At 40.6% G+C, this 123,338-nt stretch overlaps 2 protein-coding genes and 2 non-coding genes across 4 annotated transcripts; 1 reads left to right on the top strand and 3 right to left on the bottom strand.

Annotated features, from left to right (window-relative positions):
- Positions 1-1,692: 1,692 nt before the first annotated feature.
- Positions 1,693-70,366, bottom strand: LOC114359579 (kinesin-like protein 31E). The gene is made up of 23 exons (XM_028314022.1): positions 70,239-70,366; positions 44,828-45,073; positions 42,274-42,595; positions 40,775-40,933; positions 40,084-40,286; positions 35,138-35,374; positions 33,098-33,259; positions 27,713-27,902; positions 26,531-26,725; positions 25,718-25,917; positions 23,343-23,414; positions 23,042-23,122; positions 22,834-22,921; positions 22,224-22,471; positions 20,177-20,341; positions 16,913-17,064; positions 16,004-16,105; positions 15,331-15,471; positions 10,393-10,512; positions 5,539-5,675; positions 4,459-4,575; positions 2,766-2,946; positions 1,693-1,831 (listed from the first exon to the last, which is right to left on the bottom strand). The coding sequence occupies exons 2-23, from the start codon at positions 45,047-45,049 to the stop codon at positions 1,693-1,695; spliced, it is 3,633 nt and encodes a 1,210-aa protein (XP_028169823.1). The 5' UTR covers positions 45,050-45,073; positions 70,239-70,366.
- TRNAA-AGC (transfer RNA alanine (anticodon AGC)) lies at positions 36,418-36,490 on the bottom strand. The gene has a single exon. It is a non-coding gene; the product is annotated as a tRNA-Ala (tRNA).
- On the bottom strand, positions 67,447-93,510 carry LOC114359597 (kinesin-like protein KIF21A). The gene is made up of 7 exons (XM_028314050.1): positions 93,427-93,510; positions 93,156-93,275; positions 91,828-91,881; positions 74,146-74,374; positions 71,852-71,864; positions 70,239-70,414; positions 67,447-67,500 (listed from the first exon to the last, which is right to left on the bottom strand). Exons 3-7 carry the CDS (start codon positions 91,863-91,865, stop codon positions 67,447-67,449), a joined length of 510 nt encoding a protein of 169 aa, XP_028169851.1. The 5' UTR covers positions 91,866-91,881; positions 93,156-93,275; positions 93,427-93,510.
- A 24,791-nt stretch (positions 93,511-118,301) lies between these two features.
- TRNAA-AGC (transfer RNA alanine (anticodon AGC)) lies at positions 118,302-118,374 on the top strand. Its single transcript has one exon. It is a non-coding gene; the product is annotated as a tRNA-Ala (tRNA).
- Positions 118,375-123,338: the final 4,964 nt, after the last annotated feature.

The following is a 123,338-nucleotide window of genomic DNA, read 5'->3' as shown; positions in this document are numbered from 1 at the left end:
ACGTATTGCTATTTATACATAAGTTATTTACTGTACACAATGAAACGTATTTGCTAGTGTGCCGTCGGTGTAGAGTGCCGACGGTGCACGCTGTGGGTTCATGGGTCGAACGGCGGTCGATGCTGACGGTGCAGCAGGATGTACGATCGTGCTAATACATTCAGAAATCAATTTTAAAAAACCTAAAATGTCATAAGATCGGAGTGTAGCAATTCTGCGACAATACGCATTTGAGAGTTAAGGCTGAATCAGCACTACGTTTTCCCGCAAGCGGTAAACCGGTAAACCGCAAAACCGCCCGTACAAGCTGCGATTAAAAACTGCGAATATGGCCAAAGTTTTCAGTTGCGGGAAAAACCGCAGTGCGGCCGCTAGCATTAGTTTTATTTGGTTATAAAATCACACGGTTAAGAAAACTGCGAAGTCTGCACTACGGCTAAACCATCGCGGTCAGTGCAGACTTCGCCTAAGAAAATAAAAAAAATAGTGACGTCATTCGTAAAAAACAGGATGGCGCTTAATGCAGGATTGCACAGGCCGTAGTCGGGCGATGTGAAAATCATTGGGGGAGGCCAATACGCCTAATAAGGAGGTTCAGTGGACGTCCTTTGGCTGAAATGATGATGACTTCATACTTATTCATTACATAGTAGCGTATTTGACAACTCATCAAAAGCACACTTCGCTTTAGTCAGAGATGGTATGCGTAATTTAACACAGTCCATAGATACTTTGCAAGTCAAATGCAATTGAAGACATCACGAAAATCGATAATTTACGACTGTTATTTTTATACAAAGACTTTAAGGCCAGCGCCGTCCACCACGCTGCTCAACCTGAGGCCCATCAGGCCACGAGTGTGACGTCGCTAGAGCTTGGAGGCCACAGATATGGATAGATGCAGCATGTGTCAAAAATTGTATGAAGCCGAGCGTGCCACTTTTTAAACGTCATTAGTGTCATTTTAGCAAATTTTAGTGATTGCCGCAACGTAAAAGTAATCGTATCATCGTACTGCATTCGCAAAGTCATCGAATGATATCGTGTGACTCGATTCAAAAATTAATTAATTCCGATAAAACTGATATTTTGTTAAATTTATAGCTAGTCTGACTGTGGATTAAAATAATTTTGTAGCGGTAGACGTTATTCTACAATTCTACATAATTAATTTGCAAATAATGTTTTTGTTGTGCCTAATGTTTATGAAAGTAATGATCGTTATTCCATTATGTTAATTAATACTACTAGTAATTCATACTTAATTCCATACTTTTAAATATCCNATTTCTAAACGACAAAATCTCGGGCGTCGTATACATAGACTAGTAATAGTGTATACTGCGATCACTGACCTAACTTCTTGATTTGTATATTTCGACGTTATACAGTGCACTCTGTCTTCCGCGATCACTGATCTAACTTGTTTTATAATTCTTCTACTGCTACTTTATTCTAATTAATTACATATTTGTTACTCGTTGCTGTTAATTACAATTCTCAATCCGTAAATAATTTCTTCTCTCTACCGTGTTCGTACTACTGTCCTCGTAAAATCATCGTATCCGATTGTTGTAATCGGATTACATGAACATCACTCGACCATGTATGTCCATTTGGACATATCGGAATGGCACGCTTTGACTAGCAACTTGCTGTATCTACTCTAATCCATATCTGTGTTGGAGGCACTCACATGCGCAGGTCCCACAGGCGCAGCTTGTCGGCGGCGGCGGTGTAGAGGCGGTGCGCGTGCGCCAGCGCCAGCGCCGTCACCGCTACCTCGCCCACGCCGCGGTTCGACGGGCACGCGCCGCTCACGCCGCTCGACCTGAGGCCCGTCAGACACCAGTATTAAGTAATTTGTAAGGGACGGGACGAGGCTAATTAAAGATGTTACTCGTATTGAATATGATTTATTACTGAACTCTCAAATATTACATACATTGCTTTATATTGTCTTACTACTACGTCACAAATTGTGGTGTTGGTGCCATTTGTAAAAAATCATAGTTATGTGCCGTCGACTATACAGTTAGCATCAAATAGTTCGTGACACCCAAGACAAATGAAACAGTGAATGATTTGTGAAATTCGCTAACTATACATTTTAGCATTCATGAAAATTCGCACATTCAATTAATCTTTTAATTATTATTAATCTTACAACTAATATTTTCTATGTATCTCTGTTGGTTTCTATAAATATGTAAATAAATTTAATTATTGTCAATTCATGTATTACTAAAGTCCGGTCGCCGAGCAGATAGAATTTCGTCCAATCCTACCCATCCTTATCGCTCGCGCATAATTGAATGGCTGTCGCGACTGTGTGACGGGACAGTAAATGTGCGAGCGCGACAGCAACATAATTACGCGCGAGCGATAAGGATAGGTAGCTTGGGGTCATTGAACGAAATTCTATGTGCTCGGCGACCGGACTAGTAGTTACAGAGTAAATACAAATGAGTAGGTCATCTTCATAGAAACGCACCGAGCGCGGTTTGTATGTGAGCGCGCCAATACGTATGCGGCGCGCACGCACGCACTGACAAAATTTAGCGTGGATTAGCGGTGAGTTGCCCCGAAGTTTGTCAGTGTGTGCGTGCGCGCACATGCATGTCGCGCTCGCACACTCACTGCGGGCGCGCGTCGCACAGTCGCGACAGCAATATAATTACGCGCGAGCGATAAGGATGGGTAGCCTGGGGTCATTGGACAAAATTCTACGTGCTCACGGACCAGGCTTTAGTTATGCGACTGACCACAAGGTAGAGACAGGCGTGCGGCTGCGCGTGTCATACAGTCGCACGGCGGCGCCGGCGGCGGCCAGCACGAGGCGCGCGTCGCCGCCTTCGCCGGCCGCCAGCGCGCTCACGGCGCCGCCGCACCAGCCGCGCCACGCCTCGGTACCGGCGGATAGGTCCCAGCCGCGGACCGAGCGGTCTGCAAACCGTGTTAGGAAGAAACATTTCATGCACAAAGAAAAAAAAGATATAAAAAGACAGAGGTAACACATAAAACATAACAATAGAAAAGTAAGGACGGTGAAACGCAACTGCAACGAAACTGCAACTTTCTGATGATTCTTATGAATGAAACTGAAAGTTTCAAACTGGTCGCGTCACGCGGACGCTATGGCAGAAACTTAGATGCAACTCAAAAGTAACTAGCAGTTGCAGTTTCGTTTCACCGTCTGTTCTGGGCCAAAGTGAACTGGGGGCTTAGTGTGAGTTCACGCAAACGTCTTCACTAGCGGGCACGTTTAAAAATTACATATATGAACATTTTAGTTCTGGAAAGTTTCCGCTAGGGGCACTGTGTAATCCGTCATACATTTAATGTCATTTTTTTACGCAGTCGACATCGATTGCGTTTGAAGTAAATTCAAACTACGCCCCCTGAGCAGTGCCATCCTGTCACAACAGCGATGCCCGCTCGGCATATGCCGTGGGCCACGGTGCAATGAGGAAGGTCACGACGCTGGTTTTCGGCGTGCCCTATGCCGAGTGGGAGTGACAGACACTAACCTATATTGCATAAAATATACATATATTTAATAATAGTGTGCGAATAACGTTACACTGGGGCTTTTGTGAAACACAGTTCTCTGCATATACCCACAGGGTGTATTTGTAATATAATTTTGTAATGCCACCTGAAGGGAAAATACTTTTAATACTATAGATAGAAAATGTTACTCAAAGAAAACAATCCTTTATTTTTGAAAAGAAAGAGAAAGAAAAACTGCATTCAATGATTTCCAAAAATTCACCATTAATTCAATTAATTAAAAAGTTATTTGTTCGACTTAGGCTTCTTATACACGAGCGGCTCATAGCCGACTACAGTGGTAACGGCAGTTTTTAGCCTTTTGGCGGCAGTCGTCGATGTGGCAATGGCTGCCGTCGACGAGTCGACAGCTTGCGGCCAAAAGGTGGGGACAGCTGCCGTTGGATATTAGCCGCTCATGTATAAAGTATAAGAAGCCTTAAAAGCAAGGTATAGAAAGAACACGTCTCCTTATCAACTGACCGACTCCGCCGCAGCGGAGCAGATGCGTGGTAGTGGTCTTTTTGAAAAGAAAGAGAACTGCATTTAAAGATTTCCATAAATTCACCATTGACTTCAATCATTAATAAGTTATTTGTTCGTCTTAAAAGCAAGGTATAGAAAGAATCCGTTTCCTTAAGCAGGGTACTCATCTAGCCGTGTAGCATGTAATGTATCAGATACTGTATCAAGTGAGTACATAGGCACGTGGTTCGCAGGGAGATCGTAGCGCCTCGCCGAGTGGCGGTATCACTGCGAGCACAAAGGCGGCTCGCAGTAGGATCCAGGAGCTCGCAGCCAGATACGCGGTGACCGTGGACGAGCCGTACTCACTTGAAGGTTGGTTACGTTACATGCTACGTTACGTGCTACATGGCAGGTGAGTACCCTGCCTTATCAACTGACCGACTCCGCCGCTGTAGAGCAAATGCGTGGTGGCGGCCAGCGCCAGCGCCGCGCCCGCGTGGCCCTCACACACGTGCGTGCACTGCACCCACGACGAGCCCGCGCCGCCGCCGCCCGCTGTCGGCCGGCCCTGTGTCAACACTTAATTTAGCATGTGTCCAGGGAGCTTAATGCGAGTTTACATCTAGCTAGCGACTGCGTAAAAAAATACATTTAATGTATGTCCGAGAACTAAAATCTTCATAGACTTTTTGACGCACTCGCTAGCGACGACGTTCAATGCAAACTCGCACTAAGCACACAGATGACGCGGTTTAATTCTTGCGTTTTGAACCGCGCCATTGAGATTCTTAGAAACGCGCGACTGCATGTGGACAAAATGTATGAACCTCTTGGACCTCACTATCGCGCGATTCAAAACTCCCGAGTAAAAACGCGTCCTCTACCGGGCTAGGACGCGTACCGTGACAAAATCTTATCGATGATTTTAGACGATAAAATGTCGCGATAAAATCTTATCGCGACGCGAATTCTAGGCCTACTGGACAGGCTCTTAAGGTCGGACCGCATTTGCGCGCACTGCATTGCGCGTCAAAATATTCCTTTGTAAGCAATTGTGCTGTGACGCGCAGCGACACGTCGCCATAATGCGACATACTCTGTACAAAATGATTGGTGAAAAATATTTTAATTATACTGTAATAACTGAGCAACCTCTACGAGATACGTAGAGACGATAGTGACATAGCTCGTAGAGACGATGTCCGTTGGGGCAGAAAAGTTCTCGAGTGGCGACCATGGGCTGGAGGACGTAGCGTGGGCAGGCCTCCCACTAGGTGGATCGATCTGGTAAAGGTCACGGGCAGAGCCTGGATGCGGGCAGCGCAGGACCGTTAATTGTGGAAAACCTTGGGGGAGGCCTTTGTCCAGCAGTGGACGTCTTTCGGCTGAAATGACCGAAGCAACTGTGCAGTGTGCGGGCGACGCTCATTGCAGCGCCGCCCTAATGCAACATACTCTATACAAAATGTTTGGTGAAAAATACTTTATTTAGACTGTAATAACTGAGCAATAGAATACAGTGTACCTTGAGCGGCATTTCCCTGACGGCGCCCTGCGGCAGCGTGTCTTGCGCGCCGGCGAGTCGCAGAAACACGTCGTCGTCCCGCGCGCGCCTCGTCGCGCCGGGCGACGCGGGCGGCGTGCGTGCGGCCTCTCTGCGTTAGCGGCGCGCGTTAGCGAAGCGTGGCACGACAATGGCGGGCAAGGCGAAAACATTATGACAAACGAGGTGGTAGATTGTCTGGCAGTGGAATATAGTTTCCACCATATTTTGAACTTTATTCCTTTGTCTTAAGGTCCAAAAACAATGAAAAATTTGCACTTGTTATACCCGTTAAAAGCTTAAAGATAGAGAGAATATTTACCAACTTGAGACAGTCCCGGGAACGGCACATTACTGAGAATTTCGCGTTTAAAAGATGCCGGGAATATTTTCCAACTTAGTGATTAAGCAGTATAGATCAAAAGTTATTAATTTAGTTTGCAAATTATTATAAGGCACAAAAGACGGGATATTAGCTACATTTGCAAATAAGGTCCGTTTTATTATGTTTGCTAAGTATGTTTTCGCCTTTACGCTGTAGATGGCGCGGTTAGTTTGAATAGTATTTTCATACACATGGAATCCTTCATGATATTGTCAGTCAGTTTTTTATGTAGGTCGAAAATGTATTACTGTTGTGTTAAAAATAAATTTCGAATTTTTAATTTATGAACGATTGATCGATTAAACATTTTCATGTATTTCAATGTTTATTATGGTGGCTGAATATGATGAAAATGTTGTATAATTTAAAATAATGTTACTGTGACAAGATTTGCCAATTTCCCATGTGACCACCTTAGGTGAAATGTGTAGGGAATGGCTGGTTGGCAAAAGCAGCTAAAAAACTATTTCTAGAGTTGCTAGCACACTAGAAAAAAACATGCAGTGGTGCAAACGGAAAGATATAAAAATATTGTAGGTACTTACTTATCTTCTTGCAAATCTAATGCGCTCTAACTAAATAACTATTTATTAAATACTCACATTATTTTTTCAATTTTAATATTCATTTATATTCAAATTATTTTGTGAAAAATGGTTTTGTCACTTATTTTCTACGCACAAAAATATCTATAAGGGCAATACTATGTAAATTATTTTATTAGTTTATATTATTCTTCCAAAATCATAAATATTGCAAATTAAACAAACTTAACACAATGTTAGTTTCAATCGTTGTAACTTATCTGTGTTGACAATTTTTCACATAAAAAAATTATTAATTAAGGGCTGATTTTTCAATCGCCAGATATCTTTTATCTGAAGAATAAACTTGTCATTTTGACATATTTCCCATACTGAAACTGTCAATCTGGCAAACTAATTCTTCAGTTAAAGTTATCCGACGATTGAAAAATCAGCCCTAAGTCACCGTAAAATTGTGAATTTCATCAGATTATAATTTGACGTAGTCAGATTACAACTTCACTTGACGTAGTCAGATTACAACCTAACCTAACCACTGTTAGTTTACAACCTCACGCGGTAAATTATAAACTGACGGAGTTCACAATTTCACGTTGACATATATTTGTAGTTGTCATAAAACACAGATAAGTTGGCCAACTGTATATTGTATTAGCACATTTGGCAAACCAAAATACAACTCATGCTGTAAATAAGGTGACAAATAAGGTGCTCATGCACGCGGGATGCAACCACGATTGCAGACAAACACAAGCTTACTCAAAACAGTTTATTAGACTACGTATATATACAGCGTACGCTACGGTTAAAGCTTACATTGTGACCATTCACTACTTATACAACCAAATGCATTTCGATTAATACAACAGCTACACAATTAAAAATGCTAAATTAACTAGATATCATTTGTTTACTGCGATATTCTAAAGCTAATATAAATTATATCTCTTCACTAAGTGATCTTTGAAATACCATTCGTTGTAAGCTAAAATACCCCATCATTTTTAATCCTATTTTTTTATACATTATTATATAATATTCTCTTAGCTTTGGTCGATTAGTGATTAGATTAGTCTTATTATTATTGTTCTTTATCTGACAATTAATTAAATAAAATTTAAAAATCACTGCCTTCACAGTTGTTGACATCTACTACAGTAAAAGAAATAACTGCTTTATTCACTGCTATTTTAAATAAGGTTATTAAAATATCATAACTTAATATTAATTTGAAGCATTTGATGCAGATCTTTAAAAGATTAATTGACACTTTTGGCAAAAGTTAGGCAACAGGCTTATTATATTGGCTACATAAAATACAGCGCGGGGCGGCATATCTTCACTGGCACACCGATTGGACAGGCTACTTCATTTATAAACGTAAGGTCAATGGAGAGAAATAATAAACTATGGTGAATTGCCAAAAGCATATCATTATTTCGAGAGCAACGTCTTCAAATAATTAATGAAAAAAAAAAGCTGGTAAGGTTGAAAAAAAAATGCGAAAATTATCAACATTATTAAAGGATAAGTTGACTGCTCAAATTTATAGCGTCATTGATTAAAGTTAGTTTCTAACAAAGTACAATCGTCTCCATTGACCCACGGCAAGCTTCGACGTACGTCCGCAACCCCAGTATTCGCTAGCGCAGCCCGGCGCGACGTCAGATGTCAGTCATCGAACGTCAGTCCTCGACTATGTTGAGATCAGTCAGCAGGCTGCAAGCAACCGCGGGGTTATTACGAATCTAAGCAACCGGTTGCTTGACAATTGCATCGCGACTGCAAAAAATGTATGGAAACTACCGCCATCTGCAATAGGCTAGTTTCCTAAATAAAAAAAAGTCCGACAATTATATTATCAAAAAATATTGGACACGTGTTTTTGTATTTATCAATCAAACAAGTTATTACGAAGTTATGATACGTTGAAATCCGCGTGACGTTACCCTTTTAAGCACTCCTTGACGTCCACAGGCCTCTTTTGAACTTTGGCGCGCTTTATCTCTTTTAATTTTCAATAGTTTGAAAAACTATAAAATACGTATCGAGTATTTTTTGATAAGTTAACTGACGGACTAATTTAAACTCCTGCTTTTTTACGCAGGAAACATGCCTACGCGGCGCTGTCATTGGTTGGCGTAGCAGTCGCGTTGCTATTGTATCAGCAGCCGGTTGCTAAGATTTGCAATAAGAATACCGGTCCGGCAGCGTCCGCTCCCTCCGCTCTCGCACGAACCGCGGCCACGTGTGCAACGCGAGACCAATCATCGGACGAAAGTTGAACGCGTAGTTTATATTGGCCCAGTCAACAAAACTTAAGATTTTTCACTTCTTTTATTTATGGCAAGATTTTGAGTCCATATCAACATTAAATAAGGTCTAGATTAACAGAACATTAATTCATTCTTGAAAAACATGACTATTTGGAATTAAATTAATATAACAAGTAACCGATTTAGCTTCTCTACACTTATAACATATTTTATTCAAATGATGACGTAACTGTCCTATGTCACTACATTAAAAGCAGATTTTTAACAGCTCAGTATTGCACACGTGGCGCTCTTATATCGCAATCTATACATGTATCAGCCAGCTATTAAAGTAAACTATTTCCCAAAACTACAATATTGCAAACGCTTCACAAAAATAAAAAGAAAACTTTATTCAAACCAATATTATTTATATTTTGTAAAACGTTCACAACAAATCTTACTTGTCTATGATTTAATATCAGTTGAAGTGAAGTGTCATGCAGATCATAAAGTGCGTACCTACAGATATCGTTAGTTCTATTGTTGATCGATTGATTTAGGTTCCTTAAAAATAACGCTAGCCATAAGACGTTAGAAAAAAAGCATAGACAAGTAAGTAATAGTAATAAAAGTATTAAAAAAATCTAACTACTTCCCAACTAGCCAACTACTTGTGTAGCACATACATATACCCAAGCTGTGTACATGCAGATACGCGGTGGACGCCGAGGTGCGGAAGGGAGAGGGAAGATAGTAGAGAGAGAGAGAGAGAGAGAGAGAGAGAGAGAGAGAGAGAATAAAGTGTCCGAAAATTATATCTTCAGATAAAGAAAGAGCGCTTTTAGCATCGTGTTTCAACTACTGATTTTGTGTCAGTTTCTCATTTGTTGGTTTTCGTGTGATAAAAAGAGAAGTGTTTTGTGAATAAAAAGGAATATTGAATTGTGTTGTTTCTAACGCAGGCACATATTGTGTGTCCCAATTGGCTTTCTTATTATGTATTCTTCTAATCTTTTATCTTCTTTCAGTCTAGTATATTCTGTAGGCGAGGTTTTAGAGTGTCGTTATTTTTAACCTATAGCAGTCCAAATGTTGCACTGAGCACAACAGCAGATTTTCGCGCATTTTTGCGAGCTATATGTAATTGAATTTTGTTTGTTTTTCAAACGTGTGCTACTTCTATTTACTGTAGGCATATGCGCCCTAGTGTTTCTTAAGGGTGTGTTATATCCTACCGCGTCGTAGTGTAGTGTGTCCATAAAGTTAATATACCTAGCGGAATAGAGCAACAAAGAACTGAGCGAGCGAGATATCACTAGCAGCAACACTGTGTGATAAAAAGAGACGCGTAACTATTTGACAGTTCGTTATCACTTAATGGTATGCTGAAAATTTGAACTCTGAGATTTCAGATTTTACGTAAGTGAAATCGTGAATGTTTATGAGAAATAGTGCTTCAGAAACGTGGTGACAGGTTCCGTGATTGATTAATTGTACACAACAGTGAAATAATCCTGACACTAGACACACAAATGACATCCAGTGTCATCCAAAATCGTTTTCGTTTGACAGCTCGTGTTTGTTGCTCTGTTCCGAAGGAATATTGACGTTATGAGTGTGTCATACAGAGGTGATACGTACAAGGAGGCGGGCTTATGCACGGGCTGCGGTATCTGGCGGCGCGGCAGGCGCGGGCTGTCGGCCACGCGCCGCGGGGACACCGGCGACTGCGCCCCCGTGCCCCCCAGAGGACTAAGGCCTCTGAAAATACAAACTAGGCGTTGGTGAACCACGTCAAACATCATCATCTTTTCAGCCATAGGACGTCCACTGCTGAACATAGACCTCCCCCACAATGGCCATTTGGCTCACGTCAAAACATATCCTGCCATTACTCTTTTTTTTTTGGTTATTGGCTTTGCATGACTTGTGCGCTGCCATTTTGTCGAGTAAAACATTATTCCTCTTTGAAGTTTTTTTGAGAGTCGTCGTCAGTCGCCTACTGAGGCCAATATCAGGGATCCGCTGCCCGTTTGGTTAGCTGGGGGGAATGTAAGCCAAATTCCCGTTTGCATCTCGTCATCTCCAGCAGCGACTGCGTCATGTCTGGGCCGGCGCGTGACGTCACACTCACCGCAGGCTGCCGGGCGCGCTGGGCACGCGGGCGAGGGGCGCGGGCCGCGGGGGCGTGGCCTCCACCAGCGACTGCGTCATGTCTGGGCCGGCGCGTGACGTCACACTCACCGCAGGCTGCCGGGCGCGCTGGGCACGCGGGCGAGGGGCGCGGGCCGCGGGGGCGTGGCCTCCACCAGCGACTGCGTCATGTCTGGGCCGGCGCGTGACGTCATTTTCCATTAGATACAAAATAAAATTTTAGGCAAATAGGCGTATGTGCAAAACTACGCCACGTATAAAGCCCAATCATACGATTCGTCAATCTATACGAGTAGTTGCTTACATAAACATATATTTTTTATAATCCAAATCTTAAATAAAGCCATGAAAATATTTAGCAAATTGTTTTATTTATAAATTATGACACATTATATAGTTATTTAATTTTTAGCGTTAAGAGTCGCATCTCAAACTAATTTGAAAATTATAAATAACTTGAAAAAATCGAACTGCCTAAGGCATCGTGGGTTCAATTCCCGCCTTAGGCAATTCGATTTTTTCAAGTTATTTATATTTTTTTAAAATATGACACATTATGTTAAAAGACCTAACTAAATCTCGAGCACAGTATATGGGCGTATTTGCGTTAAAACGTAAAACGGTACATTAAACGACTTTTTCTAACTGATTTATTATTGATATAGCACATGATAACAATTAAAATAATTACATGCATAAATAAAGAGAGTAATCGCTTAAAATATTATATTTACGTTGTCATTTAAGTCTCTTTACGTTGAACTATATACATGAAATTATAGAAATATGCCGACGTAAAAGGGCAATGCGTAAAATCTCAAAATATATAAGAAAAATATAAAAATTGATAACAGCAGTAGCAAAAGCATTACATGTTAAGGCTAAATGTGAAATTTCATTAAATTCGTTTTAGTAGGTCAGAAGATATGACCCAAAAATATGGTTCTGGCCAATAAAATGGCTCTCCTGTAAAATTTACTTTTTTCACTTACGCCAGTATACGTAGGAGCCATCGATAAGAGTTATGCAAGAGGAAGGTTCAAAATCAAAAATACTTTATTCTGTTTAGACTAATATTTTTTGGCACACTTGTAACGTACTTAGTACGTTACACGTGTTACACTGCCCAGAGCCAAAATCATTAGAACGTCAAAACAAAAAAGGTAGCCCTTAAGGGGCTTCACATGTCTCCTTATCCTTTGAGCCCTACCAGCGCTTCTAGACAAACATAATATGGCAAGTGCTGAGAAGAAACGCTGGAACAAACTCATAAATAATATCCTTGGAAATTTTACAGTGCGCCTCTAGTCTCAAACTAAGCAAAGTTTATGGGTACTGGACAACGGATATAAACATACTTAAATACTTTTTTTTTGTAAATACATACATTCAGGGTGACTTTGCAATCAGTACCCAAATTAGGAGCGAGCGACTCAGAATCAGTAACTTAATCGATTTACGTAAAGAAAACATATTTTCTTTCATATTTAATTACTTTTATCCGTTGTAAAATTGGCACACGTGGATAATTTGCTTCGTTAAAAACTTAGGATATGGGCACACGCGAATCAGATTTTTAATGTTTTCTTTTGCGGTGATAATTAAGATAAAGTTGTATTGTTAAATTGTTCTACAGAGCTTATTAAAAAAAATAGATACTGTTTACAAAGTCGCCCTGTCAAAGAACACGTCTCCTTATCAACTGACCGACTCCGCCGCTGTAGAGCAGATGCGTGGTGGCGGCCAGCGCCAACGCCGCGCCCGCGTGGCCCTCACATACGTGCGTGCATTGCACCCACGACGAGCCCGCGCCGCCGCCGCCCGCCGTCGGCCGGCCCTGTGTCGACAGTTCATTTAGGCCATGTCCAGGGAACTTAATGCGAGTTTACATCTAGTTAAAGCCCGGTCTGTGAGCACGTAGAATTTTGTCCAATGATCCCAAGCTATCCATCCTTGTCGACGTTGCGACTGTGCGACGGGCGCCCGCAGTGAGTGTGCGAGCGCGACAGCAACATAATTACGCGCGAGCGATAAGGATGGGTAGCTCGGGGTCATTGGACCAAATTCTACGTGTTCGCAGACCAGACTATAGCGACTGCGTAAAAAATGCATTAAACGCACTCGCTAGCGACGACGTTCAATGCAAACTCGCACTAAGCACACATATGACGCGATTTAACTCGTCCGTTTTGAACCGCGCCATTGAGATTCTTAGGCGAAACGCGCGACTGCATGTGGACAGAACGTATGAACCTCTTGGACCTCACTATCGCGCGATTCAAAACTCCCGAGTAAAAACGCGTCCTCTACCGGGCTAGGAGGCGTACCGTGACAAAATCTTATCAATGATTTTAGACGACAAACGTATGGGCTTATCGCGTAAAATCGATAAAATGACGCGATAAAATCTTATCGCGGCGCGAAGCCTAGGTGTACTGGACAGGCTCTTAAGGTCGGACCGCATTTGCGCGGCGTTACGAACTGCACTGCGCGTCAAAATATTCTCTTGTAAGCAACTGTGCCTCATAAGAAGGCTCAAGGTCACCCAAAGGGCGATGAAGCGTGCTATGCATGGAGTTTCTGGATCTAATCAGAAATGAGAGTGACTGACATAGCCCGCAGAAACGTTAAAATCAAGTGGCAGTGGGCGGGGCACATAGCTAGTAGAGCTGATGGCCACTGGGTCAGGAAAGTTTTTGAGTGACCACCACGAGCCGGAAGACGTAGCGTGGGCAGACCTCCCACTAGGTGGACCGACGATCTGATGAAGGTCGCGAGAGGTGCTTGGATGCGGGCAGCGCAGGACCGTTCATTGTGGAAAACCTTGGGGGAGGCCTTTGTAATGGAGGCCGCCCTAATGCAACATACTCTATACAAAATGATTGGTGAAAAATACTTTAAATAGACTGTAATAACTGAGCAATAGAAACAGTGTACCTTGAGCGGCATCTCCCTGACGGCACCTTGCGGCAGCGTGTCTTGCGCGCCGGCGAGTCGCAGAAACACGTCGTCGTCTCGCGCGCGCCTCGTCGCGCCGGGCGACGCGGGCGGCGTGCGTGCGGCATCTCTGCGTTAGCGGCGCGCGTTAGCGAAGCGTGGCACGACAATGGCGGGCAAGGCGAAAACATATGACAAACGAGGTGAAATGATTTGACCCTATAAACGGCACTGGAATAGTTCCCACTATATGTTGAACTTTATTCCTTTGTCTTAAGGTCCAAAAACAACAGAAAATTTGGACTTGTTATACCAGTTAGGCTTAAAGATAGCGGGAATATTTCTCAACTTGACAGGCCCGGGAACGGCACATTACTGAGAATTTCGCGTTTAAAAGATGCCGGGAATATTTTCCAACTTACTGATTAAGCAGTATAGATCAAAAGTTATTAAGGCTTGGTATTTCTGCTAAAGTAGGTATTTCGCGCTGTCAAAATCTGCGCGCGCAATACTTCGCCGAAGACAGCGCGCCAAAGAGCTCTCGCGGCTACACAGTATAGAAATACGCAGTTTAGAAATACGCAGTTGGTTAGGTTAGGTTGACTTCCTTCCGTTCAAGTGTCACACTCACAGCACTTTCTAATACAAATCATATCCAAGTGATACAAATTAAAACAACTTTCAAAATTTTTGGGAATAATATATTTTAGAATCGAATAAATATAGAATATAACTGCCAAAGTAAACACGGTTCAAAGAGGCGTGGCGTCACCCGACCTTCCGGAAGTTCCGCGCCGGCTAAAAGAATTTCAAGATTACGTCACCCGACCTATCGGTAGATCCTCGGGAGCTTGAGCGATTGGAAAAACATTTTATGATCAGTTACTCGTAGTAGCGATTATTTAGAGCTTGGATAATAAAATATAGTTGTTGCAATTCACAAAGCTTTGCATGTGGTTAATTACATTAATCAGTACACGTATCAATTTTGTTCAGTCTTTTTGTTTATTAATAAATAAAAATATCACACTAAAATTGATTGATTTGTATTGGTCTGGGTGTTTTCTTTCCATAATTTATGTATAACGTATGTACGGGGCTCTGTATCGAAAGTCACTATGAGCAATGAGCATCACACACTGTTACCTGGAGTGCATTACCGCAGCAAAATTTTTATAAATGTTGTGCTTTAGAGAGTCGAGAGTATAGCAGATAATTTCCACCAGCGACTGCGTCATGTCTGGGCCGGCGCGTGACGTCACACTCACCGCAGGCTGCCGGGCGCGCTGGGCACGCGGGCGAGGGGCGCGGGCCGCGGGGGCGTGGCTTCCACCAGCGACTGCGTCATGTCTGGGCCGGCGCGTGACGTCACACTCACCGCAGGCTGCCGGGCGCGCTGGGCACGCGGGCGAGGGGCGCGGGCCGCGGGGGCGTGGCCTCCACCAGCGACTGCGTCATGTCTGGGCCGGCGCGTGACGTCACACTCACCGCAGGCTGCCGGGCGCGCTGGGCACGCGGGCGAGGGGCGCGGGCCGCGGGGGCGTGGCCTCCACCAGCGACTGCGTCATAGGGTCGTCGTCGCGCCCGTACACGCCGAGGTCGCGAAGTCGCACTGAGCCGCGTCGCACGCTGCCAACAAAGTATTACAATTCAAATAGTTTATTCAGTACAGCAATGTAGTATCAGCAATACGCATGCGGGTATTTACAAATTTGACAAAAGTTCTCAGACAAAATGTATTTCCTCCGCCATTTCCCGCAGTTTGGCACTGCACATCAAATATAAAACCGAAGTCAGCCCTATGGCATCGGCTCAATGCCGATCACTGACGTATGTCAACGAAACGGTGCTCGACTCTTGAGACAAGCTAAATTACACCTTAATATTATTGACGACATTGAGCATACATTTTAAAATACCTTCGCGAAGAAAACTTTCCGTCACCATCATCATCATTTCAGACACAGGACGTCCACTGCTGAACATAGGCCTCCCAGAATGCTTTCCATGTTGATCGATTGGTAGCGGCCTGCGTTCAGCGCTTCCCTGCCACCTTTACGATGTCGTCGTACTTTCTGTACGTAGTACTTATTATTATTCTGTGGTGTCACGTCAAAGGTGCTATGTGTCATGGATCATAACAAGTGTATTGTATACTCACGTGTTCCTCTGGAAGGGCGCGGGCTCGTCGGGCGGCGAGGCGGGCGCCGTGGCCACCTCGCGCACGCCGTTCGTGTGCTGCCGACGCAACTCCAGCAGCGTGCTACACATGGAACAACCATTACAAATTACCACTAAAGGCATTATTTTTATAGGTTTATGAGTATTTTGTTTAATTTTCAATGTGTTCTTGAAATTTAAGACAGAGGACCGAGGAGTTCTTAAGACTGTTAAGTCCGGTGACCCGGCCAGCGGTGCCACCCATCACTCGCCAGTGGCTCAGACGGAAAAAGTAGGAGGAAGGAGCGAGAGGATTCGATAAATCGCAGTCACTAGAATGATGCCATTACAGTATAAAGTCCTGTGTCCAGCACGTATCTACCGGTGGACGAGACGACGCGCGTGGAGGAGCTAGAATCATGTCCTAGTAGTTATTAGTGAATGATATTTGTAAGAGTCTATATTAGTGTATAGTGAAAGACATTTGCAGTCGCTAGGCTGACGTCACCGTAGTCGTCTTGTGACTTGCCAGCGCGGTACCATGAACCTGTCATATTTTTTTTTATCCATGACGAGGAAGTATAATATAAGTATTTGCTAGTAGTTATTAGTGAATGGACATTTGCAGTCACTATCACTAGGATGGCGCCGTAGTCATCCTGTGACACGCGAGTGGCGTGGTGTCACCGTAGTCGTCCTGTGACTCGCCAGCGGCGCCACGCACCTGTCGGTGGGCGAGACGGCGCGCGTGGAGGAGCCGGAGGAGACGTGCGCGAGCAGCGCGTGCGGCGGCACGGCCCAGGGGTTCAGGTTGTGGTCGCCGGCCGCGCGCAGGGCGCTCGCCGCGCGCTCCGAGTTCTCTCCAGCTGGAGACGCTACAGTAGTCTGACCCGCCAGCGGCGCCACGCACCTGTCAGTGGGCGAGACGGCGCGCGTGGAGGAGCCGGAGGAGACGTGCGCGAGCAGCGCGTGCAGCGCGTGCGGCGGCACGGCCCAGGGGTTCAGGTTGTGGTCGCCGGCCGCGCGCAGGGCGCTCGCCGCGCGCTCCGAGTTCTCTTCCAGCTGGGGAATAGGATACAATTCTTAATTAAAGTCCGGTCGACGAGCAGAAAGAACTTCGTCCAATGACCCTAAGCTACCGATCATTATTGCTCGCGCGTAATTAAGTATATTGCAGTCGCGACTGTGGGCGGCCGCAGTGAGTGTGCGAGTGCGACAGCAATATAATTACGCGCGAGCGATAAGGATGGATAGCTTGAGGACATTGGACGAAATTCTATCTGCTCGGTGACCGCACTTTGGCGTATAACTCTCCGAAGGGATCCCGATCACATCCCCAAACAAGGAAAACGCAAACGTGGTCGCCTCAAGCAAACTTGGCAGTGCATTGTAGCAGACGAGGCGAAGAAAATCGGCAAGATCTAGAGTGAGATCAAACGCGAATGTCAAGACCGAACGCGATAAGGACTGTTGTGGATGTCCTCTGCCCCATCTAGGGGACATAGGACCTTAATGCCCGTTTTCACCATTAATCTCAAATTTTTAAGTGACCCCTATGAAAACAAAATTCCTGTATGTGTTACCATAGGATTCACTTAAAATTTAGGGATTGATGGTGTAAACGGGCATAATGCTTACGCCACACAGATCTAGAGAGATGCTAACTAATGAGCTAAGTTCGAAACCCAGTTTCTCATTACATCACACACACAAGTAATCAAGGGCCCCGCCCCCTTTTCGCATCTCCCTGTTCTGTGATCTGTGTGTTCTGTGATCTGTGGGTAGTTTCTGTGATCTTTGGGTAGTTTCTGTGATCTGTGGTTNACGCACGCCAGCGTCCTGACGGGCGCGCGCGTGACACTCGACTGATATAATACCCGCCGGCGGGGCGCTTCGCTGTAGGTAATTATCGGATGTACCGCACGGAGTGAGCCAGGCCTGCCATCAGGTGATCCGTCTGCTCGTTTGCCTCCTATCACATAAAAAAAAAAATGTACACACGGTCACACAGTTAACTAGCCATTTCCGTTTTAGCTCTCGCTCTAATCAAATGGTGATTCTTTGCGATAAAACGAGATGACATGACTGGCAATGGACAGTTAACACTGTTGCCGATAGTACGATTCATAAAGTTGCGGAATACAGCAACAAAGAACTGAGCGAGCGAGATGTCACTAGTAGCAACACTGTGTGATAAAAAGAGCTTTATGAGCTGAATGAGCTCTAAGATTTTTCAGATTTTACGTGAGTGAAATGAGTGGATGTTTGAGAGAAATAGTTCTACAGAAACGTGGTGATTGGTTCAGTGATTGATTACACAAATGACATCCAGTGTCATCCAAAATTGGTTTCGTTTGATAGCTTATGGTTGTTGCTCTATTCCGTACGAATATTAACCTTACTATAACGCGCGGCGCGCGTGGCGCTATCCCACTGCCGCAGCTGCTAACTAGGCCGCAAGCCAGTTGTGCGATATTGAACCTAATTGTGCAACCCTTAAGGTTCATCACCTACCTCGATCTGCATGATCTGCGTCTGCGTGTCAGCTATAGCAGTCCGCAAGTACTGTAGCAGCTGCTCATTGTCGGGGTCGCGCGTGTCCCGCGCGGCCCTCGTGGCGGTGTCCCGCTGGCGCAGCTGTGTTTCGAGTGCGTCTACTATGTCGCATACCAGTTGTGTGATATTGAACCTAATTATGNAGCGACTGCGTCATGTCTGGTCCTGCGCGTGACGTCACACTCACCGCAGGCTGCCGGGCGCGCTGGGCACGCGGGCGAGGGGCGCGGGCCGCGGGGGCGTGGCCTCCACCAGCGACTGCGTCATGGGGTCGTCGTCGCGCCCGTACACGCCAAGGTCACGCAGCCGCACTGAACCGCGTCGCACGCTGCCAACAAAGTTTTAAAATTCAAAGAGTTTATTCAGTACAGCAATGTAATATCAGCAATACGCATGCGGGTATTTACAAATTTGACAATAATTCTCAGACAGAATGTTTTTCCTCCGCCATTTTCCGCAGTTTGGCACTGCACGTCGCACATAAATTTACCGAAGTCAGCCCTATGGCATCGGCTCAATGCCGATCACTGACGCATGTCAACGAAACGGTGCTCGACTCTTGAGACAAACTAAATTACTAGATATTGAGCATACATTTTAAAATACCTTCGCGAATAGGGTTGCCAGGTGTCCGGCTTTATTTATTTATTTATTTATTAGGTACACCAACAAAGTCACATACACAATACAGTTCATACATTTTAACATGGTTTAACACATGATACGTAGGGGAGAGTTCGGTATATTGTACCGCCGGGTAAATTGTACCACCCTCATATTTCGTAAAGTATTTATTGAATGTCTGTAATTGCAACACTCAGCGATACACAACTAAAATCAATTAATATCGGCCATGTGGTTTTTGCCGTGACAGCAAACACGTGTGTTTTATTTTGAAAAGTATTTTTTCATTGTTTTCAAGTAACTTTTGACAATACATGTTTAGTTTGTAATTTTGTTCAATTTAATCACATGGTGTTTCTAATATATTATTTAGAAGCGTAAATTAGNGTAGTTTCTGTGATCTGTGGGTAGTTTCTGTGATCTGTAGGTAGTGTCTTTGATCTGTGGGTAGTTTGTTTGATCTGTGTGTAGTTTCTGTGATCTGTGGGTACTTTCTGTGATCTGTAGGTAGTGTCTTTGATCTGTGTATAGTTTATGTGATCTGTGGGTAGTTTCTGTGATCTGTGGGTAGTTTCTGTGATCTGTGTGTAGTTTCTGTCATCTGTGTGTAGTTTCTGTGATCTGTGGGTAGTTTCTGTGATCTGTGTGTAGTTTCTGTGATCTTTTTTTTTTTTTTATTCTATCTGCGATCAGCCGTCAGCCTTTATCAGATTAGATGAATTCGCATTAATGACAGTTTAGGTTCTGCACATCCCATGATGCGTCACCTCGTTTCCTTTACAATAACTCTTCAGATGGATGCTATTCGCTTTCTCCTGAGCCTGAATGTAGAGTTCTCAGAATTTAGAAGGGATGCAGCAAGTACATTTTCATGACGCTGAAGTCTCTGTTTGTACGCCCTACAAGACTTATCTACAACCTCTTGGACGTTTGGTATCTCCAGGTATTCTAGTTTCTGTGATCTGTGGGTAGTTTCTGTGATGTGTGGGCTCACCTCCTTGAGGCGCGCGCCGGTGTGCTGCAGCAAGGCGCGCGCGCGCGCGGCGTCGTGCGCGTGCGTGGCAGCCAGCGCGGCCAGCCGCTCGAGCGCGTAGCGCGCCGCCTCCACAGACTCGATCTGCTCCAGTAGTCGAGGCAGCTCGTTCTCGTCATTCTCCTCCTGGGGATAAGAATGCGCAATGTACAGTCGCGGAATGAAAAGGTTCGTCACTTTAGTATCGGTTTTCGCTTGCACTAGGTACTGTAAGAGTCAAACCTGCCAACATAACAGTGCAAGAAACAGGGCTGCTAACATTTAAATCAATATGACGTTTGCTAACGAATAAGGTTTTGCTTGTTTATTTTTCTATCCCATTAGTGCAATGCATTAATGACATTGACCAATTGACAATAGTTTTTTTTATTTAATAGAAATAATAATGGCAGGTTGAACCAACAAGAAGGTTTTAGTTTATCAATCATAATCTTCTTGACAAGATAAATCGTCAAACAACTTTGATCTGAATAATTTTGAACTTTACTGACGAACAGTTAAATATTATTTTCTCTAACTCGAGATTATTCTGTAACATAGTTTCAAAAGGTAATATGTGCTCCCGATTCGTTGAAGGAATCAATTTGAAAACTGGCGAACCTTTTCATTCCGCGACTGTACACACGGTCACACTGTTAGAGCGCTTGTAGACGTCCGTTTTTCTGACCGGACAACGGCCCGATTTTTTCACCGGATTAAGCGGTGGCGTATGGTTTATAATGAACGTGTGCACATGCATCGGACATAGGTCCGGCGAGAAAATTGACAGCAAACAAAGGATTTCCGTTTTTTGACGGTCCGTCGTCCGGTGAAAAAACGGACGTCTACAAGCGCTCTTAACTAGCCATTTCCGTTTTTGCTCTCGCTCTAATCAAATGGTAATTCTTTGCGATAAAACGAGATGACATGACTGGCAATGGGCTGTTAACACTGTTGCCGATAGTACGATTCATAAAGTTGCGGAATACAGCAACAAAGAACTGAGTGAGCGAGATGTCACTAGCTGCAACACTGTGTGATAAAAAGAGCTTTATGAGCTGAACTAGCGGCCGCCCGCGACTTCGTACGCGTGAATCCCGTTTTTCCCGCTAATTCCCGTTCCCGTGGGAATTGCGGGAATTCCTTTCTTAGTGCACCTCTACGGTACCTAAGCTACGTCCCTTCCAAATTTCAAGTGCCTACGTTTAGCCGTTTAGGCTGTGCGTTGATCTGTCAGTCAGTCAGTCAGTTTCTCCTTTTATATATTTAGATAATGAGCTCTGAGATTTTTCAGATTTTACGTGAGTGAAATAAGTGGATGTTTGAGAGAAATAGTGCTACAGAAACGTGGTGATTGGTTCAGTGATTGATTACACAAATGACATCCAGTGTCATCCAAAATCGGTTTCGTTTGATAGCTTGTGGTTGTTGCTTTATTCCGTACGAATATTAACCTTACTATAATGCGCGGCGCGCGTGGCGCTATCCCACTGCCGCAGCTGCTAACTAGGCCGCAAGCCAGTTGTGCGATATTAAACCTAATTGTGCAACCCTTAAGGTTCATCACCTACCTCGATCTGCATGATCTGCGTCTGCGTGTCAGCTATAGCAGTCCGCAAGTACTGTAGCAGCTGCTCATTGTCGGGATCGCGCGTGTCCCGCGCGGCCCTCGTAGCACTGTCCCGCTGTCGCAGCTGTTGTTCCAGCGCGTGTTCCAGCTCGGCGAGCGTGGTCTACTAAGCCACAAGCCAGTTATGCGATATTGAACCTAATTATGCAATCCTTAAGGTTCATCACCTACCTCGATCTGCATGATTTGCGTCTGCGTGTCAGCTATAGCAGTCCTCAGGTACTGCAGCAGTTGTTCGTTGTCGGGGTCGCGCGTGTCCCGCGCGGCCCTCGTAGCACTGTCCCGCTGGCGCAGCCGTTGTTTCAGCGCGTGTTCTAAGTCAGCTAGCGTGGTCGACTACGCCTCAAGCAATTGTGTGATATTGAACCTATGTGTACAACCCACAAGGTTTAAAATTACCTCGATCTGCATAATGTGCGTCTGCGTGTCAGCTATAGCAGTCCGCAAGTACTGCAGCAGCTGCTCATTGTCGGGATCGCGCGTGTCCCGCGCGGCCCTCGTGGCGGTGTCCCGCTGGCGCAGCTGTTGTTCTAGCGCGTGTTCCAGCTCGGCGAGCGTGGTCCGCGCGGCGCAAACGCGGGACACCCAGCAGTCGAGCTTGGACCACGCCTCTCGACAGTGCGCCATTTTGTTTTTGCGGTTGCGATCTGAAATTATTTATGTTTTAAAACTGGACTTTTTTATATTACCATTAGTCGGGTGTTTCCGGTAGAGTAGGTAGAATATGACGACAACACGACATAAAGGCGACTTTCTTTTGACGATCTTTGAATGCAGTTCTGTTTATTTTTAAAAATAAAGAAATGTTTTCTTCGAGTAAAATATTCTATCTACAGTACTTTCCCTCCAGGTGGCATTACAAAATTTCACCCTATACCCGTTTGGCCAGAAAAGGGACGTCGTCCTAATACAATGGCGACTGACAACTGAAGATGATACCCTAATAGTTTTTTTTTAATATGAACTGTTGAAAAGTGGTTACAACTGTAGAAGTTTGATTAATACGTACCATGCAATCTGCCCGCAGCGCGACTGCTAAGCTTGTCGCGGTGGCCTCTCCTAAGCAACGACACTTCCTCTTGCTTGCGTTTCAGTACCTTAGGAAATAACAACATTATTTAAAGCTTTAAAAACAAAACATTGTATTTCATATTTTGATGCAGATTGACAATGAATGAATGTCCCTAACTGGCAATCTTTAAGACTATTTTATTAACCTGTTCTTTCAGCCTCGTTTCTGCTTCTAATGATCTGATCAAATTCGCGTTCTTTCTTGATTCTTTTCGCAGTTGCGCTACCTGTAAAAAATTGTTACATGAAATTCTAGGACAGATAAAGTCCTAAGGGATGCCTAGCTATTCAGTCAGATTATAGTTGTCTATCAGGCTGTTTATGAATCTGGAAGTGGTTGATTTGTATCGTAGAATGTGCTAGTTTACTGACTGTCGTTAGTCTGCACAATACAGAAACATTATGTATAAGATTCAACTGTCNTACTGTCATAAGATGAATGCTTACCTCCTTAGCTCTCGCGGCTTCAGCTTGCGCGTGGCGTTTCGCTTCCATTCGCATTCTTTGGACTAACTTGACCTGTAAAATAAAATATTTCGATTAGAATAGAATAGAACTGTTTATACCGTGTATAGCCGCCGCAACTTGCGGGACATCGCACCGGGACACTGCTGCGGGACAAGGCTCGGAATCGGTTTCAAAAATACCGTTATTATTATGTTCTTTAACGGTTTTTTCATTAATTTCGTTCCGAGCGACTTAAAACGAAGTGATTACTTGCTCAATGCATTTGGCTGGATCCCGATATAACGGTTTATTATGGTACAGAACGAAAACATAACCGAAATGTTCTGAAAAATAACGTTATGAAAATCGGTTTCGGCGAACCAAAACGAAATTATTTCGTTCACGTGTATTTAGGGTGATAACGGTTTGAAAAATTAACCGATATCTGAGCCTTGGGGCCTGTGGAACTTGAGGGCGCAGTGCGGGATTACCTTGTCCCGCTTCATGTTCTGGAGGTCGCTCCTCAGGGCCAGGATCTGCTGCGTGGTGTGCTGCTGCGAGCGCTGCAGCCGCGTGTGCTCGCGCTGCGCCGCCTGCAGCCGCCGCAGCTCGCGGGACATCGCACCGGGACACTGCTGCGGGGAGTACCTTGTCCCGCTTCATGTTCTGGAGGTCGCTCCTCAGGGCCAGGATCTGCTGCGTGGTGTGCTGCTGCGAGCGCTGCAGCCGCGTGTGCTCGCGCTGCGCCGCCTGCAGCCGCCGCAGCTCGCGGGACATCGCACCGGGACACTGCTGCGGGGAGTACCTTGTCCCGCTTCATGTTCTGGAGGTCGCTCCTCAGGGCCAGGATCTGCTGCGTGGTGTGCTGCTGCGAGCGCTGCAGCCGCGTGTGCTCGCGCTGCGCCGCCTGCAGCCGCCGCAGCTCGCGGGACATCGCACCGGGACACTGCTGCGGGGAGTACCTTGTCCCGCTTCATGTTCTGGAGGTCGCTCCTCAGGGCCAGGATCTGCTGCGTGGTGTGCTGCTGCGAGCGCTGCAGCCGCGTGTGCTCGCGCTGCGCCGCCTGCAGCCGCCGCAGCTCGCGGGACATCGCACCGGGACACTGCTGCGGGGAGTACCTTGTCCCGCTTCATGTTCTGGAGGTCGCTCCTCAGGGCCAGGATCTGCTGCGTGGTGTGCTGCTGCGAGCGCTGCAGCCGCGTGTGCTCGCGCTGCGCCGCCTGCAGCCGCCGCAGCTCGCGGGACATCGCACCGGGACACTGCTGCGGGGAGTACCTTGTCCCGCTTCATGTTCTGGAGGTCGCTCCTCAGGGCCAGGATCTGCTGCGTGGTGTGCTGCTGCGAGCGCTGCAGCCGCGTGTGCTCGCGCTGCGCCGCCTGCAGCCGCCGCAGCTCGCGGGACATCGCACCGGGACACTGCTGCGGGGAGTACCTTGTCCCGCTTCATGTTCTGGAGGTCGCTCCTCAGGGCCAGGATCTGCTGCGTGGTGTGCTGCTGCGAGCGCTGCAGCCGCGTGTGCTCGCGCTGCGCCGCCTGCAGCCGCCGCAGCTCGCGGGACATCGCACCGGGACACTGCTGCGGGGAGTACCTTGTCCCGCTTCATGTTCTGGAGGTCGCTCCTCAGGGCCAGGATCTGCTGCGTGGTGTGCTGCTGCGAGCGCTGCAGCCGCGTGTGCTCGCGCTGCGCCGCCTGCAGCCGCCGCAGCTCGCGGGACATCGCACCGGGACACTGCTGCGGGGAGTACCTTGTCCCGCTTCATGTTCTGGAGGTCGCTCCTCAGGGCCAGGATCTGCTGCGTGGTGTGCTGCTGCGAGCGCTGCAGCCGCGTGTGCTCGCGCTGCGCCGCCTGCAGCCGCCGCAGCTCGCGGGACATCGCACCGGGACACTGCTGCGGGGAGTACCTTGTCCCGCTTCATGTTCTGGAGGTCGCTCCTCAGGGCCAGGATCTGCTGCGTGGTGTGCTGCTGCGAGCGCTGCAGCCGCGTGTGCTCGCGCTGCGCCGCCTGCAGCCGCCGCAGCTCGCGGGACATCGCACCGGGACACTGCTGCGGGGAGTACCTTGTCCCGCTTCATGTTCTGGAGGTCGCTCCTCAGGGCCAGGATCTGCTGCGTGGTGTGCTGCTGCGAGCGCTGCAGCCGCGTGTGCTCGCGCTGCGCCGCCTGCAGCCGCCGCAGCTCGCGGGACATCGCACCGGGACACTGCTGCGGGGAGTACCTTGTCCCGCTTCATGTTCTGGAGGTCGCTCCTCAGGGCCAGGATCTGCTGCGTGGTGTGCTGCTGCGAGCGCTGCAGCCGCGTGTGCTCGCGCTGCGCCGCCTGCAGCCGCCGCAGCTCGCGGGACATCGCACCGGGACACTGCTGCGGGGAGTACCTTGTCCCGCTTCATGTTCTGGAGGTCGCTCCTCAGGGCCAGGATCTGCTGCGTGGTGTGCTGCTGCGAGCGCTGCAGCCGCGTGTGCTCGCGCTGCGCCGCCTGCAGCCGCCGCAGCTCGCGGGACATCGCAGAGACCCGCCGTTCATATTCGTCTTTGACGCGCTTCAGTTTCTCACTAGGTGGGGATGCTTGCGTTGCTACAAAAAGAAAGTGCAGATTTGGTTTTAGAAATTTCGTATGTAAGAAAAATAAAGAAGAAATTAAGTCTATCAAGGCGGAGCGGAATGGAGACGAGAGATGTGCGACGGAGCTAGTAGGATTCTTTCTTTCTTCTTCTTCCCAGATATGTGAGCTGTGCGTAGCTGTTCTATTGCTGCTGTCAGTCTATTGCTATCTATGAAAGGAAAACACACTCCGCACAGCTCCGCTCGGCGCCGCTGTCAAATTCTACTGGAAAATGAGTCCGCACGACCCTTCTCTCTTCTCCGTGCGATCCATTTCCGCGGAGCCAAGAGATGTGGAAATAATGAAATCTGGTTATTCAAAATGCTTGTCTACTTCGCTCTGCCTTGGTGGAAACCGGGTCTTAAACAAATGGAAAGTTAAGGCCGCTTTCACATTAGGGCGTGAGAAGCGCAACAGCAGCGCGGCAGCGACGTTTTTATAATGTGAAGGCATGCATCCGCTGTCACATAGTATGAAATTATCGGCAGCGCGTCTGTCGCGCTGCTAAAGTCGCCTAAATGTGAAAGCGCTCTGAGAATACCAGGCTACCAGCGCGTTTACACATACCTAACTACAATAACATACCTAAGGACGCCAGAACTTTATCCCTCTCGTCGTTGGTGGCCTTGATCTGGTGGTGCAGGGTGTCGAGCCTCTGCTCGTAGTGCTGCCTTAGGGCGGTGAGCCGCCGCTGCGACACTTCCAGCTGTTCTATGAGCCGCGCTTTGGTGTCGATGTCTTCGCTCAAGGCTGCCAGCTGAGCGGTGAGATCGCGTTGCCCTGGGACAAGATAAAAGTAGGCATATTGTCAAATCATGTCTTACCTATGTCTGGTAATAAAAGTTTGAAAACACAGAGACTGCATGTTCTTCACATTCAATAAAGCATTTTGGTATGGCGATTCGATGAGCTATCAGGATAAGCCAATGCTCACTATCCCTATCAAAATATAACAACGGGTAACTTTGTTCACAAGCGTCAGTTCAACTTTTTAAACATGTGTAGAAGATTAGAAGAACTGATATTCATTGACGCGCTACACTAGCGCTTCTAACACTGAATTCACACTCGACAGCTCCTCGACTCGCTATCTCCTCGATAGACTGATGAAGTCGCCTTTGGTCTCGGCGTCGTCGGCGTCGGTGTCGTCGTCGCCGATGGGCCGCTCGTCGCGCTCGCTCGTCACACTCTCGCTCATCTCGAGCTTGCGCTGGAACTCTAGCTCGCCATGCTGCGGGCTAGGAGCTCTCTGTATCTACGGTAGTCACCTTTGGTCTCGGCGTCGTCGGCGTCGGTGTCGTCGTCGCCGATGGGCCGCTCGTCGCGCTCGCTCGTCACACTCTCGCTCATCTCGAGCTTGTGTTGGAACTCTAGCCTTTTTTTTTTGTGACAGGAGGCAAACGAGCAGACGGATCACCTGATGGTAAGTGATTACCGTCGCCCATAGACACCCGCAGACCCAGGGGCGTTACAGGTGCGTTGCCGGCCTTTAAGGTGAAGATGCGCTCTCCTCTTGAAAGCTTGCAGGTCGTATCCATCCGGAAACACCGCAGACGACAGTCCATTCCACAGTTTGGTTGTACGGGGCAGGAAGTTTCGCCATGCTGCGGGCTAGGAGCTCTCTATATCTACGGTAGTCACCTTTGGTTTCGGCGTCGTCGGCGTCGGTGTCGTCGTCGTCGCGCTCGCTCGTCACGCTCTCGCTCATCTCGAGCTTGCGCTGGAACTCTAGCTCGCTTAGCTAGCTTCTATATCTACGGGAGTCACCTTTGGTCTCGGCGTCGTCGGCGTCGGTGTCGTCGTCGTCGGAGGGCTCGGAGTCGTCGGCGCTCTCGCCCTCCGCGCGCTCGCGCTCGCCGATGGGCCGCTCGTCGCGCTCGCTCGTCACGCTCTCGGTCATCTCGAGCTTGCGCTGGAATTCTAGCTCGCCCATGCTGCGGGCTAGAAGCTCCTTTTCCTGCATCGATAAAGTCGAAGTCAAAATTTCTAATTCTATTAATTTACAAATGTTAAATGGCAAGTGCTGAGAAGAAGCGCCGCAACACACTCAGTCACCACTGTCTGTCGGTTGATATAAATAAATAGAAAAAGCAGTAGTGTCTACATTATAAATGATAAATCAACAAGTACTGCTAATACGACTTTGAAATGTAATATACGAATGAGGGTTTAAGCGATTGAAAAAGCCGCCAGATGTCAATACGTAGGTCGAAATGCTGCATGATTGGTTATTTTTGACATGACATTGACAGATATGTCAAAATCCACCAATCACGCAGCACTTGGACCTCGCGTCTACGTATTGCCATCTGGCGGATTTTTCAATCGCGAAAACCCTCATTGAAATCCTGTGCGATAGCTTGCATATTGCTGTTAGAAACAGGTCCCTATCAAGTTTAATTTAAAGTTGTTTACATCAAATAAAAATAGTGTTTGCAAAAAAACTTAAAAGTAATGGAGCTCGTAAAGTGAAACAGTTCGATTACACCTTTCTTATTAACATCGATAAAGATACTACATGCTAATGATAAATGAGAATAAAAATCAATTACATAAAAATACTTTTACCGACACGACCTATGAAAGAAAACACTTGACAAGAAGCCCAACCGTACCTTATAGAGCTCCCGTTTGGCGTCGTCTATGACGGAGGACGTATCGTGCACGGAGTCGTGTCGCGTGCGGCCCACCATCTGCTCGCGGCGGCGGCTGGCCTCGTACAGAGCCGTCGCTTCCATCAGCTGCGCTCGTAAGTCTTCTATCTCGCTCACGTAGCCCTGAGTGAGAGGAGATAAGTTAGAATCAGCTGGTAAAGAGCAGACAACAGCCGTCGGCGTACCAGTGTCCAGTGCGCCGTTAGCGGACGACCCGAGGGGAACCACCATTCCCCTCGAAGCCGGAGGGAGTGGCCCAAGAGCCGTAGCCTGAGACGGAGCCGTGGACGAATGTCCAATTTTAGGTCAATAACTTGCAGCTTCAATGGCCCCGGAGGACACCGTCGGAGTGTCGAAACTTAACTTCGAGCTCGGGTCTAATGACAGTTTAACTTTCTCTCGGGACTTGACCTTCACTGGTTGGGTTTTTATTGGCGGTCGAGCTTTAGAACCTGGCTACACAGGAGTTGCAGCGGTGGCAACGAGAGGTGGAAACAGTCCCGTGACTGACCTGGATAAGGGCGGTGAGCGAGCAATCCATAGCGTTGGAGCTAGCGTCATGTGTCTCCATAGCGTTGCCACCTCGCCTATTAGGATCGCGTTCTTGCACCACGTCTGACTGACCTGTATAGATCCAACACGCTCTAGCCTTCTTCCTGACTGACTGACCTGGATCAGGGCGGTGAGCGAGCATTCCATAGCGTTGGGGCTAGCGTCCTCATGTGTCTCCATAGTGTTTCCACCTCGCCTATTAGGATCGCGTTCTTGCACCACGTCTGACTGACCTGTATAGATCCAACGCGCTCTAGCCTTCTTCCTCTGACTGACCTGGACCAGGGCGGTGAGCGAGCATTCCATAGCGTTGGAGCTAGCGTCTTCATGTGTCTCCGTAGCGTTTCCACCTTGCCTGTTAGAATCGTGTTCTTTCGCACAACGCGCTCCAGCCTTCTTCTTCTGACTGACCTGGACCAGGGCGGTAAGCGAGCAGTCCGTGGCATCAGGGCTGGCGTCCTTGGGCGCCCAGTGGCCCAGCGCCTTCTCGGCGGCCAGCTCGCTGTTCCGCGCCGACAGCTGCTCGATGGTGCCCTGCATGGCCTTCACGCGTCTGCGGAGCGCCTCCACCTCACCTGATAGGATCCCGTTCTTGCACCACGTCTGACTGACCTGGACCAGGGCGGTGAGCGAGCAGTCTCAGGCATCGGGGCTGGTGTCATGACAGCGCCTTCACCTCGCGGTTCCTCGCACAACGCGCTCCAGCCTTCTTCCTGACTGACTGACCTGGATCAGTGCGAAGACCGAGCAGTCTCAGGCGTCGGGGCTGGCGTCTTCTCACGTCTCCGTAGCTCCTACACTTCGGGGTTCTTCGCACAACGCGCTCCAGCCTTCTTCCTCTGACTGACCTGGACCAGGGCGGTAAGCGAGCAGTCCGTGGCATCAGGGCTGGCGTCCTTGGGCGCCCAGTGGCCCAGCGCCTTCTCGGCGGCCAGCTCGCTGTTCCGCGCCGACAGCTGCTCGATGGTGCCCTGCATGGCCTTCACGCGTCTGCGGAGCGCCTCCACCTCGCCCGTTAGGATCGCGTTCTTGCACCACGTCTGACTGACCTGGATCAGGGCGAAGACCGAGCAGTCTCAGGCGTCAGGCGCCATCTTGTCACGTCTTCGTAGCTCCTACACTTCGAGGTTCCTCGCACAACGCGCTCCAGCCTTCTTCCTGAATGACTGACCTGGACCAGGGCGGTGAGCGAGCATTCCATAGCGTTGGAGCTAGCGTCCTCATGAGTCTCCATAGCGTTTCCACCTCGCCTGTTAGGATCGCGTTCTTGCACCACGTCTGACCTAGATTAGCGCGAAGCGTCCTCTCACGACTCTGTAGCTCCTAAACCTCATGGTCCCTCGCACAATGTGTTCTAGCCTTCTTCCTCTGACTGACCTGAACCAGGGCGGTAAGCGAGCAGTCCGTGGCATCAGGGCTGGCGTCCTTGGGCGCCCAGTGGCCCAGCGCCTTCTCGGCGGCCAGCTCGCTGTTCCGCGCCGACAGCTGCTCGATGGTGCCCTGCATGGCCTTCACGCGTCTGCGGAGCGCCTCCACTTCGCCTGTTAGAATCGCGTTCTCTTGAACCACGTCGCTCCAGCCTTCTTCGCCGTTTTCTGATATCACGCGTTTACCCTATAAAATAGAAAAATATTTATTCGGTATCGCTTGATGACAACAAAATATCAAATGACACGACACTCCCCTCGATCGTTTGGAAAGGCTTAATGTTTTTTATTTTATTTTTCTATAGCATTTAATAATACATTATTATGAACTTCGTCTGGCTAAAAGAGGGTCTTGTTAATCTAGCGGCGGAACTAAATAACCTGACGATGATGATGAGAAAGACCAACCCTACTTCTGAGGTCCTGGTTGACGACGCATCTGTTCTTGATGTTCCGAGCCCGCGGAGTAAGCATTACTAGTAAATAAGTCTTGCTCCTGTGTTGAAGACTAAATGACCTGATTGATGATGATTGTGTTATGCCCGTTTTCACCATCAATCCCTATTTTTTAAGTGACCCCTATGGTAACACATAACAGGAATTTTGTTTTCATAGGGAACACTTAAAAATTAGGGATTGATCGTGAAAACGGGCATTAGTTCCCTGTACCTGTTTATACTCCGCCAACTCCAGTTGCAGTCGAGTCACTTCTTGCCGCAGCTGGTTGATGGTGCGCGACGTGAGGTCCTGGTTGACGACGCATCTGTTCTTGATGTTCCGCGCCCGGTTCGCGTATTTTAATGTGTTGAGCGGCTCTATGACTAAATGACCTGATGATGACGATGTTTCTCCGTACCTGTTTATACTCTGCCAACTCCAGTTGCAGTCGCGCCACTTCTTGCCGCAGCTGGTTGATGGTGCGCGACGTGAGGTCCTGGTTGACGACGCATCTGTTCTTGATGTTCCGCGCTCGGTGGTAAGTAAGCTTTATCCTCCAGTTGCCTCTGGTAAATTAGTTTGCTCTATGATGAAGACTAAATGACCTGATGATGATTGTGTTAGTTCCCTGTACCTGTTTATACTCAGCCAACTCCAGCTGCAGCCGCGCCACTTCTTGCCGCAGCTTGTTGATGGTGCGCGACGTGAGGTCCTGGTTGACGACGCATCTGTTCTTGATGTTCCGAGCCCGGTGGGGAAGCATTATCCTCCAGTTGCCTCTGGTAAATTAGTCTTGCTCTATGATGAGCACTAAATGACCTGATGATGATTGTGTTAATTCCCTGTACCTGTTTATACTCTGCCAACTCAAGCTGCAGCCGCGCCACTTCTTGCCGCAGCTGTTTGATGGTGCGCGACGTGAGGTCCTGGTTGACGACTAGTGTTGCCGATCGATAGTCGACTATCGATAGTCTATCGATAGTCTATCGATAGTCATACTATCGCAAGACTATCGATTGGCCTATCGATAGTATCGATACTGTCGATACTATCGATACTATCGATAGCTCAAAACGAGGCAATACTATTGAATATGTGCAATACTATCGATACTATCGATAGTATTGTTGCTCGTGAAGAATAAACTATCGATAGTATCGATAGTATTGTCGCTTTTGAATAAAAAACTATCAATACTATCGATAGTATCGATACTATCGATTGTTCTAGACTATCGATAGTTTGGCAATTTACAATAGTATCGTTTACAATATTTGGGTATAATAGTCAATAGCCACAACAATAGGGTTATTGGAATACTTGAATTATTTCATATAGTTAACCATAACATTTAATTGTATGTTTCCAAAATTGGCAATACATTTTATTTGCTGTACTTAACTAATGCAGGTAGTTTTAAATACAAGTGAGATTATTATTGTTAGTTATTTGTTTAGTTGGTAATTCAAGCGTAACATTTTAAATATTATTGNAGGAATCGTTTTTTTGAACACGAACCATGAAATTTGAATATTATGAATAAAAAATTGTTACAATAATATTTGTAATTAAAAAAAACATGTTTTTTGTTAAATAACACCTACACAAATTATTTCTCCAAAAATTGGTTTTACTAACTCTTCGAAAAAAATCTATAGATGAATCGCTATGGTTTAGTTATGTGACATCTCTAAATCTTTCAAACTCGAAACGTCATACGGATCATCTTAGGTGAAAAAGACTATAAATGCTAATGGTAAATGAGAATAAAGATCAATTACATAAAAATACTTTTACCGACACAACCTATGTGTACGAGCCATCGTACATTATTACTTGCACATTTCCTTTTTATATAGTTAAATCATTTATTGCTAAGTAGGCGTTAAACACTTTACGTATAAGTTTGACCTAGTTTTAATTCACGCCTGTAGAATCACTCAGCAATAAATCAGTGTATGAGCAGCACTCAAACGGGTCGGTTTTATTTAGCACTCTTCGGAGTAACCCATCCCTCATCAGCAAGCATATCATAGCAACTATTACACTATGAAAGAAAACACTTGACAAGAAGCCCTTACCTTATAGAGCTCCCGTTTGGCGTCGTCTATGACGGAGGACGTATCGTGCACGGAGTCGTGTCGCGTGCGGCCCACCATCTGCTCGCGGCGGCGGCTGGCCTCGTACAGAGCCGTCGCTTCCATCAGCTGCGCTCGTAAGTCTTCTATCTCGCTCACGTAGCCCTGAGTGAGAGGAGATAAGTTAGAATCAGATGGTAATGATCATGACCAAGCACCAGTGTCCAGTGCGCCGTTAGCGGAAGACCCGAGGGGAACCACCATTCCCCTCGAAGCCCCAAGAGCGAGCCGTAGCCTGAGACGGAGCCGTGGACGAATGTCCAATTTTAGGTCAATAACTTGCAGCTTCAATGGCCCCGGAGGACACCGTCGGAGTCTCGAAACTTAACTTCGAGCTCGGGTCCAATTACAGTTGAACATTCTCTCGGGATTTGACCTTCACAGCGTATAGTGTTGGAGCTAGCGTTCTCATGAGTCTCCATAGCGTTTCCATCTCGCCTTTTAGGATTGCACCACGTCTGACTGACCTGCATAGATCGTTTCGTTTCATCCACGAAGACGCGCCCTACCATTCTTCCGCTAATGATTGAGTGTTATTGGTACACGCTAAATTATCCATGAGTGTACACTGTACACGCACAGGACACAGGTACAATAATGACACCCGGATTGCTCGGATCAAACTCCCCGCACCCCGCGCTTCCTTCGACCAAAAATTTGAAACGATCTATACCAGGGCGGTAAGCGGGCAGTCTCTGGCATCGAGGCTGGTGTCTTCTCACGTCTGCGTAGCGCCTACACCTCTCAGTTCCAGCCTTCTTTTTTTTAATTATTTATTCTTCTTCCTGACTCTGACTGACCTGGACCAGGGCGGTAAGCGAGCAGTCCGTGGCATCAGGGCTGGCGTCCTTGGGCGCCCAGTGGCCCAGCGCCTTCTCGGCGGCCAGCTCGCTGTTCCGCGCCGACAGCTGCTCGATGGTGCCCTGCATGGCCTTCACTCGTCTGCGGAGCGCCTCCACCTCGCCGGTTAGGATAGCATTCTTGCACCACGTCTGACTGACCTGGACCAGGACGAAGACCGAGCAGTCTCAGGCGTCAGGCGCCATTTTCTCACGTCTCCGTAGCTCCTACACTTCAGGGTTCTTAGCACAACGCGCTCCAGCCTTCTTCCTGACTGACTGACCTGGACCAGGGCGGTGAGCGAGCATTCCATAGCGTTGGAGCTAGCGTCCTCATGAGTCTCCATAGCGTTTCCACCTCGCCTGTTAGGATCGCGTTCTTGCACCACGTCTGACCTAGATTAGCGCGAAGCGTCCTCTCACGACTCTGTAGCTCCTAAACCTCATGGTCCCTCGCACAATGTGTTCTAGCCTTCTTCCTCTGACTGACCTGAACCAGGGCGGTAAGCGAGCAGTCCGTGGCATCAGGGCTGGCGTCCTTGGGCGCCCAGTGGCCCAGCGCCTTTTCGGCGGCCAGCTCGCTGTTCCGCGCCGACAGCTGCTCGATGGTGCCCTGCATGGCCTTCACGCGTCTGCGAAGCGCCTCCACTTCGCCCGTTAGAATCGCGTTCTTGCACCACGTCTGACTGACCTGGATCAGGGCGAAGACCGAGCAGTCTCAGGCGTCAGGCGCCATCTTCTCATGTCTCCGTAGCTCCTACATTTCGGGGTTCCTCGTACAACGCGCTCCAGCCTTCTTCCTGACTGACTGACCTGGATCAGTGCGAAGACCGAGCAGTCTCAGGCGCCGGGGCTGGCGTCTTCTCACGTCTCCGTAGCTCCTACACTTCGGGGTTCTTCGCAAACGCGCACCAGCCTTCTTCCTGACTCTGACTGACCTGGACCAGGGCGGTGAGCGAGTAGTCCATAGCGTTCGACCTAGTGTCCTCATGTGTCTCCATAGCGTTTCCACCTCGCCTATTAGGATCGCGTTCTTGCACCACGTCTGACCTAGATTAGCGCGAAGCGTCTTCTCACGACTCTGTAGCTTCTACACCTCGCGATCCCTCGCACAACGCGCTCCAGCCTTCTTCCTCTGACTGACCTGGACCAGGGCGGTGAGCGAGCAGTCCGTGGCATCAGGGCTGGCGTCCTTGGGCGCCCAGTGGCCCAGCGCCTTCTCGGCGGCCAGCTCGCTGTTCCGCGCCGACAGCTGCTCGATGGTGCCCTGCATGGCCTTCACGCGTCTGCGGAGCGCCTCCACCTCGCCCGTTAGAATCGCGTTCTCTTGCACCACGTCGCTCCAGCCTTCTTCGCCGTTTTCTGATATCACGCGTTTACCCTGTAAAATAGAGAAATATTTATTCGGTATCGCTTGATGATAACAAAAAATCACATGACACGACTCCCCTCGATCGTTTGGAAAGGCTTAATGTTTTTTATTTTATTTTTCTATAGCATTTAATAATACATTATTATGAACTTCGTCTGGCTAAAAGAGGGTCTTGTTAATCTAGCGGCGGAACTAAATAACCTGACGATGATGATGAGAAAGACCAACCCTACTTCTGAGGTCCTGGTTGACGACGAATCTGATATTGATGTTCCGCGCTCGGTGGGGAAGCATTATCCTCCAGTTGCCTCTGGTAAATTAGTCTTGCTCTATGATGAAGACTAAATGACCTGAAGAAGATGTTTCCCCGTACCTGTTTATACTCTGCCAACTCCAGTTGCAACCGCGCCACTTCTTGCCGCAGCTGGTTGATGGTGCGCGACGTGAGGTCCTGGTTGACGACGCATCTGTTCTTGATGTTCCGAGCTCTATACGCGTATTTTAATGTGTTGAGCGTCTCCATGACTAAATGACCTGATGATGACGATGTTTCTCCGTACCTGTTTATACTCTGCTAACTCCAGTTGCAGTCGAGCCACTTCTTGTCTCAGCTGGTTGATGGTGCGCGACGTGAGGTCCTGGTTGACGACGCATCTGTTCTTGATGTTCCGAGCTCGGTTCGCGTACTTTAATGTGTTGAGTGTCTCCATGAAGTCCCGGTCGCTTGGCGACACGCAAGCTATCATTACTGTGTTGCTGTTGCCTGAGGAAAATACGAGTTTTATCAAGCTTAGTAACGATAATAATAGATTGAACTCTATTAAAATGAGTACGAATTAAGTCTCCTGCCTAGACTCTAGAACTTATGTACACGAATCTGACAGTACCTAAAGCTTACTACATTGAGTAAGCTCGTAATCGCCATTCTCATTCATTATTATGGATAATCTGACCATTTATTTCTGTTCCTATATTAAAATCAATTTCAAAATCATGTCTAAAATTCTAGATCAGTTTCTGTATTTTAAATAAACAACTTGAAAAAATCGAACTGCCTAAGGTGGGAATCGAACCCACGACCTTTTGCTTGCTGGGCGACTACTCTTCCAACTGAGCTACTTAGATACTGGATGAAACCGTTGAAATTTTCAAGTGTAATACGCTGTTATGCCCGCGTTTTATTTAATCAATGTTGGGTTTCTGTAGTTTTTACCTCCGAGGGAGTCTTGAAGCAGCCTCGTCAGCTTGGAATCTCGGTAGGGCACGTGCAGGACTTTCCGCGACTTGTCTCCGAGGGCCGATATGACGTTCCCGAGCGCCAGGAGCCCGCAGTTTATGGATATCCCCTCTTTAGCTCGCTCACCGGTGGCCCCTGAAATAAAATAAATAAAAGTCATGCAATAAAGGCGTGTTTGCCTTCACCAGTTGGCGGTAGTAGAGTAAGGTCCTGTCACTCGCTAGTGGCTAAGGCAGTGGCGACAACTTGTGAGCGATACCCTTCTTGACAGCATTTTTCTTTTCAAAGTTAACCTAACAACTTGCTTTCGACAAAACTTGAAGATTCAAAATCTATAAAGGAATTTTGTGATAGATCACATCAGCGTCCGATTGCACAAAAAGTATCGATGCTGATATTTTATGCAGAACAAAATTCCAAGATTCCAACACCAGTATTACTACATATACTGGTGTTGGAATCTATTATAGTATTACGTAAAATAAATATGGAAAAAAGGAACCATTATCCCAATCACTACTCCATGAACATTCTTGATGCAAACATAAGTTTGTTGTTATTTTGATTGCCATGGCATTTGCGTAGCGCGCGCTATGCAAATGAGGCACGCAGTTATGTGGGCCAAGTTTACAATAGACATAATATTATGCAAATGTATGAACGTTAGTATTCTCTTGTTGTTGCAAATCAGTTTGCATCTGAAGTGCCATCTCATTCAAAGTATTTATTTATCGTGAGAGGTTCTTTAAAGTCTGCAATAGATCTTATTTCCTAACGAATGTAACGCGATTTGCATACGGTTTGCACTTGCAGAATAATTTATTGCAGAGTAATTAAATGAAATTGAAGGATTTCTCGCTTTGTTTAACTGAAATGTTCATTGATAGATTTAAAACATGAATAGTGTAGATTCTTTGTATTACGATTGTCTTTGTTAGATAGGATAATAGCTTAATTAAAATCTGTCCACTTTATTTCGGATAGATAGATAGACTGAAGTGCAAGCTCTACATGACAATGGACTGGAGAATAATTTCCGCACGCACAAAATTTCTAGCTAGTACAAAATAAACAGTCAAATCACCTGTCCGTTTAAGTCTCTCAGAGCCGGCCAGATCAACAAAGTGGAACTTGGCCGTCAGCGTTTCAAACTGCTCCGGCGCTTCCGCGTCGACCTCCTTTTCGGTGACTTCCAGATCGGCAGCGAGTCTCCTCTGCCTCATTAGTAGGGTGAAGACGGCGTGGGATCGTGAGGATGATGAGTTCATGTTGGTGGCAGCCGTGGTCCGGGCTAGGGCTCCAGCGCGAAGGGCGCCGAGGGCTTCCTTGATGCTGCGGACTGCCCGCATGGAAGCACCTACTACGCGGACGCCGCCGCAGCCGTCTTCTGTTATCCTTAACGCGCCCTGTTGGATAATATGACACTTAGATTTTTTTTATCTTATTAAAGAAACATACAGCCTTGTTTGATACACGCAGCTTAAAATTGAGTGGACTTACGCCGGTAGCATAATTATGTCCCACCGAGAGACTTGCTTCAAATATGGGAAAGTAAAGTGGCGTGGCGGAGGTGTGCTACCGGCATATTCAACGGAATTATGATAACACATATTACTACTTCCCCAAGTCAAAAATGTAAAAGGACATAATGACAGTCGGTACATCGATACCACGGTCGAGTGGCCGCCGTACTACTGTTAATTAAAACTGCCCGCCTACGGTGACGGCTCAATTTTCTACAGCCTTGAGCCACAATGGAACTAGATGCAATAGGACTGATGAAGATGTACTCTTAAGAGCCAGCAACATTCTTCTTGGTGACGTGAGGACCAGATAATGTACGTAAAACGCGACTAAAGTTCAGACGATCAATAAACGTCTAATATTTCTTATATTAGCTGTGCCAGCGAAATCATACGCGTGAATATACCACTCGGCTTCAAAAAATCGCACCTCCCGCGACAACAACTTTACAGATTGTTCTCTAACACAAACATGGTGCTCTACTAATATTGGAACTACCTGACGCTTTAAACAGCAATACTGGATCCTTGTAAAGACCCATTTTTAGGGTACTAACCTTTCCTTTAATGAAATGAGGTTTAGAACTGGGCTTTCAAATGATTTCAATATTGGTGGGAAGTGGGGTGGGGATGCATACGCCTGAAAGTTTTAGGCGCGGGTGGTGCGATTTTGGAATTTTTGCGCGTAGAGGGCATCAGTAATGAACTTTTTTAATTCATCTGCATTCATTTACATTGTGCTTGTAATTAGGCAACGATGTTTGTTTTCTTGCACGGTTGGTCGGCGGCTCTAATTAGTGGCTGTAGGTAGTGTTCATCGGGAGAGATATCGCGGAAACATTATGTTAATCTCGGCTATTATGACGTGATAAGGATCTAAGCACGTCACGCATAATAGCAAAAGCGAAGGAGGTAGAGGAACGCGGGTTCGAACTCCGCCGCTGGACTATTGTGGTGAATCCTAAGCTTACCACGAGGGGTTATCAGTAAGTAGAGTGTATTAACAAATTGCTAATTTTCTAACTAAAAACATCATTTACCTTAGCGAACGGGTCTTTAGCCGGGTCGAGGAGGTCCGCCACAATGTCTTTGTTGTAGAGTTCAATGAAAAAGTATTATTGTTTACTAATAAAATGATAGAATAACAGAACACTTTATTATTTATTAAGTTCAATGAACTGCGCCTGCACCGAAAACTTCGGCGGGTGGTGTCTCTACGCACGCGCCTCTTCGGCCCGCTGGTCGGCGCCGGCGAAGAGGTCGCGTATCGCCCGCGGGATGGTCCCGCGCCTGTTCTCATCGCCCTCGCTCTATTGCTAATATTCTTTAAAACAACATTTACCTTAGCGAGCGGGTCTTTAGCAGGGTCGAGCAGGTCCACAATGTCTTCGTTGTATAGTTCAATGAACTGCACCTGCACGGAAATTTCTGGCGGGAGGTGACCCTGCGCGCGCGCCTCCTTGGCCCGCTGGTCGGCGCCGGCGAAGAGGTCGCGGATCGCACGCGGGTTCTTGTCGCCCTCGCCCTATTGCTAACATTCTTTAAAATAACATTTACCTTAGCGAACGGGTCCTTAGCCGGGTCGAGCAGGTCCACAATGTCTTCGTTGTAGAGCTCAATGAACTGCGCCTGCACGGAGAACTCCGGCGGGAGGTGACCCTGCGCGCGCGCCTCTTCGGCCCGCTGGTCGGCGCCGGCGAAGAGGTCGCGGATCGCCCGCGGGATGATCCCGCGCCGGTCTACGTCACCCTCGCTCTATTGCTAACATTCTTTAAAACAACATTTACCTTAGCGAACGGATCTTTGGCCGGGTCGAGCAGGTCCACAATGTCTTCGTTGTAGAGNCAACACTATTGACGACGCATCTGTTCTTGATGTTCCGAGCTCTGTTCGCGTATTTTAATGTGTTGAGCGTCTCCATGACTAAATGACCTGATGATGACGATGTTTCCCCGTACCTGTTTATACTCTGCCAACTCCAGTTGCAGCCGCGCCACTTCTTGCCGCAGCTGGTTGATGGTGCGCGACGTGAGGTCCTGGTTGACGACGCATCTGTTCTTGATGTTCCGAGCTCTGTTCGCGTATTTTAATGTGTTGAGCGTCTCCATGAAGTCCCGGTCGCTAGGCGACACGCACGCTATCATCACTGTGTTGCTGTTGCCTGAGGAAAATACGAGTTTTATCAAGCTTAGTTCGTTCGTTCGTTCGTTTCAGCCGAAAGACGTCCACTGCTGGACAAAGGACGATCTGGTGAAGGTCGGGGGAGGTGCCTGGATGCGAGCGGCGCAGGACCGGTCTTTGTGGAAATCCAAGCTTAGTAACGATAATAATTAATTTCTATTAAAACGAGTACGAATTAAGACTTCTGTCTACTTTCTAGGACTCACAATAAAAAAATATCTTTGTGAACCTTAATCATCCAAAAATCTGTTTTGCTGATTTTATTTTTGGTAGTTTTTATCATGGGTCCTAAAAGCTTACTACATTAGTAAGCTTAGTAAAATATATTTAAATAAATTGCAGCGTCATCATTTCTTATTATTATTATCCATAATTATGGAGGATCTACATCAATTTCATCTAAAAGTTTCTATCTTAAAATCAATTTCAAAATCACTTCTAAAATTCTAGATCAGTTCTTGTTATTACCTCCGAGCGAGTCTTGAAGCAGCCTCGTCAGCTTGGAATCTCGGTAGGGCACGTGCAGGACTTTCCGCGACTTGTCTCCGAGGGCCGATATGACGTTCCCGAGCGCCAGGAGCCCGCAGTTTATGGATATCCCCTCTTTGGCTCGCTCACCGGTGGCCCCTGAAACAAAATAAATAAAAGCCATGCAATAAATGCGTGTTTGCCTTCACCAGTTGGCGGTAGTAGAGTAAGGTCCTGTCACTCGCTAGCTGTGGCTAAGGCAGTGGCGCAAACTGGTGAGATTGCCCTCATTGGAACATCATTAAGCATCATGTTTCGACAAAACTCTTGAAGATTCAAAATCTATAAGGCCGTGTTCCCACTATGCCGGACCGGCATTTCTGCCGGAAACCGGACACCGGACAAGGGTGTTCACATTACACCGGATCACCGGATCCGAAATCCGAGCCGAATGAAGTGCGGGGAGCACGGGCGGGGCGGGGCGGGAAGCACGGGCGCGGCGGGGTGGGCCGCAACTCGTTCACATTACTCCGGTCCTGTGATTTTGCCGGCATTTTGTAGCGACAAAACGCTCGGTAAAAATGCCGGGCTCGGCGAAAAAGCCGGATCCGGGATAATGTGAACAGCTTCATACAATTTGTACCGCCGCTAGGCCTTCCGGCGATTTTACCCGGAAGATTTTATTTTTTTAGTGGGAACCCGGCCTAAAGGAATTTTGTGATAGATCACATCAGCGTTCGATTGCACAAAAATTATCGGTGCTGGTATTTTATGCAGAACAAAATTCCAACACCAGTATAAACTTTTAAATACCAGAACAGAAATCTTAAAAGCGAAATATGTAATACGAGTATCAAGATAGTATTACGTAAAATAAGTATGGACAAAAAGGAACCATTATCCCAATCATTACTCCATACAACTTTCTTGATGCAAACATAAGTTTGTTGTTATTTTGATTGCCATGGCTGTTTGGCATTTGCGTAGCGCGCGCTATGCAAATGAGGCACGCAGTTATGTGGGCCAAGTTTACAATAGACATAATATTATGCAAATGTATGAACGTTAGTATTCTCTTGTTGTTGTAAATCAGTTTGCATCTGAAGTGCCATCTCATTCAAAGTATTTATTTATCGTGAGAGGTTCTTTAAAGTCTGCAATAGATCTTATTTCCTAACGAATGTAACGCGATTTGCATACGGTTTGCACTTGCAGAATAATTTATTGCAGAGTAATTTAATGAAATTGAAGGATTTCTCGCTTTGTTTAACTGAAATGTTCATTGATAGATTTAAAACATGAATAGTGCAGATTCTTTCTTTGTATTAAGTTAGTCTTTCTGTAGCGTCTTTGTTTGATAGGATAATACCTAAATTAAAATCTGTCCATTTTATTTCGGATAGATAGATTGAAGTGTAAGCTCTACATGACAATGGACTGGAGAATAATTTATGCACGCACAAAATTTCTAGCTAGTACAAAATAAACAGTCAAATCACCTGTCCGTTTAAGTCTCTCAGAGCCGGCCAGATCAACAAAGTGGAACTTGGCCGTCAGCGTTTCAAACTGTTCCGGCGCTTCCGCGTCGACCTCCTTTTCGGTGACTTCCAGATCGGCAGCGAGTCTCCTCTGCCTCATTAGCAGGGTGAAGACTGCGTGGGATCGCGAGGAGGATGAGTTCATGTTGGTGGCAGCCGTGGTCCGGGCTAGGGCTCCAGCGCGAAGGGCGCCGAGTGCTTCCTTGATGCTGCGGACTGCCCGCATGGAAGCACCTACTACGCGGACGCCGCCGCAACCGTCTTCTGTTATCCTTAGCGCGCCCTGTTCGATAATAATATGACATTTAAGATATGTGGACTCTGTTGGATTTGAAACTTGAGATATGTGGACTTACGCCGATAGCACACTCACCACAAAACGTTGCTTTAAGGGAATGTAAACGCAGATATGTATATTATGTTTCGTTATAGTTTCGTCGTGGAAATGTGCTACCGACATATTCAACGGAATTATGATAACTCTTATTAAGTATTGTTTATTTTGTTGGACAACATGACATAGTACATCTTCGACAAAATGCCAAGTTTTAATTTACATTACATAAACGCAGATCTTAAGCTTTTTATTAAACTTGGCCTTTTATTTAAACAACACACGATAATCCTGAGTTTAAAATGCATTAAAACTCAATGGATTACTTCCCCAAGTCAAAAATGTAAAAGGACATAATGACAGTCGGTACATCGATACCACGGTCGAGTGGCCGCCGTACTACTGTTAACCCTAGAGTGCTCGTGCTATNGAGAACGGATTGTCCAAAACATATGAATTTGGTCTTATTCAATGCAGGATTAAGTGCCCTTTAACCGTCATGAAGACCACTTTTCGATAGGGTAAGTCCTTTACGCGGTCTAACCGGAAAACCGAAAAAACGCCCCTTTTGGGGGCCCCTACCACTTAAGCACAACTCCGTCGAAGTCGAAAACTTAGGAGAGTCTTAATGGGCAACCAATGAAGCCATTAAAGCAAAAAAATCTTTTGTAGGAATTATTTCCGATTTAATCAATTTTTGTGTTTAATTCTACTGGCCTAAGGCCTGTTTTGTTGAAGCACATGTCAGATGTAAGGAAAACCTTTAATTGTGCTAATAAGTTTAATATTTGATGATGTATGTAGATAAAAACAATAGTGTTTCTAAGATTTCTATAAATATTTCCTAATATTTCCAAAATATTTTTTTTCTTTAAATTTTAACCACAAATCTTTAATAAACGTTAATTTCTAATAGTGTATGCTTTATTCTATCATTTTTAACTGATTTTCATATTTTTAAACTGTTAATTGACACACAACCGGACTTTAAGTTTGGGCGGCAAAATGCTCATACGCGAGCACTCACGTTTCACGGAAAGGCGCGACTACTCTAGGGTTAATTAAAACTGCCCGCCCACAGTGACGGCTTAATTTTCTACAGCCTTGAGCCACAATGTAAATAGGTGCAATAGGATTGATTTTACAGGAATATTTAAGAGTCAGCAGCATTCTTCTACTAGGCGATGCGACGTATACTCCGTACTCATATTCATATTACACTCTGCGACGATTTTAGTCGCGGGTGGTGCGATTTTTTGACGCCGAGTGTAGTATGTGCTCTGGAATTTTTCCACGCAGAGAGGTAGGTAGGTAATGTACTTTTTTAATTCATCTGCATTCATTTACATTGTGCTTGTAATTAGGCAACGATGTTTGTTTTCTTGCACGGTTGGACGACGGCTCTAATTAGTGGCTGTAGGTAGTTTTCATCGGGAAAGATATCGCGGAAACATTATTTTAATCTCGGCTATTATGACGTGATAAGTATCGAAGCACGTCACGCACAATAGCAAAAGCGAAGGAGGTAGAGGAACACGGGTTCAAACTCCGCCGCTGCACTATTGTGGTGAACCCTAAGCTTACTACGAAGGGTTATCAGTAAGTAGAGTGTATTAACTAATTGCTAATGTTCTTTAAAACAACATTTACCTTAGCGAACGGGTCTTTAGCCGGGTCGAGGAGGTCCGCCACAATGTCTTTGTTGTAGATTTCAATGAAAAAGTATTATTGTTTACTAATAAAATGATAGAATAACAGAATACTTTATTATTTATTAAGTTCAATGAACTGCGTCTGCACCAAAAACTTCGGCGGGTGGTGTCCCTACGCACGCGCCTCCTCGGCCCGCTGGTCGGCGCCGGCGAAGAGGTCGCGTATCGCCCGTGGGATGATCCCGCACCGGTCTTCGTCACCCTCACTATATCGCTAATATTGTTTAAAAGAAAATTACCTTGGCGAACGGATCCTTAGCCGGGTCGAGTAGGTCCACAATGTCTTAGTTGTAGAGCTCAATGAACTGCGCCTGCACGGAGAACTCCGGCGGGAGGTGACCTTGCGCGCGCGCCTCTTCGGCCCGCTGGTCGGCGCCGGCGAAGAGGTCGTGTATCGCACGCGGGATGATCCCGCAGAGTCCTCATCGCCCTCGCTCTATTGCTAATATTCTTTAAAAAAGAAAATTACCTTGGCGAACGGATCCTTAGCCGGGTCAAGCAGGTCCACAATGTCTTCGTTGTAGAGCTCAATGAACTGCGCCTGCACGGAGAATTCGGGCGGGAGGTGACCCTGCGCGCGCGCCTCTTCAGCTCTCTGGTCGGCGCCGGCGAAGAGGTCGCGTATCGCCCGCGGGATGATCCCGCGCCGGTCTTCGTCGCCGTCACCTTCGCCCTCCCAGCCGCTGCCCATGGTGTATGTCTTGCCTGACCCCGTCTGGAAAGAAGGATTCGGTTAGAGTCGTTGGAGCAACAGAATTAAAAACAATATGAGCGGCATTTTATCGATCATTTGAAAGCATTTAATCTGCATCGAATTTTCAAAGACAGTGGACGTTTCCCTCAATGATCATCTGAGAGCATTAATCTATATCGAATTACTGGTGCAAAGTGTGGTGATGGTAATCTTCGGGACTAAGAGTATTGCACCTATTTAAAAAAATATTTCACTGTTTGAAAGGTTCCAGAAATCCAGATGGGCTGGGATGGGATGTATTTCTTTACGTAAATGATTAACGAAGAAATAGCAGCTAGCTGAAGCTAGTTAAAAATAAAATATGTTATTTAGAACGATCATAGAAATTCTATTAAGTTTGTTTAAAAAAGAACCTATTTATTTCACTACTTTGCTCCTTGGTTACTTAGTTCTACCACGCTAAAATTCCAGTAATACCCAAGAGGCTGTTACCATTCCAGTAATACCCAAGAGGCTGTTACCAATTTATCCTTTTATTACTTTGACCTAAAAATCCTGAGGCCAGGTGTGTTATTGGTCTATAAAAGTCGGCCGATTGTCGTTATGGCGGTGCATATTCACACCGTCTCGCGCCCTGGGCGTAGGCGTAACCTACTTAGTGGCACCTGGTTGATGAGTGTTGTCATGGTTGCCAGTGTGATGAATAGTGGTGTTACCCAATCGTTATGACTCTAGTAATTTGAATTTTTTGTCATCTAATCCTGGAAGGGTCGCCATGAAGTAAGTTGAGTCTTGAGGATGAATCAATACAAATGATGATCTTCTTCTGAGGTGTTTATTAAACCATCTTCTCTCAACCAGTCTTACACTTGTAATGATATAAAATCTAGTTACATAAATTAGTTCAATTATTCTTACGAAATCTGCCTTACTATGCTTTTAAAGCGCATACTCTGCTATTTTATGTTGTAGACACTATTAATAATTATGCTATTGTTAAACACTAAATAGCGACTTATTACAAAATGTTGAGCACGGAGTGCTATTTTAGCAGTGCGTGAGGGGGCTTCAAATAGTACCTTGTTCAATTTGAAAGGTATCAAGTTCAATCTCAAAAGCACCTTTCATTACCACGCTTATCATAAACAGAAGCTGCATGGCAGTTTGAAGCGTCTTCTCATCTCGGCGGATCGACATCAAGTAGTCGCTACCTCGTTAACGCCCCCAGTAGGCCTAAGATGCGCGCTGCGATAAGCGGTTATCACGCCATTTTATCGATTTTGCCCATACATTTTGACATCGATAAAAGTTATCACGGCGCGCATCTTAGGCCTACAGGTGGCGCTAGCGTGCCCCCATTTTAGACTTCCGTTTTCGAAAATTGGATAAAAACTAAACTCCAAATTTCGTACTAAACAGTTAATTTAATGGTTGGTTTCGATTTGATTTTGATTGCGCAAATATGAATACTATCATAAATGTGTGTAATGCGATTAAATCGAAATGTCACTGGAAGTTAAAAACCTGATATCCTTACTAAATTCGCCCACGCGATTATTTCCTTCATAGTTTTAAATGTCAGGTAATAGGAAATTAATGTAATTATAATTTATTTATCCGGTATAATCTTAAAAAAATAATTTATTCAAGAGACTTGAGTTGTGTTTAATTGCTGAAAATAAAGTGAATCTACAGATCGAAAATACATATATTGGAAGAATAATTTACAGTTACGATGATGATACCAATTTTTGGTTACTTCACAATGGACTTTTGATTACGTTTTAAACGTGAGTATAAATAAACTCTTGTTGATGTAACAAATAAATGGTTAAGTCAATATCTTTATGATTTTTATCCAAAAGCCTTTTTAACCTTTTCGGCAGGTTTATTTAACCTTTGTTACAATGCAATGCCTTCTACAAAGCTCCATCGGCAAAAAGGTGTCTTGCTCCAAAAAATATAAGAACGTCTGCTTCAGTTTAGGTAGAGTGACGTCACCAGTTCCCACGGTCACGCCCGCCGGACTGCCGAATTCACTTTCTAACTCGTGACCGTTTCTCTAAAGCAGAACAGCATAGCGTAATCTATATTAATAATTTNATGAGAGAGAAAGTAATCGTTTGTTTGTCAGTTGTCTAAGGCTGGGTTGCACCATCTTACTTTAACTTTGACAAACGTCAAAAATCTCTCAAACTCCATACAAAAAACACCGGTTATCGTCAAAGTTACGGTCAAAGTTAGGTGGTGCAACTCAGCCTAACTGTACATATGGACAGTACTATGCGGAATTAGAACAAAATGATTAGGTAGGTACTAACCTACTGTTACGTTCCGGTAGACAGTCAAAAATAATAATTTTGCCTCAAGACAAAACTGTAACAAAGATACAAATAAACCTGAAGCGTTTTAATCAGTAAGTGCCTATTTTAATCCAAGCCAAGGAGGTATTATGCAAGCTCACTCCATCATGCACGGCTCTAAAGGTCAGCGTACACCAAGAGCTTTCCCGTTTAAAAGTACACAAAGGGTGTCACGGTGTGACGCAACTATTTTGCCGACATTACTGGTGTACAATAATCCAATTGTCTGAGTGAGTCGCCAATTACGTGCAACGTTTAGTAACTGAACGAGGTAAGTGGCACGGCATTTTTTAATGGAGCGATAGTTTAGTTAGGATTATAATTACACAGATAAGGGGCAGATGTGAGCAATGAGATTTAATATTACGGTTATTTTAGATAATTATCTTCTGTTTCTTCTAGTGTAATTATTAAAGTAAAAACCAATTAAAGGACAATGACCAAAAATGTATGGAGTGTGGTCCAAATGTCCACCACTAACGAGACCTATGTAGTAAAATAGTCTACTAAATACTGATTCAGTATAACCGAACCGCAATCAAAAATATGCTGTCAGTAAAAAGTTTTGACTGAAGGAAAAGCCATGTTTTTAACCTTTTCATCCGAAAAATGTTCTTGATATCATTCTATCTATCGCACATTTTGGACTAATCTATGCATGTTATGTCATGTCGCTTAGTGTGCCGTGTTACATTCTAGCTAAAAGAAAAAAAAATGAACTCAGAAGAAAGACGACAATATTGGAATTATGGTCGGGTGGTCGCTGCTCCATCCCTTGGTTGTAGGGTGAAGTTATGTAACCTAAAACCATCCTTGATAAATGGGCTATCCATTACAAAACCAGTAGTTCCCGAGATTAGCGCGTAAACTACTACAATTTTTCATACAGTCATAACTTTTTGCTGACAGCTTATTTTTTTTTCGTCCCATACTGAAAGTTAATCTCTATTTAATGGACTATAAGCCAATATAGGTCTCATTAGTGGTGGACATTTGGACCACTTTTGGTCATTGTCCTTTAAAACTGTTGTATTTGATATCCAGTAAATACTAAATAACCTGAGTAGTTATACATATTAGGTAATTTAGTACTGAAAAACTTGGAGGTTAATTATTTACTGTAAGCCTGGATGTTTCACAAATCAGCAAGGAAATAAACAAAACCAATAAATCATAATGGTCATTTTGGCATAAGTAAGTTTGAATACAATTTTATTCCTTAATTATCTACTATCTGCATCAAAACTGAAGTTTTATCGTTCGATAAAATCACTAACGTGGGCACTCGAGATTTTCCACGTCACTCGTGATTATCGAGTGATTCTAACCCAACTACGTATAATTAGAAAACCGAAAGTGCGCGTCTTGCATGTTTACAAATTAATACTTCACGTGCTTAGAAAGCGCACTTTTTCTCCGCGATTATGATGCTCATCTACATTTTTTAGCGATTTTGAATTTTTGATGAGTCACTTTTAATAAAAAAATTAACTTGCAGTGTAATGTACCTACCTTATAATAAGTAATTCCAAGACGAACTCGATGAAAACATTCACAATTTATTTATTCATCATTCCGAGTCTGGAGTTTTCTTAAGAACTACAAGTAATCTTAGTAGGTACTTGAAGTAATAACTTGTTTTCACGCTTTACATAATTTTACGATGAATAAAGTTATATAATTTCCTACTTTATTGCTTTTAGTAACAATATCTATTTTTCCGGGTTCATAGCGTAGGTACCGATGATTATTTATTATATTTCTAGTTTTTACATACTGTAATATTAACTTTACATTTTGCCTTCAATATCCATAGCGTAATGAAATAAGTATGCACAAATAAAACTAATCCGTTTAGAACATGTTCCAAGAAGGAACGTCTGCAAACGACAATGAGCGTCATCCTGTTGTACTTAATTACCTTTAACGAATAAATAAACGCGGATGCTCTGCGTACGCGCAGGGATTAGCAACGTACGCCATAAATACACAAGCGACGGTAGTTGGTAGAGATCAGCTAGTACATAAGAGGATGAAAACTAAATAAAATTAATAAGCTAGACATTATAATTTCTGTAAAATAGGTATTGAAATCGGACTGGAAACAAAAAAGATACAAGCGTTTAAGTATCTTTGTATGGAAAATAAATACATAATTAGACTTAGGGCTGATTTTTCAATCATCAGTTAACTTTTAACTGAAGAATAAACTTGTCCTTTTTCAAATATTTCCCATACTGAAACTGTCAATATGCCAAACTTATTCTACAGTTAAAAGTTATTGAAATATCAGCCCTTATTTATCGATTTTTTTTATTTTAACAAAGATAAAAGGACTTGTTCTAAAATTATTTTTAATAATCTCTAATTAATTAATTCCAGTAAGTATTATAGTTATGATTGTGGTTATGATTAGACTGTTATATTTGAGCTGTGCCCCGGGCGACTGTCGGTCTGCCGCGCGTCGAATCGTGACTGACATACTGAAGGAGCATATCAACTTTGACATTTCATTTTATTGCCGTTACAGTTTTAGCGGCAGATGATTCATAACGAGAGCTCTCTTAAAATATCACGGCAGGAGATGGATGCTGTAAAATTAGTACACTTGGGGCTTATAGTGACTAACGCCCGTATTCACAAACGATAATGCTTAAGTGAAGCAGCAAATCGAACGCACAGCGTTGAATAGAGCTCTGTGATTGTGTCACCCTGTGCGTCACGCGCACTGAGACCTCATAGTAATGTTTGTGAATATGGGTGGGTGTGAGTTTCTTGCGCTGCTTCTCAGCTCTGGCCCATTTATTGTCCGAAGCAGTGGTAGGGTTAGTACTGGGACGTGTAAAAGTGCGTTTTAAAAAACTGCTTACAAATATAAAAAAACTAGCTGACCCGGCGAACTTTGTTCCGCCTTAATGGCAATAAATAACGGGATAAAAAGTATCCTATGTCCTTCTCCTGGCTCTAAACTACCTCCCTGACAATTTTCAGCTAAATCGGTTCAGCCGTTCTTGAGTTATAAGTGGAGTAACTAACACGACTTTCTTTTATAATATAGATTGATTTTATGAGGTTTCGACATTTGCTTTAAAACGGTCATTAAACCTTTTTCAATTGCTTTTTAAACAGCTTTTATCTCTGGTATTGTAATTGTATTACTCTCACTTCATTAACGCCAATATAAGTAATGAATTCACTCGTAAGTTACGCGAATTTAGATTAAATAAATAAACAAGGACTAATTGGCAATTAGCTTTGGTTTGTGATGTGCGGCTTTCTCTGAGTTACGAATACGATCGCGTTAAAAATATAAGAAGCATAGAATTACAGCTGCTGTCTAGATTTTCCATTTAATAACTGGAACTGAGTCGCTACAATGTGCCGAGAGAGTGGCCGCTCGAGCGACACTAATCAGAGATAGATATTATATGCAATAAGAAAGCTAGAAAAAATATTTTTTAGAAAAATGTGTCAGATACAACTATTTTGTGGCTGTCTTTCAGGAATTGCTGTAAAATTAGATTTTTAGTAGTAAATTTTAAAACTTTATTAGTGACGTCATAGACTAATAAAATCTATGGAAGGTCGCGTTTTGTCAGCTCATAAAAGTGGTGTCAACTACCCCACTGGGAACAAATAAACGTGTCAAAGTATTAAGGTCAGTCATACACCTAACAAACTATACTCGTAGAAAACTTTATTTTGTCGTAATTCAAGTAACGACTCTACTTTACTTCTGTTCTGTAGGAATATTAAGTTACAAATGAGAACACAACTCCACGGGAACGTCTTGAGAATGAGTAGAGTGCCTTGTAGAGCCCTCTACTGAGTACACAACCAACTCTCCTTTCTTTCGTCATCTTGTTGGGAAATGACACAGTTCCACGTGCGTTATATGACGGTAACATAGGTTTTCTTTTGCTTTTATGCTGTTAACTAGGTCTATAAGAATAACAATCTAAGTTCAAGACGCCTGTACAAGAGGGATATATCTCATACTAGTGAAATTCTTCGATTCGAATCTAAAACTTCTTCGATTGATACAACAAACAAAAGACTAATCACGTAAAGGTACAACAAATGCAACCTATCACAAACTTTCGATCAGTTCTTTAACTATGTTTGACAAGTTCTGCTTACTGGGAAGACCCACATCAGCCGCGGCCCTAACTGACCTAAATTTTAACGAGATTATTCCCATATACCTTTTTAGATATAGTGAATAAATAAGCCAGCAACATGGACCTTTGTTGATATCAAGGTAGGTCACTGATAAAATAAATCAAAGCGTATTTAAGTAACTTAGGTGATCTGCGGCAATATCTCATTCCTATTGAGGATTATAAATACAAATATTCCAACAAATACCTGATTTGCGCTGGATAAAATCAACAAAACTATAACACCTAAAAAACCAGTAAGCGCAAGAAAATTGAGGCACTTCTGAACTAAACCAATGCTGCACTGGCTCAGTTTTTCCATACATTCTGAATCTATGTAAAAATATGTAATCTAACTATTAAAATCTTATGCACCCCTGTTATTCCTAATGACCATGCCATTGGGTTTGTTTACATTTGGTATCGCTTCCCGTTGGCCGTACTTTAGGCGTAATTGAGCCCAACAATAACAGGCTGGCAGATATCCTTCAAAACACAGGATTGCTATTCGTTTCTTATATGAAATCACCTACAGGGAAGACCCAGGTGGGCGTGCCACTGACCTACATTGTCCCATTTCTCAGGATAAGGGGGGAAGGTAGATCAATCATGCAACACAAGCACGGAAATTGTCACTTTCAGTTAGAAATGCCGTAACCATAGGAAATTATCCTGCTTTCNCTCGTCATATCTCAGAATTCCCATATATCACAACATAGCGCTTTAAGTGAATATACCTACAAGTATAAAGCTTTGAAATAAAATACGTTTCATCTTTGTCCGCCGTGGGGCATTTTCTCATATTAAAGTTCCCAATGTCCTTTCCTTCAAATTGCAATAGTTGAAGTTCTATAAAAATGTACAGTTTTCGTTTCCTTCAATTTTCAAAAATTCATTTTCTTCTGGGTCACCCTGTATTTATGTATTCGTCATTAGAGTGAATAGCTCAGAAAAAGAAATTAGTTTTTTGAAAGGCTTTTTGAAGAATGGCTTTTTTGTAACTTTTTGGACTTTAAATAAAAGCCGTTATTATTATAAGCCATTTTATTGATATTTACCTCAAAGATTAATGTATTTCATTTTATTAATAGGAAATTGTCGTAGTTTTTTAATATCCGGTATCCGGCCGGATAGTGAGTTACTATCCGGTATCCGGCCGGATAGTAAATATAGGCCGGATATCCGGCCTACCGGATAGTTGCCGGATATCCGTTTCATCTCTATCTTAAAATATCACGGCAGGAGATGGATGCTGTAATATTAGTACACTTGGGGCTTACAGTGACTAACGCTTGTATTCACAAACGATGCTTGCTTAAGTGAAGCAGCAAATCGAACGCACAGCGTTTCAAGAGCTCTATGATTGTGTCACCCTGTGCGTCCACGCGCACTGAGACCTCATAAGTAATGTTTGGGAATACGGGTGTGAGTTTCTTGTGCTGCTTCTTCTCAGCTCTGGCCCATTTATTGTCCGAAGCAGTGGTAGGGTTAGTACTGGGACGTGTAAAAGTGCGTTTTAAAAAACTGCTTACAAATATAAAATTAATTTTATGAGGTTTCGACATTTGCTTTAAAATGGTCATAAAACCTTTTTCAATTGCTTTTTAAACAGCTTTTATCTCTGGTATTGTTATTGAATTTTTCTCACTTCATTAACGCCAATATAAGTAATGAATTCATTCGTAAGTTATGGCAACGCGAATTTAGATTAAATAAATAAACAAGGACTAATTGGCAATTAGTTTTGGTTTGTGATGTGCGGCTTTCTCTGAGTTACGAATACTATCGCGTTAAAAATACAAGAAGCATAGAATTACAGCTGCTGTCTAGATTTTCCATTTAATAACTGGAACTGAGTCGCTACAATGTGTCGAGAGAGTGGCCGCTCGAGCGACACTAATCAGAGATAGATATTAAATGCAATAAGAAAGCTAGAAAAAATATTTTTAGAGAAATGTGTCAGATACAACTATTTTGTGGCCGTCTTTCAGGAATTGCTGTAAAATTAGATTTTTAGTAGTAAATTTGAAAACTTTATTAGTGACGTCATAGACTAATAAAATCTATGGAAGGTCGCGTTTTGCCAGCTCATAAAAGTGGTGTCAACTACCCCACTGGGAACAAATAAACGTGTCAAAGTATTAAGGTCAGTCATACACATAACGAACTATACTCGTAGAAAACTTTTTTTGTCGTAATTCAAGTAACGACTCTACTTCACTTCTGTTCTGTAGGAATATTAAGTTACAAATGAGAACACAACTCCACGGGAACATCTTGAGAATGAGTAGAGTGCCTTGTAGAGCCTCTACTGAGTACACAACCAACTCTCCTTTCTTTCGTCATATTGTTGGGAAATGACACAGTTCCACGTGCGTTCTATGACGGTAACATAGGTTTTCTTTTGCTTTTATGATGTTGACTAGGTCTATAAGAATCAAAATTTAAGTTCAAGACGCCTGTATTGGATATATCTCAAATTGTAGATACTAGTGAAAACTTCTTCGATTGATACAACAAACAAAAGACTAATCACGTAAAGGTACAACAAATGCAACCTATCACAAACTTTCGATCAGATCTTTAACTATGTTTGACAAGTTCTGCTTACTGGGAAGACCCACATCAGCCGCGGCCCTAACTGACCTAAATTTTAACGGGATTATTCCCATATACCTTTTTAGATACATATGTATACATAGTGAATAAATAAGCCAGCACTATGGACCTTTGTTGAAATCAAGATCACCGATAGAATAAATCAAAGTGTATTTAAGTTAATAGGTAAGCAAAGGTGATCTGCGGCAATATCTCATACTCTATTGAGGATCATAAACGCAAAAATAACAGCAAATATCTGTCAAATACCTGCTTTGTGCTGCATAAAAACAGCAAAATTATAAGGCCTAGAAAACGAGTAAGCGCAAGAAAAGTGAGGCACTTCAGAACTAGACCACTGCTGCATTGAGTCAGTTTTTCCATACATTCTGACAGTTGTCAAAGTCAAACACTAGAAAATGTATGTAAATTGACATTCGATGACATGATTGTTGCCTCACTTTAGAAGACTAGGCGTAATTGAGCTCAACAATAACAGGCTGGCAGATATCCTTCAAAACACAGGATTGCCATTCGTGTTTTATATGAAAACACCTACAGGGAAGACCCAGGTGGGCGTGCCACTGACCTACATTGTCCCATTTCTCAGGATGAGGGGGGAAGGTAGATCAATCATGCAACACAGGCACGGAAATTGTCACTTTCAGGTGAGTTAGAAATGCCGTAACCATAGGAAATTCTTGTGATTTGTTTGAAAATAAAAAAGCTAATGTAGGTCTGATAGTTATTTTGCTGTCTTTGATAGCAACCTATTAGCAATTATTTAAGAAAAGTCTTTCTCGGTTTAAATTTATAATGCCAAGTTTCTTAATTGGGTTTTTTAGCTGGATCGTGCTCATTTTCTACGTTTCAACATGCTGAAGTGTAGCTATTGCGACAAATAATGCACGTATTATACAACATCACAAGATTGACTCTACACGATTATGCAAACGTCTAATTGAATCAGCAAACACGACACAGCACGCGTCTTTGCTCGCCTATTAACAAACTGCGGCGAATGTATGTTAGTCAAATATAGGAAATAATTCTGAAACGTATGTAGTTACAGGGTTATTAGGTAATTATGTATTAAACTTATGACATAAATCGACCAATCGATCATAAAAGTGATCATAACAGTGATGATACATAATTAACGATGCATCTTCTGAAATCGAGATATCGGATATGGATATAAAAATGCGTGGACCCTCAAAGACGATGAACCTTGGCCATACCTGTTCCTACAACCTTTAAGTGCATGGGTGGGCTTAAGTATTAAATCATTTGAATACACAGGGAAGTAATCAATTCGTTAAATACATAACATGGAATGCGAATAAATTTAACTGTTTCTTGACACGAGCCAAGGTCAAGGTGGACGATATTTTTACTAATAACGTGTTTACAGGCCGTTTGGCTTGTGTTGTGACTTAATACTGGCGTAATACTAGATCTGGTACAAGCGATAAATACTTTGGGTCACTGAAATATGTGACAGGTGAATTGGGTCTAGAATTGATACACTAACATAGAGAGATGTAAAATGACTGAATCTGACCAGTCACGATTGTCATAAACCATAAATGACCGGTCAGTTATTGTTAAATTCAGTCAATTTGACTCAAATATTGTACTGTACTCCCACCAAATAATGTTCGTTCGTTCGTTCGTTTCAGGTGGAAGACCACTAGCCGATAGTCCACTGCTGTATACGTTTAGGTACCCAATTTTTTTATAAGCAATTTTAAATTAAGGAACGTTTTATTTTGTTTAATTATGAAGGAATAAGACGGCATCAAAGTCGACGTGCGCGGAGATGCAACATTCCCTTCCCTATTAATAAAGGGCCTTCATGTAGGTATCTACCGGGGATTACTAATATTTGGCCAAAAAACGTTTCCCAAATTATCACATGGCAAACAACGTNTCAATTATAGCCCCGTAACCAGCTTCCTATGATTTGTTAGAAAATAAAAAAGGTCAAGTAGGTCTGATGGTTATTTTGCTGTCTTTGATAGCAACCTATTAGTAATTATTTTAGAAACGTTGGGTGCTGGGCTTTCTCGTTTTAAGTTTCTAATGCCAAGTTTTTAATTGGGTTTTTTAGTTGGATCGTGTTCATTTTCTACGTTTCAAAATGCTGAAGTCTAGACAAATAATGCATGTATTATACAACATCACAAGATTGACTCTACACGATTATGCAAACGTCTAATTGAATCAGCAAACACGACACAGCACGCGTCTTTGCTCGCCTATTAACAAATTGCGGCGAATGTATGTTAGTCCAATATAGGAAATAATTCTGTCTGTAGTTACAGGGTTATTAGGTAATTATGTATTAAAACTTGTGACATAAATCGATCAATCGACCATAAATGTGATAATTAACGATGCATCTTCTGAAGTCTAGACATCGGATATGGATATAAAAATGCGTGGACCCTCAAAGACTATGAACCTTGGCCATACCTGTTCCTATAACCTTTAAGTGCATGAGTGGGCTTAAGTATTAAATCATTTGAATACACAGGGAAGTAATCAATTCGTTAAATACATAACATGGAATGCGAATAAATTTAACTGTTTCTTGACACGAGCCAAGGTCAAGGTGGACGATATTTTTACTAATAACGTGTTTACAGGCCGTTTGGTTTGTGACTTAATACTGGCGTAATAGTAGATCTGGTACAAGCGATAAATACTTAGGGTTACTGAAATATGTTTAGGTATTTATTACAGTATCATACATAACGGGGTTTTCCTTGCATGAATACATGGCTTATTATGTAGGTATCTACCGGAAAATGTACTCCTTATTTGTCGTGATATTAGCTGTTATACTTAGGAATAGCCCGACGGATTAGCAAGCTGAAGTGGCAATGGGCAGGGCATATAGTACGCAGAACTGACGGCCGATGGGGCAGCAAGGTTCTGGACTGGTACCAGAAAACGCATCGTGCGACGTCCACCCACAAGGTAGACCGACGACCTGATAAAGGTAGCAGGAAGGCGCTGGATGCAGGTCGCTACCAACCGTGCGATGTGGAAGTCATTGGGGGTGGCCTATGTTCAGCAGTGGACGTCCTGTGATTGAAATGATGATGACGACTTAGGAATAACATATCGTTTTAATGGTGAAATCGTTTAAGTATTGGATCACTAGTTGCAAAGGTGATCTCCACTAACGTACAACGACGTTTATGCCAATCGCTATTAACTTGTCACTCAGACCAAACCAAGGTAGAGTTAAGGTGCGCGAGCATTGATATAATGTTTGCGTACTGATGTCACCGTGCAAAATAATAGAGACACCATAGCGCCGAGAATTACCTCCTCACCTGGAATTTCATAGACTGAATGACATAAGAGCGTTGATTTGTTATTATGCTATTAGACGTAGTTACAATACGATATAAGCATAGGTACAACATGATGGTTTGTAATTTAAATTGAAAAATTATACTGTATACTATAATTCTTATTGCCTTACCTACGAATAGCAATATACTAATAATAATATGTATCTTCTAAATATATAAAAGGAGAAACTGACTGACTGACTGACTGACATATCAACGCACAGCCTAAACGGCTAAACGTAGGCACTTGAAATTTGGAAGGGACGTAGCTTAGGTACCGTAGTGGTGCACTAAGAAAGGAATTCCCGAAATTCCCACGGGAACGGAAATTAGCGGCATTATTAATATAACTTATTATTCAAAGAAAGAAAGAAATATTTTTTTATTTAATCCAAAATCCTTGACTACAATATTTATTTTATTTTATTTATCTTTATTAAAGAAACATACAGCCTTGTTTGACACATGCATATTAGTATACAATACATAGTTAGTTTTATTTGAACCAAATTGGCAGCCACTCAGCATGTGTTATGCTATAGGTTAGAACCTAGAGCAGGGGTGGCCAACGGGTCGATCGCGACTATTAGTCCAGTCGATCGTGGCAAGGCAAAAAATACTACATGATTGTGTACTAAACTAAGCTGTTTTATTTAAGATTTCAAGAAGTATGTAAGTGGTAGATCGCCCAGGGTTTCGTTAGTAAACAGTAGATCTTCTGTTTAATCAAGTTGGCCACCCCTGACCTAGAGCATAACATTTTGTGGCACAACGCTGGTTGTTATCTAAAATCTCATGTTCACCATAAACGGTTTAGTCTTTAGTAATATCACAAACCTATCTTGTTTGTCAAGGACTACTATTATCAATGACAAGTGAGGCGCCAAAACTGTTATCTGAACATACACTAATCTCGCAGATAAATAGTGCAGGTACTCGCGGGTGATGTCACACTGACCATATAGGTAACAGCGGACCTTTATATTTAAATTGCTCGCACAAAGCAACTTCTATTAGTGTTGTGTACTTTGATTAGGTACGTGACCAAAAAGTGTACCTTAGTACAACAGATAATAGTGCAAAACCAAGTTCTATTCTTTGAGGGAGTAAGATGAGTCGCCTCGAGAGCCGAGGCTAAATGAGAGATTTTAACCGACTCGTGCCGAAAGAAGAATTATATTAAATCTCAGTAATATAATTATAGTCCCGTACCAAACTGGTTTAAATATTGAAATTCAACCAACCGAAACATTAAAATCTATGCTTGAAATTGCATTCAGCTTCGTTCTTTTTTAGTATGCAACTAAAAAGTTCAACTCTCTCTTATTTTTATTCTACAGTATTTAAAAGGTAACATAAGTCCAAAGATTTGAGCTGCTGTGTGAATATTATAGCGTTATACCAAAATGAATAGGTATCATACATTATCAATATAATTATACCAAAGCCTTCATTATGAGAATAGTCAAATAGGAAGGTGCATGCATGCGTTTGTTTCCTTGGCTATTTGCGTTTTAAATAATAATATTATCAGTGTTATTCACATCTCCGTGCTAATCTCACTAGTAGCAATTTGATAGCGGTCGATACACCTTATCGACGCCCACTCGCCTACTGTGATACGACTATACAGTGTGAGTCACGTTAAAAGTGTACATATGAAAATAGATGAAACTAGACCTATTTTTATCGACAAAAAAGAGGTAAAAAATTTTTTGAGATTTAAAAAAAAAAATTATAGATTTTTTTTTAATAGATTTGTTTTTGGTTTGGTTTGATACGATAGAGAATAATACAAAGTAATAAAAACCACCGGTTATAGGGGCATTTTTTGGAGAAATTTATCAAATAACCAAAAAAACACGAATTTAAAAACAAATTTTTTTCAAAAAGTATCATTTTTTATTATTTGTTGGCCTTTTTTATGTATTTTATGTATTTTTTTAGTATCGCCTGTTATTTAGCATTATTACTGTTTTTATTTTATCAGGATATAACCGCTTAGTTTAAAAGTTATTACGTTTTCCTTACAAAGTAATTAGAAGAAAAAAAATTCTATAAAAATTAAAAAAAAAAATATAAAAAAATTTTTGACGTCTTTTTTGTCGATAAAAATAGGTCTAGTTTCATCTATTTTCATATGTACACTTTAACGTGACTCACACTGTATTTCTATACTAGCACTATATTTTATATCAGTTTCTAAAATAGCTCGTGAAAGTGAAAAGAAAACGCCGCCCAATTATCCAACAGAGCTAATTAATTTTAATGACAGCGCAAACTGAGCCCGCGCATCGAACGACGCGTGTTTCGGATGGAGAAACGATATTTATGTACTTTATTGTTGTGTTAATTCACTAAAAGATCAGCCGAACTGGCATATATTAGACAAAAAATGTGAAAAAGATATCAAATAAACGCTAAGATTTTTTTTATAATTAAAAATAATTCGTAATATTGCTTCATTATTATGTTGTGATTATGAATTTATCATTAATGCAATAAATTTAATATAGATACGATCGAGGTGTTAATCAATAAAGATTCTTTAATAGCTGACAAATCCCAATATTATGATAACAAACGGCGCACGGCGCGGCGTCTGTATTTCACGTTATGACTGTTGTACCGCTTAAAGCTGCATTCCAGGAAATAGTTAAAACGGTTGGCAAACAGCTTCGTACGACAGTAAGCTCGACAAAAACATGTCAAGTTGTTTATGGAAGCCACAGACTTGACCTAGGCTGCACAAAGCGCGCCTTTGCCTAGGCAATGAGTCAACGCGGACAAATAACTCTGCTTGTGGCGAGTACACACGTGCGATAGCGGCCGTCACGCCGAAATGACGTCACGACAAATTTAGAAACGGTAACCAAAGTTTACATACTGAAAGTACCTACTTATGACATTGTGATATGTTTAACGTTAAACCTAAAGGTGGTATTAATAAATAAATCCACAACGTTCGGTCACGATTAGTGCGAATGTGATTTAAAAGATGAACCAGTGTCTCCAGCTCTCTATATGCCTTCAGATGCTACGATTGGCATAACTATTTTCAGGCAACTTGAATTATTATTTGATCAGATGATTCTCTCTTCTTTGACACTAGCTGTAAGTTATGAGCTATAGTAACGACTTCATAATATCCGTGATAGCGTTGTAAAGCTGCATCAAATGTAGAGCTTCCTTAGCACCGGGAACTCGAAGGCATGCGCTGCAGCCGATATAGATCAGAGGCTCGCGCCGACCGCCCTTATACAGCGAACGGCGCTAATACGGCTCTAATGGGCGCCGCTTTTGTCGCATCACAATGTCCTGCTTTCATAATTAGCTGGCCTTTGCTTTTGCATATTTGAATCTATACTAATATTATAAATGCGAAAGTAACTCTGTCTGTCTGTCTCGTTTTCACGCCTAAACCACTGAATCGATCTTGATGAAATTAGGCATAAAGATAGTTTGAGTCCCGGGAAAGGACATAGGATAGTTTTTATCCCGGTTTTTGAAACAGGGACGCGCGCGATAAAGTTTTTCTGTGACAGACAAAATTACACGCGGGCGGAAAGCTAGTTAGCAATAAATCTAATTTTAAGCGCCAAGTAGGTATAAGTGCAATTTGGCAAAATGTTGCGGTATTCATGTATTGGAGTAAACTAGACATTTCGCAAATGTTCCCACTTCCCACCCCTAGTTTCAGTTCTTTAACAGTGACATCCTCTTTGCAATGTTGATTATACGCAAGGCCAGCTTGATAGTCGTGTGAATATCCTTATTATGTGTTAAATCATTTTAGTTTCAGTCACGACGACTACATTACTTTATATTATGACCACATGCCAGAGTTTTTAGCTTGATGTATTACCATGTATTACCTACTAAATCAATGCATGTCACTCTGTTACAAGGTCATCTGCGATGAAGATATTGGACTTGGAGCGATAAAATACGAAATCTAAATCGTCTAGGTGTCTGATTTTATTAGGTACCGAGATTACATTCCGATGAATACGATATTTTAAAGATAGTGCATTCCGATAGCTGGACTATGTCTATGGTAGTCTCCTCCGATTGGAGTTAAAAATCATAAAGAAAATAGTTAAGTGAGTTGTTATTAAGTAATTCATTGCAAACAAATAACAACATAGGAAGGATATAATTAAATACATTAATATTTTAAAGCCAAATGATGGAGCGTCACAATTTTGTTGATTATGTCGAGGTAAGTATAAAAATGGACATTGTGTGTCGCTATTTTACGTCTAACCCGCGTTTCTTTTAGTTGGAAGTGTAACAGCAGTAAGTATGTGGATATATTTACATATCAAAAAATCTTTTATAAGTATGTGACATGTGTTTATCGACTTCGCATTCCTAAAAAGGAATGTGCGTAAATTAATAAAACACGCATAGTATCTGTTAAAAACCGCCATTTATATATCCAGTTTCCTAAACGAGTTACTATAAAAACCGTTGAACAAACACGTTTAATCGATATAATCACTGATTATATGTACAATTCGCAAAAAAATATCATTTAGAAATAGACGTTGGCGAAACTTTCGTCGTTATAAAACCAAATTAAGTAAAATTATTGTATTGCTAAATGGTTTTTGCCCGCGGCTTTGCCCACGTGAAACCTTGACACAAAAATAGAGTAGTCTATGTCCTTTTGCCGGGACTCACTCTACTCTACATATATCATACAAAATTTCACCAAAATCGGTTCAGTGCGTAAAAGTGTAACAAACAGTTACTTTCGCATGTATAACAGGTAAGTAGGGAGCGTTGTTCTTTAGAATTCGTTTAACTCCTTTCCTTCATTGTCTACAAAGCCTTTGTAGTTCAAAATGACTAGTAGCATCGGCTAATGTATCGGATTTCCGGTGATAAGTGTATTGATAACAGAAGAATGAGTAACTATTGTGGTAATGTATTGCAGCCAATTTGTGACTATAATTGACTATTTGCTGCTAATGCGCTTGTGGATCAGTCATTCAATTAATACACGTCAATTTACTGGACACTAAAACAGTTAATTGACTTCTATGAATTTATCATTTTCATTGCTCTTTATATGTTTTTCTGCTTATTTTAGACATTTTCAGGGTTCCGCAGTTTTTGAAAAATGGAAGAAAATTGAAAATCCAATTTTATATCCTCATTCAAATTCTAAAAGTAATTCTTTATTCCATCATTAAGTTTAAGTCCATAAAATAAACGTGTTCAATTTACTCAATATCACCGCTATGTAGCTGCTACAAGCTCGAAGTAAATACTGTAATCTGTCCATAGCGCTTTATAAGGTAGTCGTTCAATTTAACACCTCTGCTTCTCTCCATTTTCAATGATCCCTTTCTAACAGTTCAGTGATATAGTTTGTTCAGTGATATAGTTTATAGATTTAGCCCGTATTCACATGCATTACTATGAGGTCTCACAGTGCGTGTGGACGCACAGGGTGTCACACGAACCATACACAGAGCTCTATTCAACGATGTGCGTTCGATTTGCTGCTTCACTTAAGCAAACATCGTTTGTGAATACGGTTAATTATAGTTACTTGAGTTAGCTTTTCAAATAGGTACCTAGTCCTGAAATATTTCGCTATAATGCATAGTATTGTTAGTTAATGACTATAAACTGTAGATAACGACACTTATCAGTTTATTTTTATTTTGGTTGCATGTTGTCAAACAGTTTAATCTAATCACTGTAAACATTTTGTGTGAGTAATAAGACAAATTTTATGAATCTATTGTATTTTGTAGGTTTAATTGCTATTTACAATCTGTGCTTAACCAGTAGGAAGCAGATTCACTGATTGAATTTAAGCCATGTATCGGATAAGTTTTACATTGTTGGGTCAAACATTTGAACAAATGAAGAGCGTCAATTTATACACGCTGCATTCGTGTTGACGCGATGCTTTCGCTTCTACAAAGCTTCAAGGGAACACTTTCACGGTATCTAAATTAATCTGTTTCACTGTTAGTGGCAGTTTACCATAACAAGTAGAAAGTTTACACGATTGAATAGTACCGTTCGCTGTGCGAGTTAGACAACAGGGTTTGTCTGTGCTCGTGGGAGCTCGTTAAAACGGACTCCTAGTGATGCTCAGGTGAATCACTCATTCGGCAACGACCGGCGAAATGTTTTGGAAACTAGGCCGAAACTTTCTGCACGCACAAATGAACGACATACATGATGCGAGAAAGATCATCCCGGAAAAGACATTAGTATATTACTTAGTTAGACCAACATCTACAGAATCTAAACTCACTTCTTGCTTGAGAAGAACTTAATTTGACATGAGACACAAGATCAAATAATGAAGATCAAAATAACATTATTACAGGAATAATGATCTCTCTCCTGAATATAAAAGTAAGTTTAATGAATAAATATTACGAATATTACTTAAGTATTCTATCTGCACTTAATTTCACCAGTGATCATGGTTAATAGGTACCTTTTTATTTTTCGATATATTTTTTTCCTTATAGCATCATGCATTTGCACATTTACCGATAACGAATTATATATTTTATGTAGATTTGCACGTTACATTATTTGCATTATCGTCGCGACCTTGTTACCCCGCACTAGTCCAGTCGCGTAGTTCAAAAACCCCATTCGTCACATCTCCGATCTGCTGCACTAATCTAGCCAATTACGTGGCCGCCTTAATGGCCGGGNCCATAGTGTGCCGGTTTCCGACCTCGAGGTGACTGCACATTACAACTGGGTCGGTTGACCCCTGCCGCATTCGGACTTCCGAAAGGAGATTGATGTTTCGTCATTGTGCGATTTTCCGCGAGAGAAACTAGCTACGTCTTATTTTAGTGTAAGTACAACAGGTATAATTACTTACTAGATAAAGTGCCTTACATGAATTTCAATATGTTAAAAATATTTAGTGATTGCTATTCAAGTTTGTAAAAAACTCATAAAACTCATTTATTTATGCAAGTAGGCTTTTAAAAAGCACTTTTACACGTGCCAGTATTAACCCTACCATTGCTTCAGGACAATAAATGGGCCAGTACTGTATTGTATTCAGGTATTCATAAGATTTAAAGTTCATATTATGTTGTTAATGGTTAATTAAGATTACGCTCACTTTTATCTGGCAGGTAAATTATCGGTCATAAGGATAATAACAGATCAGATTGCTGATTAAACACCTTGTAGAAACAGGTGGCATAAAGACCATTAAAATTGACCATATGTTTGCTTATTTGATCCATTAAATACATGATATTGACGGCAATTGAAATGCTAATATTTTAAACATACTTCCATCGTACATCTAATAGAGCTGAACGTGAATTTGCATAGTAGTTAAATTTAAATTATGCAGGAGTTATTTTTAACGAGTTTTAAGGTTATTTAATGCGCGTACACGTTTATAATCATAATCAAAGCACGCGACGGCAAAGGATCATGGTGTATGTATGCATAGACTTCTAAATAATTTGACTTTTAAAAAGTCTATAAAAATAATCGTTCAATATAAATAGACAGATGCTACATTTTTTGTTCGATTCTATGCAAAAAGTTACAGGGTTTTTGCTCTACCGTCTGCGATTGCCGCTCTCAGCTCATATCTTTTATTTATTATGAAAAACTTTTTTATGGAAGTAATTATATTTAAGAAAAAACACTCATTATAAACACTAATAACTATGAATATGCACATGGATTCGGAGATGATCTTACTAAAATAAAGATTTAATATCCATCAGTCTCTTTATCATAAAGCCTTTCTATAGTTTCCATATAGGTAAATTAACGCTTTTGATGCTAATTGGAAATATTTATAAGTCGGATGTTACAAAATAATTAGCAATATCGCAATTTGAGGCCGAATGGGCGCGTGGGCCGCGCAGGACCTCGGCTGCGCCCGCGCACCTTATACATGTCACCTTTTATATTGTTGGTTACATGCAAATCATAATCGCCTGCCATTGGATAGACGTTTTTGTACACATTTAAGCACAACCGCGTGGGCTGTGCAGGAATTTGGGCACTGGATTGCGAGTGTGCTACTTTTGCTCTATTAGGTTTGTAGATGAATATTACTCAATGATTTGACTAAAGGTTACGTGTCACCGGCGCTAGTGACTAAAGATATCTTCATAAATGTATTTGCCATTAATTAATTAAAAAAAGTAAAGTTGATGTAGAGCTTCGACGCACTGCCATTGATGCTTTATCCCACTAATAGATGATCTTCCAAAGTACAGTCCCGATTTCAAATAAAGGAGAGACGCTCTCAGCATGCGTATTTTCCTAAGTTATTGTCGCCTTCTTCCAGCTATTCTGAGATATGTCGTCTAGTAATGACTGTTTTTTGCGGCTGGGTTTACAGCCTTCCGAAAGTAAAAAAATAATAATAAGAGCTCATTGAACTGAGGACTTTTTTCAGGTTTATACTGAACTGTAATTAAAATATCTCAGAATATTAACAAATTTCCCATGAACATAATGTGGCTTTTTAATAAAGAACAAAAAGAAAATTACGCAGTTTTGCAGAGGTTAATTGGTTGTAAAATAGCGCCTTATTTCGCCGGTTTGGTTTAACAATATAATCTGCACAACGGCGACTTGATACAAGCAGTGGGCGGACGGTTCTGCATTACCGCAATTGCTTAAATTCGGTAAGCCCTCTCACTCAATCTTGAAGACATGCCCCCAATTACTCATCACGAACTGTAGCAGACAGAAAATAACAACTTTTACTATTTATTTTTAACATAATAGACTTCCATAACCGTCTATTTGACCGACGAAAACCTTTTTATGGGCACGGTCTCATGGACTTCAGGGGATTTTGAAGCAAGCATATTTATTTTAGAATAACTTAAAAAAACTTTATTTTAAAAAGATCTGATACGTTTCCAAGTATTTTAAAGTAAAATACAACTGCCAGTTGTACTCATATCAAACATTATTGTATAAGTATTCTTATTAACCTTTGGGCTATAACTTCTTACTATTTTTGCTATGAGTTGGTAGAGTGCCTACTGTGTTGTACCCATATTATGTTTATGTAGTGCATTACTTTTACACGACTGTAGCGGCACTGCAGTAAACTGAGCCGAGACAAATTGCCCGTGAGCCTGCCATAAAGTCATTCCACTTTGTTCCAAATGACTGTAATGAGACAGCAAAAATTACGTGTAATTCGTTTTTTATGCCTTGATCTGCAACCGGCATTAATAAGATATTGCAATTTTTTTAACAAAAATAAAACCCGAAATATTTCTTAGAGAAATAATAAAAATGTTTATTGGTGGTCAACATTTGGACAAAAATAATACTTAATACGTACGCAAAAACGCGACTAGTTGGCATTTACAATGAAATTATAGCAATATTTATAAAATTTAATTGCCAAGAATGTTGATTCCAATCGCGTTAAATTAAATTAATAATAACTAATTTGAATGTTAATTAGAACTTATTAGATGTTGTGGACCATTCAAAGTTCAAGCACTTCCGTGTTACTTCCAATAAGTTACAATATTATTGAAGCAATTTAAGGCATTCTTTATAGCTGGTAGTATCGTGTCCAGCGTACTGAAACTTTAATTTGGATGACTAGTTAGAAAGATAATTGCTTCGTATGTGAAATTATTCCATGAACAATGGTAGTTACCAGTTCTGTTTTAAGTGCGCAATTTGGTAATTGTGGTGTTACAGTCAACGGCAAAATTTGCTAGTGAAATTACATGTAAACTCTATTTTCGTGACGTAAGAGTCGTAAAGTTATGTTCCTTCACTGTACTGTACTAAGGAGTTTCTGGCACGCGATGTGCGGTGATATGTCACTCACAGGTCATGAACCTGCATACGTGGCTCGTTAACCATCATTCGGTCAAGTTAGCTTCGTTGGACATTCAGAACACGTCTTTTTGTGATATTTGAGGAATGTCAAACGCCCACGCGACACGCTATAACACATGGAGCATCATGAACGAGATTGATGAAGTTGTACCTACACAAGTTGCTCATTTCGTGTATCATATCATTTCAGCCAAATGAAGTCCACTGCTGGACAAAGGCCTCCCCCAAGGATTTCCACAAAGACCGGTCCTGCGCCTGAATCCAGGCACCTCCCGTGACCTCAGTTCGTGTATTTCAGAAAATCTCGTAACTTTCTGTCATTTTCATGACTTCATCTATGATAAGTACTCAGGTTGTTTCCTCTATCAACGTGATTAGTTTTTGTATGTTGCAGAATTACTTTAAGAAATGGCGTTCTTATAAATTGGAACTCAAATGTTTTGAACGATACTCGTACATATCATCTGAAGACAGTTTTATGGCTCTTATAGATTAATCCCATGTCAGTGCTCTTACGCAAGTTTCCTTCTATAAGTAACTGCGATTAGATGTTAATTAAAGGTTACACCACGCCTTTGACACGATAGGTATTGTATACTATAAACAATCAAACAGGATTTATAATTGCCGCTACTGCTGTATGTGATTAAATTTTATTCCATTTTAGGATTGTTAACTGGGAAACCTATAGTGGCAAACATGCCACACTACTAATGGTAAATGCAAACCGGTAGAAAATAAACTGCACAAGAAATCGACTGCAATTTTTGCTATGGTCGAGGAATAAGGCACGCAAGTAGATCTTTCTAAATCACTAAGCCTTTAATGCTGCATTTAGATTATTTAATTAAGCAAATAAATAGCCAGGTGTTCTTCAACTGGTGTGAAATAGAAGCCAAAGATCATGTAGGTGAGCAATTAAAGTCAGCTGGTGGCCTTCACGGTGTTTAATCGGATCGCTGGCGTAACTTTATAACGCTAGCAGTATGGCACTGGGCGTACTTAGCGCCTTTAGTAGTAAAGTTAAGCGCGTTGTGTGTAATTGTATCATAGAAACGTGTAAATTATACTTACACGCAATACTGTTAACTGCGCACGCACATTTTTGTTTCATAAAGTTTGAAAAATGACACAATGAAGAACGTAATTTGGAATTTATTTTTTTTAAGGCAGGTATTTGACCGCAATCGCACCTGGTGTTAAGTGAAATGCAGTCTAGGATGGTGCATATCTGCCTATTCACTCTCGCGGAATATATTGAACGTGTCTCTATCAGGAATTAAGAAATTGACAGACAATTTATTAATACAAAGTAGTCAATTATTTACATGCCTCTGTTCTCAACAACCATTTGGAAAATTGTCATTACAAACTAACATGGACGACGCATATCCGTTCCCAGCACAAACGTACAAATAAAAGAGCGGCCCATCGTCTCTAATGCGTGTCGGCGACATGGGGAGCGATGATGATCTATGTGAGATTGTGGAAGGACGTGAAATTGAGGGTACATGGAAAAGGGACATTCGGTTGGCTGTGCGGTGCAGATATAATACCCACTTCAAATAAACAAACATCTACAAATAGGTACGATGAAAAGGATAGGAACTAGCGTGACAGATAAGGATTTATTTGCTTCTAACAATGGTTCGTTAAAATAACCAAATTTTTTTTAAGAACAATGACGTTTCTACTTCTATGCGTTGTCCAATTGCGATCTTATAAGATTTATATCCTCAATATCAAAATTATCCAAGTTAGTAGTTATTCCAGTTCAGATGCAAACAACAAAAGGATGTTTGATTAATGCGGCTCAAGCGTGTTATGCACCGAATGCATAATATCCTATGCGATTACCGGCTTATGATTAAACACAACGCATTCTTGTTCTAATGGTCCTTCAGTCTAGGTGTATACCCAGTATTACCCACCCGTATATGGTGCTAGAACAACAGGCTACAATGTTGCCAGCCTAGAGAATCGTTATAGCACAGCTGTTGCAGACATATTTTTAGTCGAATGAGGTCAACATTGGCTTCCAGTGTTATGGAACAAAGAATTAAGAATGCTATGATACCAGCGCCGTGGCCTTCGTCACCGTGGGCCACGGCATATGCTGAGTGGGGTCCCGTTGCAGTGGGCATCTTGTTGGTGAATGGGTGGCACTGCTCAGTTTACTCTTGTTTTTATTTTTTCTTCTTTTATTATTATGTGCCACTGTCATGTCTATGTAATTGCCTGTATTTGTGTGATGTCCATTGTAATAAATGTATCTTTCTTTCTTTCTTTCTTTCTATGGGTACATATTCGGTAGAGTATTGTTGGCAAGCAAAAATGAAAGTCATAACCGCAATGATGGTTTGACTCAGATGGTAGTAATTGGTAGTAATTATCTAATATTGCTAGTAGACATTGTCCTCATTTTGTAGCAAGGGACATAAGAGAATTATGTTCTGCTTAATTTGCAACTTTATTTGACGTATAAGATTCTTAAGACAAATCCAGGACTGGATAAAGCAATCCGTTAAACTGTTCGCTGCCCATGCCTATTACCCTTTCTCCTCTCCGCACTCTCCGATTCGGCGAATAGGGAATCTGATTTAATATGATCAAGAGCTATTCTACTTAACAAATGGATCTATGGCCTTCTTGGCAAGCTGGCCATACTGCATCGCATCTGTTTTTAGGCCTAGTGAGATTGGTATTAAGAGCGTTCAGGAACGACTCGACTTATCAAATTGGCCTAGTCCTTCAAGTAACGAGTGAACAAGCATCTTCTGAGAAAGCTGGCTACACATCTGCAGTTCTGTACCCCAGTCAGATTGTTATAAAGAGCAAGACTTACTTGTCCATACGCGAGTACAGTGGCGTTGTAGCCATCGAGGGCCGCCTCCACCAGCTTCCTGACGCACGTGTCGTAGACATCCTGCTGCGCCGCCGACGGCTCGAAGGAGTAGTCGAAGGTGAAAGCCCGCTCGGTGCCGAGTGCCACCCCCCCGTNAGGTGAGCAATTAAAGTCAGCTGGTGGCCTTCACGGTGCTTAATCGGATCGCTGGCGTAACTTTATAACGCTAGCAGTATGGCACTGGGCGTACTTAGCGCCTTTAGTAGTAAAGTTAGCGCGTTGTGTGTAATTGTATCATAGAAACGCGTAAATTATACTTACACGCAATGCTGTTAGCGAAGCACGCACATTTTTGTTTCATAAAGTTTGAAAAATGACACAATGAAAAACGTAATTTGGAATTTCTTTTTTTTATGCATCACAAAGCAGGTATTTGACAGCAATAGCACCTGGTGTTAAGTGAAATGCAGTCTAGTCTAGTACATATCTGCTTATACACTCTCGCGGAACATATTGACCGTGTCTCTATCAGAAATTAAGGAATTGACAGGCAATTTATTAATACAAAGTAGGCAATTATTTACATGCGTCTGTTCTCAACAACCATTTGGAAAACTGTCATTACAAACAAACATGGACGACGCATATCCGTTCCCAGCTAGGGTTGCCAGGTCCAAAATCACAAAAGCCGGACTTTGTGCTTCATTTGGCCGGACATTTTACCCTAAAAGAAAGCNGAGCGCCACCCCCCCGTCCCCCGCGGCACCCCCCGCCCGTGCGCACACGCCGCAACCCTCGAGCACCTCGCCTGGTGTCTGCGGTCGGATCCTGGGGGCAAAGGGTATAATTTAATGAAAGTTGGTGAAGATTTTCCTTGTGCTTTTCTAATCTGAATAACCCTGTTTTAAAATGGCTCAACTCGGCTTGCTTGCTGCTGAGAAATCTACTATATAAAAATAAGTCGGGTTTTCCTCCCTGACGCTATAACTCCAGAACGCACGAACCGATTTCCACGGTTTTGCATTCGTTGGAAAGGTCTCGGGCTCCGTGAGGTTTATAGCAAAGAAAATTCGGGAAAAGGGGGTAAAACAGGATCCACGCGTACGAAGTCGCGGGCGGCCGCTAGTAGGTTATAAAATTGAGACCGTTTCAGTTTTCATTTATACATCATCCTCATCAGGTAATTTAGTCTTCATTGCAGGTATACGGCCCTCTCTAATGCATTAAAGGCGAATGAGGATTTCGCCTCTTCCCACACCGACTACATGGGTTTGGGAAGCAGTTATACATAGAGATAAACTACACTTTTCATTCTTTAGCATGAGTTAATAACACATTGCCTCAAATTGCATAGTCAGCGACCATAATCCATCAATTTCTTCAAGAACAATCAGCGGTTCGCGTAACTGCGCATTGTTTTCGTAACAGTACGGCATTGCTGCGCGTACAATAGGGATGTGACGCGACTCTTGGAATCGGATACTAAAGATCCGATGTCGCTTTTCGATGTTTGAATACATCACAACAATGCGTCCATTCGTGGAATTGGAAATAACTGAACATCAAGTACGAATCGATTGAACGAGAACGTATCTCTTCAATTGGTTACACACCNGTTCCAAATGACTGTAATGAGACAGCAAAAATTACGTGTAATTCGTTTTTACAAGCTTTTTTTATTATTATTACAAGCTTTATATTGACTTCACTTGTTAGTATGTGTGGGACAAATCTTGCAACTGAATTTAAGACCAGTTCTCCTCAACCGATTGAGCTGAAATTTGGTATACTTATGTAAGTACGATGACAATGCAATATTATGGTACCATTGAGTTGGTCTGATGATGGAGTCAGGAGGTGGCCATAGGAACTCCTAAACGAAACGGCGGAAACTTATCGAGCTTGGGTTCGTTGGATTCGACTTCCCGAGCACTTTTATGCTAAATGATGATCAGGCCCAGATATTGAGATAGTTACAACTAAAAAGTGTAAAATAAAATTATAATAAAAAAAACTTTTTAAAAAACAAGCTTTATCTCAGGATAAAGCTTGTTTTTTAAAAAGTTTTTTCTGAAATGCAGTTGTACTGAAACAAAAAAAATAATTGTGTGCTAGGTTCAAAGAATTTCGAAAGCTTGTAGCGCAAACAGAAAAAAAGAGGAATAAATTTCATGCGCGATACAAGCTTTCGAAATTCTTTGAGTTGTAACTATCTCAATATCTGGGCCTGATCATCATTTAGCATAAAAGTGCTCGGGAAGTCGAATCCAACGAACCCAAGCTCGATAAGTTTCCGCCGTTTCGTTTAGGAGTTCCTATGGCCACCTCCTGACTCCATCATCAGACCAACTCAATGGTACCATAATATTGCATTGTCATCGTACTTACATAAGTATACCAAATTTCAGCTCAATCGGTTGAGGAGAACTGGTCTTAAATTCAGTTGCAAGATTTGTCCCACACATACTTACAAGTGAAGTCAATATAAAGCTTGTAATAATAATAAAAAAAGCTTGTAAAAACGAATTACACGTAATTTTTGCTGTCTCATNGGGGGGTGCAATTAGTGTCAGTTCATGAGTGAGTACTATCATCATCGGTTGCTCACCAACATCCTGATGCGTGCGCATATGATTCTGTGGCTCGACTTTTGCCTGGCGCGGCAACCAAATAAAAAGCCTAACAAAAGCCGGACAGGCCGGACAAGGCAATATTTGGCCGGACAAGTCCCTAAAAAGCCAAACAAAGCCGGACGCCTGGCAACCCTATTCCCAGCACTAACGTACAAATAAAAGAGCGGCATCCATTGCGTCTAATGCGTGTCGGCGACATGGGGAGCGATGATGATCTATGTGAGATCGTGGAAGGACGTCAAATTGAGGGTACATGGAAAAGGGACATTCGTTTTGCTGTGCACTACAAGTACGATGAAAATGATAAGATCTTACGTACTTAGTTTTAGCAATGGTCTGTTATAACCAAATGTAATAAATAACCATGACGATGCTTCTACATTTCTACGTTGTCTAAGATTTGTATCTTCAACATCAAAATTATCCAAGTTAGTAGTTATTCCAGTTCAGATGCAAACAACAAAAGGATGTTTGATTGCTGCGGCTCAAGCGTGTTATGCACCGAATGCATAATATCCTATGCGATTACCGACTTATGATTAAACAATGGTTCTTCAGTCTAGGTGAATACCCAGTATTACCCACCCGTATATGGTGCCAGAATAGGCTACAATGTTGCCAGCCTAGATAATCGTTATAGCACAGCTGTTGCAGACATATTTTTAGTCGAATGAGGTCAACATAGGCTTCCAGTGTTATGGAACAAGGAATTCAGAATGGTATGAGGGTACATATTCGGTAGAGTATTGTTGGCGTAGCAAAAACGAAAGTCATAACCGCAATGATGGTGCGTTTGACTCAGATGGTAGTAATTATCTGATATTGCTAGTAGACATAGTCCTTATTGTAGCAAGCAGCAAGGGACATAGGAATAATATGTTCTGCTTAGTTTCCGACTTTATTGGGCGTATAAGATTCTTAAGACAAATCCAGGACTGGTTAAAGCAATCCGTCAAACTGTTCGATGCCCAATGCCTATTACCCTTTCTCCACTCCGCACTCTCCGATTCGGCGAATGGCGAATCTGATATAAAATGATCAAGAGCTATTCTACTTAACAAATGGATCTAAGGCCTTCTTGGCAAGCTGGCCATACTGCATCGCATCTGTTTTTAGGCCTAGTGAGATTGGTATTAAGAGCGTTCAGGAACGACTCGACTTATCAAATTGGCCTAGTCCTTCAAGTAACGAGTGAACAAGCATCTTCTGAGAAAGCTGGCTACACATCTGCAGTTCTGTACCCCAGTCAGATTGTTATAAAGAGCAAGACTTACTTGTCCATACGCGAGTACAGTGGCGTTGTAGCCATCGAGGGCCGCCTCCACCAGCTTCCTGACGCACGTGTCGTAGACATCCTGCTGCGCCGCCGACGGCTCGAAGGCGTAGTCGAAGGTGAAGGCCCGCTCGGTGCCGAGCGCCACCCCCCCTTCCCCCGCGGCACCCCCCGCCCGTGCGCACACGCCGCAACCCTCGAGCACCTCGCCTGGTGTCTGCGGTCGGATCCTGGGGACAAAGGGGATAATTTAATTAAAGTTGGTCAAGATTTTCCTTGTACTTTTCCAATCTGCATAACCCTGGAGTACAATTGCATGGCTAAAATTCGCTTTTAAAATGACACAACTCGGCTTGCTTGCTGCTAAGAAATAGGTGAAAAAATTGAGACCGAGCCACTTTTCGTTTATACATCATTCTCATTGCCTGATGAGCTTGGCTGATGAACCTTCATTGTAAGAATACGATCCTCTCCAATTGATCATAGGGAAATGAGGATTTGGCCTACACTTCCCACACTGGGAAGCAATTATACATAGAAAGATAAACTACAGTTTTTCATTCTTTAGCATGTTAATAATAACACATTTTCTCAAATTGCAGAGTCAGCGTGGTGCCCACACCGCTCGACCGAATAATCCATCAATTTCTTTAAGAACAATCAGCGGTTCGCGTAACAGCGCATTGTTTTCGTAACAGTACGGCATTGCTGCGCGTACAATAGGGATGTGACGCTGACTCTTGGAATCGGATACTAAAGATCCGATATTGCTTTTCGATGTTTGAATACTTTGAATACATCACAACAATGCGTGCATTCGTGGAATTGGAAATAACTGAACATCAAGTACGAATCGATTTAACGAGAACGTATCTCTTCAATTGGTTATAAAAATCACAAAAGAAAATTTTCTAAATTGAAATGTCTATTTATAGATGCTACTGTATTTTAATTAACTATTCAAACTTGACACTGAGTATAACAGTCATTGCGCCCGCGCCCGCGCAGGAAGCCTCAATTACGATCCGACGCGATCAATACACGGTCACTTGCGGAGTGGCGGCCGTCAGCTCACTAATCATGGTTGAGTAGTTTCCTTCAAAGTTGGACATAGAAATTTAATTTAGTTAAGAGGAAAAAAATCTGTCTAATTTTGGTTAAGTTTCAGGCCGCCATTGTTTAAAGTCATTGCTCTATACTTGGCACATTGCACATTCCGCGCTATAGTTATGGCCCTTGCCTTAATCATCAGACAAAACCTGTGTCTTTAACGTCGTCAACAGAAGTCGAAGTATCGAATGTTATCATCAGAATCGAATCGGGCGATACTTGGCACCGCACACGAGTCGACGACTCGCTGCGCGCAGGAAGTCACAATCACTCGGTCCTGCGCGGCGTGCATTCAATTATGATCCGCATGGGTGTTCTAAGCGCCCAGGATGTGCGTGTAAACATCAAAGCTGACACATGAGATTTACAGCTTTCAGACAGGTTAATTGGTTCAGTAGTACCTACTTGAAAGTGAATGAAAAGGGTAGTTAGTATTCCATTAATATTTAGTAGAAAGTTAATTCATATACATNCCTACTATTTACCAAAAAGATACAGCAGGCACGCTGAAAAACACTAGAAAAACGCGTTCTGACAAGTACGTTCAGGCTTCCAGAACCCAATCTGTAAGTTGAATCCCATATGTTTTAATACACAAAAATGCGGTTACATGGACCATTATTCCTGTACATTCTCAAGAACTTTCCATGTAAAGAAACCTAAAAAAACAGGATAGAGTAATCGATCAAATAAATGTCTTTGTCTTTGTCTTTGTCTTTGTCTTTGATCGTGCACTGAACCAAGGTCGGGGTAATCATATTCTTATCTCGATAACTCCGAAATTCTGCGACGAGTTGCATTACCGGTCACCTCGGCACGCAGGCCACCACTAAAGGTTCACGGGGGAGGATAGAGCTCGTTTCTAAATTGCGTTGCAAGGGACGTAGGCGCACATTAGCGACGTGTCGGGGTAATCACGGTTAACGCTCGGACACAACTTCAAATAATTATTTTACAAAACCTTTTAGTGATATTTTTATACCGTATATATTTTATCAATGTCTATTTAATCAGTAATCGATTACATAAGCTTTGAAAGCGGTAATAATAACGGATTAATTTAAACGAGCAAATTTGTTCTGAAATCCGGAGCGCGGACACGTCGTGGTAATCAATTTTTGACGTTCGTTCGTTCGTTTCAGCCAAATGACGTCCAACGGTCCTGCGCTGCCCGCATCCAGGCTCTTCCCGCGACCTTTACCAGATCGTCGGTCCACCTAGTAGAATTTTTGACGACTTACGATTTTTTTTTAATTACTTAATTAACTATTATTAACTATCTCTGTGGTTTAACAACAAGAACCAAAGTTAAATACTATTAGATAATAATATTTGTTACTAAAATATTATGATATTCGGGTACTTTTTGGCCACGGACACGTGATTTCTTGGCCGGTGGAACGACCCATTACTATAAAAACTACCAACGAAAATTGTTTTGAACGAGATCTAGTAAGTAGTTTTTTTTTAATACCTCGTAACTCGTAAACCGCTTATTACCGCGTAATCTTTCATACAAATAACTTAAATTAAAAAAAAAAAAAATCATAAATCAATGGTACGGAACCCTTTGTGCGTGAGTCCGACACGCACTTGGCCGGTTTTTTCGTTTTATTATCGTGTGTTAACGGATTAACGATTAACGTTAACTTGCGTTAAATCTTGCTAAATGTAACGTTTTAACGTTTAACGAAGTTAATTTTTTTATTAACGGTTTAACGATTAACGAAGTTAACTATTTGATTAACGGTGCCCAGCTATGGTTACACAAATCACAAAAGAAAAATTTCTATAATATTTTAAACTATTATGTTGCATTTTTACTATAAAATTATCACTTCACGGGATTTATTGCAACAATATCTATTTTAACGGAAAAATTTCTAAATTGAAAAGTCTATTTATAGATGCTACTGTATTTTAAACAACTATTCAAACTTGACACTGAGTATAACAGTCATTGCGCCCGCGCAGGAAGCTACAATTACGATCCGACGCGATCAATACACGGTCACTTGCGGAGTGGCGGCCGTCAGCTCACTAATCATGGTTGAGTAGTTTCCTTCAAAGTTGGACATAGAAAGTTAATTTAGTTAAACAGCGAAAAATACTGTCTAATTTTGGTTAAGTTTCAGGCCGCCATTGTTTAAAGTCATTGCTCTATACTTGGCACATAGCTCATTCAGCGCTATAGTTATGGCCCTTGCCTTAATCATCAGACAAAACCTGTGTCTCGAATGTCGTCAACAGAAGTCGAAGAATCGAATGTTATCATCAGAATCGAATCGGGCGATACTTGGCACCGCACACGAGTCGACGACTCGCTGCGCGCAGGAAGTCACAATCACTCGGTCCTGCGCGGCGTGCATTCAATTATGATCCGCATGGGTGTTCTAAGCGCCCAGGATGTGCATGTAAACATCAAAGCTGACGCATGATGAGATTTACAGCTTTCAGACAGGTTAATTGGTTCAGTAGTACTTGAAAGTGAATGAAAAAGGTAGTTAGTATTCCATTAATATTTAGTAGAAAGTTAATTCATATACATGTAGGTACCTACTAAGTGATTAACATTTCCATAATTTGGTGAAAAGAAATCAAATACCAGTATGATCATATTCTAAGCAAAGGATAAAGAAAAGCGAGGGGTAGGATACGTAGTTAAATAAGTCACCCGACCATCGGATGTTCGCCGAATCGATCCGCATTTTTGAAACTTCACCCCCACTTATTTCCGAGTATTTAGCCATCAAACAATAGGCTACCCCTATCAAACGCTGCAAAGCTAGGGGTGCCCGAGTCGATAACGTGGGTGTTCCCGGAATCCCGGTCCTTCCCAGGCCCAGTATTGATCTCCGCTGCCCAAAAACAGGCAGTTTCGTGCAAAAGCAAAAGTAAAATTGAAAGTTGAATAAAATATATCATAATCTTGGTACGGGGCGAAGTGCCTAAAACAAACATTGAATTAATTATAAGATCAGACAAAAATGTAAAGGAGGCTGTCATCATATTATGAGATTTGTCGTCACATGTAGAATGTAAAAGCTATTTTTTTGCAACAAAAATGTAGTCTCACGTGGCGTTGACTTGACAGTAACCTACGAACGAATACCGAATACGTATGAATTTTTGGAATTGATCGGATAGAACTTTAATTTACTATGTAGCTATTATAGCACCTAATCATGTTTCTTACTGCAATAGTTGTGTGTGTTAGTCTGACTTAGTCTTAACATATAATTGGGAAAACATCGACTGATGAAATATTTTTCAGTTTTAAACTTATTAACAAACCTAAAATATTATTGGTAACGTCCACAAACGTTGGTCACAAACATTTGCCTGATGAATTCTTGGGCTATACATCAGTCTTAATTCTTGACTGCACTGGCTCGCGCCTCACAACAATGGCGCGTGTTCTTGCACTCGCTTGCACAAGGTGCGCGGCCGAGTGGAACCCAGCACGCGACGCTGGTGCTGGACATAGGGTTGCCAGGTCCAAAAACACAAAAGACTAGGTGCTTAAATTAACCGGATATTTTACCCAAAAAGCCGGACATTCATGGGCGGAATCTTCTTGAATTCGCGGAAAATCATTTTCGTGTACTAGCAATTTTTTTGTGCTCGTTTTGTGTTTGTTGTGTTAGCCAGTATCTTCTGCGTTATTCAAAAGTTAGCCCATAAGGTCCTGCAGCCACATAATAAAAAACCTAACCTAACCAAAGCCGGATAGCTCGGACGAGAGAATATTTAGCCGGACACATCAGTAAAAAAGCTAACCATGTCCAGCTAAAGCCGGACACCTGGCAACCCTAACTGGACACGCCTTGCGCTAAGGAAATACGATCGCACTGATAACAAGCCATCTACTTGTTATTATAGACGTTTTTAGTTTATTATATGACTAACTAACTTTAAGAGTAAGTGATAATAAAGTTGATTTTATTGCCACAGTAGGCGTGTAAAGTCTAATTTGCCAGATGTGGAAATACAAGAAGAAGGTGCAAGATGTTAGATATCTGATGCAAGTTGTCAGCAATTTTAATTTGTATTTACGGCAAAAATAACCAGTATATTGTGCATCATGCACGTAGGTACACCCCATTTCACTATGTATCGTAGGCTCGTAGCACAAGCATCAAAAGTTTTATATTTCTGTTACAAGCGTAAAGGTATAGGGATAGGTATTTCCAACTTCAGGTGCGGTGGCTTGGAACACTTGCGCAGTTGCTAGTAAACGTGCAATGCCGGTGCAGAGAAGCGATTAAATAAATTTTGCAGCGTGACCGCCTCCTGGTACATGACGTGGTTTCCTGCACCAGACTCGATGCCAACAAAAACGAACCAGATGATATGAATTGGACACGTTAGGAACTGTTTGATGATTTAGTCACACTCACCCATTTAATTATACTCGTACATAAATTGATTTGTAATATAGGATATTATACGAAAACTTAGCTAGGGAACCTAGCTAGCCCCCTTAATTGATATTTATTGTCCGTGGTGCATAATCTTTTCTTAAAGGTTTTAAACCTTTGTTTGTCACCTGTCATCCGCTTGGCAATGGAGGGAAGTCGAACCTTAATTTCGAACTCCTCCTATGTTCTTCTGATTAATTTCGTTGCGGGTTCAATGACAGTTTAATTTTCCCCCGGGACAAACTTGACCTTCACTGGTTGGGTTTTTATGGCGGTCAAGCTGTAAATCCTGGCTACACAGGAGTTGCAGTGGTGGGAACGAGAGGTGGGAATAGTCCCGTAGCTAGGGAACTATCAAAACTTTCATCGAAAATGCAGCTAAAAACTCAACTCGATGATAACTCAACAACACAATCAGTACAAAGCACTGACAATAGTGTGGTACAGCAAAGTACGAGGTGGTTGACAAGTGAATGTAACAATAACATTGCGCAGTTCTGCCGAAGCGACAACACTATTACGCATACTTGTACAATTTCTGCTGTTTGTTACTGTTATGCCAATCTCTTTGTTGGTCAGTATCAGTGTGACGTTCAGGAACTGAGAGAAAAAGCTGCTTCGAAAGAGAGTTCAAAGAATCTTAAAAAACTTGGTACTGTTTGCCTAAACTTAAAAAAAAAATCGTCTCTACCTTTTTTATTTTGTTGTGCCATGCTTTTATTGAAACTTTATAGTATTCTGAATGGGATTTCATGATGTTTTAGGTAAAATGAACTAAAATGTGAACAAGTTTCAATAAATTCTAAGGACGAATTTATAATTAACTTAATCAGATTTGATGGCGCTGCTTATGAGATAGCCAAGGATCTTTAAAAAGAAACTACGTATAGTTTAATGTCTATTACTATTTTTATAATTGTCTACTCATTGCTCCACGAAACACACGTGCCGCCTGCGGATATTGAGGCAAAATCGTGTCAATCGTTTTGAAAGCGTTTTGTTATCGTTATTGCCGTAAGTGATCGACTAGACAATGCGTTAATGGCCGCTTTTTATTCGAAACCACAAAAGAATAACTTCCGACGGACGCCGAAGCCGATTAACATCACAAACGAACTCTTTCTTTGATACACTCAGAACTTCCTTTGCTTTACAATGAAAATTTATGAAAATCGAGTGAACATGGAACGTAGTAAAAATATAATTTGATTAGTGCGTTTTGTTGTTTTGCTCAAGACTTAGCAATTAAATCATTAATGTCTATTTGGACAGGATAAATAAATAAAATTAGCTATACGATTTCCTGTTGCAATAAAATGCTTTTTAAAAATACATATAGTCGTATAAGCGAGTCAACGCGAGCACTCGCCCCCGCTCATTTGTGGCTGTTTTAACGTTTCCGCTTAACATAATATTCGCAACACCGAAGGCTATTAATCAGTTATTCTGATGCTTATGGCTGCATTAGCATGCTGTATAAGGTATGTAGAACAGCGTGGGAGGAGAACCTAAATATTTAGCTGGACGCGCCCACGGGTTTTAAGCCGTGGGAGAACTAGAAGTTAAAATAACCTCCAAATTCCACTGGCCCTTCGTTAGAGGCGGGTTTACGGTACAGTTTATAGCTGCAAGCTAAAGTTACAAATATAGAGGTGTTCTAAAATTATTCTTAATGCAATACTTAATGATGGTTATAATTATTTTGGATAGTCAATTAACTGTGAAAAGGCAGAATAGTACACAGAACAAATTACTGTAGAACATAAGTCCCAAATAAGCTAAATGTAGAGTTGGAAAGAATTTCCGTTAGTAATTTTGAATAAGAAGTTAAGTATAGCTCTCAATATGTAGTACATATCTTTCTATAATAAATAACGCTAATTACGTAAACACAATTATAAATCATCAAGCTTAATATGCCAACAAATACACCAATAAAAACCAAGAATGGCTGTCAATAAATCAAATTGAGGAAACATTGATTGACATGATGCGTAGAAACAGACACTAAACACACAGAGAGCTGGACTTTTTGTGTTCAATTAGCTTCTCATTATGGCGCTTTAACGAGCTCACAATACTGTGCGACGCCTTATATGACGCCTGTACGACTACAGGCGCTTATGGCAGAGCAACTTGCGAGGTTTAACGCCCGTATTCAGAAACGATGCTTGCATAAGTGAAGCAGCAAATCGAACGCACAGCGTTGAATAGCGCTATGTGATTGGTTCGTGTGTCAACCTGTGCGTCCACGCACACCGTGAGACCTTATAGTAATGTTTGTGAATACGGGCGTAAGTTTTATGAGACGCTTTAATAGAACACTTGCAGGAACTAAATTGCTATAGTGGTTCGTATGATACAGGTAAAAAGAGGAACGGTACTTATTAAACTATGTAAGTTAGCAAGTGTTTCAGGTTTTACAATTAATTTAAAGTTAGATGACGTCATTTAAGAAAACATAATAAGAGCTAAGAATTATACGAGCATTATAGTTCGTTCGTTCGTTCGTTTCAGCCGAATGATGTCCACTGCTGGACAAAGGCCTCCCCCAAGGATTTCCACAAGGACCGGTCCTGCGCCGCCCGCATCCAGGCACCTCCCGCGACCTTCACCAGATCGTCGGTCCACCTAGTGGGAGGCCTGCCCCCCACACTGTTTCCGGCTCGTGGTCGCCACTCGAGCAGTATAGTTTAACTTGTAAACTAACATTTTAACTTGTAAACTATTAAGAGTAGGCGCACACCGTTGATTTTTCGTCGGCCGATAGTTTAGTCGGGCTGTTGATCAGTATGGGCATGTATGGAAGTGCGCACACTACGCCGATTCGATTTGGCCGATTCATCATACAATTTGAAATCGGGCACAACTATCGGCCAACTAAAAATCAACGGTGTGCGCCTACTCTAACCGTTCACTTGTTTGGCATACGAGTTCCGGCAGCTAACCCGTAGTTATGACAGTTGCGAGCTCACCGCTGCCAGCTACGGTTTAAGCATGCATAGCCCATAGTTTTTATGTGCACTGGAATTGGTTGCATGCTGCTTGAATTTCTAAGCAGCTTAGGGGAGAATCCGATTAATTTTGAGCTTTGTGCCTTTGTGATAAGGCGGTGTGGATGATGCGGTGAGCGGCAACAATAAAGCCGACTGATTTATTGTTAAAGGTGTTGAACAATCGGCGGACACACGCCTTCGCGGTTGTAGTCATGTGTTCCAAGTATTACCAAACTTTATAGGGACTGAAGTTATCGCCATATAAATAAATTAATCATTTTAAGTATGAAATATTGGAATATAAGATTATGGTCTGTCGATGTGAAAATTTCGAGTCTGTGAGACTATTATTAGCTTTTTATATTGCNTATATTGTCGATGAGAGGATGACGTCGTGCAATATTTAAAAATTATCATGCAGCAGATAAATACGGCATTTTCACTTTAATTTTGAACTTAAAGATCGCTGATCAGCTATCAGGGACTTCCTACTAATATTATAAATGCGAAAGTTTGGATGTCTGGATGTTTGTTACTCTTTCACGCAGTAACTACTGAACTGATTTTGATGAAACTTTACAGTATTATTGTTTATAACCCAGAATAACATTTAGGCTATAATTTATGACGATCTGTGACAAAATAAATTTCATGCGGGTGAAGCCGCAGGCAAAAGCTAGTAAATCATACATCAAAAGCATAAACCATTTTTGGTCTACGTAAATAACCATAAAAACTCAAAGTATAATCTAGATAAGCTGATAAGTATTAATCTTGACATCTTAATATATTCAAATATGTATAAAATATGCTAATTAACACTATTAAAATCCTAAAAGTAGAGTAAACAAGACGCGCCTAATGTCAGTAGTGAGTCTAGGTCAGTAGACGGAAATGTCGATCGATTTCGGTATAGGACGATTGAAAGACACCAACAATGTTTATTTTCTACCTTATACTTATGTGCAATAAGAGTGTAGGTTTTTCTACGACCGTGACAACCCCAAAGTGACTCCCACGTGGTGGCATCAAATATTTATAGTGCGCGTCTCGACCAGCTGTTTAAGTTAATATTTACAAGGGCCTTTGTATTTAACTGCCTTTCTCGTAATTACATAGAGGTTTTATGGATGGTTTATTTTAAACAGTGGTCGATAATTACTAATCTTCTCGAACTTAAGAAGTTCTACAAACTCTACTTAATGAAATAACTGTTGAACTATTAGATTTCCTAAGCAAAATTTTCCAGACCAACCTGCCAACTGCAAGCGAACAAAACTAGGCTACCCAAACACTAGAATTCACTAGATACAAGGATAACAATGTAATAGCAGTAACGTTAACTTAAGTAGAGCCATCATAGAAAATACGATCACTAGTATTTACTGTGAGAATTGATTATCATACTGTCACGAGAAACAGAGCTTGAAACATGAAAGTACCTACCTACCTATCATGGAATCAATTCGAATACTTTAGGGAGCCTTAACTTTTACTGTGATTCGAGATAACATAAAAAAAATATTTGATTTATGTTCAACCGCTATAATGCGATTCCAGCCCCATCACAACACAAGTGCCTTTTCCCTGTGAAGCGGGTTTAATCACGCGTGCGGATTTAAAACGCATGCGGGCTGCCCGCATTTTATTATTTCATACATGTGATCTCTATTACGCGGGATACAACCACATTTGGCTACGGGTACGGACACATAATACGAAATATTTTTCCTGCGTGCAACCAGCAGCTTGATTTTACACGCATGCGGCCCAAATCCGCACGCGTGCCGAAATGCGCATCATAGGAAAAAGGCACTAACTGACACACCGTATAACCAATATAATTTCTAACTGGTAGGTAACTGCATTTAATTAGAGTTTGGCACACATTAAACAATTGGCCAATTTGATATGGAGGTCGCATAGACGTTTCGATTCTAGTCCTAAATGGTGTCTCCAAAAGTGCTCTCAGAACAATAAGCACTTTGGTCGGCATATTGATGTTTGTCCTACTTGCATAATCGTTTTGAACTTAGTAACGGTGATATTTAATAACTTTAATCGTAAAAAATAGTTTCTAGGCTATTATAAGGTAGGTTTTGTTTAGATTCCTTTACGAGATCGATGCGAAATTTTAGAAGAACTAAGGTCGTCGACATTCGTAGCCTTATACCAGAGGATAGCAAGTTAAAGTATATGATTAATCAAAGTGGCAATGAGCAAGGCACATAAAGCCATGAGCCCACGGCTACAGATTAATTAAACGCTATGACAGATGACGAGGACAATGTTTCGCAGGTGATGTACTGGTAACACTGTCTTTAGACTTTAGACCCGGCTTCCACCAAAGCGGAGAGGAGTTATCTTTTTTTGAATAATCAGATTTCCGTACCGCGTACAGCGTAAGACGTCAAGGTGGACCGACGACCTTACAAAGGAAACAGGAAGGCGCTGGATGCAGGCCGCTACCGGCGGTTATTATGAAAATCATTGGGGGAGGCCTATGTTCAGCAGTGGACGTCCTATGGCTGAATTGATGATGATGAATAAGATTTCAGTTTCAAAGCTGAGAGAAGAGGTGACGTGAGGAAATTACGAAATCTAAGGTGTTGTAAAAACACATGTCCTCTCTTCGCTTTAGTGGAAATTCTTATTCGCATATACGAGTATGTCAAGTGATATCTATTTTGCAAACTTTTCGTATGTAACAGAGGGGCTGGTTACGCCAGCGCGGTCAAGTGAGGTCAATGGAAGCGGCATGCAGTTTCAAAGTGTCGCGGATTCGATGCGCAAGCGCATGAGGGTCAAGCAAGTCAAGTATGATGAGAAACTAGTCTTTTCAGTTTATTTTTAGTAAAATAAATACAGTAATAATTGGTGGATTTTAAAAGGTAGTTAGTTGAAGTAAATACAAGTAAATTAACCATAACAGTTAAGTGACTTCACATAAATGTATTTGCAAATAAGGTGTTAGAAATGCACAGATATCACAGTTATTTTAATTAGAAAAATTTTAAGATTTGTGATAATCTTTCATACTAGAAAATTTTATCAAATTATCATATTGAATTATTTATTGTTTTAATCATGATGTAGGTACACCTTACTATGGCCATTAATTAATATACTAATATGATAATGCAAAAGATGCAATATTTGATCGATAGTTTACGTGCCCTGACATACTACAATATACAAAATATACATTAGTCAGTCCCCATAAAAATTGGGAAAAACCCTGTGTACTAACAACTTTGTCAGGGGTTAATAAATCATCCCAAATACGACCTAATGTCTACCATAATCATTGGGTATACCTACCTAGTGGTGCAGCACACGCAATATATTAGCGTACAGTCGGCTTATAAATAACTAGCGGCCGCGACTTCGTACGCGTGGATCCCGTTTTACTCCCTTAGGGGTAGAGTTTCGTAAAATCCTTTTTTAGCGGATGCCTACGTCATAACAGCCCGATCCGTCCAGTGGTTTGGGCTGTGCGTTGATAGATCACTATGTCAGTCAGTCAGTCAGTCACCTTTGAGTTACATATATGTATGTATATTTAGACTTAGGCCCAGAACACACGGTGAAACGCAATTGCAACGACACTGCAACTTCTAGTTACTTTTGAGTTGCATCTAAGTTTCTGCCACAGATTCCGTTGAGAGACCACAAGTGACGCGACCATTTCAAACCGGTTTCAAACTGTGTGGACAGTGGGAAAAAGTGTGCAACTATTTTTGAAGCTAACTGTATCTCATACTCATAACGCAGCCCTTGCGTGCAATGTGTTCAAAATATGGGAAATGCCCTTTTCGCGACGCCCCACTCTAATATAAAGTCGAAGGACCACAAATTATAATGATGATGACTGTCGATTATGACAATGGCGTACGTACTACGTCAAACTTACCCACCAACATAATACACGTCAATTATGAAAAGAAGTAGTGTATTATTAATGTACTGTTATGAAAATTAAGTCCTAGTAGATTTATTATAGCGACTATGTTAGAATAGTAATTGGTGGGATGTCGCAAGCAAAGGATTTGAGATAGGACTGATGAACTAGCTACTTAAAGGTTCCAATGAAATCGTAACTACGGTTCCGTGAGAACATTTGACATAAACATTTGATTATACGCATAAATGCGGATGAAGACTTTGCAAGGTATCACCTATTCTACGAATACGTTAAGTATTTGTCTGCCTTTAAAATGACATCATCGATTATTTATACATTTATCACCTGTTTTTGTCACTTTGGACTTGGTTGTTTAAAAGTAAAGTTTTAACTAATTTATTTACTTGCAAAGATGCCGAACAAATCAGTTCTTTGGTTGCAAGATTACATGTACATATGTATATGTAAATTAGTTAAATTACTAATTAAGAAACGTCGTCTTTACAAAAAAAAAATAGACAATTATTACGCGTTACGGTACCATTTGAATATCTTGTGTAACTTAAATTCATATTTCTTGCAATGCGTCACAAACACATGCAACAATATAGAACGTGCGTAAGTTACAAAAACCGAAATTAGCACAAGAAACATAACTTCGCAGCCAATAAAACCGACAATTTCATTGGAATTATCAATTTGATCGTGCTCGGCATACGCAAGCGCTGCGCTATCAACAGCTGCATGAATGGGATTAGCATGGTATTCAGACATGAAAAGACCTGAAGATAGAAAAACCGGCCAAGTGCGAGTCGGGCTCGCGCACAAAGGGTTCCGTAGCAGCNGCCTTAATTAGGTACATCTATATTTATAAAAGCGAAAGGTCACTGATTGACTGACTGCTGACTCACTCACTCATCACGAAATCTCAGAAACTACAAGTGCTTAGGAGTCTCAAATTTTGCATGGGGATACTTTTAGAACGTAGGTGCTCACTAAAAACGGAGTTTACGAATCTCCACCCCTACGGGATCCACGCTTATAAAGTCGCGGGCGGCCGCTAGTTACTCATAAGATCAAGAAAGAACAATAACCAAAGATCAACAACAATAACCGTAACAGGTTGACATAATCCAGTTTCTCTACGTAGAGTTTCTGAAGTCCATCGGATAAAGTACCTCCTATTGTTAGCTAGTTTGCTACTGGGTACAGCCAATCCTCAGCTTACAAGTAACATTTTGCAGCACAATGAATATTAATTCACTTTTTATTGTCAAGAGGCGATGGTTACATTAGTTTTGCTTACAAAACCAACGCCTTACATCACTGCCACACCTCAAGTGTCATTGAGAATCGCGAATGTTCGCGTTAAAATTGAAATTCGCAAATATGGTTAACTATTGCGTTTTCTTGTAGGCAGACTTGAAGGATCTCTTTTGAATCCCAAGGCCGTTGCAAATTCGTAAGAGTGTTACTGTAGGTAACAGTTTTTGCAGTTTGGCCATGACTTGTGGTGTGGCTCTCGGATCCGGTATAATATTTTGTCTACAGTACATAGTGCTATTTTGTGGAATAAGACGAAACGAGACGAGAGGCAATTAATTAACTTTTGTAACACGACACAACTTGTAGAAAAACTTCATTAAAGGCGTGAAAACCAAATTAGTTTTTAATCGACAGAAAATTAAACAATCAGAATCTAGCTTGAAGTAAATAAAAATACATAGATAGCCAGCCAGTCAATTGAGTTCGTGAAATAGTGATGTCCTTCCTTCACTTTTCCCTTTGTGTCAGACAGAATCTAAGTGAGAGTCGTGTTTTGCTATGTATATCAACACTAGTATTTTACATAAATACCTAGGTATCATCAGGTCATGCACTCTATATTGAGGTAAACGTGCATATTTTTGGTTCAAAATTGGAAGCATTTAATTGAACTTCCATTGCTAGGTAGTAAGTACAATATTGTTTATATGTGTGAATTTGAATCGACAGTGGAAATACAATTTATTATAGGATATGATTTAATATGCCATTCGTGAAGAGCCGTTGAGACTAGCGAGTAATGCATAATTTAGCATAAAATATGGAATAGCATTATAATATTTTATTAGTCGCATTTATGAATGAAAACATTTTGATAATATTAAAATATTTCTCATAATATGAATGTTATGTGAATAATGAATGATTTTTTGATAAGATAGATTGCAAACTGGTTCGATTGCTGGTAGAGTCAAGTTTTCATTCAAAATAAATCCTATGTAGGTATGAAATCTGTTGCTGCGTGTTTCATTTACCTTCTTCAAACTTCAAGGGTCCTGTCAAATTAATATACCATTGACATTGACGTTTGATGTGAAGTGACATTTACATTTAAACCATACTTTACTTTTTAAAACGAAAATAATGTAGGAAAACAATACCTGAAAATATTTTCCAAAATTTTACTTTGTCAGTTACTAAATTCGGGCGCATACTCGCATGTAGGTACCTGTTATTTAAAATAATAGTAGGTACCTAATATAATAACAGAAAGACGATTAAGTTCTCAATAAATTAATGATCGTCAACTTGACAAACGTTGGACAGTAATTATCTCTATACCAAGGCCGATTGTAAGTAATTTTACGAAGTTTATAGAAGTTTGGTCGGCGTAGAATAAAGGTCAAACTAGTTACTACGTAGGAACGTGTAGACGATAATAGCTCTAGGTCTAGGTAGGTACTACCCATAGGTTAGAATAATTTAAAATCAATTATCCTTAGGTACCTACTAGATGTCTAAACAAGATACAATACGACATAAATGTATTGTAGACTGAAGGTCTGCTACGAACTACACGTCACATTGGTCCAATGCTTAGTACATATACCTACTTGTTAAATATCATGTGCATCAACTTTTACATGTTTTGCTTTACCAGTGCAAAAATAACTTGGATTAATTAATTGTTAAAAAGTGTTAAAAAGGCGTTCGCGTCATGACATTCGATTTTTTCTGAACTCTATAAATCGTAGTAAAAGTAATCGTAGCACTACGTTTCAACATGAAACCTATATCAGGTTATAGATTTTTTTGTAGCTCTATATGTCCTGAGATATTGAATAAAACTAGAGCGCCAGATGAGGTTAAAAATACGAACATTGGTTCACGAACCAGTATAATAATATGAAGTTTCCTATGGTTCCTATCTAGTTCTCTGTCCCTATCCTCCTTTTATTCTTGTCTGCAAAATGCATGAAATTGCATACTCATTAGCCGCGGGGGCGGCTAGTGGGTTATGTCATTTGTGGGGCTGCCTCTACGAAAAGGGTACTCTTACTAAAAATGAGTCTTATGAGAACGCGAGTCATTGGCTGAAAATGCATGAAATTGCATAGGTACTCATTAGCCGCGGGGGCGGCTAGTGGGTTATGTCATTTGTGGGGCTGCCTCTACGAAAAGGGTACTCTTACCCACTAAAAATGACTCTTATGAGAACGCGAGTCATTGGCTGTTGCCTGTAGCATTTACCTTTTTTAAATAACTCCATAAAATGCACTTCTGTAAAGCACTAGCGGCCGCCCGCCACTTCGTACGCGTGGATCCCGTTTTACCCCCTTAGAGATTGAATTTTGTAAAATCCCGTCTTAGGGATCACCTACGTTCTAAAAGGAAAAATTTGAGACCTGTAGTTTCTGAGATTTCGTGATGATTGAGTGGGTCAGTCAATCAGTCAGTGACTTAGTCGCTGCGATTACCGCCATTTTAGACAACGAGGCTAAATCTCAGTACAATAACAACGCCGTTACGCAAAGGATTCGGAAGGCATACCGCAAGTATGGTAATAGAGCACGCGGTATGCAACACCGGTTTACTACATTCTTTGCTCAGAGCTGTGTTGTGCAAATATTCTACTGAGGCGAATGTTTATGCTAACTGACAATAATGTGCGAATACAGTCCCCGGGTTCATTTGCTTACATCTTCGTAGTATTGTGCAAACAGTCCATCTCTGAGTAGCAATTTTCATAGTAGAATAAGCCTCGAAGTTTATTTATTTTCCATAGGCTTAACCATTTTTTCAAAATTTAAGCGTATTACATTATTTTTTGTCAATAAAGGAGGCATCTATCTTTTTGCGATATTACCTTGATCATGATGTCTTGACACGTAAATGTTAGAACGAATGTAACGCCACACAAATAACTGGAAAAAATCATTATTTACATCCATAACACAAACAATGTGTAAGGAAATAACAATGGGTCTGATTTGGCGATCAGAACTGAACGGGCGCTCTTTCAGCACCATTATTAATACCTTGTTTACTTTTAGCTTCATTTTTTCGATTAAAAATGCACGATAACTTTATTGCCGACTCTCTCTACCTACGAAATGCGTGGTAATTTTAGCACTAGCGGCAGCCTCCCGATTACTTCACAAACAAAGTCGTGTCGAGTCTGTGGGTCATGCATTAGCATAAACTCTGTATTTGGACTTGCTTAATATTCCGCGTAACGCACGTAACTTTTGGCGGTGTTGTTTATATTTGGAACCATCTTTCTTTGCGTAAACACTCTCTATTGACTATAAATGAAATGAAGGCAAACCAACAGAAATGGTCAATGAACATAGTAATGATTTAGGTATATCATTTTTCGTATCGAATGTAGCATATTTTATAGGTAGTAGTACCTACTAGTAGTAGCACTCTACTGTTTCTTGATTCTTCTTCCATGAGAAATCCCGCGTGTGAGAGAGTTCGCGTGAATGTCTTATTATAGGGCGCGCAGTGCATAATCATAAGTAATCAATCAAGCAATGCCTGTGACAGTGCAGCTTGACAAACGATGTTTTTTTACTTGCATATCAGGTGATGATCAAGAAAAATATTAATTATGAATAAGATGTATATTTTAAAAACGTTTCGGCCTCTTTAGAAATAAATCTAAGGAGTTCTTTGAAAATGATTCATTATGTTTTTTTACTGAGATGACAGGTAATCTTAGTTCTCGGAAATCATTTGCAAGTTGAAGTTTAAGGATACTGATAATATTAAAGTTTTCTTCATAAATGTTACATAGAGGCATCCTATGTGCATATCCTATTAAAAATGCTTACAAGATTTCTAGTTTTAGGATCATATAGCAATAAAAAATTCAGTTAAAAATTGTTGTAACAGGACTAATTGCTAAAAATAATAGTAAGAAGATAAAATTATGAAATCTACCATAAACTATTATGTAAAACAATGCAAACGTAATTTACCTGACTGCAACGCGCACACTGGACTCATCACCGGCCATGTTTGCGAGCGCCCACCTGAACAAACACAATTATTATATTTGTAACATTTTATAACAGCAGCATCTTTTCTAGGAGAATATTATGTAATGGCAGTATTTATAAAAATTATAATAGGACCTAATAGGACTTGTACTATCATATAAATCTGAAATATTAAATCAGGAAAGTATGTATGAATGTAGAATGTTATCACATAGGCAAAAGTTGCCGCATTGGACTCAAAATCTTCATTGCATCTCATTTATTGCTGATGCTTGAAGAGGGACAATACTTCCATATGTAAAAGTATAGAAATTCTTATAAGGATAAAAATGTCCAGTATTTATTGAGGTGCTCACTGTGAACACCTAGCACAAATTGTCTTGGTGTGAGCAGCTCACATCAATACAAATTGTGCTAGGGTATGACTAGTTTTATCTTTGTAGATACTAATCCTTTGCAAAGGTATTGGTTAAAGCTGTGTCAAATTACATGGTATTCAAAATTACAAAATTAAGGATTTAAATATAAGAAGTAACAACAGCTGTGCCCCAAAATAGCAACTTTCATATAATTAAATTAGTATGTCATTTATTTACTATCCAATCTGATATTTACACAGACTAAAGTAAAACAAACAAACATGATACTTTTAGCCCAATTGTTATGTTGTATTAATTAATTATTGTGTCAGTCACCTTCTTAGATAAGGCTTGACTTCCTGAATCATAAGTACATCCAAATCATTGTTGATTAGGAGAAATGTATTGTAGTTCAAGATGCTTGTGTTGTTGATGTTTTTACTTTGACATGATTCCTATATTTTTTTATTCAAGTTCAAAAGGTAATTGCCTAACTAAACAGTGTGACTAAATAGTTACATTAGAAAAACATATTTTTAAAGATTAATTAGACATTTTAAGCTTTGCTAAGAATCTGAATTTTAAAGATGTTTGATAACAAAATAATTAAGATTTTAGTGAACAGGTAGAAACTTTTCTGCAGTCACTGATGTTGGGCTAATCCATTACTTTAATAAGAAATATTTTACTACGTGATCTCATGGGAAATACTATGAAACCTTTACACTAGTCATTTTAGCTCCTAATACCTACTATAAATATTTATAAACAAACAAAAGCATTTACCACAAGCAAAAAATACTTGAAAGGCAAGAGTTTCTCTTACGTCAATTAAATTAAGCAGTATTGAAATCTGTCTTCAATAACAATGATAAACAACGCACCGGGGCCTTTGCCAGTCCTATCAGCTGATAATGAAACCAATGTTTTTAATTCATCACTTCTCACCTGGAGCTTTAAAATCCTAGTCAAAAGTTGCACTAAATCACATTTCACTTAACGCTTGCGTTAGGGCACTGCGTTATACATACACAAAACGAGATTTGTGTTCATCTTTCACCATTGCGACTAGATAATTCGATTTTTTATTGTACGCAGTGTTCCGGCTTAGTAACTTCTTTACATTTGCGTTATGATAACATTTTACGCTTACTTTTTAAAATTAAATTAATAGTAAATCCATCAATAGAGTTAATAACAAAGCCGTAACACTATTCACCATTCACAATCGTATGTTCGTAAAAAAATATCGAACACACAAACGGACGGACGGCCGACCGAATACGAATCGAACGAAACAAATCAACGAAACGAAACGAAAGCAAGGCGTCAAATGTCAAAGTGACAATTCGGGTATACCATTTACGAAAATAAAATTTCTACTAAATAAAAATATTTTTAAGAGCTATTTTTGGAATAACATTCGCAACCACTTTCTAAGCTTTTTCTTTTTTTATTACAAATGTCATTTAATATTTTTCACTGTGCATAATAATATACGTCGAAAGTTGTGGCAATCATACACTCGGCGTCAAAGAAATCGCACCTTCCGCGACAATAACTTCACAGATTTTCTTCTGGTGCTCCACCAATGCAATATTGGTGTTATTTGAAAGCCCAATAAATAAACTTATGTGTTTTTTTATTTTAAAATATAAAAAAAGAACAAAAATTAAATCAAGCTTCGTTAAATTAATTATCTTACCATGAATATCTTGATCAGTAAACGGAACCCAAGTATTGTCATAGTTAGCCTTCGAACTGTTGTAATGTAAAATATACATAATGTGTTCGGAAACCTCAATCTATTTGGATGATGGCTCCTAAATGAAAAATATCTAAGAGTAAAATATAAAACTACTACACAGTGATTTTATTTATTATGGCAACATTATGAAAAATTGCGACACTAGCGCTCGTGGTATAATTATGAACTAACAAATGAAATAACATTAAGTTCATGACGTATATCATAGATGGCGCTATTGCAACATATTTATTACGGAAAGAAATTGTAGATGGCATCAGTGTCAGAGTCAATAAAAAAAATGTAAGTTAAAAATAATTTTATAGATAGATGATTCTTATAAGTTTTGAGAACAAAGCCTCGTCGAATTATTTATACTTAAATTATACATAATTATTCGTATTGCATCACGGCAATTTATGAAAACTGTAAAACTGTCCGCCAGGCAGGTTTCAATTTCACATGATTCAGTTACAAAATTGTCTTCATACATTCATAATTTATTGCCTGTTAACTTTACTCATTCATTCCTTACGTAGAAATCGTCACTTTTTGAGCCTCAAGCTAATAACCTAATAAGTTGACATAGTGTCCCGGTATATTCAAGCCTCAAGTTGGGCAGGCTCTGTTTGCTGACCGTCATTGAATGAGGAGCCTGATTACACAGCCACTAAAGTCGACGGCCAATATTAGAGTAGTCAAAGGCTAGCTAAAGAAAAAAGCACAGAAACATTTTAGTTTCTTTAAGAAATCTATTTGTTCAAAGGCCTATGCTTATAATGGTTTCATTAAAAATTTGCCATTTCACGTAGAAATCGATAGAGCTTAAATACTGCGGCTGTAGCTTTCTCATTACCTTTTATTTTATGCTGTTGGTTTTCATAAAAAACAGGGAGTTGATTTCAAACCTCGCCATATTTAGGGAGGCCAACGGATTAGTAAGCTGAAGTGGCAATGGGCAGGGCATCATAGTACGTAGAACTGACGGCCGATGGGGCTGCAAGGTTTTGGACTGGAGTGGAGGCCACGTACCGGAGAGCGCAGCGTAGGACGTCCACCCACAATGTGAACCGACAACCTCATAAATGTAGCGGGAACGGGAAGGCGCTGGATGCAGGCCGCCATCAACCGGCCATTGTGGAAATCACGTCATATTTCCATTGTGGAAAGCCTATGTTCAGCAGTAAACGTCCTATGGCTGAAATGATGATGATGATGATAATTACATAAGCTTATTAAGATTCTATGTCTCGGCTCGTTCACCATCGGGGTTCCATACAATTAGCCGGTCTACGGGACCCGTGCAGGTTTGAAAGGCGTCACAAGTTTTTCAATCCTGAAGCGTTTAATGAAGCGGCGTGGAATCGATTATGCTATCGTTTTAATCGATTAAATTATCCGAAGCTGATAGAGTTCTCCTTTTTCAAAATGTAAACTAGATAATTAAATGAAAATGGAGAGGGTGGCTCGATGCTGATAGGGTGGATTGCGTGGAAATTAAGCTGCTAACAACGGTTATTGACTGGAGACAAAAATAAAATGTTTTCTGAAGAATAGGCAATAACTAGACGTACTTAGGAGTAATTTATTAGTAAGTTTCTATACTAATATTATAAATGCGCAAGTAACTCTGTCTGTCTGTCTGTCTCTCTTTCACGCCTAAAACACTGAACCGATTTTGATTAAATTTGGCATAGAGATAGTTTGAGTCCCGGGAAATGACATAGGATAGTTTTAGAAACAGGGACGCGCGCGATAAAGTTTTTCTGTGACAGACAAAATTCCACGCGGGCGAAGCCGCGGGCGGAAAGCTAGTATGTGAATATAATCCAGAATTAGAACAAAATACCTATCCCACTCTACATAGGTATAATGTTTACTATTTTTACCTATGAATGAGAGCACTGTAAATTAGGTATCAGAAGCAAAGATCTCTTTTTTTACCTTAGCTGTAGTAAATGAAGATGGCTTTCATATTGAAAGATTAAAGTCCCGTTTTCATTTACTTAATTGATTCTGTCTCATCAATCAGTCAGATCGTGGACGATACGATACTTACGATATTTCAAAAGTTAGCCATGTAAGTAACTAGGTGTCAATAGTAAATTAATGCGATATCGTTCGGTTCGTATTATCGATTTTTCACGAAATTTTAATGACAGTATTTAAGGAAATCTTTGGAGGAGGCCTATGTTTAGCAGTGGACGTCATTTGGCTGAAATGAAGCATATTAGTATTTTATCACTATCTGTCTTACCTATTAAAAATTAAAAATCGTACTAAATAGGTAATTGAACTAGCCTTTCCCGGAGTTAGATTGAGCTTAATTTTAGCCGAAATAAACAACTTAACTAGATATCCGAGTATGAAAAATGCAATAATATGGTGTCAGACAAATGGTGATGGACCGGAATATGGCTAACTTATAGGTTTCCATTTTCACTTGTGTCATGGACGAGCCATTAGAATTTTAATCACTCCACATGAAGACATTTTACGAGCCTCGTGTCAGCTAATAGCTGGGCGTCTTCTTACCCTAAGTAATGAGTTCTGTCCCTTGGTTTTGTCATACACTTAACAGCGTATGTACTTAGTAACTACTTACTTACATAGTTCAATTAATCTAACAATACTGCTAATGTAGTATGATAACTGTAAATTTAACTTCCCTAGATGACTACAATACTAATAAGTCAAAATAAAGTTACTTTTTCGCATGTCACAGTTATTGTTGGATGAAAAAGCACGCTTCCACCTTCGGCCTGATCGTCTTACCATCAGGTGAGTTACAGGCCAAGAGCTTCCTCGTTGTGGATAAAAAAAAAGTTTTTCTCATTTTCTAACTATAGCTTTTGTAACTACATAGGTAGGTATATGTACCTACTAAGGGATGAAACACTGTTATAAAATAAATTATATCTACCGTGTTTTGGGATTGTCATTTCATTTAATAAACCAGTAGAAATAATCTACTAGAAGACGTTGCGATAAAATGATTTTGCGACTTGCGAGTATTTTACATAACTATTATACTATATCTCTGTATCCTAAGAAATTATGATATTTATGATGACCTTTATTAACCTTAGGATATTACATACATATATGTACATATACAGGAACAAAATCATAACTCGAAAACTATAAATAGTCGAGGCGGTTTGGGTAGCCCTATAGTACCTAATGCTTTAATTTCTGGCGCGTCGGATTGACACTACTTTTTGGGACATCCTGTATATTAAGTGCTTAATATGCTGATCGAAGATAGGTGCCTACCTAGGCTATTCTTAAGGAATTTAACTAATTTTGCAAATGCAATTAGTGTGTCTTTTTTCAAAGATGTTATCTTGTGGAACGAAAATGACTAAATTATGCATAGGTTAAGTATCTTTTGAAATTCCAATCATCTTGTTCCAAGCTTATTGCCTTGGCAAGATGTCCTTAGTTATAAAGAACAGGCTTAAAAAGACAAGCTTAACCCTCAACAGGTGTTCAGCTAACACTTGCTACGTGATCTCACATGATTTGAGAAAATTAAGCGAAATTAAACCTAGTGCACACTTGCTTCAACGGGCATTTAATTTTGTCGTCCTTATAAAAGAGGCACTATTCAAAAGGACATTATATGAGTTGTGACCTTGTGACATTGTCGATTTTTTGGAACTTATGAGCTCGTAACAGTGCGTGTTTTGTTTGAGTGTCGTTTTCGTGCGTCTCGAGCTCAGATCATAGAAGGGTTTCCCGTTTCACATCTATTCCCTTCTATGATCTCCCATCCCATCTGAGGTCTCGAGCTAACAAATGCGCGCTGTTGTGACACAGTTGTGAGCTCGCTCATAGTTAATAGGTTTTGTTTTGTCAAAAATCGACAATATCACAACCCTCCTCTATCACAACTCTTTTCAGTCTCCCTTATGCATTACCCATGGATTTAGGATAATATGTCTCATTGCACTGCCAACCAGTTGCGAACATTTTAATCCCATCCACAGTCATTGCACTACTTAACTGAGCGCACTAGTCTCAAAAGCAACGACCTTGCCTTCCATTCAACGTATTCTGAATACCTACTAACGATTGGTTAAAACTTCTCCTAATACTCGTATAACCAGCGGTAGATCGTCAGTTATACTTTTTATGTGGCTAATCAGTATAATCTCCTTACAGTCAGCCTGTATCGCAAAAAAAAGACATCGATTTCGTATCGTCATCCCAACTATATAATATTATAAATGCGAAAGTAACTCTGTCTGTCTGTCTGTCTGTCTGTCTGTCTGTCTGTCTGTCTGTCTGTCTGTCTGTCTGTCTGTTACGCTTTCCCGCTTAAACCTCGCAACCGATTTTGATGAAATTTGGCATAGAGATAGTTTGAGTCCCGGGAAAGAACATAGGATAGTTTTTATCCCGGTTTTTGAAACAGGGACGCGCGCGATAAAGTTTTTCTGTGACAGACAAAATTCCACGCGGGTGAAGCCGCGGGCGGAAAGCTAGTAATATAATAATTTGCTTTAAGTTCGAAACAACGGTTTCTGTGACTCATGCGTAGACATTCAGGCGCAAAAGTGGTTGAACTGTATTTTTTTCAAAGTTATAGCTTTACGGTTAATGCTGCCATTCAACTGATTAATACGTTAAGTTGTTCACATGTCACCAAACTATGTAGATTAAAGAAATTATCTAAATACTAGCAGCCGCCCGCGACTTAGTAGGTACGCGTGGAACCCGTTTTACCCCCTTAGGGGTTGAATTTTGCAAAATCCCGTCTTAGTGAGCACCTACGTTCTAAAAGTTCTACGTTAAAAAAGTAGTTTCTGAGATTTCGTGATGAGTGAGTCAGTCAATCAGTGACCTTTTGCTTTTATAAATTATAGATTTAAATGGCGTTTCAGTATTTGGCCGTATACCATATTTTCGGAAACTAAAAGGCAACTAGGTACTTAATTTTTTTTTGAGAATATTATTGGTAAAATCAATATTGCCTTTCCTACAACAGGGCAGTTTACCTATAATTATGTATTTGGGAAAATATATTATGCCTTTAAAGAGCATTACACTGAGAAGAGTAGTTATTAATAATTCAATTTTAAATCGGCTTATTTCCGTCGTAACTGTACCGCCCGTAACTAAAGTACCAGTGTGCCTGATGCGGCGGCAAAACACCCTGTACTTTGGTGTATATGTTACATTTAAAATTACTCATAGTCGGTCAAAACCACTTTTGACTGCAAAAAATCACCTAGATTTCTTAAAAATATGATAAGAAATAAAAAGCAATATTACTGTGGCACCTAAGGTAGGTGTCATCACGTTGTATGCACAAATCATGTACGAGTAAAATTTGTTTGATGATTTTCAAGCAATTTTCACTAATCATAACACTTTGTATGTATTTAGACTGATTTTTTTCAGCAAAACGCCCTTGGTCAAAACTAATTTTGACTGGAAAAATCAGTCAAAAGTGATATTGACCAAGAGCCAGAGTCAAAACCACTTTTAGCTGATTTTTACAGTCAAAAGTGGTTTTGACCGATTATGAGTTTTAACTGTAACATATAAATGCCTAGAAGAGGCTCTATAAACCGCGCTAATGAGTATTAATAATGTAAAATTAAATCACCTTACTTCCTTCATCTCTGTACTCATAATTACAGCAGGATGCAGATTATGTCCACCTACATACAGTCGAATGCGACCCAGCCAGTTTGCAAGGCAGGCCTCGGCTCGGTCACCCCATTGCAACGGTGTACTCCACAAAACGATTCCGTAATATCTCCATTCGACTCTTTCGCTCAAGGCAGGATTTTGGAATAAGAGAGAGAGAGACAGGTAGAGTCGAATATAACAGGATTGGAGATTCGATTGGAGGACAGAATAGGGTTCTAAACTCAAGTTTATTTTAATGTCTCTCTCTGTCGCCATGCAGGTCATAATTTCGCAGTAATCGGTGGACTGGCCAATGAAATAGACTGTTCATTTTTGCTCTTACATGGTGGATTAGTATTCGTTATTTACAAAATGCATAAAAATATTAATTTAAAAAATAATAACGTACTTACTTACACATGATTATTCACACAATATCTTTATTGTTACCTTTCTTAGCGGATGCCTACGTCATAACATCTACCTGCATGCCAAATTTAAGCCCGATCCGTCCAGTGGTTTGGGCTGTGCGTTGATAGATCACTATGTCAGTCAATCAGTCAGTATACCTTTGAGTTATAATATATTCAGATAGATAGGCACACCACACAACACAATCCTTTGCAAATCAATTAGCATAGCGCTTTTCTAAAAGGAAATCAACACACAGCAACCCACTTAAATGAAAATATACAATTTACAGTTCCTCTGAAACATTAGGCGTGATAACATACCTCGCATAAGTATTTCTCATTAATATTCTTACTGAGTGTATCCATGATTGCGTTTCTAATAGGTGCCTATTTACTGTACAGACGGTGCCTACTTACGGTACATAGTGAGTAGCTATATACGAGTATATACAGGGTGGAAATCACAAGGCTTACTTTCATGTAGGTAGTCTAGGCTTTATGGGCTGTCTATATGCGTCAGATGATTTTAACATACCCTCCAAAGCCTGATGTTCTTACTACTACAATACAAGTGGTAATACGCAACGCGATATTTCAATTTTATAATATTGCATTGAAAATAGTTGATTTCAGAAATTTTCAATAGGCTATAAATGTTTTATAATCTAAAGTAATACTAGCTTTTAGGACGACTTATATTTTCCCATTGGCATTCTAAAATTCGACACAACCACTTAAAATATAACTTGAGAAGTTGTTTGAACAAAGTTTATTTCCCTTTGTATTATTTTACAAGTGGGCACAAGTAGCTGAACACTAGTTGCGTTTGACAGTCGTTAGGCGGGCCCAGCAAACTTGTAAGCTTTCACAAAGCTCGGGGAAAACAGAAAGGCTTTTAGTGTGTCAGAGGTGTACTACTGTTAAATGAAGTACTAATAAATAAAAATTTCAAGTAGGCAAGAATAACCGCGCTCTTTCTGAACTTGAAAATATCTGAATTTAAATCGTTTTATACAGTAGAGTATATGAACACATTTTCAGTGACGTTCCAAACATAGTGCTCTACCACCATTTTAAAACCTTAAATTAGTTTTTGACGAGACTTTCGTGATTCGCAACTTACGATAGAGTTTCAGTCGCCCTTTTTTCAGCCTTTTGTATTAAACGTAGACAGGTGCTATTCACAGGCCATGTCTATTCAGACAAGTTTAGTATAGAAAAGTACTCATTCCTCAATTGTACTCACATTCTACTCGTATTTAAGGAGAGAGTGTTGGTGTATTTTGAAGTATTAAATTAGTTTTTGCATTGCTAGTCTTCTGTGATTAATAAGATTTACGCTACCTCGCTACTTTGTCATTGACATGTATTACATTAATTACGTTTGTTCCTTGATGTAACTAGTGATGACTAAGTTTGTTCCGAAGTTCACAAAGTGCCAAAATACTGGTCCAAATTGAATAAATATAATTTTTTGATTTCATTTGATGCTGTTTTGACCTACATCCTACATGCTTGCCTCCCTAGACAAAATGCACAATGTGACAGTTTTTATGTCGAAAGATGGTCGAATAGCCAACTTGCCACTTGTCTAGACCTGACTGACTGACACTGAGTTGACGTTTCTCCCCCGGCTGTGGCCCACGGGGGTCACACGCGTGTCGGGGCGAACGCCCGCGCTTAACAATGCCCCGTGACCCGCAGTAGCCGTGTGAACTGCGCTTAAGACGCTTAAACACCTCCTAATGGAAGAACAATGCCGCACTCCTTACGTGCAATCAAAAATATTCAAAGATAATCTTGGTTATAAATCATCGTCCACAAAAGACTTCGCACGCTTTCTTTTCTTTGTCATTGAATTCAACTAAACTGATAAAAATGAACTAAAAAGATAATAAAAACAAGACAACTCAGCCTTAGTGTTCACAAATGCAGTCGGAGGCATCAATGACTAATTATTTTGTTAATGATATGTAAAAACATAACCCTCCTTCTGGCGCAGTCGGGTAAAAAGACACAAACTTTAAGTTACGATAAATGGAAAGATTGACATCTTTATGCGATCAGCTCGAATTAACTTCTCAGCACCAGCCCATTATGTTGTCCCGAAATGGTGGTAGGGCAAGCTATATTTGGGACGTGTTTAAGTGCCCTGGAAAGTCCTAAGTACTGAATTAAAAATATTAAACTCTGAGGAAGTGCTTTTTTTTAAATCCACTACGAGGAAGCTCTTGGCCTGTATCTCACCTGATGGTAAGTGATGATCAGGCCGAAGGTGGAAGCGAGCTGCATTCTAGTTAATAATCATGAGTATTCTGCGAAAACCATTTGTATGTAATTGTGTTCTTTCAAGTCGCGAATTTGTACTGATTTATGATACAGAGAGATTTTAATCTCTGTAGGTTTACCTACATTATTAATTTGAGAAATTGTAGCTACTCCGTGCTCTGGAGGTAGACATGAAAAGCGCTCAGTTAAATTGACATCTATGTTAAATTATACATCTAAGGCTGTGTTACAACACCTGACTTTAATCGTAACTGACGTTATCGGTGTTTTAGTATGGAGTTTGACAGATTTTTGACGTTTGTTAAAGTTAAAGTAAAATGGTGCAACTCAGCCTAATACTTTTTGGCTGAGACCGACAAAAGAATACCAACTCTACCACGAATCTACGATAGTTAGTCTGGGGTTCTATACGAGAATACGAATAAGTTAGGTACCTTTTTTATAATCCCTTGCAGAGCCCTTAATATTATCTGTTCTATGTTATGGCATGGGGTGACCTTTCGCGGCGTAACGATAACGACACGATAACGCGGCGTTAACGAGCCGCCGGCGATGCGCCGCGTACCTAGGAATAACAGCATTAACAGCTGTGCCAGGTGTCGCTCGGCGTCTAAATGTGTCGGTTTCGAACGACACGCGCAGGTTATGACGGAGTAACTATACGTAGGTAACTATAGTTAGGTATATTTATGACTGTGTTAAGCGCTAGGGTCAATTTTTCAATCGTCAGATATCTTGACTTAACTGAGGAATAAACTTGTCATTTTGACATATTTTCCATACTGAAACTGTCAATGTGCCAAACTTATTCTTCAGTTAAAAGTTACCCGACGATTGAAAAATTTGCACTAAGCCCCAGTTTTTTTAATCATAGTTAAAATAACTAATTGTTAAATTTTGCTACTAATGGTTAAATATTAACAAATTGTAACTAATAGTTAAAAAATGTACTAAAATTCAAGCTAACCATTGTTCGAAAAAATGTTTTTTCGGATATTTAACCACTTGTCATTTGACATCTGTCAAATTTGACTAACGAATCAAAAAACTGGGCCTAAGTAAGTAACTAAACTATACCTATACGCAAATTGTTCAGCTTGTTTGTTTAAACTTGTTGTAGATAATACACTCGAGTCGACAGCACATCAGACTGTACATTATGTATGTTGCCGCAGACGTAAGAGACGCTATTCTTGCTGCAAAATAGTTTCTATTAAAAATACTTACTTAACTATGATACCTAAGTGCCTTATTTTACAAAGAAAGTTAAACGCGCCATAAATTGTCGGCTTAAAATGACATTTTCATACATGCCCGTATTCATAAACGATGCTTTCAGCATATCGAAAGCACAGAGTCGAATAGAGCTCTGTGATTTGTTTGTGTGTCACCCTGTGCGTCCACGCGCACTGTGAGACCTCATAGTAATATTTGTGAATACGGGCTTAAATGTCAATTTAAAGTCAACGTGAGTTTAACTTTTTGTAAATATAAGGGGGATAGAGTTTAGCTTGTTGTATGTACTGTCGTCTATCTACGGTTCATATACATGAAAATGCCTTCCTATAGCAACTGCGAACTATACAAAAACACACTAAAGCTCGATCCCTTAGGCCCTAATAATTAAATCGTTTGTGAAACTGTCCCCAGGCGATCCATAATTTATCGGCCCAAATTCGCCATCGCCAGCTCTGTCTATTGGTTCGGTCAAAAGTTCCCAAAAGCCATTTGTTATCGGCATACTAATGATATAGAGGTATTCACTTGAATATTTATGGTTTGTACTTAATTAACAGAAGTGGGACATTTGTTAGGTACTTTAACACGCGGACGCCTGAAATAGTTTCCCGTTCCTAAACACTTCGTGTTTATAATTTTCACTCCTGAAAAATTGTCATGGGATGGGTTCAGTAAGATCCATGCTTACGACGTCAATTTAAAACAAATACTCCAATTCGTGGTATGAATTTTTCTTAACGTTGTTATTGTTCTCAATATCTTGTAAATAAATTAAGCTATCCAAGATGGCTTTTCACGCGCAGGTATTTAGGTGCTTGCAAATATCGCGTTGCAATAAGCAAGTTAGTTTTATATTTTATTGAAATCTATCGTAGCGGTAAAGGTTTTATAGGGGCGGGTGGAGGCGACGACCTCCGTTTACGAGGGCATTTGCTTCACCCCCGCCCCGCTGCCCCGCCCGCCCTGCGCGAGCGCAGACGTTCTAGTCGTAAAACGTAAGCAATTATGATCGACTAGCGGCCCGCCCCGGCTTCGCATTGAGTGATATAAAGTATAACTATAAAGGCAATATACATATATTTGCAATTAGTATCCTTTTTATGAGTGACTCAGAATTAGTAACTTGATTTATGTAAAAAACACAAATTTTTTTCATGCGCTTCGAGAAATTTAGGCGCGCCTTATAATCGGTGCGCTTCCAGGAATACCTCGTACTTAGCAGTAGCCTTTTCTGAAGAACATTACTATGTGCTATTTTGCAAACAAATTGTCCATCGGATGTACCTACTACAGGCGGGTAACGTTAGTGTCTAACATATAAAAATGTTTCACGTTTCCCTTTAAAATTACTTTTTTACTCGAATAATAATTTTCATGAGCTACGTGCCTCACTCCCGCGCGGCCTAATTTGAGATGATTAATGGAGGTATCAGGTAGGTATATAAAGTGCGTCTAGCAAGGTAACTGAGATGGATAGACTCTAAATAGGACGTGACTGATATTTATTTCTGACTTTAATAACAACGATAGATATAGCAATCTAACAAAAGCGCTTAGCGAGCACTAGCGCTGATTTGTCTGTCATTTCTCATGCCATGTTTCAGTGAAGTATGATTTATGGTTCACTGATTATACCTACACAAATATTTTAGTAAGTCTGAAGTTTATTTTCGATTATTATGTTTGTTTACAAAAAATCATCCAGCCATTGCATCGTCACAATTTTTTGACATCATAATAGTATAGATTACAGAATTTAAGAAAGTTAAGAAACTAAAAATAATTTTGATTTAAAAAGATGTGAACCTTATAGTCGACTAAACGTCTTTTAAACTATGTAATAAGTGTAAATTGGGCTGTTTTTTTAAATATTACGAATTTCAAAAGGTTAACATTTTTCAAGTCTCAATGAATACTGTTGGTTTTGTACGAGATTTAAACTATACTTCGACTAATTTAGAGGTGCCACTGTCGCAACTAGCCGACCACACACCTCGCCTCGCATAGCTAACACGGCGGCAAAAGGTAAAAAAGTTAAGTAGTGTGTGAAGAGCTCCTAGCGCGCCGTGTTTGACTGCGCCCGCGCTGGTGCAGTGCAAACATTGTGCCGCAGGGCCGGCTGCAGGCAGGTGCAGGGGGCATGGGGGCCACACTTTAAATAAGAGCTTATAAGTGCCAACTCTTGGTCTAATTTTTTTTTTGTGTCTATCAATTAATACTGCATTCACGATTTACTGAGTTTGGAACCCGATTTTCACACGTTGGATTACTTATTTTAATCTAAAGGAATTTTTATAACTAACGCAAACTTAACTCTAAATAAAAAAATATTGGTTAAATATTGGTGGTCGAGACCTTCGGACCCTGGGGACCAAATGCTAAAATAGTGTTTCGGACCATTTCCCCTAAATTAATTAAAATTTCGGAGAAGTCAGCTAATATTCAATATGATGCCTCGAGAATATTATTATGATTATCGCATCCAGCTACCTATCATTATTCTAGTCGAACTGTCTATTCTACATATGCGAGTATTCTACATCAAACCAGTATGATCTGATGCCTTCCACTTTAGCTTGCTAATCTCTAGGGATAATTGACTGGATAAGTACCTACCTGTGCTCCGTCAGATGACTTTTTCTGACTTTATCCTTCAGACAAAGTGCTTTTCGTACAACCTGTTTAACGGATGTACTGAGTGTTACCGCAAGTGTCCATGTCTCATCAATGACAACAGAAATAAGCCCTTATTGACCTCAACTGAGCCCTTATTCCGTCTCTGTGAAGGGCCCAACCGTGTCGCGACCTGTCGCCCATTGTTGTCTGCCGCGCGGCGTCTGCGCCACTTACGCTGTATTACACATGTACAGAGCCTATGATGAAAGAGATGAAACTTTTCCAGAATCGTGTTAATTTTAAAACGATCTTCTTTCGAAAAACTAACGGATTTAATAAGTTGAACCTTTTTTCGTCGGTGATGGTTATGCAGGACGGAGAAATGAGTCATTTAGGATTTAATTAAGCCAAAGTGTGAACTTTGATGGCCAAGAAATTCTCGTTCTTGTTTATTAAAAAACCTACATTACTACAATTCTGAAAAACCCGTGGTTCCACCGGCGAGAATTTTGGTCTGATATTATTTACCTATATTGTCTTATAATGAATCCTTCTGAGCAATCTCCAATACCTAGTTACTTAAGATTTTTTTTATCTGTCACAAATTTTACAGGTTGTTGGATTGTGTGGATCCTAGTTGGTCATAATAACCACGAAGTTATTTGATATTGTGTGGACTTCTTTCTTCGATCCATGATATAACGTTCCATTACTGCCGACTCGTAATTTTGATACATCTGCGCCTTCCGAACTGGCATAAAATAGGTGCTACTAGACCAGCAATTTTATTTTATGTCCTTTTCCTTGTAAACACGAGATTTATAGATAGTAAGGCTTGTGTAGGGGTAACGAGGCTCAAGGATAAGCCGCGGAGCTCCAGTGGGTGTGAAAATTGAATTTGTATGCGTGGAGAGTATAGATACTTATGTTTTTATTTACTCACGTTTGCTTTTCGGAATCTAAGTCCTAGTTTGACATAGGCCCGTATTTTGATGTGACACTCGAATATGAAATGAGGTCGGATTCAAGCCTGAAATTAATCTTGATATTGAAATTGAGGCAACCATTTTTAATCGATACTTGAGTTTGAGCATCCTCTACTACAGTGAATTAATATTAATTTCTCACTCACTGTTTTTTCTTGTAATATTTTTAATGTACATTTCAGTTTGCTTTCTCACAAAGAACAACAAGTCTCATAGGAGCAGCGTCCGCAGTAATCTAATTCATCGTACAAAACTAAAACAATGGTTTTTAAATTTCTCACGCCCGATTCCAGTTATAAGACGTAATATTTCAATGATATCTAGTTACGATGCATATTTAAATGTAAAATTACATATCCATAAGTCCGAGAACCGTTTTAAGAACGGTTTAGAGGTTACTAAAGTTTGATAAAGCTATTGTTACCATAATTACAATCTTTTGAGTTTTATTTTCAGCTGACCTTAAAAATTCAGGGCTACTGAAATAAATGTCGGAACTATGTTTCCCAGTCTTGGAGCTTTACAGAAAAAAAGTATTCGTTTTCAAAACATCTTGAGTCTCCGCCATTCACATGGTCGAGTAGTGCAGAGCAAACGGATTATGAGTTCATCGGCTCGTCATAATAGTTGCGCTTGCGATCGGCGTACGCGCATGCGTGTGACGAGTGAACTTTACGCACTTACTTACGTCTTACGTCTGAACAATTTGACTCTAGTAAGGAGCCCTTACAGTTTCGTGATTCCACCCATTTCATAAAAGCTGCTATAGATACTTGATTAGCCCTACATCTCAAACTAATATTATAAACTAGCTTTCCGCCCGCGGCTTCGCCCGCGTTTTGTCGCCCGCGAATTTTGTCTGTCACAGAAAAACTTTATCGCGCGCGTCCCTGTTTCAAAAACCGGGATAAAAACTATCCTATGTTCTTTCCCGGGACTCAAACTATCTCTATGCCAAATTTCATCAAAATCGGTTGCGAGGTTTAAGCGGGAAAGCGTAACAGACAGACAGACAGACAGAGNGTCATTCGATATGGCGTAGGTAACCCATTTTTAATCGATACTTGAGTTTGAGCATCCTCTACTTCAGTGAATTAATATTAATTTCTCACTTACTGTTTTTTCATGTAATATTTTTAATGTACATTTCAGTTTGCTTTCTCACAAAGAACAACAAGTCTCAGAGGAGCAGCGTCCGCAGTAATCTAATTCGTCGTACAAAACTAAAACAATGGTTTTTAAGTTTCTCACGCCCGATTCCAGTTATAAGACGTAATATTTCAATGATATCTAGTTACGATGCGTATTTAAATGTAAAATTACATATCCATAAGTCCGAGAACCGTTTTAAGAACGGTTTAGAGGTTACTAAAGTTTGATAAAGCTATTGTTACCATTTACAATCTTTTGAGTTTTATTTTCAGCTGACTGAATGTCTGAACTATGTTTCCCAGTCTTGGAGCTTTACAGAAAAAAAGTATTCGTTTTCAAAACATCTTGAGTCTCCGCCATTCACATGGTCGAGTAGTGCAGAGCAAACGGATTATGAGTTCATCGGCTCATCATAATAGTTGCGCTTGCGATCGGCGTACGCGCATGCGTGTGACGAGTGAACTTTACGCACTTTAGGCCTTACATCTGAACAATTTGACTGAGGTAAGGAGCCGTTACAATTTTGTTTCTTGTTATTCTAACGTTTGATGTTTGTGATTCCACCCATTTAATAAAAGTTGCTATAGACACTTGATAAGCCATACATTAATTTATATTTAGAGGCATAAATTGTAGATATTGTTAACTAACAATTCATTCCGAAATTTTTAGCTTTAATTTATAAGACAGTCCCAGTTCAGCGTTGTCCTACTAATCCAGAACCAGACTAACCTTACCCTCTCATAACCTGATTGCTAAAATTACTTATGTACATTACGAGTCTAAGATATTTGCCTATTTCTCGTAAATCTGCGGGTCTACTGTCACTCTCGCTCAAGCTGGCATCTCGCTTTGCGTGAGAGGGATGTCAATTTCGAAACTTGGGTTAACATTTTTCGAAGTAAACCCCGCTGGGGCAAAACCGCAAACCCTGAAATCATGGGTGGCCGTTGTCACAATCTTTGTAACTGCTTACAATGTTTTCAAAGATTGGCAATAAAGTAATTTTATACGTTTCCTTTTAAGTCTCCCTAAGTAAAGTCTAATAAGGCACTCTAGTAGGCGTTACTGGGATTTAACAAATAGACATTAAAACCTCATTTCTAAACAGTATGGTTTGAGGATAATGTTAGTAGTCGGCCTTCCTGGAATTGAGACGGACTTCCTTTGTCGAAATTAACGTGCACTCAACGATATTAGACGAATCGCTCGTCCGCACACAGTGTAGGCAGGGACAGATAGTCCACTGGAATTATTTTGTATAAAAAAATCAGGTATCTACTCGTACACCTTGATAGCTAGCCTTTAGCTTGACTTTTATGCTAGAGTCAGTCCAGCTTTTCCACTTAGTTCAAAGTGATAGGTGGAAAATAAAAAGTACGCTAAAATTATGTATCTAAGTACTTGTAAATTCTGAATGATGAATAGACTATCGACAATGAGCATGCGAGTATACCATACAAAGCGATAAATGTACTTAGTATTTTGCATTTTAACTAAGAACAATCATGAAAAACAATATTGTATCATAGTCAGCATCGTGAATCGACCTCTAGATCGTCAACAAGGAATAGAAATGTCAAGCCATTTTAATAAAAAAAAAACTAAATAGAGGTGTTTGGTCAGGTGAGGCATTAAATTCATTTTTTTATTATTTTTTGTTTGTTTAGAGAGAGCTTACTGTATTTCGTATAGCTACACTGTGCTCCAATGACTATACTTGGACAGAGTGCGTGGGGCCAGGAATAGAAGCAGGACTAGTACATTGTGGATACGAATTTAATTTATTAGTCGTGTATCGACCTGTAGATAAGATAAATCGCTACGTTATTGTATTCGGTCGTTGCCGTGGCTTTTTGATGTCGATCTATTTTTAGAAATATCAGCCAATTGATAAAGATTTGATGTTTGGGTGTTAGCTTCATCTAACAATAGGCAACTACACAAATGAGGGTTTGGTAGAGATGCACCAACATGAAGAGGTGAAGACCTACTGAAAACCGTCAAGACTTACCATATAGTCAACAGACTTATTGGTATCTAGTTTGAAGTGATATTTTAGTAGATTATGCACTAATAATAATAACAATGGGTACAAATACCTGCCTTGTTATCCATAAAAAAACATTGTTCTGTAGAATCACCTAATTTATTAGTGATCATGATAGTGCCCTTTTAAACATAAATAAAAGCTTTTTATGAGGGAGCAAGGCTCTACCGATCACTTCATATCGATATTATTGCCCCTTTCTCCTGCATCTGCCATCATAGGTTTTAGATATAGTAAGTTTAATACCCAGTTAGGTATAGTTTTACTCGTAATAGTGTCTCTACACGTGCCGACAAGAGGGTTCATCGGACACGCGTCCGGCTTCTAAGTCGCCTTCACTAACGCTGCAGCAGGATGTACAGATACAGACTACTGAAAATCTAGGTAGGCACATAATTGTGTTCTTATTTAATTGTAATACGTGTTATTTTACAGTAAAAACGAAATAGAGATTCTGGCGACTGTACTGCAATTTAATTCGTACTCGTACTTGTGACTCTTTTGTTTTAGGAGCCTCATAAATATAGTGAAGTGGGACAGCACTATCGTTACGAAATTAAATATACGAGTAAGTAATGTATATTGGAAATAAAAGCCAATGTAGAGACTCTTGTTGTACAACAATGTTGCCAAGCCACGTGAAATCGCCAAACGCCTTTGAGATTCATTAGACTATCATAATAAAACCCATTTGAATGCGTCATGAAAAAGAAATCACTTTAGAATGTTTGTTTCGATTCAAAAACAATATTAGAGACTGTAATTGATTTTATCATTTGATTAGCTTCCTTTTTGGAATGTTTCAATTGTTTTCAGTGCGCCGGTCCGGTTGTCCGGAGGTTTTCCCTAACGTCCGGATGTTTCAGGCCGGACCGGACAATCCACGTAATCGTACTGCGAGTCGTGTGCTGTTATTTGTTTTTTAAAAGTGGCAGAAACAAAAAAAAATACATAAAGAAGACCGATGGATAATAGGTGGTTATGTGGTAGAATAAAATATCGTTAAAAAAGACCGAAAGCTATGTTAATTACTTATATCTGTATTTATTGAAGAATGGTTCAAGCTTTAATACTTAGGTACTAGGTAATATTCTTTCTAGTACCTATCTTTTGAACATGTCAAGTTTAGGTAATTTCGATGCTATTTTTATTCACACTAAAATAATTATGGCTGTGTGCGTGTTCTCACGCTCTATAGTCAAACCAAAATACTTTGATCCACCATCGTAAAAGTGTGCCAGGCTGTCAAGTGACAGTTCAAGGAAACTATAAAATCTTCAAATCTTCCAACACCGACTCCATAATCTATACTTATAATAAATCTGTAGAGAGGTCAATTCTGTACATGAAATATATTTTCAAAATAACTATCAGGGGGTGATTAGTGATCGATACTGATGCCAAAAATGCAATCAGTAAAATTTTTGTCTGTCTGTCTGTCTGTCTGTATGTTCCTTATAGAAACAAAAACTACTTGACGGATTTTAACGAAACTTGCTACAATTATTCTTCATACTCCTGGGCAGGTTATAGGATACTTAAGAATTCCCACGGGAATGGGAATTAGCGGGAAAATCCTTTTGTATGAAAAATCTAAACCGCTTAAGTTAGACGCTTGAAATTTGGCATGCAGGTACCTTAGTAAACTAAAAGCTTAGTTACAACAGGATATTGCTAAATTCCCACGGGAACGGGAGTTAGCGTGAAAAAACATTTGTATGAAAAAATCTAAACCGCGTAAGATAAACGCTTGAAATTTGGCATGCAGGTACCTTAGTAAACTTAAAGCTTAGTTACAACAGGATATTGCAAAATTCCCACGGGAACGGGAGTTAGCGGGAAAAAACATTTGTATGAAAAAATCTAAACCGCGTGAGATAGACGAAGGGGGTAAAACGGGATCCACGCGTACGAAGTCGCGGGCGGCCGCTAGTTATAAATAATGGTATACATTAGTCCTAATCAATAATAAATACGTAAATTCTTTATCAAATAGTAAATTATTATCAAAGGTTTTTCACTATTTTGAGAATATTTTATACAGCCTATGTTCAGCAGAAAAAAAATGAATTTTAATGGTGAGAGATTTTTTCAAATCGGTTCTATTCAAAACAAACTTTTCCTGTTTACTATTCTTTTTTTATCCGGAAAATGCATAACATTTCATACCCACCAGCTGCGGGGGCAGCTAGTGGGTTATGTGGGGTTCTTCCTACCAGAAGGTGGGTAGCCCCTACACCCACTAAAAANTAGTTGGGATATATTAGTTGGGATGCGAAAGTTTGGATGTCTGGATGTGTGTTACTCTTTCACGCACAAACTACTGAACGGATTTTGATGAAATTTTACAGTATTATTATTTATAACCCAGAATAACATATAGGCTATAATTTATGACGATCTGTGACAAACGAAATTTCACGCGGGTGAAGCTGCGGGCAAAAGCTAGTTAATTTATATTTAGAGGCATAAGTTGTAGATATTGTTAACTAACAATTCATTCCGAAATTGTAAGCTTTAATTTATAATTAGGCTAGAGTTCCAGTTCAGCATTTTCCTACTAATCCAGAACCAGACTGACCTTACCCTCTCATAACCTGAATACTAAAATTAATATAGGTAACATTACGAGTTTAGCTAATAAGATATTTGCCTGTTTCTTGTGGATCTGCAGGGCTACTCCGAAACGCTGTTTATGCAGTTTCAGGTCTACTGTCACCCTCGCTCATGCTGGAATCTCGCTTTGCGTGAGAGGGATGTCAATTTCGAAACTTGGGTTAACATTTTTCGAAGTAAACCCCGCTGGGGCAAAACCGCAAACCCTGAAATCATGGGTGGCCGTTGTCACAATCTTTGTAACTGCTTACAATGTTTTCAAAGATTGGCAATAAAGTAATTTTATACGTTTCCTTTTAAGTCTCCCTAAGTAAAGTCTAATAAAGCACTCTATTAGGCGTTACTGGGATTTAACAAATAGACATTAAAACCTCATTTCTAAACAGTATGGTTTGAGGATAATGTTAGTAGTCGGCCTTCCTGGAATTGAGGCGGACTTCCTTTGTCGAAATTAACGTGCACTCAACGATATTAGACGAATCGCTCGTCCGCACACAGTGTAGGCAGGGTCAGTAGCCCACTGGAATTATTTTGTATAAAAAAAATCAGGTATTTATACCTTGATAGCTAGCCTTTAACTTAACTTTTATGCTAGAGTCAGTCCAGCTTTTCCACTCAGTTCAAGGTAATATGTACCTACTCGTAGATTCTGAATGATGAATAGACTATCGACAATGAGCATGCGAGTATACCATACAAAGCGATAAATGTACTTAGTATTTTGCATTTTAACTAAGAACAATCATGAAAAACAATATTGTATCATAGTCAGCATCGTGAATCGACCTCTAGATCGTCAACAAGGAATAGAAATGTCAAGTCATTTTAATAAAAATAAAAAACCTAAGTAAAGGTGTTTGTTTAGAGAGAGCCTACTGTATTTTGTATAGCTACACTGTGTCCCAATGACTATACTTGGACAGAGTGCGTGGGGCCAGGAATAGAAGCAGGACTAGTACGTTGTGGATACGAATTTAATTTATTAGTCGTGTATCGACCTGTAGATAAGATAAATCGCTACGTTATTGTATTCGGTCGTTGCCGTGGCTTTTTGATGTCGATCTATTTTTAGCAATATCAGCCAATTGATAAAGATTTGATGATTGGGTGTTAGCTTCATCTAACAATAGGCAACTACATAAATAAGGTTTTGGTAGAGATGCACCAAGAACTTAAAACCGTCAAGACTGACATTAAAGAATTAATTGTGTAAAAATAAATGTTTAAATTACCTATATTGGACTGTAATATTACCTACTTTGTTTACCTACTTTATTATTATGTGTGACTTATATTATTATGACTGGATTAAGTGTTACACGCCATAATTTGGCGAGACATGTTGAACTGTATCATCAATTTTGTGTTCCATCCTATGTACCGTGTTTCATGTAATAAACAATTTGAATTTGAATTTGACTTACCGGATAGTCATTAACAGACTTATGGGTAGTTTGAAGTTATATTTCAGTAGTTATTATGCACTAATAATAATAACAATGGTTACAAAATACCTGACTTGTTATCCATAAAAACATTATTGTTCTGTGCAATCTCCTTTTATAAGTGATCATAGCGCCCTTTTAAACTTAAATAAAAGCTTTTTATGAGGGAGCAAAGCTCAATTCTCCTTTCTTTCTCATCTGAAATCATAGGTTTTGTAAATAATGAGTATCAGTACATACCTAATACATGTGTACTACTATTATGTATAATAGTAGTACACATTTAGGTATAGGTCTTAATAGTGTCTCTACACGTGCCGACATTAGGGTTCATTGGACACGCGTCCGGCTTCTAAGTCGCCTTCACTGACGCTGCAGCAGGATGTACAGACTAGGTACTGAACATCTTGACTTACTTGACTAAAGGTCCTATGTCCTCTAGATGGGGCAGAGGGCGTCCACAACAGTCCTCTATCGCGTTCGGTCTTGAGCTTCGCGTTTGAGTTCAAGTCTTGCCAATTTTCTTCGCCTCGTTTGCTAGGTACATATTGAACATCTTGGTAGGTACATAATGTGTTCTTATTTAATTGTAATAGGTGCTATATTGGAATAAAAACGAAATAGGGATTTTGGCGACTGTACTACAATAAACTCGTACAGATTGTGACTGGTCTCTTTTGTTTTAGGAGCCTCATAGATATAGCGAAGTGGGACAGCACTATCGTCACGAAATTGAATATACGAGTAAGTAATGTATATTGGAAATAAAAGCCAATGTAGAGACTCTTGTTGTTCAACAATGTTGCCAAGCCACGTGAAATCGCCAAACGCCTTTGAGATTCATTAGATTATTTTAAAACCCATATGAATGCGAAATGAAATGAAAAAGAAACCACTTTCGAATGTTTGTTTCGATTCAAAAACAATATTAGAGACTGTAATTGATTTTATCATTTGATTAGCTTCCTTTTTGAAACATTCAGTGCGCCGGTCCGGTTGTCCGGAGGTTTTCCCTAACGTCCGGATGTTTCGGGCCGGACCGGACAATCCACGTAATCGTACTGCGAGTCGCGTGCTGTTATTTGTTTTTTCAAAAGTGGCAGAAAAAAAATACATAAAGAAGACCGAAGGATAATAGGTGGTTATGTATGTGGTAGAATAAAATATCGTTAAAAAAGACCGCAAGCTATGTTAATTACTTATATCTATGGGTACTTCTCATTTACACTCAAATTTGATGGTCACACAATAATAGTTCATAAACGGTATAAGTTAGAACAATAACTTTGAAATCAGGTGATAACATATCTATTTAGCTACATACAAAATAAATTTTATCGTAATAGAAGCAAAAATAATACGAAAACATCACATGAAACGATACAAAACGGGGTCATTTTTCGCGTTCTCATCGTGTCACACCTTCGGTTGCAATGAAACATTTGGTTACTGCATTCACAATTTTCATTCAATTTATGTGTAGCATATACTAAAATCATCGTAATTAAATATACTTTCCACACAATAGTCAAAAAAATATCTTCTTATAATTATTTCGAATTGAGGAAGGAAAATACGTTGGTCACACGATTTTAGGTACCTAAAATTTTGAGTAATCATACAAGATTGCCGTTAAACCGAACACCATCAACCAATCATTGTGTTCTATTCGGTTAACGACAGTCGCGCTCCTGCCATTGCGGAGGTGAGATAAGTCGATCGTCGCTCCGCGAAAAAAATACGTAACTTTTTGTGATTATCCATAGACATTCCGTCGCTTGCTTGATCAATATTTTCTACCTCTAAAATTAAAACAATTTAATTGAAACTTAGGCCATTGAAAACTTAACATGTCAGACTTATTTGTGTAGTATTCGACTTGAACCGTTAAACTCAAATTTAGGGATAATGAATAAAAAACTAAAATTTTCGTCACCTTCGTGGCATCACCTTCATGGTGTTTTATACACGAAGGTGATTTTAGGCCACGAAAGTGATTTCTTGCTTTGGTTTATTTTAAAATATAATGACTGGTGGTTAAGGTTTTACAATATTTTAATAACGAATAAATTATACGTGTTAAGTAGAGTTCAGTACATCAATAAATATAAATAAGGGCCTCGTATTTTTTTGTCTGTATGACTGTATGTATGTCTGTATATGTGACTGTGTATCTGTTTGTAAGATACATTTAATCTGAAGTTTGAGTTAAAAGTTGTACAACAAAAATGCCTCAATAAATAAACATATTTTTTGTTGAGGGACTTTTTTGTTAAGAGTTCTTTTTTATTGAGGTACTGATAATCCTTTTTTTGCTTCTTTAGCATTTCAGAATGCCACCAGTATCACCCTTAAAACCAATTGCGTAGAATCTTGTAACTTAGTAGGTGACGTTATCGGTAAAATTGTATCTTGTATTTAAGTACCTACCTATTTATATTATGTTATTGCCTATCTATGAAATGTTATATCTATGAAAATAAGACAAAATATATGTTTTATAAATACTTAAGAGTCATTTACAGTAGTAAAGTTTGAAAAAAATATTGCTGTGAAGTACAGAATCACTTTCGTGGCATCAAAAAATTCAAAACGTTAAAGCTTCCAAACCAGACTCACTATTTGACTGATTTACTGAGAATACACTCTACACATCAAGCGCTACAATTTTTGTTTACAAAAAGTTGAAATAAGTTAAAAATAAAATTTGCCACGAAGGTGACGATGAGAACCGTGGCGATGAGAAATAGCCCTATATTTATTGAAGAATGGTTCAAGCTTTAATACTTAGGTACTAGGTAATATCTTTTGAAATTTTTATTCATTTTAAGTTCATTCATAATATCGTTTTATTAGTTTTCTAAAAAACTTACTTACAGTTTATTTTATTATTTTCTTCTTCTGCAAAGCTTACATTAAAAGGTTTTAAAGGCAAAAGCTTCTTTGTACCGGAAGTAACATCAATTGCGATTAGAAAGGATTAATTTAAAATGAAAAGGTTTCTAGCTTATTTCCAAACAATCCCTAGTGCCCGATAGTCCCTGAGGCTACGAAATTCATCGCAAACGTTGCACATTGCCCATACATCTTAATCCAGGACTAAGCCACATAAAGTGCACTATTGCAGACCACTTAATCATCGTTCGTTCGTTCGTTCGTTTCAGCCAAATGACGTCCACTGCTGGACAAAGGCCTCCTCCAAGGTTTTCCACAATGAACGGTCCTGCGCTGCCCGCATCCAGGCTCTTCCCGCGACCTTTACCAGATCGTCGGTCCACCTAGTAGGAGGCCTGCCACTTACTCATACCACAGAATAAATAACCACTCATACGGAAGACGTAAATAATTATGTTTATCAATAGCACCTATTTATTAACATTTTGGTTATTAAATTCTTCTATCGTTTTTAGCACCTATTTATCAACTTTTTGCTTAATTATTCTATCGTTTTGATTATAATATTAACTATTTATGACTTTTATTTCTACAATTGGCATCTCACAAGCACAGAAATTACCTCATTTTTTAATTTCCTGTGGTGGACCACCATATCACATCACACAAGAATGTGACTATTCTGTCACGTATACGTACCTACTTACAACGTTCAACTAATAAGGGTGACTTGTCTACAGCTGTAGATATTCGTAGATGAATATTCTTTAATAGTTCGTTACCATTCGCATAATTTATCTGCTTACTGGTTTTTGCACATCTTGCGCACAGTGACGGATAGTTAGCATCTACAGCTACGCTTCTGTCGATAAGAAGTGAAAGTATCATTCTACTCTGGGCGTCGGACTTGTCCAATTTTTTCAATGTCACATGCGTAACTAGTTTGTTTTATTATTATCTTGGAACTCTGATACATACGGAATTATTCGCCAGTGTAACCAACGGGGGCGTAGCTCAGATGGTAGAGCGCTCGCTTAGCATGCGAGAGGTACCGGGATCGATACCCGGCGCCTCCAATTACATTTTTAATTGTGTAATTTTTATACTAGCAGCACGTCGATCACAAACTAGATCATTTAAGTACCTAATAATAATAACTCAATGCTTTAGATTAGTTTTTATTTTTTTATAGTAAGACTGTTTTTAAAGTTAAATTAATCCTAGACTGAATCTCATTTATCAGGTGTCATGGCGGGCGTTTTCTACGTATAAAAAATAGTCGAAAAAAAACGCTCAAAGACTACTGTTACTCGAGTTACGAAACATCTACTACTATCAGAAATAGGGTAAATATCAGGGTATATATCCTTATATGAAAGCCTTTAAGCAATCTACAGTCCACCAGTTATGATTGGTCACCCGGGGCGTGCCTAGTGAATTTATGGCCTAACCACTTCATAAATGTTAGTTGCGAGTTATGTTTATTGTTTAGTGTTGCAACCTTTTTGTCCTGTGTTACACAGCAAGTCATGTATTTTATTTGTCACTGCGACTGTTGGAGTCACATAAGTTTGGCACCCAAGATCAAAAGTTTTTTTAAATGGTCTAACTACAATTCCACTTTCTTCACCATGGTGAACGTAGTGGAAATCTAGGTACCTTAAAATGTGGCTTCTATGTAACGCCAAGTTGTCTATGGCAACTTTAACACTGTTATACCAAATATTGGCGAATTTGTTCTAACACACCCGGCTTAGGCAGAGAATTACTGGCCAATATTGTCACTGTAGGTGCTGTAGGTACACGAAGGAGTAAGTTCAGTTATTAAACATGCTTTCAAAACACAAAATGAAAAGGCATTTCATATTACGATTCAATCAAAAGGAGAGTTTATTGCGTTGTATTGGCATGGGAAAACGGCGACCTATCGCTCGCAGAAAGCTTAATATTTGCAGTTACACGACAAAACCAGCCGAGACTAGACATTTTTATAGAAGTATCAAAATAACATCTTTCAAGTTAACAGCTAGGTATGTCGGTAATAGGTTAAAGGTGTTTTTTTTCTGTAAATTCTCTGTAGCAGCTTCATATTTATATGAAAATAATCTTCACATTGTCCGCAATGTTGGCTATGTTTTGTAGACTTCAAGACCGAGTTTCATTTAGTTAAAAAATAGATTTTATTTCAATTACTGAATAAAACTTATTTAATTACTCCTGAGGGAGTAAAATTAAATTATTTCATAGAAACGGTCAAGTTGAAGTTGTAAATGACCAGCTTGATATTTTTAACTTCTCAAGAAGAAGTCCTGAGTTTAAATTCGCTGTACAATTTAAAACTTAATTAATTTTACGGGTCCGAGAACTCTTTTTATTCTGAAAGTTTTTATGCTTTTGCCATTGCTGCACCCAGTTTCCTGAAGAGGGATTCATAAAATAAAAAGAGCCGTTATGCTTGAATGCATCAGACGACTTAGCGATATCTTTTATGGCCGGAGTTTGTTTTATGTCTGTGTTTACCTTGTCCTGCGTGTCTCGGATTTATCGCCAAATCGGGAAATCACTGTCATCCTTTTTTATTTAAGGTTTTGTGACACGTAATTTGATTCCGGGTGTGTGGGGTGAATGTCGTAGTGTTTGGCTGGGATTGGACGTAAACCATAAATGGGACTTTAATTCAATTTCACTATTTGCATTGGAAATAGATCACTGAAAATTACTACGTAAACTGTCATGAATTGATGAAAGTTTGGGTTTAGGTATTAGTATTGCACATAAATTGGTCACTTTCTGCCTTCCATCGCCATCAAACTTTTATAAGCATAACACCATTGCATATCGGATAATACTTGAAGTTTTTACCCCTTTATCAGTCATAGCAACTTCTTCTGTGATGTTTCATCATCATCATCATCATTTCAGCCATAGGGCGTCCACTGCTGAACAGGCCTTCCCAGATTATTTCCGATGACCAGTGTTGTTTGGCAAAGAGTGAAAGAAGATAAATTAAAAGATACTTAAGATAATCATTTATTTGTGTGTCCAAATTGTTATTTTCAAGGCGTATTTTTCAGGATCCCCGCGACATTATTCACCAAACTTTACGAACGGCTCCCTGTAAAGCTTTACAGTAGCTACTAGAAACACTTACACGGTATACCTAAGCAGCATTTCTATGCCCGCATTCAGTTAATATTGCAACAGCTGTTTTATGGGTTACAGAGATAGTTCCTTCTTTGTGCGACAAGAATTTTGTTTGCTCCTAATGTCAATATAATCAGACGAGTATTATGTAGCACTAGCAACTGCGTCAATGGAAAAATCTATACTAATATTATAAATGCGAAAGTAACTCTGTCTGTCTTGCTTTCACGCCTAAACTACTGAACCGATTTTGATGAAATTTGGTATAGAGCTAGTTTGAGTCCCGGGAAAGGACATAGGATAGTTTTTATCCCGGTTTTTGAAACAGGAACGCGCGCGATCAAGTTTTTCTGCGACAGACAAAATTCCACGCGGGCGAAGATGTGGGCGGAAAGCTGTACCTACTCAATAAGCGGGTCTTAATGTTACGTTTAGTAGTTCAAACCATTACACTTTAAGCAATTTTGTAAATAAGATGTGATAAATCTACTGAGATAGAGATCGTACAGTCCCAACAATATCATGATAATTTCACTTTGCTATTATTAGAGTTTAATGCACTTAAAAAGGTTAGGGTATAGATGATTGGAAGATACTATAATAATTTTACATGTTGGCAAGTATGCCTAGTCAAATTGCTTCATCTAATAGCTTCCCTTTTAAGTAAGGAGCATCATGTTAAAGTTATTTAAACATCAATAGGATGTTGGTATTCTTCTTTCTTAGATTCTTGATAAAAGTTTCCGGGTAATCGTTTCACGCAAAAGAAACCTCCAGCAGTACCGATTATTATTAAATTATTAAAACCCGTCTGTATGCCAAATAACTAGATCTAGCACTGCGATAGTGTTTCCATATAAGTGAATACCCTTATAAGGGCTCAGAATGCAGGCCTCTGTTTCCTGATTTAACGACCTCACCACGCCTCTAAAAGGGCTCTACTCAAAACTATTTTGACGTAATTCGCTTTATTCCATCTCTTTCAGTTTAATTTGGATGCTGGAATGAGTGAAAGAGAACTTACACGTGAATGGTATTAGCTATATTAGAATAGACCCTAGATAGTGTTGCAAGACGAGAGCTTTACGCCAAGCAGCAAATCGAACGCACAGCGTTGAATACAGCTCTGTGATTGGTCCGTGTGTGACCCTGTGCGTCCACGCGCTCTGTGAGACCTCATAGTAATGTTTATGAATACGGGCGTTAATGTTTGACACTTGACAGACTTTGAATTAGGCGGGAAAATACTTTCACTAAGTTCAAAGGCGGTTAGAAACAGACCAATGAGGGTGTTTTCGCGAATGAAAAATCCGCCAGATGGCAATACGTAGACGCGAGGTCCAATGCTGCATGATTAGTTATTTTTGACATGACATTGACAGATACGTCAAAATCCACGAATCACGCAGCAGTCAGACCCCACATCCACGTCCCGCCATCTAGCGGATCTTTCATTCGCGAAAACCCTCATTGGATGAGATTCAACAGATTTTCAGGGCAATCACGTGATGATTATGAGCGATGGGTATAGCATTTTGTAGATAACGTTGCACTTTGGACTTGTTCTCGTTAGTTATAATAACCATTATAAGATTACAAGACACTTAAAACGTTTATTATCTAGTTAAAATGTAGTCTAGAAGTCAACATTCAAGCTCACCGAAGCGTATTTATGCCCTTGTCTGAGCTACTAGTAGTTTGCTGATGAAATTAAGTAATTACGATTGTCTTGAGTAAACATTTATAGCAGACGAAATTATACTCAATTTTAGTAACAAGTCAAATCGACAAAACTTAATCGAGTGTTTCACATCACTATCGCGTAGTAGGAATGGAAATTCTTACATTTCTTGGATTTTCTTGTTAGTGTCAAATAAGAATAACTAGATATTTAGAGCAGTTTGAAAAACGAAACTTGTATGACCAAACTTATACTAAGCCATAATTGGCGCAGTGAAAGGCTGTGCAGACCGTATGAGGAAATGTTATTTTCAAATATTAGTAGGTAAATAAGCCCTTAATTAATGTAAGGTATTGAAAGTAAGAAATCAATAAAGCACAGTCAGCGTCAAATAGTTCGTGTCACCAAAAGTAGCCAAAAAGTTCGCAAGACGTCTTTGTTACATTGGAATAAGGTTGTGTTGTCAACTGTTGTCAACTTGGTGGACAGTTTGGGTGACAACTATTTGACGCTGACCTACGAGGAAATGGGGCTTATCTACTTACCTAGGTGTACAATAATTACTTAACTTACATGTAATAATCAATCAATTAGTCCATCTTAAGTTCCAGCAAATATATTTTTCTCTTTACACGAACGAAGAAGAATGAGCTGTCAAATACAATCAATTAATTATAAGGTATTTCCGTCCATTACCATTATTACCGTAATAATAACATACTAAGACACAAAAAACTAAATTCATTTTCCAGGTTCTCAGTAGTCTAGTTCTTTTTATTTTCCTTCTAAGGCTCCTTTCAGTGAGCTTCTTAGAATTGGATCTAAAACCGTCTTTTGTACAAAAATCTAAATGACAAAAGACTTAAAAAGTGAGCATTATAGCGAGGTCACTGACCGAACACAATAACAATGTTAGGGAGAGGACACACGAAAATACTCCAGTTTTTATTTAGGGGATGAAAATGGCCTTCAGATCGTTATTTATCTGTGACGCGTCTCTTTTTTAAGGTTTTTCCTATAAGGGTCTTGGGAATCGCTATAATTCATAGAAACTCCACGTTTCATTGAGTTGGTGCAGAATTTAATATCAGACCGACTTTTTACCGGGACGATAAATATGTCGCATGCTTATTGTAATTTGTAGCTAATGCCACCTTGCTCATCGAGTTATTACCGTCAATAAAACCATTTAATATTAAAAAGGCTATTATCTGA

Source organism: Ostrinia furnacalis, unplaced genomic scaffold (genome assembly GCF_004193835.3).
Source record: "Ostrinia furnacalis isolate ACB-3 unplaced genomic scaffold, ASM419383v2 OfSCF4495, whole genome shotgun sequence".
NCBI lineage: Eukaryota > Metazoa > Arthropoda > Insecta > Lepidoptera > Crambidae > Ostrinia > Ostrinia furnacalis.
Note: the sequence above shows the minus strand (reverse complement) of the source record. Positions and strands in the feature narration are given on the sequence as shown.

What these genes read in the sequence shown, in the direction of transcription:
- LOC114359579 (XM_028314022.1), bottom strand. Translation starts at nt 45,049, where the DNA reads ATGGGCAGCGGCTGGGAGGGCGAAGGTGACGGCGACGAAGACCGGCGC. An exon ending in AGAACATGAAGCGGGACAAG is followed by an intron (nt 23,415 to 25,717) that starts GTACTCCCCGCA and finishes TTTATTTTACAG; the next exon opens with GTCAAGTTAGTCCAAAGAAT. An exon ending in GTGCATAAGCCCGCCTCCTT is followed by an intron (nt 5,676 to 10,392) that starts GTACGTATCACC and finishes CCGCTAACGCAG; the next exon opens with AGAGGCCGCACGCACGCCGC.